Source organism: Anopheles maculipalpis, chromosome 2RL, assembly GCF_943734695.1.
Source record: "Anopheles maculipalpis chromosome 2RL, idAnoMacuDA_375_x, whole genome shotgun sequence".
Classification (NCBI taxonomy): domain Eukaryota; kingdom Metazoa; phylum Arthropoda; class Insecta; order Diptera; family Culicidae; genus Anopheles; species Anopheles maculipalpis.
The window spans coordinates 37,247,458-37,374,386 of record NC_064871.1 but is presented as its reverse complement, the minus strand read 5'-3'; the positions used below and the strand labels follow the sequence as shown (position 1 = coordinate 37,374,386).

General features: G+C 43.1%; 5 protein-coding genes across 6 annotated transcripts; 3 read left to right on the top strand and 2 right to left on the bottom strand.

Moving 5' to 3' along the window:
• The first annotated feature begins 19,179 nt into the window (after positions 1 to 19,179).
• Positions 19,180 to 57,121, top strand: LOC126557504 (growth hormone secretagogue receptor type 1-like). 2 transcript variants are annotated; one of them, XM_050213299.1, is made up of 4 exons: positions 19,180 to 19,771; positions 19,887 to 20,049; positions 38,077 to 38,257; positions 55,633 to 57,121. In XM_050213299.1, exons 1-4 carry the CDS (start codon positions 19,685 to 19,687, stop codon positions 57,074 to 57,076), a joined length of 1,875 nt encoding a protein of 624 aa, XP_050069256.1. In that variant the 5' UTR covers positions 19,180 to 19,684; the 3' UTR covers positions 57,077 to 57,121. The 2 variants fall into 2 exon arrangements, with proteins under 2 accessions (XP_050069256.1, XP_050069257.1); XM_050213300.1 differs by lacking the exon at positions 55,633 to 57,121 and adding an exon at positions 47,702 to 48,840.
• Positions 57,122 to 58,531: 1,410 nt separating this feature from the next.
• On the bottom strand, positions 58,532 to 68,804 carry LOC126558250 (uncharacterized). The gene is made up of 5 exons (XM_050214228.1): positions 68,676 to 68,804; positions 63,022 to 63,137; positions 59,092 to 59,893; positions 58,894 to 59,011; positions 58,532 to 58,817 (listed from the first exon to the last, which is right to left on the bottom strand). The coding sequence occupies exons 1-5, from the start codon at positions 68,758 to 68,760 to the stop codon at positions 58,760 to 58,762; spliced, it is 1,179 nt and encodes a 392-aa protein (XP_050070185.1). The 5' UTR covers positions 68,761 to 68,804; the 3' UTR covers positions 58,532 to 58,759.
• A 2,454-nt stretch (positions 68,805 to 71,258) lies between these two features.
• LOC126556812 (centrosome-associated protein Alms1a-like) lies at positions 71,259 to 74,970 on the top strand. Its single transcript, XM_050212331.1, has 2 exons — positions 71,259 to 74,761; positions 74,845 to 74,970. The coding sequence occupies exons 1-2, from the start codon at positions 71,261 to 71,263 to the stop codon at positions 74,917 to 74,919; spliced, it is 3,576 nt and encodes a 1,191-aa protein (XP_050068288.1). The 5' UTR covers positions 71,259 to 71,260; the 3' UTR covers positions 74,920 to 74,970.
• A 728-nt stretch (positions 74,971 to 75,698) lies between these two features.
• LOC126557830 (V-type proton ATPase subunit B) lies at positions 75,699 to 78,419 on the top strand. Its single transcript, XM_050213728.1, has 3 exons — positions 75,699 to 75,864; positions 76,877 to 77,202; positions 77,280 to 78,419. Exons 1-3 carry the CDS (start codon positions 75,768 to 75,770, stop codon positions 78,351 to 78,353), a joined length of 1,497 nt encoding a protein of 498 aa, XP_050069685.1. The 5' UTR covers positions 75,699 to 75,767; the 3' UTR covers positions 78,354 to 78,419.
• A 15,715-nt stretch (positions 78,420 to 94,134) lies between these two features.
• Positions 94,135 to 94,766, bottom strand: LOC126567101 (uncharacterized). Its single transcript, XM_050223334.1, has 2 exons — positions 94,530 to 94,766; positions 94,135 to 94,476 (listed from the first exon to the last, which is right to left on the bottom strand). Exons 1-2 carry the CDS (start codon positions 94,764 to 94,766, stop codon positions 94,135 to 94,137), a joined length of 579 nt encoding a protein of 192 aa, XP_050079291.1.
• Positions 94,767 to 126,929: the final 32,163 nt, after the last annotated feature.

Below are 126,929 nucleotides of genomic sequence, written 5' to 3'. Positions count from 1 at the left end.
GTAATTGGATTTAAATTCTCAATGAAACAGCAAGTTCTTATGTTGTTTTGATGGTATTGATTAGTTCTGGAGTTGCATTGATTGCTACAAAATTCCTTCAATTAGCACAGTTTAATTCATTTGATATGTTTAAGGATGTAAGAAAAATGTGCAAAGCTTCCTACGTGAACGGTAGTAACGTTACACATGTAACGCTTGCGCGTTTTAGTATATTCACAATGGAAATGGGTTAGCGTGTGTTGGTCAAAATACGAATTGTTAAATGAATATTTATTAGTTTAGTAAAAATGTAAAGTTTAGTAAAAGGGTCTGTAAATAAATTTCTGATTGAATTAAGTCAAGGATTTGGCCGATTTTGTGATGCTTGTTTTGAAATGAAACATACTGTATCAAATGCTGCATAAAGCTTTGTCAACGAACAATAATCGGGCAAGCGGTGAAATTGAAAATACGTTCAAAACAATAACTAACCAACCCTAGCTTTACTGGGTCGCATTGCCACCATGTGTTATCAAAGACAATGGGTCACATTTTTTTGGCATTACGCTAGCTCTGTGGTTTACTTTGCATACAGCCAGCGGTCCTAAAAATATTTTCTACGTCCACTACTTTCCAGTACTAAGAAAGTGCTGCATTCTCGATGCATAAATTTATTATTTCTGCAACTTTTCCATGAGTAGTAGTCTAGTTCGGGGCGGCCCGGTGGTGTAGGCGAAAGCGGCACCGGTCTTCAAACCGGCAGGGCCGGGGTTCAAATCCCATCCGGACCGTCCCCCCGTAGTGAGGACTGATTAACCAACTACGTGGTATCCGCAGTCTAGTAAGCCATTTCGATGACCGTCATGACCTTAGAGATTGTTAAATCAAGAAGAAGAAGAAGAAGTCTAGATCAAAACTCTTAATAAGTGATAGTTTGGCCCTACTATTTCGGCTGCTATTATTATTTTTCAATCAAGTTTATAGAGACAATCATCTGCACATTTAAAACATAATCTTTTAATACCAAGAAAGAGAAATGAAACAGTAGACATAATTTTAAAAGTCTGATAGTTATTTCAAAAGCAAATTTATTTATAAGCTCGCAAATAGAACCATGCTAACACACTTGTCAAAGGACAAGAATAAACAAATGATCAAATATATGATTCTCGAATTTTTTTTTTGTTCATCCAACCCAAATTCAAACCTCCCACATCATCCACTTTACCCCACATTTCTATTGGTGGCATCAAATTTTGACCGACCGAATGCGCTCACTCCCATCGTGTAGGGTAAACAACACACTCCGTCGATGTTCTCCGTTAGGATTTTACCGCTTCTCAGTTTGGCTGCAAACGTTCAACTGCTCGGAAGTGGTCACGATCAGGTCGGCTCGCGCAAAACGTTCTGTCGCTTTCGCTTTGCTTCACGGAAGAAATTTCGGTGCAAACAATTTAAGTTCATTGAGAAAAATAAGGTGTGTTCTATCGCACTTTTAGAATGTGTGGCTGTGCGTGAGGGAAGTAAGTTTGTACCGATATTCTGCAATTTGTAAAGAAAAGGGGTAGGAATTTTCTTTCCCCCAAACAAAGTGCGATCAGATCAAAGCAATGGTGTGATTTACGCTCAGTGCAAGCGGCGTCTCACCTTCCCCAACCGTTGTGCCCTAACGTTGCCAACATCAGTGCAAATGATGATCGGCAGTACCATCTGCCCAGCATAAAATTCGCAACCTCGTGTAATTACATTTTTCATCATTTTCTTCAATTGATTGTGGTGCGGTTGTTCGGATCGTGTCGCCTCAAGCCATCACGTTGGGAAACGGTTTTAATGGTACGCCTATCCGGTTCAACGGAAGAAAGAAATGCCGGATAAGTGACAAGTGTTTATTTTTGCAACAAATACAGAAAAAAAAGGAAGTAACGTTACTAGTGATGTTGTGGCTTGAGTAGAGGAGCTGAAGAGAGCAGAAGCGGGGTACGAATGTTAGTTTTTCCTCTATCCGTAACGATTTTGATTATCTCGCGAGATTTCTGTGATTTCATCCACCAGTGTGTGATTTGTTTCTTTGTCGGCGTGAGGATCATAAAAAAAAACCGAGCTCCCTGTGTGTGTGTGTGGTTTGCGAAAAGTGTGAAAAATAGTTAAACATACGTATGAGAAAAGGTGAAGAAAACCAAAATTGGATAAAAAGTTTGACCGTCACAAAAGAATAGTTTTCACTCTTCGGGTGAACCGTCAGTTTAGTGAATGGTTTTCGCTAATTGAAAGATGTGACGGAAGAAGAAAATCGGAAAATTCATTCACCATTGAGCAACTTTTCTTACTCCGAAGGCACCTTTTTGTCTGAGGTAAGTTGCCCTTTTTCCTGATAACAATTTACCAAACCGTGAGTGTTACGGAGGGACGGAAGATTGTGTGGGATAACGATAATTAAGTGTCTCTCTTTGGAGTGGTAAAGCTGAACCAAGATGCTGGGTAGTGGCGTTGATCGAAGCGAACACTTTGAATCATTTCGAATTATTATCATCTTCGGGTGGGACATGCTTATCAAGCACGAATTATGACGCGCGTAGTTGCCCTGATTTAATCATGCGTGCAATGGACGGAATCCCTTGGCATCAATACAACGCTGGTGACGAAATTTCCAATTGATGCAATCCCAAACCCGTTTTCCCATCCTTGAACGGGCGCTCGGTCGGAAGAACGGAGCTCTTAAGTGCTAGAACGGAACGGATCTTGGAAGACTGAATATTTATTGGTAGCGATAATGGTTGGGCTGGTTCCATTCATAAAGGGTTGATTTATTTTTCTAAATTTCGTACGGAAGGTAAAGTGTTGAGCAACAGCGTTGAGGATCTAAATTATCTCGCGCTAAGTGAAAACCCCTTTGGGTGTTGGTACCGGTGTGTATATCACCCGCCGGGAGGTGTAATGAAATGGTAGACGAACTCGGAAGATTCCGTTTGGGTCTAAATATTTGTGCATAATTTATTGCATGCTAATGCAAATGATGTTACACAAAGTGGCCGATCTATGCTGGTTTTGCTGGTTCCTCTCGAGCGGAAATTATTTTTAAATTGCTGTTTGGGAGGAGAATAATGTTTCGAAATTGAACCGTAGTGTGCTAAACTCAATTGGTTGATAATTTAAACCATCGAAGGATTGAGAATTGATGTATGAAATGGGAATGTTGAAATTGAATAAAATGGTTTAGTAGAGTGTTGGTGATGGTGTAGTGTAAGATTTGTATCGTTAACTCTTTCGAAATTGAAGATTTATTTGCTAAAAAAAAAATATTTAGAAGCGGATTATAAGAAAACACAACAGGATGTGTTGAACTGGTTCCTCCCTGTATAGTCTCTGTATTGAAGTACGGGTAAACGATCTGGATGATCTGGAATGTTCAGTCCTGTCGTGTGAAGACCGGCGACGCTTCTGCCCTAACCATATTTACCACCAATTTACAAAATTGTTCTTTATCTAGTAATCAATCCCAAGGTCGTGAAGAAGACCTTAAAATTAAATGTAAAAAGATAATAAAAGCAATACCAACCCATACCTTTCAATAGAACCCCAGTTCAACGAGTGTATTTTACACATAAAATCCCGTTTGAAGCTGGGCTGGGCATGGGGTTGAATACGAATGTCCAAACAAGTCGTTTACACCTCGCTGCACCGCCAGATCTCAATTTGTTCGCGTTCGCGACTGCCACAAATCCTCGCAATCGTTCGTAATGATTAAATCAGGGTCAGGAAGGTCGGCGTTCTGTGGCCACAATTGTCCCACCCGGGGCTCGTTCAAGCGTTACACGGCGACATCCTCAATTTGTCGCTCGAATATTTCTTTATTTCATCATGGCGTTTGCACGATAGTTTCCGTTCAGTTCAGATAGTAGCGGCGCGCGCGGCATTGCGACGTGCTGATCGTGTATTACGCGATGTTTTCCACACTCACGATGTGCACGAAGGTACGACGTTGAAACAAAAATTGTTTCAGCATCGTCATGCATCTCACGTAGCGCGACTGTAGCCAGGTTGAGGTGCATTTTGTTCCCTTAAACTGTATTATCGCTCGTTCGTGATGCATTTGTTCAAGCAGGAGGTGGGTCAGTCTCAACAAAAAAAAAAAAAAAGGATTGGAAGCAAAACATTGTCCACATGAGTTCATTTATTTCACATCACTCTATGTAGTGGTGGTTTAAGCTTTTTTCTTCTTTTCCACGAGCGCGGAACATTAATAATTCCGTCCGAGCGCACATACAATGAATCAGCTGCAAGTTATAAATGACAAAAGCACCGGGGACACCTTAGTTTATGATCGATGGCACCAACACCTCCCTTCCCGTCCCTGCATGCCAAACGAAAGTATGCGGTCACATTAGCGGGCGGGAGGATCGACCCGGCGGAAGATAAACAAACCAACATACACGTACCCAACCCCCGGTCCCCGGTAACACTTGCAGCACGATCTGCATCCGTCTGTACGGGGTTAGAGTTACGCGTTTGGGGTCGGTTGTTTCGTACGTTCGTCTTTTTACGACGTTTCACGTTTCATTGCCACGGACGATGATGCGTGCGTGCGCGCGTGCTTTACGATGGGTGGAAAATTCGGTCAGCGAAATATTGACGTAATCGGTATACACGCCGACTGGTTAGGGTTCTTGAGGATGAACGTGAAGTGAGGATCGTGGAACAGTTAACCTCGGATATCGTCTTGATATGTTTTGTATCACAATTATTGCTACAAAATCAATTTTAAGTAACACATTAGCTACAACACTGTGAGGGACAGTTACAACAAGTGATTTCTTGTTAGAAGAAGTTTATAGAAATATTCTAGAAGATAACAAAATATTTTAATTTATTTTTGTTTCTGCAGAGCTATTTAAGAAGATTTCTCAGTTGAAACATAATCATTGAAGAAATAAATTCCATCTTGCACCAAAAATCTTTACATTTTTTCATCGTCTTCAAAATAGCTTAGCACAAGTCTCAGTTAGCTTATGCGATCTTCAATCGAATCATCACTCAAATCCAAACTTATCAACCTTGTTATATTTGACATGGTTTTGGTTATTTACCAGAAGTACGTAGATAGCAATCTACCTTAGGTTCACAGGGTTTACAGTAGGAAGATGGTCCAGCCTGAGCTTCGACCTCTTTTCATAAGAAAATCCTCCATCTACAAAATGATCGAGAAAGGAAAAATGTTCAGTCAAGCGAATATTTAAATGATAGATACACTACTCACCAGAGCAGGTAAAAACTTTCAATTTACTCAGACCAGAGAATCCTTTAAAATCGTGCTATCTTCGGTCGAAAATGATATTGTGATATTGGATACAAGAGTTAAAGTTTTTCACATAAACTAAAGGCCCGCCTACTCCAAGGTAGGCTACAGCCACGTCGGTCTTGAAACGGCAGGACCGGGGTTCAAATCCCATCCGGACCGTCCGCTCGTAGTGAGGATTGATTATCCAACTACATGGTATCGGCAAGTCTAGTAAGCCATTTCGATGGCCGGCATGACCTCAAAGTCGGCCACAAGTCGGTGTAGTTTACGATAATTATTAGTTGTGCCAATTTTAGCAAGATGTGATTATTCGCTAAGAAAAATCTGTATCTATAGCCAGTAACCTAATCGATAAGGCAATTCGCAAGAGAAAGCCTAGTCATGTCACAAACATGATACCGGACAAGCATAAACCAACCATCCATCTTGGCTTAATGACCTTCTCTAGGTCGCCGGCCATCTAGACTTGTCTATGCCACGTATTTGGATACTCACTACGGGGAGACGGTCTGGATAGGATTTGAACTCAATCCTGCCGTTTGAAGACCGGAGCCGACTTACTAGACTTTTCGATAACCGTAGCCGGATAGCCAGTCCTTTCTACGGGAGATCGGTTCGGATGGGGTATGGACACCGGTATTCTGCCGTGTGAAGACCGGAGTAGAGTCACTGTCGCCTCTACCACTGAGCTTAAATCATTTATAGACGGTGAACAATGCCAAGCGGTTTTTATTCTTTCTTGCATTCACGTCGGAAACGTGGCATTTTTTGTAAGCTTGGTTGTTGCTAAACCAGTAAAATGAAAATTTAAATAATATAAATAATCCTGTACATTTGAGGGTTGGCTTGAGACTTAATAGATTACCATTCTTTCCCATGTGCTCGTGGCAAACTTTTTACTGGTCACATGCCACATGCTGAAGAACAAAATGAACGTATGCTCCGTTTGGAAAGGAATTTGTGGAAACTCTGCTTTACGTTCGGTCGCATATCGGATTTCCACCTGCTTCAATATCAACCCCAAGAGAAGACGCGATCGTTCCCGGTCCCTGGTGCGAACGAAAATCGGCAAACACTAGCGACCAAACGGTCAACAACACCGGAACAGGAATGTGAAACATTCCAATGATTTTTCCACCAGGATGTGAATGTCGCGTACGGCAAGCGCCTGAAAATCTGAACGCCTGAGGTCTGTGTGTATTTGTATGAAATGGCGGAAATGATGTAAATACGATACCGAAGCAAACGCGGTGGAAAATGATGCGCCCATCAGCGGCATCATCGGTGGAAATGGGCCAACGCGACGAGCCAAAGAGAGGGAACGTTGATGAGAAATGTTTTATCTTTCGGAAGAATAAAAGTTAATGATCTATCTCATACAGTGCCCTGCCCCAGTCCCGATCATATACCGATTGTAACGCGGGTGTAATGTCCTGCGTGTATATAAAAAAGAAAGAACATGAGTCAGTCGATCCTTTATGCGTGTGTGCCAGCCAGTATGATGTATGTGTGCGGTGCGGTGGGAAGCAAACCAACCAAGAGGAGGGGTATGTTTTTTTTCTGTAGTTTGTAAAACTTTTCCTCGTAGCTTTTCCTGACATATTGACGCACGGTTAAGACAAACCAGTAACTGAAACGTTAACTCATCGCAACATTAAAGCGAACCAACCAACTCTCGGGACACCTTTCGTGGTGGTTAATATGATAAATAAGCAAACAAAATGAAGTTGAGATAGTGGTCGGTCACATTTCCCACACAAAACACCACCACCGGTCTAACAGTCATCCGTACGGCATCGCCCTTAAAGGGATCGTTCGTTCCCACTTGTTTCGATGCTTCGAGGGTGGAAAACCAAACCAAACCTAACCAAAAAAAAAAAAAACAACCGGTCATCCGGTGGGGAGAACGTTGTTTGCAAAAATGAATCGATCGGGTGAAAATTGCGAAATGTGTCGGGTGCGTATGAAGCAGCGGTTTTGGGGTAAAGTGGGTGACGTGATGTTCCGAGCACACGACGCACACAAATTCATGCTTTTCCAGCCCATTTAGCGTAGCGTAAGAAAAGTACGGCACGCTAACAGTTGGCGGGACTGTCGGACGGGACCGTACAAGACACAAGCTTCTTGTTTGCTCTGGTAAGGCTAAGTTTCGCACTGCTTCACTGGCCTTTCGCTCGATGGATGTGCGAAACGGACTACGGGTACATTTTGGGTACAATTTTTGAGCATTCGATTTGATCACCGGCTTCATCGAGCGGAAGCCATGTGCCGAAGCGTTTGATGCGATGGTTACTGTCTTTGAATTATATTTACTAGCATTTTTGGACACTTGCTCAAGCACTATCGTTGCGTGCTGTTCGGATGTATCCACGTTTGATCCCACAAATTTAGTTATTGTTTAGTCCTTTGACAGAAAAATCATCGCATATCGTTTCGGTTGCATAGCTTTTGATTTAAATTGTATTTATCTCACATATTTTGTCCTTTGCATTCAATTCGGACACTTTTTTGGTATGTTTTTCATCGTTTTTATTTTTTAATTTGAATTGTTAGCACTTTGTTACATTGTTTTTCTTTCACAATGCTTGTTTAAGATAATTTAGATCGACGATTTAATTTCATCCTTCTTATGCATCTTTGAGGATCACATCCGTGGTCTTCTAATAATTCTTTTCAATGACGTGATACCGCGATTTTCTATAATATTATAATTGTTCGTTTTCTAGGCACAATGCTGCAGCAACTTTTTTATAATAATTTATTTTTTTTTTACCACAGGCTTCATCGTTTAAGATTTTGAAAAGGGAATTTAAAATTTAAACACAATTAACTTACTCCGCGCGTATCATTCAACATCTAAATCTCTAAATCTCGATCTCGCACAAAATATAGAAATAAAATCACTTACGAAAAATCTCCTCTGCTTCAAGCGAACTCCGTTTCCGTTCGCGTGCACAATATTTGAAGTACTGCAGCAGGGAGACTTCTTTCATCACCGAACGAACGTTTGCCACCAACCCGTACCATTTTTCTCGTTTTTCCTTCCAATTGCGAAAAGGTATCGCAGCCAGCTCGTCGGAAGCAAAAGGTGAATGTGCAACGATTACGGTTGAAAGCTCGAACCTGTCTTTCGACACTGCACTTTTGACCCTTTCACCTGCAAAGGGCAGCAGAGCTGTGCGAACATGAATGGAACGTGAACAAGTCGTCATCGGTTCATCGTTAGTTGTTGAAAGGAGTGAAAATGATTGCTGCTAGCTTTAGCGTTTCAGTACAAGTGTTTTGCTGCAGGTACGAAACTTTGAGTGCAAATCTTTAAGCTTTCGATGCCGTGTGTTAGGAAGAGTTTAGTGAGTAATTTATCTTTCTATTCTTTTTGGCTGGCTTATAGAATTGTGCTCATTAAAAACATAGCGAATGAATAATAAATAGCGAATTTATAATAAATAATAAATATATTTCAAGCTCTCCCTCTGAACGTCCCACAATTTCGGGGCTTTGAAGAAAAATAATAACAATACCGCTCCATGCCGTAGTTCCTTTTTAAGATCAAACAAAGAGGCGTTCCAAGCGTAAACTGCTGTCTGGGCCATTAAAAACAAACATCGCCCCTAGCAAGGAAAAAAAAAACGCGTTACTACCGGAGCCGAGTGACACATTGCATTAGGCGCTACTCCAAATTCCGACCATGTTTTCGGGCACACCGGCCAACATCCTACCCGAAATCCATTTTGTCGAAACGGTTCACGCTCGGTCTCAAAACCGAGCGAGAATGAAAAATCGGATTTTGCTGCTCCGATCGCAACTGGCACATGTGTGATTGGGTGCCTCGCTGGCAAGAGTTATGCTTTCGGAATAGCTAATAACGATCGTAAATTATGGCACCACCAGCGGCCTTGATCGTACGACCGGTGCTGGTGGGTGGTGTGCAAGAGTGGTTCCTGCATTTTTTTGTGTGTGTATGTGTGTTACCCAAAGGTGTGTTCCGGTTAGATGGGACTCCAATTAAATTGGTAGCATATGCTTGTTGGATTGCCCAACATGAATGAATGGTGCTGCAGCATAGCGCTCAAAAGCAGCGTCGTTGGTGCACGCTGGCACTCAAAACGCATCGGGCTAAGTTTGCCTGTTTGTTTTGAAGTTTTACGTTGCGGCAAACGAACCGCATACGTTGGCGTTCGGTGGGTTGATTTAATAATTATAAATCCACCTCTATGTCCCCTGTGTTCTGATGTTGCGAACAAAACGGTGTTGGTTTTCAAAAATGTTGCTTTGCTAATAGATTACATAAGAAAATAAAGGCGTAAACTTGCTTGCGAGTGGGTATTTATTTATTTATTTACAATTGAATATGACGGTCCAGTGCCGTATTGTCAACACCACTTGTGTTGATTGCGAGTGGGTAATAATGGTAAAAATTGCTTTATTAACAATAATTAATACTGTAATCGCATAATTAATATAACAATATTTTTTTCCTTCTATTTCGAATCCCGAAATTTGAATTTGGATTTGAAAAAAGGTGCTTGTAGAACACTTTACGGGGCTAAAGAGCAATAAAGGCCCTCGAGTTGTACGGGATTCATCTAATGCAAGCTTGTGTGAAAAATCACGGTAGATTGTGATCATTATGCATAGGACATAAAAATATTATTTAAATAAATCATTATTAAAATGAGGAAAGTTATTTGAAATTATTGTTAAGTGTCGCAAAAGCTAGCTTATTTATAAGACTAATTTATAAAAACATTTCACTAACTTATTTCACCATTTAAACCAGACAGTTCATACTGTAATTGAAATAATTCAATAGTGAGTCATATTTTTTTAATTTAAATGGCTCAATGTTCGGAAAAAAATAATATTTAAACATGATTTGAGTAGAAAGTTGATTGAATTACCAAAACTTTATTAAAACTAGTTAAAATAAGATTGTTTTGGATTTTATAAACCAATAGTTTAAATATTTTCAATATCTCCTACTCAGTCATGTTCACAAACGACTGTGGAGCTTGCATGTGAGTTTGCTGCGTGCAACTTGAGGGCCTATATTACTCTTTAGCCCTTTATGGGATTAAAATCGAATCAAAACACTACTCTAGTTTATTCTCTATTTTATGTCATCCTGTTCAGTTAACTATGGCGTCGTAGTGGCGTCAGTCTTCACATTGCTGGATGGGGTATCGAATCCCCTCTGAACTGTTTTCCCGTATTGAGGACTGACTGTCAGGCTACGGGTAAAATCAACTCAAGAAAGCCAGCAATGGAAGGCTAAAATCTTTCGAGCTTCAATAACGATAAATCTTGCTTTTTATTGTAGAGAAGGAATAGGAGGAATAATTGTTTTAATTTAATTGTGTGTCAAGCTCACATGATGTTTTCCGCCTGATGATTAACCGCCTGGTGAACTGGTGCCTTCAACAAAGGCTAGAATTTTTCCAGGGATTTGGACAAAGTTTAGATCTCTTCAAATTCTTTTAATTTTTTTCAAATAGGTTCATCACTTCAATGCCAGACTGCCATTTCCTTTGAGTAGATTGGACGACTATTTATCCAGCTTACATCAGGAAAATTAAACCCCCCACTCCCCCCAAAAAAAAAAGGGAAAAAAGGACAAAAATCATGAAAGGAAACGTCATTTCCACGGCGATGTCATGAACTGTACGCACATCCCACATACACAGGTCACAGGTTGACGAGTCAATCTGTGTGCCATTCCGAATTCTACAATTGGCCACAGTCACGTCCAGAAGGTGATTTTTTTTTTTCTTCTCCCGAACAGTCCTCGGTTTGTTGCTCGGGGGGGATTTTTTTGTGGCTGTTGTCGCACAATCGATTCGATTGAATTCAATCAAATGCTACTTGCTGGCACTTAGGGATTTATTTTCTTTCCATGGACCCGTAGACGCAAAAGATTGAGCAATCCTTTCGCCAGATTACTACCAGAGTAGAAGGATATCAGCTAGCCGGTGTGGCAAAAAGCAGCATGGTACCTAGTGTCAGTGATTGCTATTAGCTTACACGCTCCTCTTCACTGGTCCTATTGCTCGCACCGGCAAGTGGAAAAGTGATCCGAAATCCTCGAGCTAACTATCATCAATTTGTACAGTACACGGATGCACGCTACACGCACCAAAAAAAAAACGAACGATTTCCGGCAGGGTTGCTAAGAGTTGTTTGATCCTTTATGTTTCGTTTTTCCCGTTCCCATCGTCCTGCTTTCTTAGATTGGCGCTCCCAGTAAATGGGAGGATCATTTGCAAAGATGAGAAATTCTAGTCACGTCGCCGTCAAAGCACACCGGAAATGGATATTGGCGACATTTGAAGATGGTACGGCATTTGCACAACGCAAGTGCTGTTGTTGCAGAATGTGTTTTCCTCCGGTGCGTGCTGTGATTTACCAATGAAATGATCTGCACTGGATAATGTGTGTCTGCGTGCGTTTGTAGGTGTGTGGCAAGGTTAAGGCAGGTTAGGGTGTGATGTATGGTAAACATTTTACGATGCCGTCTTTTGGAACCGGCGTTTATATATGTGGTATGCTCATGCCGGGTTTTATGATGCATCGTTTAAGAGTGTGAAGGAGTCAGTATTAAAAAGTCATTGGTAGTTATTCTCTCTGTGGTTGTAAAGTGCGTGTGAAGATGGGCGAGTGGTAATCAATTTCGGAATTTGGTGTTATATACTTTCACCAACATGTTTTCCAACGCAAGTCACGTTCTATTATTAAGCTCAGCAAATGGCGTGTTTTGCATTTTTATTGTCTTATTCTATATTTTACGGCGAATGTGTGGTTTGCAATGCGTAAAACAAAGCTGCTACAGGAAGGACTTTTAATTAAAATTAATATACCCCAGTTGGTTGACTGTACCCAATTGCGGATCATGAATATGAACGTTAAACATAAACCATTTATCAAACATCGACACAATAAAAAGCCATGAAGCTTCATTCGTAACAGATTATACCACCCCGAGGAAGAATCTGAATCTAAAACTGCAAAGAAAATCGTTGTAAAGTCCTCGCTGCTTTGAAAAGTACAAATCCTTACGGATTAATAATCGATCCGATTGCGAACAGTCAAAATTGGCTCCATTTCAGTTTTGCGAAACTGCTGCTATGCTTTCTATTCCACTTTGAAAATGTTTATCGCACAGCAATAGAAAATTGCGAACATCATGGCTGGCTTTCGGTCCATCCGTTTGTCGTGTCCTTCGTTCGACTGTGAAGTGTCTTCGTCTAGAAATGGACGAAATCGGAAAGAAAACTACTGCTAACAATGAAAGCATCCGTATCCGTGGCAAGGCAGCTCGTCCGGCAGCGCTGCTGCTGCGTGTGTGGTTTATTGTCCTGTAATAACTTCCTTCGCATACCGTGGCAGCCAAGGCAGCATTGGCATCAGTTTATCTGAGGTCGTTTTTCATTCGCATCTGTTGCGCGTTTGCGAAACCCGCATCACATCACCGTACTGACGCCTGGTTAAAGCATCGTTTGGTCCTTAGTTTTGCTTTCGGTTTCGCTCCGCTTCTAGCTGCCCAGTGAGAAGTTTTCGCTTTCCGCTAGACCCCTGGTGGGGTTACTGTGCAGGATAAGTTTCGCACAATTGTCAAACGAAACGAGTGTTGTGCGTTTCGTGCGAAATTTATATCGATATGATACCGGGAACACTGCTCTCATTTTGCTGCAGCCGTTTCGCAGTCCAACACGGATAGGATGTGGCGGTAATTCTTTTCTGGCAACATTTTTAAACAGCACGACAGCTCCCCTATCGTTATCTGACTGTGCAGAGCTCTGCTCCTTTTTGTGTTTTAGTTTTATTGTTCCGTTCCTTTACCAGGATATGTGCGTCTTGGCATTTACCCGATGCTAGGTGTGATGCACTGCTAACCGTTGCATTCCTTGTCACACACACACACACACACACACACACACACACACACACACACACACACACACAACAATCGCTGAAAGGAGAAAACGGCTTATGGAAGACGCCTTGGGACACTTAGGATCGAAAAGTTTGTCCTAGCAGCTCAAAGACGGAACCAGCGGTTGGTTGGAGGAGTGTGTTTGGGAGCTTCACGACGACGAATCTCGGCTTAGCCAAGGCTGTTGGTCGTGCTGACCCAGCGCCCCAGCAGTACCGAAGGTCCGCTGGGAGCTTTATTTTATCAGCTGCTGAAGAAGGAATGATTTGTTTTCCGCCCATACCATCAAATTCCGCATTAGCTGACAGGAATAGCAAGCAAAATTAAAAAACTTTTTCCCTCAGCTGTGCTGTAACTTCGTGCTGGCTTGGGCATTGCTTCCCCTTCCCCCCCCCCCCCCCGCTCTTTGGTTCATTGCTTTGCCACGTGTTCTTGGGTTGTTTTGTCAATTGGTTTTGTTCACATCGTCCATAAACTATGCGAAAGAAAGGAACAGCGAAGGGATTGTAGTAAACGGGGTGTAAAGGATTGAAAGTGTAATAGAAATCGATTGATTAGGTAGTGTTGGAAGTTATTGAACTGAGATATTTCGTGGGATCAGTTAGATTCGAATTTCTGTTTGAGTTTGTAATCCATTTCACAAATGGTTTGGTAGTAATAAGGGGGTTAAAGTTAACAGTCTTTTTTTTTAGATTTTAAGGATACTTCTCTGTTGAAGGCTCTAGTATTAAGTGAGGACTGACTGATGTAGTATTAGCCTAGTAAGCCATTCGACGATGGCCTCGGTGGCCAAGTAGGTCGTTAAGTCACCAAGAAGATGTGTTGGAAGACTTTATCTTCACTTAAGTGTCATTAGATATTGGCTATCAGAGTGTAGCCTAACTAATCCTAACTAGACTTGCTAGACCTTGGTAACTTAACCAAGGCTTGTAGTGAGGGCTGCCCGGTGGCTTAGACGACAGGCGGTGCCAGTCTTCAAACGGCAAGACCGGGGTTCAAATCCCATCCGGACCGTTCCCCCCAAAGTGAGGACTCGGATATCGGCAAGACTAGTAAGCCATTCGTTGGACGGCATGATCTTAGAGGTCGTTAAGCCAAGAAGAAGTGAGGGCAGACCATCCAACGACATAGTTTAATAAGCCTTTTGTTGGCCGGTGTGACTTAAGTAGTAGGTTGTAAAGCGAGTCGTTCTAATGAAAAATAATTATTTCTTCTTCAAAATTAATTCCAAAACGATTTAAAGCTTATTTAAGAGAACTCAAATAAATTCAATTTCTAGCAATAAACAAATAAATAAATAAAATCGAAGATTCAATCAACATTTCAACACACGAATGGAAATGTTCTTTAAAACAAATCCAGATGTTCTTGTTTGCGCTTTTCACGCAAAAATTGATTCAGATTTTAACAAGTAATAAAAAAACGGACATCAAATTCTCGTGACTCTCAGGGGTACACATCGAAGAAATAAATATTTAACACCATCCATTCGTTTCGGGCATTGAGAGCAAACGTAATGGGCCACATTTTATGACAGATCGAAATTGATTTGTACTCAATGTACGTACAGTACAGTACAGTGATTCAGCGACCCCGAACAAATCCTCCCGTACGGTGCGATGTGTTTTGCTCGGGGTGCGAATTCCAGATGTGTCAATTTGTTTCGCTTTCTTTATTGTTCGGATGTCTTGTACGACTGACATCATTCGTCATATGCATCCCGAATTTGGCGGATCGTTCGTGCTGGTGCATTCCACTGCGTGACCCTGAAAATGACCCTTAATGGACGTTTAAACGTCTACTAGCGTTCGGTACACGCCATCTTGCTCGCTGTATCCAGACATTCAACATTCGCGGAAGATACCATACCGGGAACGGATGGTCGGTGTCTCGTTTTTTGGCTGAAAGTTCACCGAATGTGACTCGCGTGCTCGCAACGAAACGTTGCCTCTTTTATTCTGTGAATGATTTTATTGTTTCCGCCGGTGTAATACACTGTAAAACCGAAGCACGACCATAAGTGTGCGAAGAATGGGCTCCATTTGTTGCAACAGTGGGTGCATTTGAAGTACGGCATACTAAGACAATCGACCCTGGAAGATTGAGCCAGGGAAAGATGAAATGTAAATACTTGTGTGCGCTTCCTTTCTTTCACCAAACGCAATCAGTAAAAGTTCTTCGGCACAACCTTACCGTGCCGGGTTCAGAAGAAGTCTCTTAAAAAGATGACTTTGTCTGCAATTTCCAAGCGTTGGACGGGATTTGGCGTGCGGCAAGATCTTGATTTATCGTTTCTGACGGTTGGTTGATGAAAAATTGACCTTAAAGCGATGTTCACTTCAAACAGCTTCATTATCTGGCGTGTTTTTTTTTCTTTATACATTCAGCTTTGCTTCTTACTATCTAAAAAGGTAGTACAGAATGAAACCCCACCCCACCCGCTGAAAGAGATGTGTTAAATGGACAAATTTCACGAACGTGTCAGGTGACGTCTGCGTTGCAGTGACAGCAATTTTGCAACTTTTGCGTTGCATATATACAGCGCACGTGATCCGAACGCGCCGAAGAGCTGGTTCACCACAAGCCATTTATCTCGACAACCTGTCTCATCACCTCGGGTTTATCGGGTGAGAGCGCTGGAATATAAATTGCTGTAGGCAAACATTTTACAAAATTTTGACAACCTGACAACATAGGGATGGAAGGGGGGGGGGGTTGGTGGGGCAGCACGGTGCAGTGAAAATCTGAAACGGTGTCTGGTGTCGGGGAGGAACAGCTGTTCGCGGAATGCCACTTCATTAGTGGTGAAAATTCTCCAAATTTCTTAGGAAACGGATATTATTGCTGGTTGGTTTTCGTGCTACGCTGCATGGTTTATTATGATATTTCGTCAGAATTCAGACAATTACATTCAATCGAACAAAAAGTAAAATTCTTTGAATTATTAGACGAACGTACTTCAAAATCATATGGGAAATGGAAGAAGAATTAATGTTTTAATCACGTTTTGATCCTAGTTTAAAGAGGATCCTTCAGCATTCGAATTAAATTGAATTATTAGTTTGGCTTTCTTTTGTTGAAGATCAAACAATTTGATCAAATGTGTAACAAGTATTCAAAAACAGTTTTCATTTCATACTAAATCAATTTGTTTTTCCCACTCATTAATTACCGTTCTCCGTGCTTTTCATTGATTAAACGTGATTGGGAACCACTTGTACTAATTAAATTGGATATTCATTTCGAAGTCCTAAAATAGACTCACATTTTTTTAACAACCTACAAACCCACACAGTCCAGTGATGCTTCTGAAGCATCAGTTTCGATTGCACCCTCAAGAAGTGCTTTGTTTTCATCAAATTTAGACCACCGTCTGTTCTTCACTGTTCTTAATTTATCAAACAAACACGTAGGTGGGGAAGGCCTGCAGTCATACAAGACTCGGCATCTGTTAACTTCGGTACCGATACCCTGACCACCCTCGTTCACCTGTTGCTGTCCGTTGCGTGGTCCAGTTTGCTTCTGTTTTGCCGACAGCTCTTTTCCTGGGTGCTTTTGAAAGCTTCGTTTGAAATCAAAATTGCTCCACCATTTGTATTTGCTGACGGCTTATCTTTTCACCCTGATGCTGTACACCAGACCAGCCAAAAAATTAGGTGAGGCCGTCGTTGCGACAGTAATGCTATTTAATGTAGTGCCATGTTTGCCATCCTGCCCTTGGACTCGTTTTCGGTTTTGTTGATCAAACACCGGATCGATGCGCATCCGTGCTAGACTGGTGGGTTTTTTCTTAGGGTGAAGGGTATCTAGTTTACCGATGGTTGCGAAATTGCGGCGTGGTTCTTTGTGTAACGCCCAGGGGGATGGGGCTTTCTTTCACGCTCCCGGCTTGAGCTTACACTTACCGTTCTGAATGACGTCATTAAGCCCCAGTACGGGAAGGGTAGTGGGTTATTCATTCAGTAACCTTTCCCTACAATTGTTCCACTAGCGTAAACACACTCGGTGAGAAGTTTACTATTAATATTAACGATTCCTTGGGGTAGCATTCGAAAGGATGCTGAATGGATTAGAAGCTTTGGATCGTTTGGGGTTGGCATCTTCTCCGTAAGCGTTCAAGACTAGCAGAATCCAGTAATGGTGGACCAAAACTCACGAAACCAATTATTCGCATACTCATCTAATCAACGAATACGCACGACGTGGGTCTTCGGTTTCTGAAGCACGTGTAAGGTGACTAAGCATTAGCAATTACCAGGTATGATTAAGCTGCTGACAGCACCGCAAAGCGAAACGCGAGAGCTTTAAAGAAACAAAAAAAACCGGGAACCTTTTGAACGATTAATGTACAGCGACGAACATAAGCACGTTTTGTACGGGTGCAGAGACACAGACGCCCGTTGAGAAGCGTCTGGTAAATTACGCACTAACAATCAAAAATCAAAGCGAAACAATAACAAAAATCCGACAAAGAAACCTCTCCAAAATTTGCTCATTTTGCCCAAAAAAAAAAAAAAAAAAAAAACAAAAAACCGGCACGCGAACAGGGGCGAGCACTAATAGTACGATGGCCCATAAACTCACGCTGTTGCGCAAACATTTGTTCTTTCCCTTTCGCTGAAGAGACTGCACAAACGGTACGCGACCCATGCAAGATTGCGGTAGGGTCGCGTGTTTGCGGTTTGCGGTGTCGGTCTTTTGCTTGCTCATCGTCTTACAATCGTGTGTAAGGTGTTAATTTGCTACAACTTACCTGTACCCCCTTATCCGGTGACCACACATCCCACACACTTAGCTAGATGCCCCTTAAATTTGCGAGGAGCTGACAAGGAACATGGCCAGGGGAACAAATCTCTCGATGAGTTTGTACGGGTGTGTGTATGAGGGGCACAAAAAAGAATCACTCAACCACTCAAGGGGCGCAGCTTCCGAAGAGTTGGTTTTGAAGTGATTTCGGTGAAAAACTCATAAACAGACAGCAAATTAGTGAGCGGAACAAATCAAACGGAATTTGCACATGATCGCCTACATATGGTCGATTTTTGGACAGAAGAAGTTCTAAGAAGCATCGTTTAGGTACGAGGTTGCGCGTAATCTCAATTCGCAATTTATACTATTTCACAACCACGTTTGCCACCGGTGATTGAGGCGCGTACACGGTCAGCTCATTCATGTTGCTATAAAAATAAACGCCACAAAGAGCCATAAGTATGGCTGGTGGTTGGCATGAATCTTCTTGCTGTCGATACCATAACCGTGTGCCCCAATTTAATAATGCGTTGTGTGTCTTTTTTCGTTCCGTTTTTTTTCCGGCCCCATCCGTTGTGAAGTTTTCCACGTATCGAAACACCTTTTATCACGTTCCGATCATTCGCCGGCTTCGATGTATTTATTAGCGCTGGTTTATCGCAATCTTCACGATGCTGTTTTTGGAGTGTGTGAGTGGAGTATTGCATTATTCGCAACGTTTGCTATTTCTCTTTTTCTAACACCTATCTTCTTATTTCTACTTCTCAGGTGGGCAACGGAAGTGAAAACCGTGAAGCAAAGTGAAGCGAACCGTAACGCAAAGCGTACGCGTGATTCATCCAGCTCCGACCTTCGATCGTTGAGTCAGCTGCGTGTGTAGACAAGTGCAAAGGGAAGAAGAAGGCGGTAGATTGGTGGGAATAGGGGGAGGTTGATAAAGATTGTAAACATTGCCCCAGCCAGCGAGAAGGTTGGTGGGTGGTGCGTGATAGCTTGTGGTGCTGTTAATAAGCCGGCAAAGTGTGAATACCGCAAGCGTACCAGCGTGTCCACCGTCGTCCCGTGGTGGGCCGGAAGGTGTGAGGAGTGTGGGGCGGGCAGAAACGCATGCACAGGACGAGCATGTCCTTGGGGTTGCGTGTGGTCACGGGTGGGTGGGTGCTGCGTCGAACCAACCCCCGGCCCGTGTCCCACCGGTGGCCACAGGACAGTTGAATGCTGTGCCGAAGAATGGTGCATCATTGGACAGGGGCAGTGACATCGCGTGGTTTAAAGACGGTTCGGTTGGCACGGTCGGTGGTGGTGGTGGCGGTGGGTCAAACAAATCAAGCAACTGGAACAAAACGACGTCGAACCAACGGTCAAGGACGCAGGGGAGATCCGCGGTCCGTGCGGTAGGAGTGGCCACGGTACTATGGGTTGCCGTGTCGCAGCTGATCCTCGGCAACGTTGCGTACTCGCTGGAAGGTGACTCGTCCAGCAGCAGTAACGCTAGTAACGCCGGATATGGTAACACTTACAGCAATCGGTTCGGAAGATTGCTTCTGAACGGTACACGGCCGTCGGTGGCGGTGACGGCTGGTGTAGTAGCGACGAGAGGTTCGTCCTCGTCTAGTGCCGCCACACACATCACCACCACCAGTACCGCTGACCGGGGTCTGTTCGATGGCGGAGTGGAATTCGTCGTTGCCGATGGCACCGCTGCTGCTGGCTTTAACGATTCCAGCGAAATGCCCCAAATTCCGGAGTACATCCGGGCGACGTCGATGGTGTTCTGTATCATTATCATGTGTCTCGGCGTTATCGGCAACATTATGGTAAGTGACGGGACGGAGTAATCCATGCATGCATACATACATGCAAAGAAACGAGCACACTCACTGTAATGCGTCGCTTTCGTTCCAATTTCGTTTCTTTTTTCGCCTACTACAGGTCCCAATTGTCATACTCAAGACGAAGGATATGCGCAACTCAACCAACATCTTCCTCACCAATCTCAGCATCGCCGATCTGCTGGTTCTGCTCGTCTGCACTCCCACCGTACTGGTGGAGGTCAATTCGCCGCCAGAGGTTTGGGTGCTCGGCGAAGAGATGTGTAAGTAGTCAGATTTCTGTCACAACGCTGTGAAAAGGAGGCTTAAGGGAGGAAAGGTTTTCTTTAGCTGGTCGCTTCGTACCGGATGTCTTGCTAAACGCACATTTCCATGATGGCGGAAACGAGGGTTTTAACGGGTTTTCCGTTCGGAATTATATTGATGCTGTTATCTATGAGGGTTCTTCAACTTGAAGTTGGTTGTTGCTTTTATAACATAGCTTTTCATATTTATTCATTAGAGATAAAGGAATTTTTTGGAGTAAAGGTAGTGCACTCTAGAAGGCGAGTTCGGAAGTGTGAAAAAGGAAAGTTGTAATCGAACAGCTCGTGATCTCTTTTGAAAAAGACGCAACATCTTAACCAAGGATCATTCTGGGAAGGGATAAATATGGGTGGTCTATCACGAAGTCGTCGAGAAGAGACATACAGGGGTATAGAAAATAGAAGTGAAGGAACGTCGAGTTCAGAGGAAAGGATACATGCGATGATGTAGGACTGCGCGTGCGAATGGCGGGATCTAATATCTTTTAAACCCAACATAGGGCAGCAGAGAGAATATGAGGGCACAGGAACGGTGTAGCCGTGTAGAAATCTACGGACAGCGAGGCGCTTAAACTTCCTCTGAACCCTCTCTATTCTCTGCATAGCGGTTTCTCCGGCTGGGGTTCACAGGCAGTACAGTGCCTTTAAACATCAAGGATCTCTGATCTCAGAAGCCATGCGGAAAATGGAATTGAGCTCCACCTTGGTGTTGTTGGAGGTTCTGTTGGTGTCCCGTTCCACCGCGCCCTACACGAAATAATCCATTGGATTATGATCCGGGGAGCTGGGAGGCCACACATTCGGCGCGGTGAAGTCGTTGAAATTGGTCGCCAACCACTTTATCGTTGTGGAGCCTGTATGGCACGGAGCGGAATCCTGCTGGAACACGTACGGTCTGCCGTTGGCTACTCTCGTGATCCAAGGCTTTACACGGTGTCCAGCATGAAAATGTACCCGGCCGCGTTCAGCCTCAGCCCCTGCTCGGAAAAGTGGGGCGGCATCACGTCCCCTTCCGATGACACACAGGAAAACACCATCACCGTCTGGGGGAACTTGGTTTGCGGCACCCGTGGCACGTCCGCCGGGCAGTAAGTCAGCCACCGGTTGTTATGGGTGTTAACCGTGTCGGCGGTTGTCGCGTCTGGCGCGGATCATCATGATGCATGTGATCCGCTTCTACAATGTATTCTTTTTTGGCATTTTTTTATAACGGGATGTTTTCGCTGCTTGTTCCGTAAACTTTTAGCTGTCGAATGACGTATTGCTTGTTTTCCTATGCCAACTCCATCACGAGTTATAAACAAAAATGTTACGGTCAAAAATATCCCGAACGCCCTGTATATAGTGTCTACTTGACGTTTACAGACACTGTTGCACATAGTAACAGACACAAAACACATAAGATTTGTCGAAGTAGAAAGTTTGAGCATAAATCCATGCTGATGCGGATAAATGCAATTAGACACTACGGGAAGGATAAAGAATTGAGCATGAATTTGTGCTGTTATTATATATCACTGAATTATAATGCTTCCACTTTCACGTCACAAATTTATCATTGCATCTGCATTGTCCGTGCTACTTCGGTATCATGCCTTGTTTGTGAATCAAATGAAATGAACTTATTAACCCGTACAAAACTTTAGCCGTTATGCCACAGGGCTCGAAAAACCTCATTGTCCATCGTACGGTCTGACCTTTGACGAACTCTCGCTACGACAATAACGCTCCATTAGCTCCATAAAGTATGAAAAGTTTTTCCCCTGCTTTCCTGGTCGATTGTGGTTTCACACCTTGAAGGAGTCTCTTGTCATCAGCTGCACCCGTACCCGTAGTGCACGGCAGGTGGTCTGATGCATTTTTTGCGTTTGCGATTCCCCCAAAAATACCCAGTGTTCACATCGTTTTTGGTTGCACCCAGACAGAAGCGCGCATTTGGCGCTCACAGATTTCGGGTTGGCTACCCGATAGCGTTGGACTGGTCTGATTTACATACGATGGCAATTTAAAGCAAATTGTGCAGTCTGTCGGTGTGTGCCTGCTGACAATAAGTGCGATGCATTGATGCAACAGTTGTGCCAGTTGGTTGGTATAGCCAGACATTCATACGGTGCGATACGCGAAGGAATTCGGCAAGAATTAATGCCCCAAAAAGCAAGCAATCTCAAAGCCGCAAGAAGCGTGGTGCTGCGAAGGAATCCTCACTTCATTTCCCTCCTACTGGAATGAGCTGTACAACATTATTAACATAAAATATTACCCATTTTGGTGGTTGGCACACGATAGCGTTGGTACGGGGCTCGATCACTTACTTGTGCGCTGGGTGTTTTGAATTCGATATTTTTCCGGTTATCTTTTCGCATGGTAGAGTTTTTCGGTGGGTGTGCAAATTTGCGAACAGAAGTAAGCGGCAACACAAAAATTCAAATCTTTTGCGTGTAAGTGATCCATATCCGCAGCAGGGAATCTCAAGGGATACGCTTCTTCCTACATATCGCCATTCGGTAGGTGTTGAAAGTGAATAGCGCAAGTGGAAGTGAAAGACAAAATTTGAGAGAACGAGAGAAAGACAGGGACAAGCAATAGAGATAACTTGCCAAAATGCGTCCCACGTCAGGCGGAACGCAACCGATTCTGACACCGCCAACGCCAACGACAAAAAGGATACGGTCCGCGATGCGTGCCCAGGACAGTTCCAGAATCCCACAGCAAATCTCTCGATGCCAATCAACGGCACGGGCGGTACCATGCTTTCCCTTGTCTTTTCTACCCAACAGCTGGCCCATCATTTCAGCTGCCAGGAAGCGAAACACTGCCCAAAGTAATTCCTATTACGGTACCTTCGGGGGCCACAAGTTTGGGACTACGATTGTTTCAGTTTGCCGCGTCTAATCCCAGACCTGATGAATATGTATTGAATAATGCCGATCTTGGCGGCTGGCTGATGGCTGTGGGCAGTTTCTGTGGGCTGTGGGCAACTCTTTTGCAGCAGTGAGTTGTGCGGTACGGTTAGGAATTGACTTCAACTGAGGGGCGTTGTTTTGTTCTGCTTCGCCTAGCGCCATATTTCCATATCACTGGTCCCTGGTTGGCGATGAGTTTTATAGATGACAAGACAAGAAGGCGTTCGTGCATTCTGCGTGTGCTGGCTCGCTCAAGCCACCCATTCTTTAAGGTGATGCTCTAACGCGTGGAGAAGAAGTTCGTTCCATACACAAACCATGTGGAGCAAAGAACATCAAACGACGAAAAAAAATAAAGCTCCCGAAAAGCAGTCGAGCAGTCTGCCTTGGGGCTAACGTCCTGCTGGTAACGGAAGGAAGCGACACGGCGCGAGTGAGATAATGTAAATGCAATTTCACCACGGGGTGCTTTCAAGCTGCCGGAGGTGCTGGCCGCTCCGGAAATTACAATTAATTTTGGATATGCTCTGGTTGCGCTTTCGCTCCTTTCGGTGGGTGATTTGTGTCCGTTTGAGTCGGTCTTCTTCGGACGCTCGAGTCAAGAGGAAAGGTTCGAGTTCATTCCGATTCAGCTCGAGGACGTTTCAGTGCTGTTCGCTTGCGCTTTTGTTTTTTTCTTCTTCTTCGTGCACTATTATCATCCACGCACTCCCTTCACTTCTCGCGTGTGCTCCATTGCCTGGCAGGCAATTCGCGTGCGATATGCCAATGGCAATGTCCTGCACTGGAATGCAAAAAGTATAACGGCTACCGCTAGTCATGCGGCGCGCAATTTGCGCTTTGACCAGGTATCGACCGTGGTCAGGCAATAAACCGATTACCTGGTGGCACATAAATCTGCCATCAGTGAGCCAGGGTGCACTGCACTGGTACAGTGCATGTATCGGTGTACGGGAAAAAAAGTTATGAAAATGAACCATCTGCATGCTCTTTCGGAAGCTAATCGGAAGTTAGTGGGTGGAGGCTGAGGTAGCTATCTCCCATGGGCGTATGTGGGGGATTGGGCAGATAGAGACAAGAGTGGGATGCAATTGAGTGGTTCATAAAATGTAAGCCAATGCACCGTCGAATGATCGGATTGTGCTCGTAAGATGCTTAATTTAATTTCTCTCCCGCTCATTACACCTCGGTGTCGATGAGGCTGGTAGAGCAAGACCCGCAAAAGGGAAGGAAATTACAGCTAAAAGAGGAAAAGAGCTTAGTTTTGGGTTTTACGGTCATAACAGATTCTTAAGGGCAATCAATTACTTAGACAATCATGGATGTTTCAAACCCCTTGAGAATAGAGGGTTTTTCTGGCTTATAATTAAAAGGGCGTACTTGTAGCTTATAGCTTACTTGCGATCGTTGTTTTGCAGCCACAATGTACCGTTGTAAGTAAGCATCATATTTTAATTAAGAATTATTCAGCTAGTAGTTTAAATAGGCTAGTAGTTTAAGTTACAATTAATTAATTTATTTATTTACAATTGATTAAGACGGTACAGTGCCGTATTGTCAACACCGCTTGTGTTGAGTAAATTTTATGAACTTATTGATACGACATTTCCTCCTTATTTTTTGCCTTATCCCGGGCATACTCGGTTGTGGATGGGTGGTGCTGCTGATGCTGATGATGGTGATGATGATGTTTTGATGGATAATGTGCGTTCTGATGGTCCGGTCCTATTGCTGTGGCTATTGTAATGATGGTGGTTGGTTGCATCCGAATTTCGGCTATTGTGGTGTTGTGGCCGTTCTATTGTTGACCTTTGTAGTTTGGTCTGGACTGCAACAAAGAAATAAATATTGCTAAGACAAGGTCTAAATATTGTTAAGACATTTCATCAATATCTTAACATTGATTTCATTCATTTCATAATGTCTTGACATTATTGTCAAGAAAAGCTCTATACAGCAGCAGCGAAAGCGAACTCGCTGTCAAACTCGTTTTATCAAAGCTGGACTGGACTAGAGAACACTGCACTTTGAACAACGCCTGCCTCCCTTTTACAGCAGTGTTGGAACCACTCTCGAGTGCTGTTGCCCAGTCATCGGATCACCCGTGGCACTACAAAAGATACACTTAAGACATAGACAACACAACATTTAACAAAAAAGGAATGGGGAAACACGAATAAGGATTGAAAGGATACTAGGGATGTGGAATCATAGGACAAGACCGTTGTCTCTGGCGAATCGGTGAATGATCCTCATGTAGGGGAGGTCACTGGTAGCCAACACTTCTCTGATTTCTGTACCCGGTCGTCTGCCGACATTCTCGACTGCGCTCAACAAGGAGGGTCTTGCGGTTTCAAATTCCACGCAGGACCACAGAAGGTGATCCACATCGTGGAATCCGTCACCGCAGCCACACACTTTTGTCTGAGCCAGAGTTATACGCTGTAGATGAGCATTCACATCAGTCGATCAATCGAGACATCATTCGTATGAACGCCCGGTCTACAGAGAACCCATCGAACCAACGCCGCAGGGACACTTGCGGAGAGATTGAGAAAAGGAAACGCCCGAGTTCATACGCCTCCCACATGCTCTGCCAGCGAGACAGGAAAAGTTGCTGTGGGAAGACGAAGGAACTCTTGGGCCGAGATAGGTCGGTTGTAAAAAGCGCGTTCTTGGACGCCTGTTTTGGCCTTCTCATTGCCGGTAATTCCACAATGAGAAAGGACCCAAATTAGCGAGATCGTAAACGCCTTATCGAACACTGAGCCAAGCAGTTCAATGATTTTGATGTTGAGGAAATCCTGACTCTTAACAGCCTTCGGAGTTCTCAGTGCTTCAATAGCACTAAGGCTATCAGTGAAAATGAAGTACTGGTCCGAAGGTCTCGCTGCTATCATCGATAGTGCGTAAAATATGGCGGCTAGCTCTGCGGTGTAAACACTACATGGCTGCCTCAATTTGAAAAATGCCTCGGTGGACTCGCTAAAAACACCGAAGCCAGTGCCCTCCTCAGAGGATGAGCCATCAGTGTAGTACTGGCTTATTTGGTCTAAATGACCATACTTGTTCATGAAAATGCCTGGAACTACCCTCGGGCGAAGATCATTAGGTATGGTCTTAATTTCCTCGCGCATCGAGGAATCTGTTGTTAAAAGGGAACTTTAGTTCTCAGGAAGGGCAGCACGATTTAATGCCTGTGGAGCGCTAGGATGCACTTGTAGGGCAACAAAATCTTCATAAATCTTGAGGATTTTGCTCTTAGAAACTGTCTCTAGAAGCGCTTCAAAATTTTCTATTATCAAGGGATTTGATACTGAACAACGAACTAGAAGGCGAAGCGACAGCATTTCAAAACGTAGTTTGAGCGGCATCACTCCGGTCATCAATTCTAGGGACATGTTGTGTGTGGATTTAATGCTCGCTAGTGCGAGTCTAAGACAGCGATACTGGAGCCTTTCAGGCTTGAGTATAGGCGTATTGAATGCCCAATGGAAGCATATGCTTCCATATTCTAATGCGGATAGTACCGTTGTCTTATACAGTCTCAGGATGTCTGATGGATGTGAACCCCGCCACCAAAAAACCTTTCCTTAAAAAGTTGATTATTTTATTGGATTTTTGCATTCTAGCATTCTTTATTCTAGATCGCTATGTCCTATTGTGATTGAGACTACGTTTGATTTTGACATACCTCCGCAGAATTTCTTCACTTTCATTTATTTAAACGTCCAATCAGATTAACTCTTAGTTTACTTCTATCAAATTAGCGTTACGTTACTAAACGACAAGAAGTAGCCAATGCAATTCATCTGATCAAGAAAGCATGTAACCTGTTTCCCTCTCTCGAGTGCATTCCTTTCCACCCATCTTTGCCTTCGTAATGTGAAACACTGCACCAAAGGAATGTTGTGTGTGAATCATTGCTCCATTTGGTTTTTATGTGGAATGTTTTTTACTATGTTTGTGTGTGTGTTGGTGTGTGGTCTTTGAGTGGCAAATAATGTTATCCTTTCCCTGCTAGAAACAAGATCCAGTTGTGGTTTCTAGCTTTTGCTATGTAACTCGATTTTCATTCATCCCTTCACACACATACACACGCGGTAATGCTGAGATTGAACTTCAGAGAGTAGGTGCAAAAAAACACCCTGCCCCCATTTCACATCAGAATTCCGATCCGATCAGAAGCTCATTTAAGGGTGCCAGTGACCAGAGAGTCAACCTTACGAGGGTATGGCGGAACAAACGGAACATCGGAACTAAAGATAAAAGTGCATCGATTTATGTGCATTTACCCGCATCTTCCCATCCGTTGCAGTTTGAAGTGCGGTGTGTTGTGTAAGCTGACCGCCATTTGTTCCCTTTCCCGAGCAGGTTCGCCACATTTCGCCACATCACGCTCCTGCAAAAGAACTCTCCACTCCAACTGGAAGCTTTACCATGTGATTTGGGATTAGATTTCCAAGTGCGTCCGCCAAGAGTGTCCACCCAGCAGCTGCAGTCCTTTGTGTACGGCTGGTGAGAAAGAGGGAACAAAATTTAGGTCATCATCAAGATCGTTGCTTTACGTCCTTCTCATCTGCCCATTACGCCCTCAAATACTGCTGAAGCTGACCAGAGCAGCATATGTCCAATCGTCCGTTTGTCCAATGCTTCCCTTACCCAGCCATCCGAAGCACTAGCATACCCCATTGTCAGGTTCGCAACCGGCTGAAGCTTTGAAAGCTCAGCAGCCATTTGTTGCCCCCGAGTACCATTAAATCAGCTAGCCTACGATGGGATAATGTAACCGAAAGTCGAGAATATTAGTTACACTATCCACCCATACGGCGGCCACTGATCGTGCGAGGGCCGAGTGGCGAGATAACCCGGACGGAAGTGGAAAAACATTAACCACGCCGTACGGTGCGGTTTTATCAAGCGTCATAAATCATCATTACTCCAGCTGGTACACGAGATTCATCTGCGTTAGAAACTATAACGTTTTTTTTTTTTTTGCTGTTGTTCCTTCTGTGGGTTTAGTTTTGTACGCCGTTCTTGGCACAATCCAACAAGAATAAATCAATCGAACGTTATTAAAACGGTGCCAGTTTTAATGGAAAACGATAGACGGGCACGAGCGACAAAATAGGTCATCTTATGTCAGCATTTGGGTAGTGTTTTTTCGACATTACATCATATTGAGAAAATGAAAAATCTAAATCCAATTTTTCTTCCTCGTTACGATAGTTTATCGGTTTAAGAAAGATAAAAGCAAATAGGAAATGCTTCCTCGGGACATATTTTTCGATTTGTCTAGGAAAGAAAAGAAGCTGAAAAAAAACACGCTAAAATGTATCGTTTTCCATTATGTTCTTTTGTGCGGCGGCAGCAGGAGATTTTCTTTTGGCACTTTCTAATACCTTGCATCTTTTCTTTCCTGCGGTGTGGAAGTGTGTGTGTGTGTGTGTGGGCGAGTTTTCTCACAAGACACAATGGATAGAGGAAAGGCAACAAAAAAAGCCACCGAAACCGGCTGCGGACGTGCCTCATCGCCAAATAATAAAGCCTCGAGGACTAAAGGTAAAAGCGCAGCGCAGCAAACTGTACTGCACGTGTGCACGAAAAGACAACAATAATAATTCATTGCATTATCGGACGCTGAAAGTCACCTTTGGTGTCAGTACGTTGCGATACACACAAGCATCCTTGCGTGTTTTTTTTTTTTGTTGCCTTGCCCGAGCCAAGGTTGTCTTTAGAACATCCTAAGGCAGTGCACACTCGTTCGCACCGTTCGCTCTGGCTTCATGGTGGTGAGGTAAACCACACACAAAAATTGGAACTACATCGAGCTACATCTACCCTGCACTAAATGATGCACGAAGGAATCGAATTACGTTGCACCTTGGAGCAGTGCACTAAAAAAAAAAATGGTGAATACGGAGCAGCAAAGTGCAATGCCTTCGGCAGCGAAGATGCTAAACCGGATCGGTTCCGATATCGGTTTCCGTTCCTTATCGACCACAATCGGATAAAGCAAAGGGGGCTGGCTGGGGCTGTAAAATGAAACTCCCGTTTGGGTGGGTTGTGCCAAACTGAAATGATGCGATTCAGATTCTTAGCACCTCCAAGTGAACGCTGCACGACTGCAGTGTGCACAGGATGAGCTGGAATTCATTAAGCTGTTTGAACTTTGCCCGTGCCATTACCTGGCAAGCTGAAGCCCCTGCTGGGTGTGTATGATTTTGGAAGAAGAATTCGAAGAAGAAACATGCTTCTCCGAATGCACTTTTACCGGGTGCATCTTGAAGGATACCGTGAAGGCGTGAGGTTTACCGTGGGGGGGGGGGGGGGGCAATGGCATCTTCCAAGGGTGCAGAGTTCTTTGTAGGTGATGATACTTTCCTATCGTCACTGCAGATGAGCAAATCCAACACAACAGAAAAAAAGACTACACGACACGAAAGCTCTTAAAGTTGTGAAACAAATATTCAAATAAAACATCCTCGCCGCATGACGAAAGTTTGACGATGCACTTTTTTTTCTTCCTCTTTTGTACAATGTGTACTCCCCCGCCGAGGGTTCCATTTTTGTGGGTAATGCAAATTGCTGCCCGACTGTGTAACGCCACAACCCTGGGGCGAGTTGCACAGCCGGTTGCTGTTAGCACATTCCAGCGTCAAGATTGTGCTACTGGAGATTCGGAGGCACAAAAAAAAAGGCTACGGCAGGTTTGGGCAATAAATAGTAATTAGCATCTGTGTTTGGAAGTCTCAAAGAAGTCCAACGTCGCTGTACCAGCAGCTTGTAGCGTTTGAGGTGTGTATTAAAGTGTGGTTACATTTTAAAGTAACTTCCTGACATTGCCCGTACCTAATGTAGTTTAAACCTACAAGAAAAAAATGTGCATCTATTGATCACCGGATCGCTAGAAGCAGTAAACCGCAGGATAGTAACCTACATCCCCATTCACACCAAGCCATTTATTGACGAGAAACGATACAAAGCAACCATAATGCATTCCTCCCGGCCAGCCCCGCTAGGCACGGGACGGTGAAAGATGATCACCATCGGCTTGGTGAAGCGGATTAAGAGACGAGGAAGCGGCCAAAAACCATCCGATACATCCGAACGAAAATAACGATCGAGAGCGAAGCCGAATACCCATGGCACTAAAGGCCATCGTTAAAGCTGCAATCATAAGCAAACTCGCTGCTCGCTTCCTTCAGCTACATAAATTAAGCTGCATCCGTGTGAGTGTGTGTGTGTGTTTTTTTTCGTCTTTTTCTGAGCTCCCAATCGTGGTGCCTACCACCTTCTGTTGCATGCATTTCTATATGCAGGGCGCCGTAATGCGAGCGCGAGCTGCTCGTGCTTTATGCGCTGCACCTGGGAGCCATACTAATGAGCTTTTGAGCGCTGCTGGGGGAATAAAAAAGGGAGGGTGTCAAAAAAAAAAAACTCCCAAGAAACGAGCGGAGGGTTGTGAAAAGGTGTTACTGTTGTTGTGTTGCTGGAACAGCAAGATAAATGCACCCCTTTTTATGCATCTCCCTCGCACCGTGCGCACACGGTGGTTTATTGTGATGCAGCCGTGTAATTGGTGATTGCATGCTGTAGTCACTCGTTCGGAAGAATTGTTTGTATCGGCATGTATCGCACAGCCTAATTTAATTTTATGGAACGCTAAACGATTCACCATTAGCACAGTGGGAGTGGTAAACATATTTTTAATCGCCACCCGTTCGGACCATTCGATGCAGGATGTGCAAGCGTTGCAGGTGTTTATGGAGTTTGGAAATTTCTTCTTGGGTGCAGCCGCGATTTTCACCCTCATCCGCGATAATCAGCCCTCACAAATGAACCACATCGCATGGGCAGCTAGCAGGAGCGCAGATGCACCGGTATCATCATCATCATCATCATCCGTATTTCCGATCGGTTTTCACCAGGCGGCAACGTGAACTGGTGAACATTCCTGCCGAAGGTAAAATAAACCAAAGTTCACCATGGCCGTAACCATGCGCTTGCCGAGTAAGCCAGGATGAATTTGCGCTCAGCATCTCGCCAAAAACAGACACACCGCCCAAGGGGACTTGGGCGCTTTGGTGCGGCCATGAATCGAGCGGTGGAATCATTTCGGCGCGGATTGGTGGTCATTCGTGGATGAATTGGTTTGCGCCTCAATGCGGGGTGACAATACGGGAGGCATCATATCTTGGTTACAGTGAATGTAAGAATGTTTCACCGTAGAGAGATAAGATGGGAGCTATTTGAAGAATGGTACAGACGATTTTTATCAGATGAATGCTGGGCTTATCGTTTTTTCCCTTACATTTCATTAGTATGAAGTGATAAACAATATACAAAACGAATTATTTGAAGATCGCTTGTACTCAGTATCTAGGTCAGTGTTGTGATTTTATTTGCAATCATTGTTTTTGGAAAATTAATTCTTTTCCAAAAAATAAGTCTCATCTATGATCAATGTTTTATATATTTTACATGATTTATGAGGTTCATATAATTTTTTTATATTTTTATCAAACGTTTAATAATACGGTGAGTTTATTAGAATTGTTTTATAATTCTTAAAAACTATAAATATGTACAAACAAACAAATTAAAAAATAAGAAAACGTTGAATTTATGGAACTTGTAATGGAATATTTGTTAAAATCAAGAAGCGAATGAATAAAAAAAATAGAATTTTTTGCTTTGCAAATAAAAATATTTGACATTTTGATGTTTGAAATAATAGAAATTATTTGACAAAGCAAATATGTTAAATGGAATCAAACTTAGTTAAATGACGATATACAAACGACATTAAGGATTTCTTTTGGGATTTTAATGTTTTGGGATAACACCAATTTATACAATTTTCAACATTCAATGCATATGATAAAAATATGTTTTTCTTATGTTTTACAATAATGTTATGTGTGTGCTTTCAAAAAAAAAAATATTTATAGTTAATTATGACGGTACAATGTCGTATTGTCAACAACACTTTTGATGACTAAATTTTTTTTAAATAATTATAAGGTATTTCTTCCATATTCTTTGCCCTATCCCGGGCATTGTTCGGTTGTGTTATCAACATAATTTAAGAAAAATATTTTTTTTACTTTTTATGATAAAAAATGCTTCAAATTTCAATATTTTTTTTATTAACCAAGGTAAAAGGATGTACCATTTTAAACGCTACTTATTACCTTTGAGAAATATTTCAAATATTCCTTGTATGTCTTTTAACGTATGATGCATCACACAAGAAACAAGCGTAATGCAGTTGCCAGTACCAGCAGCCACTTCAGCGGCAAACCATGCAATGTTAATTAAGCAATTAAGTAAATAACCCCGAGAAACACACCGGCACGGCTCAATCCAATCGGAAAATGGTTGGCAGAAGAAGCAGCCTTCTCCATACACTTTAATCTTCTCCACCACGAAGGGGTGGCGTTCGTGGGGGGGTTTTTTTTGTGTATCATTTTTCCATCTCTCACACTGAGCTGAAGATGCAGTGTGGTGCTGTGATGCGACCGCTTTTGCATAAATATTTTGATCTTCATATTGGACGCGTTGGCCTTGGTGCCAACATGAGAAAGAAAACCAATGTCGATACTGCTCGGTCGCGTGTATGTTTCTGTTTCGGTGTTACTGCCTTGCATCAAGGCAAAACGGCACATGGCAAACGGTTTGTTAGTACGGCAGAGGCAGAGCAGAGCGATTTGTCGGTGGATCAAGTTTCGCCTCCGTAATCCGGATCGTTTGAAGCTGGTTGTCAAATGCTGCAAAACTTCAATCGGCGAAGATGACTTACAGCCCGAGACTTGTGCCGAGTCGCTGCCGATGTTTGATGCGTCAGGTGGAGGTCGACCGCAAAATTGTGTCTTTAGGTGTCGTTCATTTCGTTTGTTCGATTTGTGTTGGTGGTGTGCCAACGAAAGACATGCAAACTGGTTTGTGTACATACCAGCGGTCGGATGGGTTTGAAGTTTTGTTCAGCTTCCTTTCCATCACATAAATATCAAATTTTACTAATCAATGCAGTCTGCTCAATGAAATAGAACTGTGAACGTTGCGTTTGATGAACGTTTCATAAATCTCAAAGGATAAACATCAAAACAACAATGCCATGCTTGCTGCCATTTATTCAACAACAAAAAAAGACACATTTTTAACAACACCTGAGTCCTCTACCTTTATACCTTCTGAAACCATAGTAGGCAGGGAGTTTTTCCGCATCACAGGTGACTCTATTATTTTTATCGTTTTCCGAACCACAACAATAAGCAAGCAATAAGTACCGCGTGGAGCGGTTTCCTCTGTTCACCGAAACCTGTTTGCACGGGTGTCGCGCTTGTCTGGCAGCGAGCTGAAACAAAAAACCAGGAACGAACAAAACGGTGTCATTGGGGCGTGTAAATTGATAAAATTTTATCATCATGCACACCCTTCTTAGCCTGCTGCGGTTGAGAAGGGGTCAAAATTATAATGTGGCGTGTGTGGCGACCGTACAGTGAGAAATGGGAGGAAAGGAAAAGGGGTATTAAGTATGGGGAGCAATTTATTGTTTTTCAATACGGTGTCGGAAACGATTGCCAGAAGTGTCCCCCAGACGGCAATAGTTATCTATGTGTCGCGTATGCTCTGTTTGAAAATATTGTTCTAATCACATGCAAGAAAACAGGTTTAAAACAATGCATTAAAATAGCGAGAATGGGGGAGCAATGATAAGCCGAACTAAATCAATAATGAAAAACAACTGTTAAGATTGTGTTGTGTTGCAATCATCATTTTAATTCAGGTGAAACATATTGGTTGCTACTGTTTACGGTCAACCAGTTTCCCAGCCGTCATTTTGCTTCCAGTCGAAAGATATTAAGCAACAGTGTGTGTGTGTGTACCGCGTTGGTTGTTGACGACAGTCGGTTGATGATAATTACAGACGAATCTAATTAAAAACCAGTGAACCAAAACTGAACCGATGAGCTTCTTCTAGGAAAGCCGGTCGAAAGCAATTCGAACGTCGTCCACACTTACATGATGTAACTGGTACGGGCAAACGTTTTTCCTTGCCTTGAATCTTGTGTTTCGTAGGGGTTTCTCCTTCAAAGAGAGCATATAAAAAGAAAGTTTAAAGAACGAGCTTAAGATAAAATAAAAGAAGAAGCTTTTTTTGCGATGAAAGGGGATGTAAGCTTTGTTACGGAAAAAGTTTTCCGTCGTATGCAGTTACCTTTTCTTGAATCACATCAAATGAAGATTTATTAACCGTCGAGTTGGCAACCAAATTTACACACGTACATTGGAACCCCGGCATTCCCGGGTATTCCATACGTTTTGATGCATACAGTTAACGGTTTTCGTAACTAATCGATGGTTTCTATCTATTTATGTTCTTGCTAATATTTGTAAATTGGAATGTTAAATGAATGTAGAACTGTAATGCAAAATTATGTACAAAATATCACATATATTATAGTATAAAAAAAATAAAAATAATAAAAAATACATCTTTTTTCAATCTTTTGACCTGCCGAGTATGCCCGGGATGCATGCCCGGCAAAAAACACAGGGAGGAAATTCCCTAATAATCTAGTTTATAAAAGCAGTCATCACATGCGTTGTTGACTATACGGCGCAAGCCGTCATAATTAAAATATAAAAAAGCAATCTTTTGTCTATATTTTCGCTACATTCAGTTTAACCATTGTCTTTATATTTGTAATTTATTTTATCCTTGCGCAGAGGTAATTTAATGTGATATATTTAAATATATTTTTTTTATATATTCTAAACTTTTCGCTGCATTTTGTGTACCTAAAATTTATTTCATTCATTCATTCGGTTTTTTTAATGTTACGATAAAACTAACGATCCATTTGAAATTTGAATTTGAAATTTTAATTAATTTGAATCGATTGAATTCGACTCGAAAATAAGTACCAATTATAAAAAGGTAAAGTTTGAAAAAATCAAAATAAACTACTTACTGCTTGTGGAAAATTACAATGTATCCACTAAAAAAATTGGAAATAAAAAGTTGTGAGGCTACTGAAAATTTCAAAACTAATACTGAAAAATTTCAGACCAATACAAGCAATGAATCTAGCAATACGGCCTGGCCGTCCTTCAAGAATAAAAAAAAACCAACAATGAATCAAACGTTATTTCAGTTAAAAGTTGAAAAAAGTTCGCGGAAATCCGGTCGCCTACTTGAAGGTTAAATAAATGAAGCTTGGGGTGGTCCGGCGCTGGAGGCGAAAGCGGTGCCGGGTTTCACACGATAGAACCGTGGTTCACATCCCATTTGAACCGCCGGCATGACCTCGGAGGTCGTTAAGCCAAGAAGAACATAATGATATACATATGTACGTGTTCTCTAAAATGGTGGATGTTGTGAAGCTCTTGAGAAAATTCTTGTTCCTTAAATGTTGCCTGTATCAAATCTGCTCCATATATTTTGTTTTACAATTAATTAATAATAAAATGTATGTCTCCAGGAATGCAAATTTACCTTTAAGCGTTCGAAACGGTCTCACTGTTCCATTTCCCGTACGAATATTTCATGTGCAACAAGTGCACCCGAATGTATGCTTTTTTTTGTCATTCGTGTAGGACGGCCTGGTCGTGTTGCTAAATGTGTGATTTGAGTTCACATTCTTTAATGCGGAATTCACCATCTCCAAATGAATGACATCGCCCAACGTCAGACCAGAGTGAATATTTCTTAAAGCTATAGCGACAAACGCAACGCAACCGTTTGATGTGGATGTTGTTGCTTCACTGCATTCACTGCGTTCGTAAACACGCGGCCGGCGATGTAAATGAACGGTATCGATGAAGGGTAACAGGAGCGCAGCTGATTCTAATTTACTTCATGTGCGCTTTATTCGTGATTATTTTCGTGAACGTACCCAATGAAATCGGATGGTGTAATGGTGTAAGTTTATGAATGAATTTGAACAAAAACTGAAACGGAAAGGTGCGGTAAAAGTTCACTTCTGTTGAAGGTTGCCGTGCATGAACGGTTCGAGTCGTTTTCTTATGCTGATGCCGACCGGTAGATAAGATTGTAGTGAACACACAGTATGAATCGGGCTTTTTTTTGGCTCGTTAAACATAGTGTCCTGATTAATGTAACAATAATAAAACAGATAAACTATAATAAGCTGAAACTATAGGCATTACAAAATTAAAAATACAGAAATTGTGTGGTAAAATTTATATTACTTGGTACTTGTTACTGAATCGCGACGAATTTTTATGTAGTATGTGTATCTGAGTAAGAAAAATAGGTTTCCAGCACGACGCCGTAGACAAGAGCAGACTACTTGGATGTTTTTTCTCCATACAAGTTGTATGAAAAAAGAATGACACCGTAGACAAGAGTAAAATTTACCCATACTTGGATGTGTAGTTGCTCCGTATTCATGATATTTACAATGTTTCTCCGAAATCACACATCCTACGGGGTATAATTGTCATAGGAGGTTCCCTAGCCCGTGAGGCTCGCTGATCGGTGAAGCTCCTCTATCCCTCTTGACCGGAGAATCTCTCTTCCCCTGATCACCGAGGCCCCCCAGGCCAGGAGGCATCCTTGGTCGGAGCCATCGTTGGTTGGCGAGGCCACCCTGCTCAGTGAGGCCCCTTGCGGCCTCCACCCATAGGTTAATCCGTCACTGCATAACACAATGCTAATGCACTAACTAATTTTTTGAGTTGATGGCCAACGATGTAGCCGCATGCAGATTGACGTATTACGAAATTTCGGCCCGACTGCTACGGTACAAAGGTCCTGGGAAACAGTGGATTCCCCGCGTTCATCTCACCGATATCGTGGATTACCGTCCAATGTCGCTGATGGAACGGTACTGCCTTCGGTTAATGTACTATCGAAAGGGTCCAACGTCATTTATGAATCTACAGACAGTAGAGGGTACCATTTGTAATTTCTTTCCACAGGCAGTTACTGCAGCCAGATTTTTGCAAGACAATGTCGAGTGGGATCGTGCACATCGTCTCTCAGCTGCATCAACACTTATTCGCTCTCATTCTTTTTGAAGGAATGCCTCAGAATCCTCACCACGTTTAGGACGCGTACGTGGACGATCTTTGCAAAGATTTTCATCGGAACCATCGAGATCGATACTCTACAGAGGATTTAGATCAGAATCAACTGTTGGTGCAATGTTGAGCATATCAGATCTTTTCGTACCACCGATCAGTATCTTCGCGGAAAGACTCCAACAAAAACACTTTCCTCAAAATGTCTCAACTCTTAAATTATTAGCCGGCCAAATTTTAATATGTTTTTATGTATCCCGAAAAAGCCTACACTCTGGTATAAAGTTATGAATTTTTTTTTAAGAAGTATAAATCTTTCACTTGATACTGATTTTTGAATAACATTGTTTAATTCGTAAATCAGTCTTGAATCAAAACAGATCGCAAATTAAAGCAGAAAGCGATGGGAAATTTCCACAATATTTTCGAGTTTGTTTATTTTGTGGTTCCTTTTCAAACAAACTTTGATAATCAGACTGTTTGTTTCATATATTTTACAACCAAACATGTCATAACCAGTAAACATAGGATCTGAATTTTAATTATTCTTTAGGCGAAACCATTAAAACAAATGTAGGCATGTCGGAAAAGGCGTAGACGTTAAACAAATTTCTTCAGGCAAAGCCGATTAAAATTCGCTACAGAAGATTGGCTTGTGGCGGAAAACATACAAACGATAATTATGTATTGTTTCTCCGATCAAACAACCACAACTGTTTAACTATCGTTCTCCTGACGTAAACCCCGCCGTTAGGCTTGTTTGCCTGTTTCCAGCATTACTTCGCTGGTTTGCTAATTGCCCGCAAAGGGTATTGCTTTCCAATATTGGGTACAAATATTTGTGTTTTTTCCGCACATTTTGTACACTTACCAGCTTCCGTGCCGCAAAAAGGCAACGTTAATCAAGCATAATTCTCGAAATCAGCGCCTGTTTGCATTTGGTTGTGATATTCCAAAGGTTTTGATGAAATCAGATTTTTCTTCTAATCGTTTTTTTCTAATCACTTCATTCCATTCCATTCTGCAGGCAAAGCGGTACCGTTCGTGGAACTAACGGTGGCTCACGCGAGCGTTCTGACGATTCTGGCAATTTCGTTCGAGCGGTACTACGCCATCTGCGAACCCCTGAAGGCAGGCTATGTTTGCACAAAGACGCGCGCCCTACTAATCTGCCTTGCGGCGTGGACCGTCGCTGCCATCCTGACGAGGTAAGACCTAACCACTAACACACACACACACGCCCCACTAACTGGCTTAACAGGCTGCTTAGTGTTACCGGCATTCCGACCGGCCACACGATCACTGGCTGGGACACTGGGGTAGGAGATCCTTTCAGCAAACTAACAATCATCCCATCCATCACCGCAAGTGGTTTCGATGTTTGCTTGTATGTCTAACCCCCGACCTGCCTGCTGCTGCATGCGCTGCAATCTAACAAGCGTTACACGAGCTTTTCCCACCCTGTAATCAAGCGTGTCATGCGTGTCTGTTTGTCTGTGTGTGTGCTTTGGGTTCTGTAGTGTAGTGCTTATGTTTATTTATACGTTCTTCTGTAGCTTTATCATCTTGGATGCACCTTCTCGCGGTACATCGATGCCTTGCCTTGAGCACGTTCGATCCGATCGATCATGTGTGAGTGTGTGCAGTGTTTCTTTCTCTTCACTCGATCCAAAGACAGAGGCCACTTAATCGAGCAAACGAGTTAACCTCTTGCAATCGTCGTCGGTATCTTCATTTTGTTACGCGCATCGATTGATTGATTGTAACAGGGTACTGCTCCCCGTATTGTGTTGGCAACTGGTTCAAACTTTTTCCCTACCATTCTTTCCCTGCTTCGTGGGAAACTGATCCACCGCGGCCGGACGCGCTGGACATCTATCGCTAGCTGTCGTTTGTGACAGGTCCTGGCGCAAGAGTAATTGCTTCGTGGATGATGCTGCTTCTCGTAATGGGCTCGCGATATTCGATACGGCTTTGCGACTAGAACTGCACGGTGCACAAAGATCGTTAGGTCGGATGGGGGAAATGGAATCGAGAGATGTGGAGTAATATTGGCAAGGATCGTAAAATGTGTTTCAAAAGCGTTCACGGGGAGGTTTTGTTGAAAGTAAGGTAAGGAGGTTAAGATTTTTCATTGATTGGGGAATTGAATGGGAATTGTGAAGGTTCGTTCTCGACGAGTCCCCTCATTCGAAGAAAATGACTTATTTAAGTTCCACCATATATTTTATTTGGTTATGGGAAGCTCTATTCTTGATAATGCGATTTTATTTGCATGGAAACGGCTCTCCATTTTCTAAAGTATTTGTTGCCTCTTTACGACGTTGAGAAAATGAAATTTGAAACTATACATGTAGACAATTACATAGTCCAATGCTTATTTTATTTAAACAAGGGTATGCTGAGGAGGTACCTGTGCCACTTTCATGACTGTAATTTCCAGTTTTATAGATGTATTATGGATCCTTTATGCTGTAGACAATAAACATTTAAGCATGTATCATTGAATACACCATACTACCAGCGACGCATCAGCAGTGCATCACAAATTGAAGCGATAAAAAAATGCTTTGTCGATGTTCGATACACCCACCTCGCCGGGGAAGCGAACGTAACGGCCATTTCATAGAAGGAATCAGTTTTGTGGCGCAACTATTGAACGATTTCTGGTGCTCGAATCATATTATTTTCGGTGGTGTTTCGGGTGAACGCAAGGAAAATGGGGAAAGTTTCTCGTGTTCATTACTGCCGTGAAGTATTTATTGCTGTGCGGCGGCAGCGAAACGGGCGAAGAGGAGAAACGAATGCTAGCGTCCATTTGTGCCGACGCGACGAATATTAATGCAATCGCTTGCATTTCTTTAGCCATTCAATGTACCATGAAGGGAAACCGTCCGGGCACGTCCATCGTTGCTAACAAGTGTGGCCAGTGTAGACAGCTTTGCCGGGTTTTGATGGTGGTGCCTTGTGGTGGCATTATTTTTCTTGCTTCTCTTAAACGAAGCGCCGTTCCGTTTGATGGGTCGATTTTTCACCACTCACGCGGGCACGTGTTCATTGTACCGGGGGAAGAAAGCACCACCTTTAGGTGGTTTGTGGTGTACGAAGCAAAGAAACTTTAGCTATGACAGCTTTGAAGTAAAGACGATGAGCGCTGGAAAATAAATCTAACCTTTCTTTGCAAAACAACAAACGGTTTACTCCTACGAGAAGTTCCAACGCTCGGTACCAAACAAACCGGAGCCGGATTAAAAGCTATCCCTCACGTGTCTTTATTTTCCATAACTTTTCACTGCTGTGTGTTTCCGCGTCAGTTACCGCTTTTGAAAAGATGACATTTCAGGCTTGCCACGTCCCTGTGTACGCGTGCCGTCACAGTACCCGTAAGTGTGTGTGTGTGTGTGTGGAACTATTCCTTCGCGACTTAAGTAAATAGAGCTAGTTTACGCTGATCACGTCGTTTAAAGGCGAGTGCTGTGGAGTGTAACATAAAACGAAATGCATGATGGCGTGGCGTGTGAAATTTCCGCAATAGCAAGAAAACAAAAGTGTCAACAATGAAAGCTCTTCAGGAGGTTGCGAGTGACATGAAACGGTTCTCGGAAGTGTAGAGTGCAATACTTAACCTTTTTGGCATTCATGCAACGTTACTTTAATCTTTTCTCCCGTTGTTTTGTGTGCTTGTTTCTTTGCTAAACTAATGACTACAAAAACTAAACCAACTGTTGTAGCCAAGGGGTTGTGACTTTGTGATCGTGGATTGGAAAAAAAAGGAGGACTGATAGGAAAAGAAACTTGTGAACGTGTGAATGCAATTGAAATTTAAACTTCGAAGAACTTTAAATGGATACACAAAACGCATAAAAGATTTACGAAAAGGAATAAAGAAAGATAAACAACCAAAAAACAAGATAATTAAAGGTGAAGCGTACAAACTGCTTCTCGTACCAAAAAAAACAAAAAACAATTTGGTGGACACTTAATTAGTGTGTCCTTATTTCATTACGATGACAGTAATTGGTCACCGTGCATCGATTTGTACCCAAAAGCTTCAAAAACCCGATCTACTGCCAGGCAATATTTCTTGTTCCGTGTGTAAAGTAATTACATTACTTCATAGCAGGTTTCGGAATTCTCTCACTTGCATGGATTTTTTTACGCTTTTCTGTAACATTTTCTTCAATTACTTTGATAAAGTTGCGGTGCTTCGGCTGGCACACATCCAAACTCACCCGTCTCAAGGCTGGCACGCTCACAAGGGTCGGTGAATCTACCATTCGGATGTAATTATGACAGAGCGGCGGACCAAACTTGTTTATTGGTGTGCTTTAATTGATCAATTTCATAGAAGTTTTGCACCAGCAGCCGAAGCGGATAAGGGTGGAGGAAAGTTTTTATTTTTCATTAAATAAACGCTTGCGAAAATAAGCGTATTGCACTTACAAGTGAAGCAACAGAAGAAAAAAAAAGGTTCGTCTTGCTGGACTAGAGCTAGAGCAAAAGGAAGAAATTTTATTTTGAAAGTATTTTCATTTTTAATACCAACCACTCATCCATCCATCCATCCATCCTGGTAAAGTACGATCGGACAGAACTTGCTTTATGCACCGAGTTGCTCGAAATGCCCTTTGTGACATTAAGCGTGCCCTTTTTACTTTTATGCTAGTGCCTTCCTCTCTGCCATTACTTGCAGTGCGCTGTGCGTGGTAGAATTGTGATTTATCGTTTCGGTGAAGTGGCTTGCCAAATGAAGAAATGCTCATTTTATTCATTAAACGCCTTCTGTTTCAACGCGAAGAAAGAGTGTTTTTTTTTGGTACAATTTTTTCTTAACGTTTCGTGAGTCAACGTATTCACTCAATGGCTCCGAACAGAAATGGCACAACGTTTTTTGGACGGCGTTCAGTGTTAGCATAACCACGGTCAACGGTTCTCAAGGCAACCAACGCACCGCCGGCGCTTATCGCGCACGCTCGTGTGGCTGAAAAATGACTAATTCTAAGCGTAAGAAAGACAGCGAAGATGATGTTTGATGCATAAAAGATGATCCGAAACGCGAAGAACGTCGATTCGCTGAATTCGATGACGGGATTAATACCACGGTTATCACGGATTATTACCCACCCGGGAGGCGTGCGAAGGAGAGTGAATCGTGCCCAAAACGAAACAATCGCCCAAAGATGGCAGGGTCAAAGCAAACGCGTGGCGTTGGGATGCAATTAAAGTGAAATGATGAGGCGAAAGCAAGTGGAATCGTTAATCGGACGAATGATGGTTGGTTGATGGTGCATGCTGTTGTCCGCATCGTACGGGAACCGGCATCGAACGGTATCGAAATAAATCTAGATCCACCGGCAGCAGCACCCTGGGCGGGCAGCGACTAGACCGACTAAAGAGAATAAATCCAATGCCAATAGAAACCTCACCAAAACGATCAATTCAATCGGCGTAGCGAAAGTGAACGAAATTTATAGGTTCGCTTAGCGGTGGACGACGAGCTTGATACACATCAAGCCGGTTGGATGGAGCGGTGGTTGAAGCCTGAAAGAGTGGCTGGGAGAGCATAAATTGTAACGATGGACACATTTTATGCTCGATGAAGCTGTGTTTTGGGAAACGATTGTCGATCTGGAGTTTTGCTAACCACACTCGAGGCTCGTTGTCGGATACATACGATGGAGTTCGCACTCCGCACCAAGCATTGAATGTACTGACAGCGCTGACAACCATAATTCATCTGACATCTTGGTTTTAGTTGGATGCTTCTCGTGTGTATCTATGCCAAGCAAGAACAATCAGCCCAAGAGCATAAATAAGCCTTTCCGATTTTTTTTGTGTGTATGTGTGACCCCGATCGTCGCGAAGATCAATTTAGATTGGTAGGGAAGCTCATTTACCACGTCCTTTGCAAAGGATTGATTTGATGGATGATGGTTTGGTTTCACTTTGCTCTCGTTTTGACGGCTGCGAACGGAACACCCATTTCAACCCGATCATCCACGAAAAACCGATGACACACGTCTCGTGGTTGGTTTAGAAAACACAAAGCTCACGACCAAACCGAGACAGACCGTACTAATTAGAACGCTTGTCAGCTAACAAAACGTACACACCCTGCCACTGCACGTTTGCTCCTGGCAACCTGGGCTTTTTATTACACTGCAAACGGTGGCCCATGAAGTGGTGCTGTAGATGACGCTCGCCAAACTCGGATGATCCGGTTGTTCGTGGCGTTACTACGCGGAAGCGCCGGGATCTCCCCAACATGCGTATGGTGTGTCCTTTTTAGGCAATTTGTTTCGCGTCATCCGAACGCGTTTTCGCTCCGTCTTCTATGCCGGAACGCCAACCGAATTGAGGTTAAACAATCATCCGATGATTCACTGTCCTGCGTACGTTACAATTCGCACCGTTTTTTTTTCTTTTTTTTTCGTTTGTATAAAAAAATATTCGCCTAAATTTAGATAACCCGCGTTGCGTTCGCTTCGATCGCGTTGAATATGTCGCTTTTTGGTTGCTTTTTTGATTGGGTACGGTTTTTTGTATCTGCTTTCGGCCTTTTTTTCACAATGGCGGGAAGGACAATCAATGGGACGATGTTCGGTTAAAGGCTCGTTACAGCTCTCTCTATGTTTTCCCTCTCTCTCTCTCTCGCTCATGCCATTTATATTTTCCAACGCCTGTGCTTTTGCTTATTTGGTTACAGCCGTCTGTGTTGCCACCCGAAAACGAGCGGCCGGCAGTAAACAATGGCTAGAAAATCAACATTAAAAGGAAATAAAAACTGAACCGATATTACCATCGCTCTGGGGCCCGTTCTCTGCCTTTTTCCCCGTCGTACTATAATGTCCACTGGGTCACTATCAGTAAATATGTAAGCGTGTGCCAGCGTAAACGTATGTCTTTCTCGCCGTCTGTGCTGTGTGTGTGTGTGTATTGACATCTCACAGATGGATGTACAAATGGATTGGAAAATTGAGCTGAACAAACGGCCCCAAATCGGTCTCTCTGTGTGCGTGTGTGTGTGGGAGAGGGATTGAAAGCGCCCGGGGATGGAACGCTTGAAGATAGGCCAGCCGGAACATAATTTGGTTTTGGGCATCAAATTTCAAGAGGCGTTGATTGACGTTGTCCTGTGACTGAGGCGGCGCTTTTTCGATCGTATGCCTTTACGCACCAAATCGTCGTGATTGTGTGCTTGCAATTTCACTCTCCACTTTTTCCTAGTTAACTCCAACCCCACCTTCCCCGTTGGTGGATAGCGAGGATAGTAGGCTCGAATTTCGGGTTTTTGTAGACGTTGGCAAAAGATTGAAGGATGTCGTTGCATTTTTTGCCTCAGCTTTATTCCACCCACAGAGAAGGTTGTTTCCGCACCATCGGGTATGGGTTTAAGGGGAGGTTCCGTCGGTGGAATAGATTTCGATTAAGAAAACATCCACATTATCTGCCCTTTCGTGTCCTAAGGGTCCTACGGTTCTGCCCAACAGGCTACAGCCGTAGATGGTAAATTAGAATTAGCGCTTCTGGGACGGCTTTATTTGCGAGTGTTATTCGCCTGTAATTGGTTAATAGCAGTGTCTAAAGATAATCGCCTGCTAACTTTTTGCACAAACGCTGTGGCAAGAAGTGTATGGTTGCTTCATCAAGATATAACACATATTTTCTAACTCATGAAGTCTTGTTCGTTAGTGAAGTTTCTAATCGTTTCCGAAGTAAACTGTCTAAAGATTGTGCTTTTATTTTGACCATACCGATCGTACATTTCCATCCAATGTATGTGCGAGATGAAAAACTGAAGGCGATACCCGATTCCTGTTATCTATTCACCGTACCCGACCCGGAAACGTTGCTAGCAGTAGATGATGATGCTGATCCCTTCAAGAAGGGCCTATTTTTACTTCCTCTCGTGCTTGGAGCGACTGGCGAACGCCGGCGTCTGTATCCAAGTGCCCGTACGAACCAAATCTGTACACAATCTCACTCCATAAGGCCCATCATTTACAGGATTTCACTGGAAACGAACTTGATCGGCTGGAAAGTCCGGAACAAGTGGAACCCGCGAAAGGAGGCCGGCTCCATGCTTTGTTGCTCTTATGTGTCAGCAGACGCGTGCAAACGTTTCAGTTTAGTGTGTGTTTGTAGTCTATGTATGTGCCTTGGTGTGTAATGCTGTTAGGCGTACGCGTACGGACGGAAAATTTACGGCTTGCGGGCCAAAGATGCCGTTGTTTGGCGTTTGTTGATTGAATTCATGGGTTTCTCCTTCAAAAGTGGTTTTATTTTCTGGACGCCCTTTTTCTACTAAGGTAGATCCCGAACCCGATGGGTCGATGGGGTTCGGTGGTGCGAAGGGGGGGGGGGGGGGGGGTTTTGTGTGTGTTGGTCTTTTGCCATTTTCGTTGTCTAGTACTGTTACGGTATTTTATTTCGGCAATCGCTTACGACACGAGCATTTGCTCAAGTGGTTGTCGCGCCGCTTCGGTATGTCATGGACTGCATAGATTTGCTCAAGAGGTTCGTTCACCCGACACCCCAGAAGGGCAAAACCGACCCAACATCACCACAACAGCTGATTCCGAGGGATTTAAGCGAAGCAGCGAAAGGGGATACTGGATTACGTTAGGCAAATAACACCAACCAAAAAAAAAAATCTCATAGCAAACTTACAAAAAACCAAGAATATAAGGAATGGGTGTGAACAAAAAACGGCGGCCAGTATTCAAGCAAAGACACAAAAAAGCAGCGATGCACAGCGAAATGTAATGCCGTGGGTTTTGATCGAATTCGTTACGGGTAAGAAAGGCCAGCACACTTAAAAGTGAGAATGGAATTTCGATTTCGCTTCGATTCATTGTTGTTGAGTGGGAAATTGATAGCGATGCTGTGATCGATATTGAGGGAAAATAAACAACAGTCCAACAAATGTGCCGGTTAGAGCAGTGCGAGTAGCAAGATTTTCCGCTGAGATCAGAGAACGCCGACCCATTGGTTGTTGCTCATTACCATAAGCTAAAGATATCGTGCATGTCTTGAGAAATTTTATGCAAAAATATCGATCAAAAGCAAAGCTGTTAATATTATAATGAAGTCAAAATCAGCATTCTTTTGTCGAGGCAGAAGAAATGGAAAAAAGGCTTTATGTACTGTCAACTACCATGCGCCTCCATCAAAACTTTCAGCTTGAAGAATAATTGGGTAAACTAAAACTCCTGTCCTAGCTTAATATTTTCAGTTTTATACTACTAAACATGCTTCATTTCAACACCATAATGAATATGGGCTATCATAATGATTCGTAAAACGTATTGTGATGTGTGTATAAATATAAGTCAAGCCATATTCGCATCTTTAATCCACATAAATGATACTATTAATTGCTACGTTCTAATCCAACGTATCGATATTTTCGTATAAAATTTACCACCAAACAAAACGTTAACTGGTCGCGTGGGTTATAAAACACTAAACCGAGGCTGTGTGGACGACACAAAACCATAACAACTGGGCAGAACATAAAACCATTTACCCTCACAGGCTATCTTACTCTCATTATTTACGACGGTAAATTATCGGCGAGCTTTAAACCATAATGGTGGACGTGCATAGGAGATGGAGCTGGCTGAAAGCATGACACAACCAAACTGCTGACCAGTGAATAATGTTGTGCTACTGCTGCTGTTACAAAATTGCTTCCAAATATTCTGCAATGCAATTCATCCGAAGGTATTTTTATGATCACGGCCAAGTGTGAGACTGTAGGCGCAGTATCGCGATCCATAAGCAAAATGGTTTTATTGCTAGGCTTTGGAGGATTTTATTTGCAGATAATCGCATCACCGCCACAGGAATGCTTGCGCCGTAGAAGGAATGTCGGTCATTAAAAATTCGTCGATGGTTTTTGTCGCTCGGACTCATCTGCAAACCGATTGACGGTGACAACCGAACAACAAAGAACGGTATGACGAATCTTGTCATAATTTGGCGAGGGTAAAGAAATGAACGCGACATCGGTGCTGTCTGCGGCCTAACCGGTACCGGACCGGAACTACCATTTGTGGTGACGTGACGAATGATGAAGCAATTTACAAGTGTTCTAGTATCGGTGTTTGTGTCCATTTTTTTTTGTGCATTGTTGCAAGAGTAATGAGGAATTTAAGCAAACAAGCAGAACAAAAAAGCGAACGCAAAATTAAAATACTTCAATACAACGACAACCCCCAGAAGAAGATAAAAACTTCAACAAGATTCTTAAAATGGTTGTTGTGGGTAATTACATTCCTGTTACAAATGGGCAGAATGTGTCAGAAATTTGTCGAAAGATGATCATTCATTCGCGAGGCATTTTTTAAGATGATTCACTGCTTTGTGTGAGTGATTTTTGACGCAAAAGGTACACAAATGACGAATTTTCTGTCTTAATTATGAATTTTGTTCTTTATATCAATCGAAAAAAGCGTTTCTCCTGCAGTCGCTCACATGCACGTCCACCATCGTTCCGCTTCTACAACTATCATTCTCTGGTGTATGGTTTTGTCTAAATGCGTGTTGTGTGTGCGTGTGTGTATGTGTGTGTTCCTACTCCTTTTCTTTCCTCCCCATATCTACTACGGTCCGCCAACCGTGTTAATCGCCGCGTTCGTCGGGCCCAGTCCGATCCTTTTCTTCGCCGAGTACAGCGTGCAACCGTACCTGGACGGCAGCCGGGCCGCCATGTGCCTAACGAAAGCTTCCAACGGCTGGACGTTCACCTTCTTCCTCATGACGATCTCGCTGTTCTTCGTGCTCCCGCTCGCCATCCTGATCGTGCTGTACGCAATCATCGCGCGCAATCTGATCGCAAGCGATCGTTCCCGGCTCAAGATACGGCTAAGCAAACCGGAGCTCAGCCACAAAGCGCGCAAACAGGTGGTATTGATGCTGGGCGCCGTCGTACTTGCCTTCTTCACCTGTCTCCTTCCGTTTCGCGTACTGACGCTGTGGATCATTCTCGTGCCGGAGGAAACGTTTCAGCAGCTAGCACCGGAACGTTACTACAACTTGCTGTACTTTAGCCGCATCATGCTCTACCTCAACTCGGCCGTCAACCCGATCCTGTACAATCTGATGTCGTCCAAGTTCCGCAAAGGATTTCTGCGGCTGTGCAGCTGTTCGGGTTGGGCGAGTGGGCGGCGTGGTGGGCGAAAGGGTCGCAATCGGTCTGCCACCTTCACCACCACAACAACCACCACTACCACCACAACGAGCTCCACCTTTGGTGGACATCCTTCGCTTGGTTGCGGGCTCGAATCAACCACAGACGGCCATCCAATGGACCGGAAGAATGGGTCCAAGAAGCTTACATTATCGCTGGACGATTTGCGCCTTCCGCTGCCGACGGATGGCGGATCCTCCCCACCGACCTCCTTCTACCGCATCAATCTCGTCCGTCAGTACTCGAGTCCGCTGCTGGTGTTTTCTTCACCCGCTCCGGTACGACCCAGCCCGTGCCATCGTGGTGCATTTAAGCGTCAGTTCAATGTGACCTTCGACGAACCAGCCGGACTGTTAGCGTCGGCCGAAGCCGAACAGTTATTGCTACGCATCGAACATCCCGATCCCGAACCGGTACTGTTACCCCGGCCGCAAGCATTGCGCAATCCACTGCGGATCAAGTTGCCACGCTTTCATGGACAACGTCGGTCGAACGTTCCGAACGGTACAGACAGTAGACGGGCTACGCTGAAGCAGCTGTCGCTGGACGAAAGTTTACTGACGGCAGCCATTGCTGGGCGAAAAGTTTGACAATTCAACCGATCCCGTGTCTGACCAACTGGGGTTTGTGTTGGGCTCACCCAACACACGAAGGCAAGCAGGAAAGCGCATGGACATCCCGCGGTGTTGTCGCTTTCTGTGATCGTCATAGTTGCCGTTTCTAATTGAGTTTCGTTGTTCGAACCTACGGTACAACCACTCCCTCCCAAATCCGGGCGGGTGGTCCAACAGGAATCACGTATCGATGTCTCGACCGGCGGGAGGAAGAATAGTTTGAAGGTCGAGTACCGGACATGGGATGGTTTTCGCTTTCGCGACGGTCACTGACCTTCCGGTTAGAGGTAACGAAGCAAGCCCGTTCACCGATTTCCAGTCAAGCGCTCGTAAAAGTGGCAGTTTGGTTCAAGCAAGGACCGAAAAAGCAAAAGGGCGGAAGGGATCAAAATTATGTTTCGCCGCACTGGTGGGAAAACTGGCAACCGTCGGGGCCAAACATAATCGTCACCCGGTAATAAGCTGCAACGTTATCGTTATGCCATGTTTGAAGCGATCCCCCGTCAACTGAACCACGGAACCACTGCTTTCGCTATGCGGTGGCCGGAACCGATTGCCTTTCTCCAAAAACCTAAACCAAAAAAAAAGGAAGAAAAGACACAGAATCGATACACTAAACCTACACGCCAAAATGGCCATCCGTAAATGGTCGATCGCATTTACTTAACCATTCGTAAGTCCTAGTCCGATGAGAGATGGAAGTAACAGAAGAGGCGTATGCGCACGTATGTGTGGCGTATTTTTTTTATAGTATTTCCAGCACAGGAGTATTTCCCAGGGAGATTTCGTAGCGTTCCGTTGGTTGAGGCCTCTATTGTTTTTGTTTGGTATTGATATGTTAGTATTGAATTTTCCAAGTACCGAAGCAACTGCGCGATTCTTGTTGATGAATGTGTGCGACACAACCGGTAGCAAGTTTTATTTAATGTTGTTGTGTTTTTCTTTTCTTTGATGTAGTTTTAATTATTAAATTTAACCATTATCGATGTACGATACAGCATCCAGAAGAGGACCGGATGATAGATATGAAATTGATGATTATTTATACACAAAATAAAAGCTAGCCTAACGAATGTGCCGCACGACGACACGATAAGAGCAATGAGTTTAATTGAATGATTTTTATTTTGTTTTAAAACACTTCATTGCAGGTCTGGTACAGGGCGGGTTAGGACTAATCAATAGTCGGTTTTACAAGCTTCGTAAAAACAGACATTGAACGATCGTTTTAACACAATCGATCGTCTAATAAATTACCGCACAACGAAATAAACGCTCAATTCAGTACGATGGGTTCGATGGGCGTCTTGTTTACATTTTCCCATTTTCCTGTAGTTGAATTCTTTGCCCGCGAATTTAGCATCCTTCACCCGCGCTAACAAACTTTACGCGAGCACCATTTATTTCCTGTCCTACGGCTGGGTTTGGCAATGGGGCAAGCTTTACACGCAAAACCTCCACTGATCTGTTCTGCACAACCCGATGGCAGACCCGGACGAAAACAGTGATGATATCGTCATTAGCCGACAGTAGTCGGGCACTGGGCAACAGATTATAATTTACCGCACGCATTTGCAAATGGAGCTGATCTGTTTATAGCCATCATCATCATCGTCGTCGTCGTCGCCGTCGAGGGACGTCGCACAAGATAAGCTGAAGCGGGAGTGTTGGATTGTTTTGACTTGGCTTAAATACTCGCTGTGAGCAGCACTCGTTGCCAGCCGCTGAAAGTGAAAAGAAGCGCTTAGAAGAAAAACAAACATTAGTCGCTTCTAGCGGGCGCCTTAGGAAGCTTTAATGCTTCATCCATCATGATGGGCTGTTAACCGTTTTGGAACAAGCTTAATGCCATTTCAAATAACCGAATTATAACACATACAATGGAGCATACGTGGCGTGTTGTGCAAACGGTTCTTTCACAATCGGACAGTGTGTGATTTGTCGTACGCACGCATTACAGAAGGCCATTTATGACAATATTTCAACACCTTCCGCTGCCGCTCTGATATCGGAGACCATGCTGAAAGTTATGAAAATGATAGAATGGGCTTTTTCATGCGACCCAAAAAGGGGGACAAAAAATGTCTCTCAACTTCAGAAAGTCGGGCTTTCATCGGACCCAAAAAAAAAAAAAACGGGCCGGAAAAAGTTATCTCCCACCAGCTGGGAGGAGGCTGGTTCCATCCATTACGGAACAATCTCTGCTACTGACATTTCTCTACTGCTGGGTGCAGTGCAGGAAAGAGAGAGGTTTTGTAGCGGTTTGTTTTGTTAAATTCGGCAGCTAATTTTAATAACATGGTTTCGAATGTAAATGGTTTTCAGTAAAGGGTGTATTAAGGCGGAGCGAGTCATTTAAGGGGTGGATCAGTTCCACCTAATTCTCGCATTGATTTTATCATTGAAGCATAAATAGTAGCAAACTTGAGGTTAAATAGAATAATATTTGAATGATTAAGTGTCCATACGCAAAGCTCTCACCTCTCCACACTTCATAACAATAAACACCTGTCATCCTGTCGAAAGATGTAAAGTAATGATAGTTGATTATGTAGTAACACCTTGTAATTACTTCGTCACCTCATCCGGCACCTGGTGTGTAAATGTTGTAGCAAACGGAATAATCATGATAGCGCATGTCGTAGTAGATGGACCATTAGTACTAATTGATCTGGTCACACTTTACAACGAGCAATTAGATGATAATTATGGCAGCAAAGACAAAAATAGAAGGGTAAGATATGTTGCGTTTAGATTTTTTTCATATTCTTCTAGCACCGCACCGTTCTGTTTTGTACATAGGCCATGTCCTTCACACACACACACACACACACAGTACAGCAAGGTAAGTAGTGGTCAGCATGACAATGCTAATGCTGGAGGTGGAATACAATCATTCTTGCCACATACTTCTCCCAACATGCTCACTGAACCAAACGATTAACTGCAGAATATTTTCGTGTAGCACGAGCCATTCACACTTCCACTTGCCTCCGTTCAGGAATGCGGATCGAGCGTAACGTCTGAGAATGAAATATTACAGTTTTGTGGATACTTTTGCTCGTTTGACAGCATCTGAAATTGAAATGAAACCGAACGGGGCCCTGAAAACCACCATGCGTCTCCATGGTGGAAGGCAGAACCGTATCCGTGTAGGGTGTTGAATTTTTGGCGACAAGTTTTACACTAAAAGGCATGTAAATAATGAAGGCAGTTTGAGTGCGAGCCTGCTAAAGTGGCAGTTATTTAAATCTACAACTAGCTCATGCGTATAGTTTCTGCTTGTCAAGCGGGATGTTTGTTCGTGGGCTGGAAAAAGCAATTCGAAACGAACTAAACGGGTGCACAGTTAAGTCATGTGTGAAAATGAGCACCCACGATGTGGGTGTTTTGTAAACTATTTTAAATCAAAGTTAAGTTCATTCGTTTGTGCCTGACGATTGTTCCTTTTGTGTTTTGTTTGTCTTGGAATGGTCTCGCGCAAACAATCCATCGGCAGTTCGGCTAGCGACACCACAATCATAAAATTAATTCAATTATTCAGCAACAATTACGATATGGCAGCATTTAGCAGCCCATTTTGGAGACTGTATGAGCAAAACAATTCACAAACAAAAACTTTGCTCAACTGTAAGCGAGCATCGTTGGTAAAATGAGACGTACACGAGCTCCAGCAATGCGAACAATGCGCACCCAATAATACACACTGCTCGAGGCGTGATAAAACTGCCTTCCCGACTGGTATTCATTTTCAAAACTGTACGCTTTTATTCTACCGTTTATACTAACCCCGCCGAAAAACGAGCTTCTTACATTCGCTGCCATCTTCGCTGTAAAGCACGATTTAGTCAGAAACTTTCCCGGTGTAGAGATTAGAAAGTTTATTTTCCCAACCATCAACGCTTTCTTCCTTCAGTTAGGCGGGGTGTGATGAAAAGTTTTTCTTTTTTTTTTTCTTCATACGCCATGTACAAAGTTTTGCTCCTGAATTGTTGTGTTTCTACTGCAAAGGTCTGCTTGTGTCCCTGGTTGGTTGGCAAGCAAACTGTAAACCGATGCCAGAGTAGAAATCGGGAAATTTTGCGCGACTACAGACTCGCCACGGTAATAGAACGCCAGTATTAAGAAGTGATTTTGGGTGCTTCGGGTACGAACTGTGTGTGTGTGTGTGTGTGGAACAATGCTTGACTTTTATCAATCCCGTCATCACCCATTGGGACGAAATTAACGCACGATGGGGAGGGGAGAGACGGTGCGTGTGAGCATGTCTTTGGGAAGCACCGTATCGTGCTTGGCAGCATACATATAACGTACATTAAGGATACGAAGAAAGGAAGGGTCTAATGAGATAGTACATTACAATGAAGACGCGCAAAAGGAAAAGGCTGACTTTTCGGTAGCGATCATGGACGTCCCGGTTAGGATGCACGGACGGTACAATTGCGTCGATGTCGTCTGCGGGAGAAACCGAAACGAAAGGCACTGAATACATTATCGTGTCTAGTGGCGATGAAGGTTAAGACAGTCGTGAATGCACCGTACATTCTCTCAAACAAAATGGCCAAACAATTTAGTTGCTAGTTTTAGCTGGTAGAGTCGATATGCTTACTGCCGGTATTATCTGTTACTGATTTCAATGGATAAACCAACAATCGATTGTTAATTTCCTTTTAGTTTTATAGCGCCATGATAGTTAGCACTTTTAAACGTAAATTTCGCACAACAAACTAAAACGTTCCCAGCAATTACATTTATAGTTCTTGGAAGGTTTCGGTGTTGTTTGTGTTCTGTCTACCCAGCACGAGCAAGTGGATATTTCATGCCAAAGCCAAATTGTCGACGTAAAACAGCAACACCCGCCAACCCCGTTGATAAGTAATTTGCCAACTCGTCAAACGACTCGTCCAAAATTAGCAAGTACCTTCGGTGCTACTTGCACACTCCCATCACGTTCATGTTGGGTTCGTTTTAGTTGAAATTTCCAATACACCCTGAATCGGGCCCGCGTCCCTCATTGTACGGATAATTGTAGAGACAAAAAACGATCGCAACGGAAGGCTTTTTTTTATCTTCTCGTTCTCGTCCAGCGTGAACCTTCGTGGAAGCGACGCCAGACGTTTTGGATGAATTAATTGAATCTGCAGCCTTTTGTGTGAAATTAATTTAACGGTTGCTGTCACTAGAGGTCCTGGTCACGTTACCTTGGTTCCGGTTCTGGGCGGATATGCCCGTTACCGTTGAAAGTTTCGTTCAAAGGTTAATAGCAGATAAATACATATTCGTCTACTTATGGAGAGGTCTGCTCTGTAGGCTTGTTCGTTTCTGTGCTGTGGATTATAAGATTAGAAACTTTATCATTAGCGAGGAAACAGTAGCTTTCTTGATGAAAAGAAGGAGGAGAAGATTACATGAAGTCTCCATGTGTATGGAGTCAAAATACTTCTCAAGATGCAATTCTACTCTTGAGATCTTTGGAACATATTACGCCTAATAGTATGCAGTATCTGTTGCAAAACCAAGTAATATCAGAAGATCATTTCCTTGAAGAGATCATCAAGGATACGATTTCTGCTTCATGGTTTGTTATTTGTTTTTTATTGTCCGCCCGTAGGGTATAACAAAGCCTTCTCAATTTAACTAGATTGAGATGCCTAAGATGAGAAAAACGAAGTAGTTTTGAATGGCCTTTAGAGGGAACGGAGAAAGGCCATGGCCATGGCCATAGGCACGTCAGAGAAACCCAGAAGCAGTCCTTCAATAAAAATCGCCTGCGCACGATCATGTCTCGCTTGCAACGAATCTAGGTTAAGCATATGGCATCGGACCTGGTAAGATGGTGGCAGAAAAGCGCGATGGGAAACTAAGGAACGCCAGAAAATAATCCTCGTGAAGCATTATTGCATCTGCTCACTGCAAATTATAGACGCAAATTCGAGAGGCGTGCGGACTAAACAGCAAAAAAGCGATTAAAGGCATGATGGATCGTGGATGTCAGAGGTAAGTCTACGGATGAAGTGCAAAAGTGACAAATTCGAAGTGGGAAGAACTGTTAACTAGTTTAATTACCTACAAGGTCACAATTACCTACAAGGTTTCAAACCACGCAGTTGGATAGTCAAGTCAGTCTATGGGAGAACGGTTCGACTGGGATTTAAACACTGGTCATGCCCCACTCAAAGGATATGAATACTTGGGAAACAGAGGAAAAGTTCCATTTGAACTGCACAATTCATGCAGTCTGAGTTGGAGGCTTCAAACTTCTTGGTCGTTGTTGAAAAAGTGGTCTAAAAAAAATTGTAAGTTTTAAATTTGTTTAATCCTTTCAAGTATTTTGATGCAACGGGTCTTACGGTATAGCATTCCACAAGAGTTGTAGAAAAGACTTGTAGAATCTTAGTAGTTTATACACCTTTCGGCATTGTAGATATAATATCCGGAAATTATTTTTCACCGTAGACCACACTAAGTTTCTTGTATAAAAATTGCATGATGCATTATAAACCACACAACTTGTATTAGTCTACAGTTTTTCACCAGCTTCCTAAGGTAAGATGAGGACAGGTTAAAACAAATATAAGGTAAGTGAGTAGAGAGAAATCAGAAACCATTTTCAACACATCCACAATACGCACGCTTGGAGGGAGAGACAATTTCTTCCGCAAGATCAATTTCCACTGTTTCGTTTTTGGTACTTCATAATTTTGATTAATTCTCCTGCCATTTTTTTCTCTTCATGTCCATCCTCCGTCTGCTACACATTACCCTTCCTATGCAGTCCAATCTTGATGATTTCTTCGTACGAGTACGTGGAGTACATTGATGGCAACATGGTGGCGGCCTGCCTATCGCCCGTGGACAGCTTCTGGCCGGCGTCCTTCTTCGTCGGCAGTATCGTGCTGTTCTTCATCATCCCGCTCTTCATACTGGTCGTGCTGTACTCGGTGATAGCGAAGAATCTGATGGACAACCCGAGCATTATAATGTCCAGCGCGTCCAGCGGCAATCGGGGTAACGTTTACAAGTACCGGAAGCAGGTAATCTTCATGCTCGGTGCCGTGGTGGTTAGCTTCTTCGTCTGTCTGCTACCGTTCCGGGCGCTTACACTGTGGATCATTATTGTGCCGAGCGAGGCGATCGTTTCGGTCGGTATCGAACGGTTTTACATCTTGCTGTACTTCTGCCGCATCATGCTGTACATGAACTCGGCCATCAATCCGATCCTGTACAACCTGATGTCGTCGAAGTTCCGTAATGGATTTTTGCAGCTGCTCGGATGCGGTAAGATTGTACGATCGGACAGCATATCGAGTGGGGCACGCAAGGGCGGTGGTACGTTCCATACTGGTTCAACGAATCTTAGCAGCTCGCACGGTACCAGCTCGAGTCAACGGAAAAGCCAGCGCGAGGACAGTAGCAATGGTGGCAACAGCATCCGGCGGCCTACGGTACAGTTTCAGCAGCCACCGGTGAGTGATGAGTGGCATCCATCTGGTTCGGGTGCATTGAGACGTCACAGCAGTATCATATCGATTCGAGCCGTTCCGAGTGGGGGGAAGTTGAACGCCGCAGAGTCAAAGCAACTGGAAGGGACACTTTTTGGACCGGTGCTTGAAAACGGTAACAAAATTGTAGAGGAAGAGGAAGCAGCAGATGATAGTGTCGTCAGCAATGTAAGAGGCATCATTCCTCTTTCACAACAACAACAACCACTGCCAAACAGTAACGGTTTCCATAGGTTTAAGGATAGAGTTAAGTTTAACGGTTCGCGACAGTCGTACCGAGCAAAGTTAGATTTTCACCACTACCGTGGTAGTTATGTAGGTCACGGTCAACTCACTGACATCACTAGCAACAGTGACACCTCTGAGGTGGAATCCAACGATGGTCCCACACCGCCGTTGAACGATGAACAGCAGCAGCACCGAAGCAATGACAATAATCGATTCTCTCTGCTGAAATCCTACGCTACGGCGGCACTTGCGACAGCTACAACGGCAGCTACGGCAACGGCGGTTGTGGTGATAGTGGCCACTGGTTCAGTTGATCTTGATCCCAACACCGATCACGGCAACCATACGGAACCCGCCGGTGGCAACAGTAGTGAGACAGAAAAGCGTTCGCCAACAGCGGACCAGCAGCAGGGAACGAATGGAAAGGAATCACCTACGGCGTGCATAGCATCGTCTTTTGCCGTTGGTTCAATGGAATGTGATATTTAGCTCCTGGAGCGAAGAATGTTGTGTTCGTAACAGTTTGGAATTACATATGGTCGAAAGCGTACCGGGAGAATGGGGCAAAACAGTTGTAAACTGTTGGGGAAGGGATATACGGAAAATGGGTGGGGTGGGTGCATAAGAAGGCGTTATGAACGTCGAATGGCTTTACTTTTGTGTGTGCAATTGCTGCCAGTGTTGTCTTGTTGTTAGGGAATCGAGATTGTATGCGGAACAGTGGGCAGGAAAGTGAAAGTGGCGGATACCAAGTATTCCACCGTTGTACATTCGAAACTATTTATACACAAACAAGCATACAAGATCAATAGATGTAGGAAGTGGGCGAAGATTTTATGTGTAACATTTATCCAAAATAAAAGTCCATACCATGATGAGGTGAAGGGTTCATAAAAAAACGATCCAGATTGATGAATTAATCGTGAAGGGGATCAAAATGCTTGAGAAAAAAAAACGAATAATGTATGGTACCAATTAATGACGCGTACTCGGAGTCGGAACTACCTGGTTCCGATTCCGTGTTCAGTTAACGGAATCGTTTCTGATTTCGGAACCAATTCCAGAACCATTTCTAGAACCAACTCTAAAATTAATTCTAAAATCGACTTCGGAAGCAATCAAAGAACAGATTGCCATTAAAACTTAAAGCGAATCCGATTCCGGAACCAACTCCGGGATCGAATTCAGAACCAACTATCCGGAAACGATTCCGAACATTTTGGAGCGCTCCGGCATTGATTCGGACCAAAACAGCTTCGAGCCCGTCGCTAGCTACAACTACTTAAAATACCAGTTAAACTTAATGAGTTAATTTATGCGTTTCGTCCTATGTGTGCACAATGAAGATACACACTTCCAACTTCAAGCCGGAGTGAACACAAACAACTAAAGTCCCTTCATGGGCGATCATTACCATCACTATCACTGATTGCGCACACTTTCGCAGTGGAAAAATAAGCAAGTAACTCCACAAAGTCACTTTTATGGGTTCTTTTCACGTCGCTTTACGCCCGATTGCATCAAACTTCCGGGAAACACGGACTCGTGGTACCGAGGTCGCGAAACAAATCGCTTCCCACAAGCAAATTTGACATCCCGATCCGTTTATCTATTATCGGAGCACGCGCAAACGCTCATTCTCTTTACGACGGAAAAGATGAAGCTTTTCTTTTGATAGCAACGTCCTAAATGTGTCAGGATATATTTAATTATGCGTAGGTTTTTGTCGCACGGACTCGACTTCATTCAATGAATTGAGCTTGGTCCATGAGCGATGTGCCCTTTAACGGGATGACGGCTTCATTTAGTGCGACGAAATGATATTAGATTCGGTTGTAATTGCAGGAATTATATTGCACTCAGGAGAGCCGTTACGAGTGAACGTTTGGCACACTGATGCCAAATAAGGAAAGGAATAAAATGACCATTTGAAAGCGCGAGCCGTTTGAAGGTTTGTATGTTTGTTTTATATTATTTCGTTAAAAAAAACACGGTATACACCAGTTAGGATGGAAGTAGAAAAGGGTGGAATAAATTGGTGGCTAAGTCTCATAAATACAGCACCGATGAACGCTCGGATGTCCGCCGTGTGCTTGGGGGATGGATGAATCCGTATTAAGTAGACGGTTCTAAGCAAATCGCTTGCCGTGTTGTGTTTGTAAAATTAATACGCTACGACGCGTACGTTTCCTTAAAGCGTCGCTGCACGTGCTGGTACGCATTGTAGATTCTGCAACGAAAGAGCAATGGAAATTTTATAACGTCCTTGCGCTTGAAAAAGCTTTCACTGCGCCCGTATTACTCACTTTGACTTGGCCGTTTTGAAGGACTTTTTCCGTCCTTTGGTTTTCTTCTCATCTGAATCTAGCGAATTCGAGGAGCTGGAGGTTGGCAGATCGATCGGTGTAATTGATATGCAGTTGTCTGTTGGATGACAGTAAACAGGAAACCATTTAGCAAACTTATAATTACAAAGCACAAAGTGCAAACAAATGGTGACTTACCAGGATGAACGAAAAATGCCAACGAATGACGGCCCCGAGTACGGATTGTTTCCTCCTGCGGAATAATCACACGGTGCTGCAGGGCGCAGATCTTTTCGCCCGTCCACGTCGACAGCAGCTCGCCGGCATTGATCAGGATGGCACCGGGCAGATGGCCGACACGCTTCCATCGATCGGTACCGGGAAGCTTCACCTCTAGCCCACCTTCCGAGTCTTGTGCGAGGAGTGTAAACGTACCATAGTCACAGTGTGCGCCGCACCGTGTGACCTGCTGCTGTTCCTGCTCCTCCTGTTCCTCGCGTAACTTGGCACGGTAATCCTCGGGCAGGGACAGATCGATTTCGTCCTTTGTGCAGCGCTGCTGGCTGTACTTGCACGTTCCGCGCAGCAGCTCATTTTTGCCATCGTCTTCGATTAGCGGCGGATAGTAGAGCAACCGGAATGTGGACTGATTTTCGCCCTCACCGTCTAGTATGTGACGATGCTTCTCGAGGAAGTACCCGTACGGTAGTTCCATACCGACCGCTAGTGCCTGCAGGAGGAGTGCCGAAAGGCGCTTGAAATCCGTTGCCAGATCGGACACATGCTCCCGAAAGCCAGGCAGCGGTTCATCCGGTAACGGGCCCTCGGGCTTCAATGTGCAGATGTTGAAGGTGTGGCGCAGATCTTTTGATTTACCATCGAAACGTTCCTGTCCCGGTTTGATGTAACCGTGGTTTGTTTCGCCTTTGCGCAGGTATGTTTCCTTCGTAGGATCCGAAAGCTTGCAAAAATCGTCCAAGTGTCCATACACCTGCTTCATCTGGAGATGGAGAGAAGGGAAATACACTAAATGAGTTATCAATGTTTACTACCGGCATTGTCGCGTTTTTTTAAGGCCTCATCGTAAAACAAGTTTCGCTTATTATCGATCCTAAAACTTTGCAAACTAGTTCAACGAACTCATAAAAAAATACCCCGAGACACCCTCGACGAACGGTATTTAAATCTTCCAATGACTGACAACAATGCACGCGAAATTGAGGCAAAAAAAAAACAAACTCGCCCTTCCAGCAACCAAAAAAAAAGAATACTTCCAATGGCCCCTTACGATAAGATCATTAAACAACCGTTTCCATGACACACGGCACTGAGACGACAAGCGCGACGCAAGGCCATCCTTACCCATTCGGAAAATTGTCGTCACGCGGTTATATTGACAATCGTTTACTTGTTTGTGATACTAATTCCTGCACAATTTGGACGATCGTAAAAAGGTAAAGTTTAGCCGTCCCCGTACCGTACTAACCAGCAACATAGATTACATCCGCCCGCTCGCTAGTTGTCCCCGGTGATGGTTTATCGTACATCATTTGCTCACGAGAAAATGACACGCATTTAGATGAAGTTCAGCCGCGACGCTATGTCCCCAGTAAGTGCCTGTAGCTTGTTGCTGAAACAAATAGCTTTAATTTGTGTTTTGTTTCCAACCGTCTGCTTGTTACACACAGATCTATTATCCACCAGCGAGATTGAAGATCATCGACCGGTAAAGTCAAAACATCACCACCCGGTAGGAGGAGTTGTTGTAATGTGCGTCGTTTGTACCACGTGTTGGATTGTCCTTCTTTCGTGTCTCGTGTCCTTCCATCCCGGACCACTCGTTCGTGTAACGAGACCATTAAGCAAAGGCGCACGATGAGTATATCTTCTCAAAATCTTGTGTTACAAGGGGCTCTATGACAGCAATGTGCAATGGTGGAATGTTTTGAAATTAAAATTTTTCACTCCACAGGTAATCAGCAACCCGGCAAAGTCGATCCTAAAAGAAGCACAAGACGACCGTTTCACCCATCAATAAATGCCGACCGAGCTTTATCGTCATAAAAACTCGAGCGTCTGCCATTATAAACCGGGCCGCGGTGTAGGAATTTGTCACCCACTTCCTATAGTTCCCTTCCTTCGCAAAAGGGAGAAGGTAAATTCTTCTACGCAGCAGTTGTCCGTTATGGTCTCGCCATCAGCAGGAAGTGAAGTTTAAGGTTAAGTGTCGCGTTTGAATCGATCGAGTGAGCTGACACTGTCTACGGTGGAGGAGATGCATGAAAATAGAACGCCCAATTTTTAGGCGGAAAGAAATTAGAACATAATCGTGTTACTGACTGCACGCCCTCGACATGTCTGCGAGCCGATATTTGAAACCAAAAACCACCCTTATTGCTAGATGTCGATGACATCTCGCGAAGGCATAAGGGGCAGACTCCATCGCCACGATGATCAAACGACGAGATCAAAGGTGAAACTAATGGAGCAAGTGAACGTAACAGTGGGAAATCAAAACGATTTAATTTTTCCTCGTACTGCTGTGGCAGACACAGACAAGCTTCTATTTGCTGCATGCAGAAAAATAGAATGGAATTAATTGGTTCTTGGCCATCAGACATAATTTCATATACCTTCCCTCTATCTTATTGTTCGTATAATAATCTCGACACCCGATTCCAGCACTGTTGTGCAAATCGAGTTCCGAATTAGAATTGATAGTAGATTAAAAACATACCTTCGTTCCAAAAGCAAACTAAGACTCTAACATAGACTTGATGTAATCATTATCGTTTAAAAGTCGATCGTTGTCTTACGGTACACCGCTACAACCTGCATCGGTAGCTACAAATGACCACCTGCTTCATTATGAATAATTTGATGCCTCTAACCTTCTCCTCGCCTAATATTCCCAACTCCAAACAAATAAAGCAAGTGATTCCGGCAATCACAACCTGTGACGCACTGGGAGTCAACTCAGTAGTGGTCGTTTTCCATCCCAGACGCTCGCTAGACTTCAACACGGTGTTTATCGTCTAGACCGATGGCGCATAAACAAACCCGTACAACGTCCCATCCTCGTATCCCAGCGGCGTGCACATCCACCAGACCAGAAGCCGAAGGACACGACCCAGCATTACAATAAAAGCGTTTCCCCAAGCACGCTTGAATCACTAGCTACCGAACGGCGATGAATCCCCCGGTAAAGTTGTCGTTATGATGAATTATGATACTCCCTTACTTTCCTTTCCCGTTCTCCATCCGGTCGCCCATATCCGGAAGCACTTTTCTCCCCCGGTGCATCCGGCAAGACGGACTGTTTACAAACAGAGAAACATTTCAGAAAGGGGTGTGCGTTATTGAAGCGCACTTTTATTGTGCGATGTTTCCCAAAATGCCAGCTCCAACAAGTCCAAGCTGGGATGCCACCACCAACACGCAACGAAGCGCCACGAAACAAAGCGCACCACAGCCAAACAATGTGCGGCGCGCATTTTGCTTTTGCTGCCGCCTCTGTGTACATGAAGCAGCGTCCGAATGGATCCGCTTGGTTAGCGGTGGTACGGAAATTTGTGTTAATTGAAGAAACAGACGTCAATCGTGGATTTAGCAAACGTACGTACGACGCGCGGAAGATACCTGCTCGCGCGAAGATAGTGCGCAATTTTTGGCTTGTAGTAATCCCCTTCCAGAAGGCGGTTGGATTAAAAGATACCGGAAGCGTTCCCGGTTCCAGACGTAAGAAAAGGGTTAACAGGGTTTAGCAGGGCTCAGCTGAAAGGCTTATGACAACGCTCGCTCAGTAGAGACAACGGTCAAGGTGGTTGTTTGGATGCGATTCTTTTTTTCTTTTGCTGTGAGGTACAGTTAACTTATCGTGTATGACACGATCACGTGCGTGTGCGTCAGGGTTCTTCGTCGCGACGTGTAATCCATTTGCAGTTGCAAGGGCAATAGGCTTGCAGTGTGGGACATACGTTGAACAAAAACCATGGCTCGTGGCTTGCGCCCTATGCTGTCGTCATTCCCTTGCTTGAATCAATGGATTTCTTTGTAAACATTACTAGTCCTTCCTGATGTCATTTTCTTACTCTTTTAACAACATGTGAACATATATTCAAAGCTTACCTTATCCTCAGATATGCCATGATTGACCAGCAGCGCTATGCCTTTTTCGTTGAGCGCTTTGTGCAGCTGATGTCCGACACGGTTCACCACCGACCGGATTGGACATTCCTCCGTACCTGCATGGTCATGAAACGAAACGCAACGAGAGTGGGAAGTTAGAAGTGTGCATATGTGAGTAGTACGGATTACAGCATTGCTTGCCCAGAGTTACACGAGTTGAATTATCATGAGCAATCAAGGAGGAGGGAGAACGTGTAGACGATGAAAGGAATGATGGTAATTGATGGAATTTAGATATTTTGCTTTAATTACAATAATTTTTTGCTTCTACACGACGCCAACAAACAACTAGAGGAATTGATATCCATTTGTGCACCATAGATAGCGGATTAGACAATCGCGTCACCAAAGTAAGCAACTAGAAGAGAGCTTGGTGTAGGAGGATACATATTTATTTAGGTGGATTATTTGATTGGCAGACCAATTAAGAAGGTTGCCAGTGGAAATACACAGGAATTATGGTTTATCACGCTGCAGCTGATCAACTAATATACGTTTTTAGTGAAGCGACTTGATCATTTTTCTGTCAACAAATTACTTGTACCTGAAAGTCTCCATCTCTGGGGTTTCCTTCACGTTTTCCCTATATTTAATCTCCAGCAAGATGACTTTAAACTTTTAAATCGTAAGGACGAGCTACGGTTCGCCCCATTTTGAGATAATCCGGGCAAAAGTTCACATCGTGACTACACGTCAGTTCAAAGAACATTACCTATTTATGAGTATGGATGCTAAAAATAAATAAATAAATCAAACGGTAACCTACATAACACAACCAGACGCTTGCCAACTGAGCGGGGGAGCTCTAGACTTTCCATTTCCACATGTCTGAAAGCATCAATAGAAGTTTGGAGCCTCGAAGGTGGGATTATTCACCTTTTTTGCGCCTTCCACAGAAAAAGCTTATTTAACCATTTTGTTGCTCCCGAATTTCTTTCGTCAACTGCTCAATCAAATGTTTACGACTCTGTCGTCGACATCAAAACCGACAAAGTACATTTGGCATCTTCACTTCCAGTCGTGGGAAACTTAATTTTCGCGTACGAGCTTGGAGCCAGGCAGCAGCTACAAACAAATAAGACAAACGGACACTTTTGAACATCGGTAGCAGCATGCACAGTATGTAGCAGTACGTGGCAGACACGTTGACATGTTGGCAGGCTGGCTGCTCGACGTTCTTCTTGTGGCTTTGAATTATCATTGCCATTAAACGGTTCCACACGCCCACCCCCTGAAGTGGCAAAGAAGGGCGATGTGATGCGACACCGAAGTTTTAAATTTCAATACGCTCTTTTTCCATTTCCGCCGGAAGCGGAAATAGCAGCAAACGCGAACCATAAAACTGTGTATGGCCACTCCAAGATGGCACCCAAAGACGAACTGATAAGAAGTGTTGCGATGAAACGGAGCGGACGGGCAGAATGATAAGGCCAAAGGTACAGTGCGAAGTGAAATAAAATGTGTCTTTAAAGTAGAAATGATTTGTACGCGATTAGATCGGACAGATTTGTTCGCAGCATTGACCTTTGGCGAAAGGGAAGCTGGGGAGGACGAGCATGGTGACAGAATTTTACGGCATTCTTTGCTGCTTCTCTTTTTCTTCTCTCCATTAAAGCATTTCTTTCAGCCACCGAAGACGTGAGTGAACATTAGCGCGCAAAACCATAATCACGAGGGAGGTTACGATTCGGATGTGTGTAGGAGGCGGCATAAGAACTTCCATAGTCATCCCAGGCGCTTGACCAAAAAACCGCAAATAAACTTACCGCGACAAGTCGTCGCTTAGTGACCAATATTGGGGAGGTTAATAAAGAGAAATAAAAAGGAAAAACCGCATTTCATGCACATTTTTTACTACGCCATTAAAAGCCGTCTGCGGAACGGTTTGCTGTAGCAAATAATGGAAGGATGTGTAGAACGCAAAAAAAATTCCCATCCTATCGGAAAAGAAGGTCAATCTGGGCGGGAAGAATTTTTTGAAGAAGGATGATTAATATTTCTTTCCTGTCTCGATCTGCTCCCCGAGTAAGGTTTCGTTTTCTTTTGCGAAATGTGTCCACCCCGAATGAGTCGACGGCAGCAAGCTGATGGTACGTAGCGGTTTACGCATTAATTCCTCGATTCTTGACCCCGTTCCGTCAGTGCGAAACCCCAGTGCGGAATGATATGATTGGTAAGAGGGTTCCAAATCATAAACTTGAAGCAGTATACCGGATGGCGGCTTTCCAAATAATCTAGGCCACCATCTGACGGATGGAGGAACTGCAGTGCTTTTTATCGCACACCCATCATCATCATCATCAGCAGCAGCAACAATTAGCGTGCGAATCAACCAACATCTTGGAGTTGGAGTTCGCGACACGCTTATCTACAACGGCCTTTGTCTGCGATGCCGGCATTGATATGGAGCGGTTTTATGGTTGTATAGGTTTTTGCAAAACTAAACCAAGCTACAATCCGAGGAATATGCGTTGATTGTTCCCAGGAATGGATAATGGACTGTCCTCATGTCATCTCCCGGGGGGAAAAGATCAACATTATTCGTGTACATTGTGTGAAGTGCATCGCACTGCTGGCGAAGGTTACCGGTGTACCTCCCTAACCCACCGACGGAAATGGGAAGATTAGTCCCTTATCGCAACCTCGAAGAAATCGAGAGGAATGTGCTCTTTACGGTGAGGTGCACACTAGTTTCGATGCGGTCGGCGAGTGGCAGTGATAGTAGCGCGTCAGCCTGATAATACGTAACAAAAATAAAAACAAGCTATTCAAAGGAAAGTGAGACGCTGTCCGTGAGCGTATCCGATAAAAGCTACACACGATCATCGGTGGGAAGCGTGTCCTGAGGTATGATTTATTTTTAGCAAAGACTCACCCCCGATAAGCAGGGATTTGGTGGTAGAATGTCGGCTGTTTTCACCTGTTGCGCTAGGTGCGGAAATAATCTTAACCCTCTCTGGTATGGAAAACGTGTTAGCCTTTCAAGGTTTTGGTGGTGGACAGTCTAGTGAGTGAGTGAGTGTGTGTGCCTAGTGACCGAGCGGCGCAGGGCGAAACGAATGATTTATGGAAGGTACGCTTCGAGAGCGGGACTTTGGTTAGGTCATAAAGCAATAAAATCGCATCGCAAATCTGCCTGCAAGCTGCTGATTTGCAGCCATTCATCGCCGAGGGAAGGTGTGTTTGTCGAATTTTCATCGATAATCGTGAACATTTTTATTGAAAGAGATAGCGAGAAAAAGTGCAACAGTAAATGGTTTCATGGTGGCACAGTGGCAGTGGAGGAGTGGGTGGTAAGGGGGAAGGTCCCCGATTTTATTGCCAGCATAAAAGAAAGTACCAGCAATCCCCCGCAAAGGACCACTTGAGAATATTGATTTTTAATGGACGAGATATGTGTATGGATGGACACAGTAAACCTTGGGGTTTTTTTGTGGACAAGACTTGGGGCGACTTGTTGAACCAGGTTCGACTGCTTATCTAAATGAATATACTTAATAATTCTATAAGAAAATTTAGAGTACAAACATCCTTTGTTGACTTGTTTCTATGAAGTTATCAGCCTCATATAAAACCTAGTAAAATGAAGAAGGTAACCACTTCTCGATGGTCTAAATAAATGTAAACAAACAAGAGCTGCGTCGACCGGTTGGGCCGAATCCAGCGTAAGCAAAATGGGGGAACCGCGTGCACGCAAACAAGCGTTCATTAGCACAAACCCAAATGATTGGGACACGAAAATGGTTAAACTAAACACGTTCCCTACGTACACCCTCCATCTTGCAAACATGTCGCCCGTATACATATGTGCCAATTTTCTTTTAGCGCCTTCCAATTAGTGATCTGTAGAGAGGGCACTGCCGTACAGGAGGAGCACGAGCTAAGACTAGTCGAAAAAAAAAAAAACTGAATAAAGAACATTAAATTCTCTCTAGCGTCTTCACGTGTTAGTGATTAGCTGGCAAATGATCGTGACCATTCCATCAAGAGCCTGCTTTAAAACGACTGCTTTCTTCCAGTGTTAGGGTGCCTGATGGAACTAACAGTGCTGCAATTATCCTCATTTATAAGCTCGATATAACAATTACCGGATAGCGTTGATAATGTTGATAATTTTACAACACGCATGGTTGGCGGTAAAATCACGACTTGACGGTATCTTCCATGTATCCATAGAACGTACTATAAAGAGGCAATTCAAGTCACAGATAGAGAGTCTTGGGTTCCCAAGACTGATAGTAGATGTAAAAAATCGCCAAAATTCCTACACATGGAACCACGGCTTGGCTAATCTATAACATATGGTTTCAAGGGTGAGTAATGTAATGAGTAATATAAATGTTTGCTCCACAGATGACACTCCGATTTACACACGAAAACACATTGCATAGTGCAAATAAGAGAGAAAAAAAAGTATCAAGAGACTTAATGTTCTTACAGAGCCAGTCTGAAATGACTGCAGAAAGGATCTGCAATGAAGCAGTTAAGTAATCTTTTGTTTAGTCTAGACGGAGCAAAGTGTAGGGGTGTTTTAATTTAAATAGTAAATCCCTTTATGATGATAGAAAACTGCTTTCATTTGAATTCCCAGTCGTTGTCCATTTTTTATATTTTGTAAACATGTGGAGCAATACCTGGGTATACCCAGTGAATAAACACAAATAGCACAAACATTCAAAATCATCGTTTTTCCCCCTGTTCAGATCTCTTAACCGGCAAACCGAGCAGTATATTCACTTGGGGATGGGATGAACATACTCCCTCTCTCACCCCTTACGAATAACATCAGAATGGCAGCACAATGCAACACCCACCCAGGTCTTCCTTCCTGTCCGACTTCGTTCCGATTGCTTAACTGATTTCTTTTAACCGGAACTTTTACATAACCGGTGATCGTTTATAGTGGCGGCACTTAGGCGGCTGGGAACGATGATCACGCTACGATTCGAGCATTTGTCAATCGTCCGACCATGCCTTCGTTCCCGTCTTCCCCGCTCGGCAAATGAACTGTGTACACGATCGTGATGATGATTCATTTGCGCTTTCGTGTACCGTCAACGAATGAACCGCGGTATGCTTTGTCTGCGTTACGCGGGGATGCTGTAGCGCATCTCGCACGACCCACACAGCTCGTCCTCGGTACGGTACAAAGATCCGCGTACGAAAGAACGGGACAGAATGGTGTGGACCTCACCGGTAACCCTGGAACGGGAGCAGCGGTGGTGCACCATCAGGTTAGTGCCAATCGAGTTATAATTCATTTGCAAATGGGGTTGTGGCCTTTCAATCAATCGCTCATTCCGTGCCACAGTAGCCGGGTCTGGGTTTCACTCGCCTTGTCACTAGCCATGATCGGTCAGGGAATGAAGGGTTTCCCCCTTTTTTTTTTCGCTGGCATAGTATCCTGCAGGGTTGGTGTGCACGGGACGTAGTAGTATGCTGAATGAAAATTCACAAGCTATAATTTTAAAAATAATTTTCAAAAATAGATAACCCATCACGCACTTTCCGCTGGTTTACGCGTGCGATCTCGATCGCCGTTGTTGTTGTGATTGGCTCTAGTTTGTTGTATGTGACTGCTATTGCTAACTTACCGCAGTGTGCGAGATCGATGATGGGTATTTGACTCTTCGACAGCAGTGTGTCAACCTTTTCCTCGGTAGCTTTGTTCTTCAACATGCTGAGGCCGCGTTCAAGTGTCGTAAGACAACGTAATGATGAGATGAACAAACACTGAGCCGCGTTTTATGCTTGCAACCGCGCACACGGTTGTGGATGTGTCTGTCTCTGTTCCAAGGTTTCCGGCACCAGTACCAGGCAAGACAGGTTTTGATGCTTGATCGGTGTCTTCTTGTTACCTTATGGGCTTTTTTTGCCTGTCTTTTGTCGTTTTCGATACCATAAACTATGCACAACTTCACAACGCACAAGAAGCACGATCGCGAATGTGTAAATATATGTGTGTTTGTGCGCGGAGTATGTTTAGAGGTGCGTAGATGGTTTAGAGGTGCGTTTTGTTTTCACCACTACCAGCATCAAGCGCAAATGCACCAATAGCAACAGTGCAATTTCACTTTTTCCTTCCACGTTCGAGTGTTTTGAATGTGCGCGAAGTGTTGTTCGCAAACCTGTTGAACTCGTTCAATGGTGCAGTATGGTTTTTGTACAGTTTGTTAGCAATTCCTTGGCCCTAACAATCCTACGGAAATGATTAAACTTTCTCAGTTTATACGCGATTTATAAAAGAGTGTGTGTTATGTGGCGTTTTCCAAACTGGCTGCTGGTTGCCGTGGAGATGATCACTCACAGCCAACCTACTATCATTTCCTCGTTCGTTCGATAAAGCCCGCAAAAATGTTCATTTCACGCAATCGAGACCGTGATTCACCGTTTGACACAACACTCATTCGGGGAAGTAACACGCACGGGTAGATTCACTTCACTCCACTCACGACAACTTGGGGTGACTGAATAATCTACCACCCCCCGCCCCTTTTTTAGGTTTTCGTTCGACTAACGTACGGCGGAACCCCAGTGACTGACTGCTCGCGCTGGCCTCGAATCACTTACTGATCGTAATTTTTACACCGTGAGTCGGTCTTAATGCTTGCCACCGTCGCACACATTTGTGTGACGAATGTCGATGCGTACCGTCGTTTTGGGGATAGGACACGCCGTTTGTCTCTGGTTCGCCTCGTTAATCTCGTTGCCGTACCGGGATCGGACACAGGCGAGGGTGATTCCCGTATCTGTAGCGTGTTTTGCTAGTTTACACAATCGCGATATAACGTTGCTGATAAGTTTAGTCCGATAAAACCGTTCAGGGCTGCCGTTGTCCAAGTCTCCGTGTGCCGCCGTGTGCAAATGATGTTTTCGCTGATTCCGATCGCTGTGTGATTCGCTTCCAACACGGCACACAACGCGAATGCGCTTGTGTGTGGCGCACACGCACGACACGTTGCACTTTTTTCGGTGCTGTTGCAGTTGCACACCGCAAGTGCTGCTTTACTTCTGAACGAGTGAAATCGGGGAGTTTTTTTTCACACACGAACTCGACGCGCACACCTTACCACCGTTTGACGCTCGTTTGAGCTCTGGCTGCAGGGATCGAAACTTTCGAAAACGGACAGTCGAACGATGAGGCTGCTGAACTGACCGATCATAAAACTCGCGGATGCGTCGTTATATTATTTATTCACTCCTTCACACACTCATTCACACCTGGGGGCGGGCAGTGGTTTCGCTTGTTCTTCTGTTCAACATCTGCGGCTTGGTGTATGCTGTTCGTGAGTTCGTAAAACAGTCCCAAGCAGTATGTTGCTTTTTAATGTGAGCGTGCGAGGAATTATGTTGAATAGTTTCGTCAATGTGAAATGAAATGAAGTTCTTCCTTCTATTTCGCTATGCTGTCGCTCTGTGTCGCGCTTCGGAGGAATAGAAAAACAAACAAGAAACAACAAAGCGCTTCTTCTTTTGACATTTGTTTTGGAAAATGATCGTACCACTACTGCTGCAAAAGTTGTCGTATACGTACGCATAATTTACAGTGCTTTCGGGGACGAACTCGTACTCCGAATCGTAATCTACTGTTAATCCATGTACAAATTTGATTAAATAATATGGATAATGAATTAATCCATGTTTTGCGATCTAGTTGAAATATGTTTTTACGAGGAATTCTCTAGCACCCGTCGTGTTTGAACAAATATTCAAACACGTTGAACAAAGTCGAATTTTCAACTGTTATTCGTAGTTTCGCTACTCTCCGCTAGGTGAACGTTATTTGGTACATTTTTTTAGTACAACATTTTCTTTCAAATTATAGTCGTTGAGAAAAATGGAGTCATTTAGTACATTTTTCGTGTAAAATGTATTTTTTGTACATTTTTTATCGTAAACATATTTTTTCTATATGAAAGAATATCTCATTCTTATTTGGTATTGTTCTAAATCATAGCCAAAGATGTCCTACAGCCATCCCACAGTTCAAGCTCACCCCGTTGCTACGCGTTGTTGTTATTTTTGCTTTGGTAAGCTGTCAACAGTCGTCAACCGATTTCTAACGGAATTTTTCAAGCGCGCGCTACACTCGCGATGCAGTTCGTTTGGTGAATTAGCAACCGCGCCTTGTTTTCTTATTAGTTATTTTCCTATCCCATCTCCAGCACCAGCAGTGAAAATGTCGCGAAGTGATCGAGTTACCGATCTGATCATGCATTACTACATGGAGCATGGCCGCAACCGTGACCTGGAAAAATATCTACGTTTGCGACGAGTGTCGAATGTGACGCGTTCTTCCAGCGACGGTAGTCTTCCTTGTTTGGATGAACTACAGCGTCGGACTGCATGCCGTTCCGCTTGTGATCGATCCGATGTTAGAAAATCGATGGAAAATCTATCCACGCTAAGAAAAAAAGCGGAACAGCAACAATTGGATGAGAGTGAAAAATCGCTTCGTAATGCTTCTGCCGAAAGTGCCAAATCGGTGGCGAGCAAATCATCCGACAAAGTAGGCACTGACGCAGGCGGCTCTTCGGATGCAAAGTGTGTAAAGGTGAAAGAGACAAAAGTAGAACATAAGAGTGGACGAAATTTCAACTTTAATCTGGAGTCGGTCATAGAAATTAATCTTCCGCCTCCTCCGACTATCACGTTGGGTGTACCGACCACGTCTACAGTTGCACCGATTACGTACAGCCAACCGGAACCATTGCAAACAGCACCGAAACAACAGGTCTCGCCGCGGGTCGTTGTACATGAGAACAGTACACAAACGGCCGCTTCGGAAGATGATCCCATTCGGCCAGTGGTGAAAGCACACGTACCGGGAACCATGGAGGAACCACTGGACAGTACAAAAGATCTTTCACCTGGCAGCAGCATCGCATCGAACAAGCAAAGATTGGAATGGGATTCTTTAGGTGACATCGGGTATGATTCGAGCGAACGGTTACAATTCTGTGGCGCAGCTGATCTGAACGAAACGGAAAAGCGTTGCCTTCAGCGATACTTTGCCCGTAAAGGGCTTACCTTCGATCGAAGCGTCATCGTTGTACGGCAAAGAGACGAAAAGGAAAAGAAACCGGCCCGTACTGGCGAGGACACATCGATCATGCAAACCAAACCGGATGCTCAAAGTACACCGAAACTGCAACCACATCCAGCGCAGCCGTCAGTGCAGCAGAAGGTAAGGGAAGAAGCCAAATCCACCCAAACGTCGCTTTACACGCGAGGAAAAGAATCACGAGGCGTACAAGTAACGCGTCGAAACGAAGACTTGTTCCAACGTCAGGACAAAGCCATCGGAACAACCGACAGCTACACGTTAGCGTCGGTAGATGCGGCGGAAAGTTTTGAATTCTTTTCACCTTCGGTACCGGAAACGGAAAATAACACTCCATCCGTAGCTGCTTCCGTTTCTACGCCGGTTCACTCGTCATCGAACACTTCCTCGTCCACGGCGAATGAGGCCAGTTCCAGTAACCGTTCCATGCGACCTATGTTTGACGATGAGGTGAAGCTCGGACTTACGCTGTACAATTCGATTTGTGAGCTGAAGAGCATGCCAACAGGTGTGAAGGAAAGTTTGATCGATAAAATATTTCGAAAGCTTTCTCGACACGATCCGAAACGGAGAACGCGGGAACAGTTGTTGCAGGATTACGGAAAGGCTGTTAGGAGGAGGAAGGAGAATGAGCAGAAGCTGCAGGAAGCAACCGGGAAGGAGGAAAGCAACGTGTATGATGATGTGAGTCCTTGCACCGAGAAGGACGATGAATCGCACGTTGACAATGCAAGTCCTCAGCTAGATCGAAGTATGGATGTGGTAGAGGTCATTGAAGAGACAAAAGATCCGCTTTCGATTGCTGGCAGCGTTAATGTATCGGAAGGTTCGGTGCAAGCATCAGCTACCGGATCGAACGAAGGGAAAAATGGACTACAAAACAATTCCTCCCGAGAAGTCGGCTCTCTTGAGAATTCGTCCCATCGTACCGTTTCCTCACAGCCTGTATCAGCTGGAACGACTAAGGAAAATCTTCCTCGAAAGATGTCCGCACCGGAACCACGGGATAAGCGCGTTCGTAAAGCGATGCAGGACTATCTTAAGCCCATGACACACTCGGAAGTAGAGTATGAGAATTTTCGTCAGCTACGGCAACTTAACCAAGAACGTGCCAACGATCCACAGCTGGCAAAGATCGATCGAGAGATCGAGCAGTTGCTGGTGAAGAAAATGTTGCTGCTCAATGTGGGACCAACTGTAACGGCGGGACCTACACTGCCTGTGAAGGATATGGCGCCTCCAGCTCCTCCTTCTCCGGCAATACCCGTACCACTTCCTAGCGAACGTAGCGGAACGGTATATACATCCGTACATGATCCAGTCTCAGTAAACAGCAGTTCCAAAGATAGCAGCAGTTCGGCTTGGAATTCGCACTATCACATGGCAAAGGTAATAAAAAACCGTTCCAAGCTGGAGACACCCACCGCACTTAGCTCCACACCGTCCGATGTGAGCATTCCCACCTTTATTAAGCAAAAACAGGAAAAGTTTGTCGAAAACTATGATCAGGTACGGACACGTCGAGCGTTCGAGGAGCAAAATCACATTTACACGCGACCGTACAGTAGCGGAGGTCATCGAAGCGATAGAAGACATCTGCACGAGAAGGAAAATCATGCATTCCGTAAGGATAGATACGCGTTGAGCCAGCTACCAAAAGGAAAACCCACCGACTGTAGGGCTATCTCGTCCTCCAACAATACTATACCATCGCCGGAATTTATATCGTCCGATTCGATATCGATACCGGTCGTAACGACGCTCACAAACACGACCACTACGCACCATTACGATATCAAGTCCAGGATACCATCACCTACGGCACCGAAAGGACGTACGGCCGGTACACAAACAACGGATTCAATTCTGCGGACCAAACCGATATTCGGGGAAAAGAAACCGAAACCCGCCTCCGTAACAGCTTCAGTACAGGTTCCATCGACGGTTGGGATTAATGTGACAACTGGGCGGTTTCCAGTAGTGGAATGTAACTGTCCCTGTGGACAGCGAGATCAGAAGCGTGCAGAGGTTGGAATGGATAATAAGCACCACAATCCACGGCGAACGGAAATTGTTAACGGTGGACGGCAGGATAAACAAGCACAAACGAAACCATCATCCATTGCGTACGTTATAACCTTCGAAGGTACATCATCGGAGCGGAAGGGCCACAACTCACCGGTACCATCAACCGTGTCATCCTCGGAAAGTGCGATGGAAAGTGAACAGGAAAACGGGAAGGATGACGAGTCAGAGAAAATGCTCACACTGCGGGAACAGTTTCGCCGATCGTGTCCCGCTACACTGAGCCGAATCGAGGAAAGGCGCCAGTGTATCAGCGAGTTAAACAAGCTACGCAGCAAGCGGAACCAACAGCGTCAACGCTTGCTACTGCTTACCTCGGACGATTTGCTGCGAAAGACAACCGCACAGGGAAGGAGCCAGTTGCCTCCGCCACCGTTGAGTCAGAGACGTGTTTTTGCTTCAACACGTGCCATCCGGGAGAATACACGTCGACAGGTTCGCAAGTTGCCGGAAGTGCAGCGGAAGAAGGAAATCGAGCGGATCAATAATTTGAAGCGTAAAAATCGCATTCTGAAAGATGTGTACAATAAGGTAATGAGTTGAAGAAAGTTTTTATTTTTTTAATTGTAGAAGCTTTAACTGGCTAAGAGTAACGTTAAACTTTTCTTTTCCAGAACCTGCAACGAAAAGTACTGAAAGGGCAGGTGGACCTATCGAACAGTGTTCGAGTTATTCAGGACTATCCATAGAAGCAATGGCGTGGCGAGGATGCGATAGAACTATTTTTTACATAATTTTAATAATATTCATTAAAGTTAATGTAACTTTGCCAATAAAAACTTCACGGAAAAAGCGTTTGTAAGCTGTCGATTTTGAATTCTGTTGAGGTAACTATAGTAAAGTAATGATTCTACTTAAGAAATAATATGTAATTCGTTTAGTACTCCAGTTTGCGTAAAAACCGCTAGCACTTATATAAAATCAGACACAGTGCAGATTTTCATCAACTGAAATGATTTTCACGATTGAAAAGGACAGGGAACTGACAACATTTAATGAGAACATTAAGGTGTATTTTTAAAAATCATCATCGAAGGAGTCTGATAGTTATTTTGGAATGTATTTTGTAAGTGTTCATATCCGTCTAATATACAGTGTGTAATATGTGCGCGAGAATCAATTTTGGTGAGATAGCATCATTGATCCAATATATATTGATAGTACAGCATAAAATATAAAATATTTTCTCTGTTCTAAATTCCTATTGTTCACGTTCCGATCTCAACTGTCAAAGTAACGCTTATTGACGCACCTTCCACTCGACGGTCTTTGCTTTTCTTCGTCACATGACAGAATCCGCAAAAAAATCCCAATCGCATTCGTGTTCGTTGCCGTCGTTCATCTCGTTCGCATTAAACTTTCCGTGCTACGGCTGAACCTGAGCAGTGTTCTTTGCAGGTAGAAAAGTGGCCACCCCCGGCCGGTGTGACAATTCCTAACTAGCCCATTCCGACCTTTCCATTCGCAGTAGTAACAGCAGCAGCGTAAATAGCTAATCGGTAGCAGCAGCAAAGCTATACACGGCGAAGGAGCAACGATGTCGACGATGTACAATAAGACCCTGTCGGCCCACCAGGCCCACAAGGAACACGTTCTGGCCGTTTCGCGTGATTTCATCTCCCAGCCACGATTGAGTAAGTTTAGCTTAGCCTTAATGTTCAAAATGGACGTCCCGGGGGGCATCTTTTCGCTAGGAAGAGCAAGAAAAGAAAAGAAAAAAAAAGTTACAGTGCCACCAGTTCGGCTTGCACCCGTAAGATGTGTCATGTGATGGTACAGTGAACCTCCAAAAAGAGATCAATCGTTCCGTACATTTTTGATAAAGCAAGTTTTGAAATGGTATTCAATGGTGCCAACTATACGTGGACGGTGTTGGTTGGAATTAAGCATAAAAATCGATTCTATCAAGTACAATTTCATCTTCTTGGGCCAACGTTCTAGGACGAGTATGTAGCTAAAGAAAGGCCCAATTATCAAATAAGAAGTGATTTGCTTTCATAAAACGATACAGCATGCGTAGAAGTTCAAGTTTAGGGCATTAAATCGTTGTTAAATAGTAGAAAAACCCTCTTTTTGGAACTGTGCAATCGAAGATACTGTTTTGATGTCACATGACTGTCAAAACACCTGACTATCACCGTGCTCACGCACACTATCCCTGTGCCATGGCAACTGTGCATTCCACAACCACACAGCCAGCTGAATTGCTGTGTCTCTTTCTAGCCAGTGCGATGTTTACAGTGGGAGTGTGAAAAGGGTATAGAGTGATTGCCATATTCTGTGCGCTTGTGTGTGTATGTGCTTGTGTCGAATGGCAATGGCTGAATGTTTTTGCAATTTTCTATGACAGGAATGGCATCCTGGGAGAGACGAATTTAACAATTAAAAAGATACATTATTTTACGGATTTTAAAATCTAATTACCCACTTGCAAGAAATACCATAAGTCACATGGGTTTGGGGTCGTTTTTGCGTATCGTTTATCACATGTTGATATTACGTAAACGAATGAAACACGATACCCTGGTTGATATTTTTTGCTGTTGTTGCTATACTACAATGAAACATGATGAAAAGACGAATGAATTATCCGAGGAATATATAGCACAGTTTCTAGATTCTAACGCATGCTTTTTAACATTTCAGTCTACAAAACTGTATCTGGTGTAAACGGACCGCTGGTCATTTTGGATGAAGTGAAGTTCCCGAAGTTCGCCGAGATCGTTCAGCTGCGCCTGAGTGATGGCACGATCCGTTCGGGACAGGTGCTGGAGGTGAGCGGCTCGAAGGCCGTCGTCCAGGTGTTCGAAGGTACGTCCGGTATCGATGCCAAGAACACGGTATGCGAGTTCACCGGTGACATCCTGCGTACGCCAGTGTCGGAGGACATGTTGGGCCGTGTGTTCAACGGTTCCGGCAAGCCCATCGACAAGGGTCCGCCAATTTTGGCTGAAGATTTCCTCGACATTCAGGTGCGTGTTAGAAGACTTCATTCTGCATCACGCTCTCCCTCCGCTGCCAGTACTAACGCGTTTTCTTGAATTTATAGGGTCAACCCATCAACCCGTGGTCCCGTATCTACCCGGAGGAAATGATCCAGACCGGTATCTCCGCCATCGATGTGATGAACTCGATTGCCCGTGGACAGAAGATTCCAATTTTCTCGGCAGCCGGTCTGCCGCACAATGAAATCGCTGCCCAGATCTGTCGTCAGGCTGGTCTGGTCAAGCAAACGGGTAAGTCAGTGCTGGATGAGCACGAGGACAACTTTGCCATCGTGTTCGCCGCCATGGGTGTGAACATGGAGACAGCCCGTTTCTTCAAGCAGGATTTCGAAGAGAACGGTTCGATGGAGAACGTGTGTCTGTTCTTGAACTTGGCCAACGATCCTACGATCGAGCGTATCATTACGCCCCGTCTGGCTCTGACGGCGGCCGAATTCTTGGCCTACCAGTGCGAGAAGCACGTGCTGGTCATCCTTACCGACATGTCGTCGTACGCCGAAGCTTTGCGTGAGGTGTCGGCTGCCCGTGAGGAAGTGCCCGGACGTCGTGGTTTCCCCGGTTACATGTACACCGATTTGGCCACCATCTACGAGCGTGCTGGACGTGTCGAGGGACGTAACGGTTCGATTACGCAGATTCCTATCTTGACTATGCCGAACGACGACATCACCCATCCGATCCCGGATTTGACCGGTTACATTACCGAGGGTCAGATCTACGTCGATCGTCAGCTGCACAATCGTCAGATCTACCCGCCAGTGAACGTGCTGCCGTCCCTGTCGCGTCTGATGAAGTCCGCCATCGGTGAGGGCATGACGCGCAAGGATCACTCGGATGTTTCGAACCAGCTGTACGCTTGTTACGCCATCGGTAAAGACGTGCAGGCCATGAAGGCTGTCGTCGGTGAGGAGGCGCTCACGCCCGACGATCTGCTTTACCTGGAGTTCCTGACCAAGTTCGAGAAGAACTTCATCTCGCAGGGTAACTACGAAAATCGTACCGTGTTCGAGTCGCTCGACATTGGTTGGCAGCTGCTGCGTATCTTCCCGAAGGAGATGCTCAAGCGTATTCCAGCCTCGATTTTGGCCGAGTTCTACCCACGCGACTCGCGTCACTAAGCGCGAATACTTTCTCTCTCTCCGTTCGAATTGTTCTTTATTGACGGTAGATAATTGGGTCCGGCGGTTGGTGTCGCTGATCTATTTTTTTTTCTCTTATCGCTAGAAGCAAATGGTATTTGTAAATAGTGATATGAACACACGATAATCCACGTATAATGCATTCCTTACGAATCCACAACCAAATGGATCTATCTTATTTCGTTTGTTATGCACCTTAGTTAGTTTCCTTAAAGGATTTCCTGACTTTGGTCGGTGTGCCCTTGTGTGTGTGTCAATAGCCGCTGGTCCTGTTTTGAATGTCTGCTTTCCATCAACTATAAAAAACGACACGAGATAATACTTTGACTGTCATCTTAACAGCAGCCGATGATTTCAAGGAAGTTTTATCCAGCACAAGCAGACACAGTGTGTTGTCCATTTAAGAATGTGATCGTACGTGCAGAAGATACGAGCATTGTGATGGTTACTTCGCGTCATAAGAAAACAAAAAAAAAAATGAATCCAAACCAAGCCAACAAAGGGAAAACTAACATCAACAACGTAAACGACGACGACAACGACGAAAGAAGCCAAGAGTCGCACAAATCGCGAAGAAACCCAACGCTCGTATCGTCCTTGGATATGGTATGCGAAGCCCGTAAACAGCATCCGGTCTACGCATCCCTCCAACGAATGTACGTACCGCAACGGACACAACAACATCGAACTAACATCAGGAAGAGAACATCCTTCATTTCCGTGGGGTTACACGATTAAAGGACACAGTCAAACCTGTCTGCTGTACACTGATGCGCTATTAACTAGTTGCACTCTGGAATAAAAACTTGCTTCAAAACCATCGCCTAATGAATGACAGAATTAAGAAGATGAAAGCAAACTTCCAAAACATTGGCCAGCGTGCTTATAAGGTGAATCGTTCCAATCTCGAGCACGGGAACGGGGGGTAAAATTGGAAAAAAATGGCACGCAACGCAACATTAACAACACACAACACTTTGTTAAATGCATATAATCATATACATCTATATAGAGATCCACATACAGAGCTTTGATGCTAATTATTCTTATTTTGTTAGTAAGTTAGGTGGAGAACTCGGGTTGGAAGCCACCCTTGGTGTGCTTTTCGGGCGTACCGGGCGTACCTCCACCAAGACTCCACATTTTAATTAATCACCCATCTTTGTTAGTATCGCATTAAGAGCATAGCTAAGGCGTTTCCTTTTTACATATTTCTTCGTACATATATATTTTTTGTCGTTTGTAAGGAATGTTCCGTATCTATTAATAGTAGTTGTTTTGTTTAAATTTTCTTTTTTGGCTGCTACGGCAAGCTCAAAAGTATGCTCCATTTTGGGCACGATTGCAGTACCGTTTTTGATGTTCGTTTGATCGAAAATGGGCGGTTTAATGTGGCACCAATTTGCTTTAATTGGAAGTAGTGCGCGCAACAGGATGAAAGATACACCTGCGCACCTGACAATACCCCTTCATTGAACTCCAATTTTTTTCTACCGTCACTCTGGATATGCCATCTTATGCCATCGTACAAAATCGCAATTAAATCCCCTTTTAAATAGACCACGTTTTTGCGCGAGTGACGGTTTTCGATGAAATTTTCGATGTGCTTTGATAGGGACACCCTTTTAAGATCTTACTGTCCGGTGTTTGTGTGTGTGTATTAGTCAAGTACTGTTCATTGCGATCCAACAGAGCAATTGGCCATAACGTAATCGATTCGGCGAGCATTTCGGTATCTTCGGTCGTCCTGTGAAAGCGTACTTTGTGAGTGAGCGTATGCAATGTTACTTATGTTATACTGTCCATAAGATAAGGCTCTACCTGAACGCTGAAAAGCAGATATAAGATCGGTACGTTTTACGATACATCATCCCCGGCATGTGCTCCTTTCGCGGGCATCACAATCTTAGAATGCGGCACTGTCATTAACCACCAAACCGGCCGGAAGATGATATTTAGATTTGCTACAAGCGCTGCATATAGGATAATTCTGCACCGGTAGTGACTTCCAGCTTTTGTCCTACCGGGTGCATTCTGTAGACGAGTGTTTAAAATGTGCACTTTCGCAACCGCGGTTTGAGAGCATAATCTACAGCAGGTGGGAGAGAATGGAATGCATATGATAAAGTTAGCGTAAATTTAAACAAACAATATTATTGCTGTATAATTACTGTTTCACACGATCAAATGGTAACAAATTAAAGTGCAACAAATAACAGAAAACAAAACAAAACACACACACAAATATACAACAACAAAAAACTAGAGCTCTATAGTTGCGAGGGCGCATGTGCAGATGTTTTAAGTGTGCAGATATGTCATCCTGTATTAGGTCCATCGTTGAGAATGATAAGAATAAAGTGTAAAATCGATAACTGTGTGCGTTTGTACATGTACATTCTTGCGGATGTACAATGATTCCGTTGTATACGGTGATGTTCTAAGTGTGGCTAGAATGACTTCTTCTTGACCTGCCCAGGGTGGAGCACGTCGAGCAGATATGTTCAGGTCGCCAATCCGTTCCCTGGAAATATGGTCTAGGGCTGCAGTCCTCCATTTGCGGCTGCATCCGATCTCCGACAGGATTGACTCCACTTGATCCAGGCGACGAGCTCTCTGTGCTTCTCTACCTGTTGGGGCATGAGTCCGGCATCCGCTTCACGTGTCCCAGCCATCGTATCCTTCCGGCTTCGATTATCGTCAGGATATCAGTACTGCCAAACAGCACAGCCAGCTCGAAGTTCATTCTCCTTCACCACACGCCTTTTTCCGGGACTCGTTGATGACCACTAGACGTATCAGTGTGTAATATATCATGCATATCATGATACGATATGTAGTAGACACGATTTCTCTTTATTTATTTCTTGTATGACGGCTCTTTGTCGTATCTTTACCTTAATATCTTTTTAGCAAAGCCTCATGGATGGAGAAAGCACTGGCTAGAAATTGAGTATGATTGATGATGGCGTCAAAGGCTTCCCCAGAAGGACTGGTAAAAATTATTGACAAATCTTGATTGTGTTCGAAGTGAGTTACTTTACTCTAACTTTTCAGATTTTCTAGAAGTACCTGAATCTTTCCGGAAAAGATGCTCTTCTTAGAAGGTTGCCTTTACCAAAGCAATTGGTAAATGTGTTTCTTCCGAGCAATTGTTCTAGGGACTGGCACAGACGACCGCGAAGCTGGTCTTCATACGACACTTATCACGATTTTTTCGAGACGTTCGCTATCTTTAAAAGTTAAAAGCTTTTAATTAAAATTTATGTAAACTAGATTTAGTTCGATACACCATTTGTAGAGAAACACAATAAATAAGGACACACTTTTGTCTTATTTTAAGGCTTATTATTTTGCACCTTTGAATCCACGACCGTGAGTACGATTTGGTTCATCTAAAGATGGAGTCATTGTCATGCCTCAGTGATTCGTCGATAGTCCTATAAAAGTGCAATTTCTATAGTACTCACTTCAAGTCACTCGACTTGCTACCATGCTGGGAAGTTGGATTCCTTTTTTTCGGGGAAAAAATGGTCCCGAAAAGCTGTGCCACACCAACAAGAACGCATACGGAAAGACAAATATATGAAGGGTTGGTGGCGGATCTGCTTCTGCGTCTGGCTCTCGTCTCAATTTGTCGACCTTTTTAGCCAGCACAGTTCGATTCCCTCGTACGTTCGCGGCGAAGGGTTTTGTTTACCGTTTGGATTTTTCTTCCGTTCCGAGCTTGGGACAGCGAATGGTGCGTGACGAGAGATTTTTGTCCTTCGCAAGTGAGTATCAGGTATTGGTAAATCGAGTTTGCATAAAGTGGAGTAGGAAGAAGGAGAATAAGGGCACATTCCCACTTGTGAGGTTAGCGATTCGTTTGCCAATTTTTTCTTTCTTATGCATTTGAGTGTGCGGTTGAAAGTCGGTAGAAAGGGGGCTTTGAGAAATGCTGAGAAAAAATCAAACCGTTAAATAGGGTTGAAGGTGCTAGGCACTCATAGCAGGCAGAAAATACATCACCACCATCTTTCTACTGTGTGTGGAAGGTTTTTGAAAAAATGTTTATTTACTCCGGGAAAGCGACGACAGGCAAGGTATGTTTATATATCAGCTGCCTTGTCTTTTTTCCTAGTGTGGTGGAGCTGTCGATGATTTGAAGAAGGAATTGATTTTCCCGCCCGAAGATGGCATTTGCTGTGTGTGTGAAGAAGAATGGGAGCAAAACGGTTGGTTGAAATAAATTATGAAGAAAATTATCGACAGATTGCCACGCTGAACATGAGCTCGCGAAAGTTTTGGGTACTTTTTTGCCAACCATCGGGAAACAAGCGGAGTACTTTAAACATTCTTGAACCGTCGCAGAACAGACGTAAACTAATGGCTTTTTAATCTTCTGCCCGTGATGTGTAGAAGCTGTCTGCGAACGGTTTATGTAGGAAAATGGGGTTACGGTTTAAATTACGATTTGATGGCGAATGCTCTGTCCGCTGGTACGTTTGTGACAAAAGCTTTAGGATGGCTGACGAATCGGCGCAAGGCATAAGGAAGGTCAATTCCGTTAAGCTTATGCAAATGTATGCCCTACTCATTGAAACTTTCACCGATGTGTTGCTGTGGATTTAAATGATTGAACCTCGCTCACCATCGCTGACTTACTAGGAATCAATTAATGCACTTTACTGTTTGAATATTAAAAAGCAATATTAAAACATTTCTTCCAAACCTAGTCCACTGCTTCAACATGTTTCAAATACGATTTTCATTTTCCATCTTTCTTCCCAACTTTGTTTGCTATTAAAAGAGAGTCGATTTTATAAAACGACCACAAACTTAAGTTAGTGCCTTATGAGAGTTCCCACGATTTGCGTTAGGTTAAAAAAGCACTATAAAAAAAGTTAAAAAATTCTTTCGTTTCTTAGGTTCTTGGGAAGGGTGTAGTAAGAAGGAGATTCTAGAGTTCCCAATCGGTCAGCCATTTGCATGAATTGATATGATGATTGGCTGATTGGTTTCAATTTCCGTTCTGTTTTTTGGTTGGGCTTATTGGTGAGTTTGGGAACTTTTCACATCAGAAAGTTCGTTCGCATTGAACAGAACTTTGTTGACGGGTGTATTATTGATATTATTATTGTTATTGGAACTTGTCAAGAGGGACGGCAACAAAAAATGGGTAAGTGTATGATACGAGCCCACCAAATGGGAATGAGAATTGGGAAAGACTTTTTCCATCGAAGACTCAAATTGTGTTTAGGGTTAGTTTAGTTTTTGTAATTTTTTTTCGGGCAAACAAATATAAGTTTAGGAATTGGCATATTAAACAGCAAGGCTTTGCAGAAAAGACTTTGCATCACAATAAAGCACCCGGTGACGAAAAAGACGAACATTCTCCTGTATAAGATGGACCCACGTAGTTGATTAAAAATGCCCGTTATGGCATGAGCAACTCTAGTGTAATAACGGTGGTTGAATACAACTCTGATTGAGGCTACAGCAGAATCAATTGGAACAACATCTTTAAAGCATTATGTACTGTATGTCTCAGATATCATCATGCTCATATTAAAAATTACCAACAAACGTTTCTTGTGGATGTTCTTTGTTGACGAAAGATGTGTTGACACTGTCTGATGGTGATCACACTACCAGGAAAATCGCCTTTCAAGCCACCCCTGTAAGGGCTAGTCTGGTGCTTTAACTACTTGGGGAAGTGATTAAATCGAATATTCTGGAGCATTTCGGACGACTAGTTTGGTTAAAAAAAGGAGAGATAACGCGGAATTTATGGCAATCGTATCGACAAAGTTGCCTCCCTGGGGCTACCAGCAACATAATTAGACATGGAATGGCAGAGACAACGCTACTTGATTTTTTCTCACAGAAAACCATTCATTTCTACGTCGCCTGATGCATAAGCTTGAGCAGAGCAGATGCTGTTGATACGATATCGAAGAATAGTTTTTTGACAGAAATCCTTAAAGGATGTTATGTTAATTTTTTGCAGATTTGGTGGTATATTTATTCTTGGGTGAGCAGATTGCTTCCTTTTAAAACAATATTTTATTTATTATTTATTAATTTAAATGATTTTGCTCGCCGCATGGGTTGCACAAATTATTCTAATTAACTAAACGATGTAAGTTACTGACGGATCCTCATCAGAGCAGGGCATCGGTTTTGGCGTATATAACATTGTATCCGAGGCATATTTCTAACTCAATGCTCAATACATGTAGCGGAGCTCGCCGCAATCTTTTATGTCTTGTTGATTATAAATGCTTGTCCTCCAGACGTTTTTTTATATTCTCCGACAGTTTAAGCGCTGCTGAAGCATTAAAATCTGTGAAGGCTATTAAGAGCCTGGACTACTTCGGCTCATTGTTTGAGAAATAATTCCGGATATATCTTGTTTGGCTGCCTGCACATTGCGGTATCTTCGGCAATGAAAAGGCAGACCAATTGGCCAAAAAGGGTGCTTCGGAAGGGTCCTTTTTCGACAGGCTTATCCTACCTCTCGTACATGCGTGCCCCACAGTCTCTGTGCATGGCTCGGTGGCAGAGTTTGTGGGATACCGATGAGCTCGGGATGTTTCTATATTCGATCACTTCCCAAGTGTCTTTGAAGCCTTGGTTCCACGGCTTCTCAGGTGATCTTGCGCTCATTTGAATGATGTCTAGGCTTAGGTCTAATCATTTTGCTTTGGGCGCGCATCTCCAGCGTATAGGACAGGTCGACACCAAAATATGTGGCTGCGGCTTCAGATACCACTACATAGATCATCTTCTAAGGTATTGTATCTTGGAATACGAGGCTGCTCGACCCGTCTTGTTAGACGCAGTCCGGAGCATTGGAAAGTTCCCAAATACTCCAATTCGGGAGCCATATGGAAAAAGTTGCACCGGCCTATGCTATGGATGGACAAACCAGCGACGGGATGAAGAAGCATACGAACGAGACTTCATGATCGAAAACAATCAAGGAACCTTCGAAATGGAAAACGATCAAGACCCACGCTACCACCAGGACTACGAGCATGGAAACGTCCACACACACCCCGGGATAAGGTGCCCTCACACGATAAGACCCTCGCTATGAACACGACGTTGGATTTGAATGACAGAATATACGCAACGGAACAACCGAGCACACCCGGGATATGGTGCCCTTTCACGGCTCGGAGAAGGAAATGTCTCCCAGCAAAGATGAAAGGAGTATCTTACTTTTAAGTTATTGCAAGTAATACGGCCTGGCCGTCCTTAATGAATAAAAATAACTAAGGGATGTAAGGAAAAAAACAGCAGGAAGTTAACTCGCGAAGACAAGAACGAAAGAGGGACACAGGGACACTATAGTCGAACAAGTGATTCGAGCTATTGAAGTCTGAGAGCGCTCTAACAAAAAAGTTCGTTTGAACCGTAACGCGTATGGCGAGATCGGATGTGATCGCTCCAGTCTGTTCATTGAGCCTCATTGTGTCGAGTCTGGCGAGAACCAGACAATGGCGGCGTAGTCCAGAATGGATCGGACCCAGCAACAAACCAACGCCTTCAGGCAGACAGGGTTTCTGAGCTCGGAGGCAAGTCCGACAACCATACGCAAGGATTTATTGAACATGGCTTATACACGGGCAACGTGTACACTAAAAGAGAGAGTCTCATTCATCCACACTCGCAAGTCTTTCTCGGAGGTAGGATAGGATAGGAGGTCTCGATATATGACAGTGTCATGGAGGGTGTAGCTTTATGGAACCTTACCTAGATCTCCCAAACGAAATAACTCATGGTGATTGTAGTGCAATGGCGCCTTGTAGTGATCAGCTATGACAAGCAAAGGCTTTATTGGTTCCTTCAAGACCAATTTCGGTAACTAGGGACCGTCCATTCTCCTTCAACCTGGGGGAAGAAGAAGTAACGGGATCAATTAGTTTCATAAAAGATTGGTGATTTAACGGTCTTTTGTGTTTGATGCCAAATGTCCATTATTTATTGAAATTTAAAATAAAGTATCCTTGGAAAACTTTCTTATTCTTGACTTAACGATATTCTAGTTCACGCCGGTCATCGAATGGCTTACTAGACTTGCTGATACCACGCAGTTGGATAGTCAATCCTCACTACGGGGGGACGGACGGGATAGGACCCCGGTTTTGTCCTGTAAAACCGGCATCGCTGTCGTCTACACCACCGTTTCGCTCCCTTTAGAAAAAAGGGAGTTTTTGGAAGTTTATTTTCTGCTATATTGCTCCTATTAGTTCAATGACATGTTCATATTAAAAAAAAAAAAAACCCCGGAGCCCAATACAAACAACACTTTACAACTCTTCCAACGATGTAACGATTTGCCGGCTTAATTCAATTAAACCCCTTTATTTTTCAGAGCACGAATCAGCGAAACACCGCATTTTTTTTTCGGCGCTTTCTCACTGTAATAATAAAAACGTTCCCCAATGTTATGGCACCGTGCAATATTGTGCAAATACATATTCTACCAGCCGGTTTATGCAAATAAAACTATCGCTTTTGTGTGTGTGTGTACTGTTGTATAGCAAAACCATGCTACGTTGGGATTTAAATATTGCATTTCACGTCTGTCATCGCAACGGTGCGCTCGCCGTGACGACGTTCGTTGGTTTGCGCAGATGCTGTGAAAAATGCCAGTTCGTCCTCCTCACTGTCATCTCACGGGAAGCGAACGAAAGCGGCCAGATTGGGTCGAGAGGTCGTGTGCGAAATTGAATTCTTCCCCCAAAATGCTGGCAAATGTGTCGTTGTAGCGATGGCGCGCGTAGACACTATGGATCCTTCATAGTTGACGTTCTTTTTACCGGTGTCTTCCACGTCTGGTACGTTTTGCTGTCAGCCCAGACGGGGGAGAGAAGAAAAGTGGATTTTTCCGTGCACCTTCAAATACACGCCAGCTGTGAAAATGGTCGGTAAAAAAAGCATAGCTACTGGTCTGATGGTTTCAATTTGAATTCGCTAGCTCCTACTCATTTCCCCACGGTAAAAGCGCAAATTGAGCAATCGTGTGGTGGGCGTTGATGGGTGCATTAGTGTAAAACCTCACCCGAACATTCCACCCGCCCCGTGGACTTTTCTTGGTGCCCGATCGGAGAGACAATGGAAATCCTTCCTGCGGTCTAGCCGGGCGGAGGAGCTGCGGCTGACGATAAACAAATTGAGATACGAATAAGAAGTGGAGCGAAAATAAAAAATGAAAAATACAGCACCAAACAAACCCAGCAATACGGTAGCTTGCTGTGAGTAGCTGCAGTGCAGCACAGTGAGAAAGCGTGGGGGAGGGTTTGTGTGCCATTTTAATCCTTGTTTTATTGCTTTCCGTGTTGGGAAGCCGTGTAGTGGATGGTTCCTGATTTTTTGGGTACAACCGTGCTTGAGTGCATGGTATGGGAAGCGTCATAAAGGGACCAGCAAGGACCACGAAGTAAGAGGCAAGATTGTACCGTTGTGGTTTTCGGTATCCTTGCAACCGTATGTCCGCTTTTTTTTTTGTAAAGCTTCACTCCAGACATCCTTCGACGGAGATGGAGCTGGCAAAGATGGAGGTGATAGGACGCACGTGTGTGCATGTGCCACTTGGCCGGGAACGTGCAATCAAACTGTCGTTAAATCGACATGTTAAACGCCGTTAAGGAAGCGTTTCGTTAAAGAAGCGCTTGAGGATGGGAGACATCATCCGGAAACCTCCGTAGCCCGGGGTCGGGGCACTCATTCTTCCGGATGAGCGCGCGTGTAAGCTGTATTCCACCGAAAGCGTACAGCAAATGTCATCGGGAAGGAAAAATCTGACCGTGCGCTTTCCCAGGCTGACGGATGATCGTTTGATCGGATTCGGGGAAAATTCCTCCGCATGTAGGTGAGCGTGTGACAGTGTCTGGCAACCGTAACTACCTAGAATTTTCCAACTCTCGGGACTTGTGGTGGTGACGGTGGTAGTCAGTTGACAGTTAAAAAATGATCCCCAGTCAGGTGCGGGCGTATGCATTCGCTGGCGAGGGAGTTTACTGCCCGGGGAAGATATTGCCCGTCGGTGGACGTAGCAGGACGAAGGTTCGATTCGGTTATGGGCAATCGAGCGGAAACATTTCAAACGAAACGTTTCCAACGTGGCCCGGTAGCAAGGGGGCCGGGAAAGGGTGGCCAAAAGTTGGAAACACATCGTTTGACAAGGGTTCTGCATAGCAGTGAGTGTCCTGAGGCGAACTGGACGCCATGGATGTGGTGGAAAATTAAGACCGTTTTACGAACTACCGGTGTCAATTGGCGTGCGAGACCGAGCCGTTGGGTGTCCGCAAATAGTTCAGAGTGTTCTGTTGGAGAGGTCAACGTGATGGTGTGCGGGAATGGCAGTTTGTCAAGCAGTTGATTCGGAACTGATTTGAGGGTACGATTATCGTTACGCTTTATTGTTGCGGTGATATGTTGAAGGCTTTAAGCAAAAAATGGCGAGCTTAAAGTGGGTTGAATTTTTAATGTCTCTTTTTTTCTAACTAATCGTCTTCAATGTTCTACTCTTTGTTCACCATAATGGTAAAAGTTTTGGAGCGAATATTTCTTTTTTTATAACACTACTTCCTTTTAATCACGCTAATGCTCATCTGCCCGAGACTGAAGGTGTAACGATGGCGCACCGACTGCCTCTTCATTTTACGGCTGTTTAAGTTTAGCGGAAACGTGAAATCATCAAGTTAAATGATGTACCCAAGCGTGTATTGATTGAATTGCGGATTGGTCGTTGAGTGAACCTAAAAAAAAAGGAAGACCCATTAAATCTCTAGACTTTTGCTCACTTAGCGGACAGAAAAAAAGCCCATCGTAAAGTTTACGATCTTCTCTGCGAACGTTTTTCGGACGAGGATTTGCATGTGCTTGCGATATTTCTACCGGTTACTTACGCATAGGACGCGCAACCTCCCTCGGGAGGATGACACAGGCAGAGAAGCTGTCATCGAGGACGAGAAACGGCAAACACACTACATTGTCCACTTATAACCGTACAGCACCAGGATTAGTGAAATGCGCAGTGAGCTAAATACCTTGAAAAGAGCAAAAAAAAAATCGGCAATTAAAAGTTTAAATTAGAACGAAATTAAATTACTACCGTATCGCGTAATGACTGACGGCCGGGACCGTCAGGCTTCGATTGCAGGTGGATCTCTTTGTGGCGTGGTTTTGTTTGTCGCCGCCGCCATAAACTCCCAGCACGACCAAATCCTTGACAACCCACCGGTGGATTCGAGTGTCCTTCTCGTCCTTCTCCTCTTCGGGAAAAGGACTGAATTAATGTTTGCAATATTCGCTAACCAGCCCCAAAGCAGCAAGGTAGCCAGACCGACGAATAATGATGGCATTTATTCGGCGGCAAGTGGTACTTGCTCGGTTCTTGTACGGGCCGCTATGAGTCTTACACTCATAGGAAGGGATTTTTTTTTGCTGTTGCATCTGCAATGGCGATCTATTGGTTGGAGTCGGCAATTTAGAAGCACCATTTTTATCGTCAATAAAAAGTCTACCACGGAAGTGAACTGAACGGGAACTGAAAAAAAGCTTTGAATAAAAATAGTGATTACTTGGGTACGTTATAAAATAAGTTTCTTATGCAGGTATGGTACACAAGCAGCTTAAGAGCTTCCTGGTGAATATGTTTCATGAACGGTTGTTCAGCGTATTCAAACTATTAATCTTTTTTGTGAATTTGTAGTAATGGAAGATCATTAATTGAATTTATAAATCGCTTGAATGTATTTTTTTTAAATTTTATTATTTACACTGACTTTAAATCCGCATTTGATTGTGCTGCACATGCTCTGTTGATCCAGAAATTGTCTGACATAGGTCTTGATAAATCTCTTATCCTTTGGCATTTTCCTTTCTTAGTGATCGTACCTACCCTTTCACGCTGAGATGCCGTCCGCTTCACCAACACCCTTAGCTCCCAACACTTGAACCCCACATGACACAACCTAACACCTAAGCAACAAACTCCGTCCCATCAAGCACAACACCGCTTCATGGGAAGATACAAAATCCAGTCACATTCAACGAGTCCTTTCCCGCCTTTGTATAGGTCAAACCCGCCTCTATAGAAATGCCACTATAAATAAACATTGCAACATTGCATTTGCGTAACATTGCAGCAACTTTTCTTCCTCGTTTCCATCGGGAGCTGGTGTACTTCAAGGAAGTGTCCTTACTCCCTTGTTGTTTGGTCTATTTATGTATGAGGGCTGACAATAAAGTAAGGTCTCCAACGCTGCAACTTCGCCGGATCACGTGCTAGGCGAAATCTGGCAACACCGCCGTGTTCCTTGGTTCCCCCACTACCACTTTGCTGCTGGGTGAGGCTTCCCTGACCGCTCAGTCTTGGCTGAGCAGCCGTCAACGATGGAGGTACCCCTCGCGTCAGCGTCCAAGTGCGAATTGCGTTCTGTAATACGTTTTTTGAGTGCGAAAAAGGTGACACCTATTGAAATCCATCGTCAACTAGTTGAAGTTTACGGGGAAAAGTGTATGGACATAAAAAACGTGCGTAAGTGGAGCCGCGAGTTCAATTCCGGACGCACTCATGTTCACGACGAGGAGAGAAGTGGCCGACCGTCGGTCTCGGATGCGATTGTTAAAGCAGTGGAGGCAGAAAGCTTCTTGGAAGAGAAGCTTGGAGGAGTGTGTAGCAGCGAAACAATCCGTCATATCCTTGAGAACAACTTGCAGTATCACAAAGTTTCTGCCCGATGGGTGCCGAAACAGCTCAGAAAGAGATCAACACCTGGCTGCGCGAGGCGGACGGAGAGTGGTATTCTGCCGGCATAGACAAGTTCATCGTGCTGATGCGCAAGGTGTTGGAAAAAAATGGCGATTATGTAGAAAAGTAGGCAAGACCTTGGCCTTTCCAACGGTGTATCGCTTTTTGTAAATAAATGTCATTTTCTATGAAAAAAAATTGGAGACCTTACTTTATTGTCAGCCCTCGTATTAACGATGTTTGTTCTGTCTTACCCTGTTCACGGTTATTTGAGCTATGCTGATGACCTAAACTTATTCCCTCCTATTTCTTCTTCATCAGACTGCTAATGTTAGGTCAACAAATGTTAGATCGTTTCTTCTCTCGTTGTGTTTGTAATTTCTTTACCTTATGTCCCGAGAAATGAAATGCCATATCGTTTACCCGATCCCGCAATCGCATAATATTTTCCTATTACCTTACCTACTCCCAAGTGCCTCGAGTTTCTTTAATCAAGGACCATGGAGTCTGGCTTGATTCTGCTCTCATGTCGATTAGCCCTCGTATATTAGTACAGTTAAAAAATCGCCAGAGATTTTAACAACCTCTTCTGCAATAAGGTGCTGTACTGCTCGTTGTTCAGGACGAGGCTGGAATATTGCTCAGTTGTTTGGTCACCCACTTCAAGGATTAACATCGATCGCGTTTGAGCAGATCCTTCATTAGGTTCGTTTCTCTTGAACATCTCGCTGATCATTTCTCTGGCCTGCCCGATTACGAAGCAAGATGTACTTTGGGCCTAGAAAAGTGGAAGCACGTCGCATGATTTGCTCAATCGTCTTTTATTGCTGCCCTTCTCTTAGACTTTACCGATGCCCCCGATTTAGTTTCTGCGACCACCGGGCTGCCCCTATAGTGCAGACGACCTGCAGATAAACCTAAATAAATAAATTGAGCAATGTGTCTTCACATTAAAATTTTGGGAAAGATAAAAAAGGGGTAGCACCAAGACGAGATCAAAAAAGTGCCTTGTGATCCAAGAAATGGGTTAGTCTGGCCTTAACACGTTGACCTAGTAGTGATGTGAAGCGGAGGTTTCTCACACAGCTGACGGAAAGGTGCGTAATGAGATAACAATCAAAGAAGGAGAGGAATATCAATGGAATTGGACAAAAAGCTACACAAGCACTACAGTAGTCTGCGTTGCGACACTGCGTTCAAGACTTACTAGGAATACATCAAAACATCACAGTATCACTTACTATAAAAAATAGTGCCGCAAAAACTCTTGTTATGCGGATTCTTAATACGATCCTTTATGAAGACTGCTTCTGCGAAAGTCGAATCAAAAGCAACCTGCGTTAAGACATATTTAATTGAACTCGATTTGAATTTAAATTTAATACTAGAATAACACTCGATGGGACTATCGAACAAAGTACTGGTTTGAATTGATATCCATTGTGCACAGCTGTGTCGTACCATTACACTACGCTAGCTCCCATTGGTTACGTTTCCATTTGTTTAGGTTGCATGTGCGCTATCAGTTTAAATCGATCCCACAAAACAACTTTAGAACTGCATTAAGTTGTTTATCACAGTTATAGATATCTTTTAGTTTGCATTTTGTTGTTTATTACGATCATTATTTTTTAGAGAGGAAGTTTTTGGAGGTCACTTTGGCAGTACTAAACATAATAAAAAGCATGTGAAAATAGTAAAAATGAGCTTGAGTTGATTTAAAAGTAACAGCTCAGCTGATAATTATTTTTTCTGAAGCATAGATTGCGCTAGTAAAATTAAATCCATATCATTTTTAGTTTGTGCTAACCTTGAAACGACTTCAAAATCAAAATTTGATATCACTCGAATAACCTAGTGAGTTAGAACGTTTTGTGGGACGCCAGTGTTGTGTTTTAATCATTCATGGAAAAAAAGGATTTTCCGTGATGAAAAAGTATAGTTTTTTGAAGGGAAAAAATGCAGTCCAAGCCAAATATTGGCTTGATGAAGAGTTTGTGGACACTGTTCGGCCATAATCGACCATCAAGAATTGATATTCTTAATTTAAAAGAGGTGAAATGAGCACTAAGGCCGGTGAACACAGTGGACAACCAAAAAAGTTCCTGCTCTAAAGCGGAGAAACACGAAACTGTTTGCTGCCAAAGTTTTGGTGTTAGTTTTCGTAAGATTCGCAAGGAATAATCTTCATCGACTGAAAAACGGCCACATTTGAAGAAACAAAAATTTTGTTTCCTCAAGATATGGCACCGTGCCAAAAATAAGTGAAAAAAATTGCAAAAAATCACGAATTGGACTACGAATTGCTTTCCCACCAATCGTTTTCCCAAGATCTGGCTCCCAGCGACTACTTTCTTTTCTGGGATCTCAAGAGGATGGCCACTGGGAAGAAATTTTCGTCGGATGAAGAGGAGATCAGCGAAACTGATGCCTATTTTGAGGCAAAGGGCAAATAGTACAAATATAAGACAAAAATATAAAAAATTAACATACAACACTCAACCAACTTTCAGATTGAAAAACCAAATTCTGCTATTGAATCGTTCGGTATCAATAAATTGATGGTTTTTTTCTGACCCGATCAGTTCAGTTACTTGGTAGACTTTTTATTGATGATGAAAACGGTACTTCTAAAGTCGACTCCAGGGATTATAATAGCTCCATGAAAATTCCACAGTAAGAATATTGTCGGAGGGACCATGTAGAAGTGACTCGTCTTAAAAGACCTTTGAGCTTCAACTGAGCAAGACATACGGTTTGTCAGGATAACGAATGGATCTTTACTGTTACGATACGAAAGAGTAGAGCTGGAGTGAAGATATAGAAATTATGTGTTAGACTTTTAGCCGCATATTGTAATGTTTAATTAAACAGAAAACATTTCTTACAATATCATTCCCCACAATAGCTTCGTTTTATTTATCTATTAATTTAATTCTACTACAACCTTACACCGTAAACCATGCGTAAACATGCGTGTATACTGGGTATTGAAGTTATTATCTAATGCTAAAACAATCCTTCACGTGACACTTGGAACAGTAACTCGGCCACAACGATGGACAAATCAAGATTGCTTTTTTCGTACAAGAGTAAGCTGATTTTCCACAAGCCTGCTTGGAAGTAATCGTTGAATATCTTTGCATCCAGCACCTTGTTCTTGATATAGTACTGTTTGGGCTCTACCGGACATACGCCCGCATCGGGAAAGTTGGTCATATTTCGATAAAACTCCCGATAATCCCGATAGGTGGTGTTTAGAAACTGGCACATCTTTTGCAACGGCAAACGGAAGGACGAACGTATGAACTGATTATTACCTAGCGTACTGTACGCTAGCTCGACGGTAAACTGCAACAACACGCACACACAGCAAGTAAATCCACTCCATCAAGAATGCTTACGGAATAGTCGTCATTCAGCTCGCGGAGATCAAACGTTCCATTCAGCACGGAAACTGTTCGATTGTACTTCCCAATACGCATTTTACGGCCGTCCACCACATCGAAACCTTCCAACTGTTCCACTCGTTCGTACATAACCGTCACTGGACCGGCGCAAAGTTGCACCACGAAGATCACCAACGTGAGCAGGATGGACGATCGTATCGTTTGGATTACTGCCGTTGTTAAACCCTTCATGTTGCTATAGTGACATCAAACAGCGAAATGAGAAACGCTGCACAGGTTGGGACAGAAGTGTGTAAAATCTGTCGTAGTAGTTTGAATGGCGTGGGCCATCGAACCGGTGGGGCGAAAATGCTACGACTGTGCGTTTTAATCGCCCAACTAAATCAAACATGGTAACGGACTGAATAATTGATGTGTAATTGTTGGGATACATGTGACGTGTTTATTTGATTTTTTCTTTAGCGCTACAGCAGGCATTCAGTAGTGCAGAGAACTTCTATGGCAGCACTAATTTAATCAAGCACCTACAGGGTCTGTTGAGTCGGAATTGGTACGGAAAATAATAAGGGTTTTTATGTTCTAAACATCATCCAGATCGTTCAAAAACATCGTTCGAACCGGGAGCTCAAGGGCTAGCTTTTATCAATTTTAAGGCCCACAAAATTTGTCCCTGCAACAATGCAAATCAATAGGCGCAAGCACGACTTTTTTTTTTACCTTCACCGCTAATGGATGGCTATGGATACTATATTACGGAAAGATTGTAAATGACACTCATTGTTATCACTTACCATCAGAGCTCGAATTTGGCCTGTTCGGAACTTATCTACCAAAAATCCTTTGATGTCGTGGATGTGTTGCAAGCTAGTGTATTGGTTGGATGAACTAGGCATTTTAAATAAATTGGTACGAAACTATCAAACATCAATTTTAAGTGAAGTGACATAGATAAGTGACCTGGGTATCAGCGTATTTTATATACAAAGTGCATGAGATGAATTAATGACGTTCAAGCCATTTCTGGACTCTGTGATGAAACGGGTTATCTATTTGTTTTGCTATTTCGGAAGCTCTCTTTTGGAATGGGATAACGTCAACCGTTAGCAAACATAAAAATCGAGTGTTATCCAGTACCCGAAAAGAGGCTCAGTGTTAGAGGCGACAGCGGCCACATAGTGAGGACTGATTTTCCAACTACGGGGCATTAGAAGGTCTAGTTAGTCATTCGACGACCGGCGTGACCTAGCAGGTCGTTAAGTCGAGCAGAAGAAGATCTCAAACTTCAGATCTCAAAATGTATAGAAAATGGCTATACAAAAGACTTAATATTTTACGTGTAACAGTATTATATTCATTTAAACTTTTTTTGTGTAAACTACAGCTCAACACACATGCACGAGGAATCATATGCTATATAGCTTTTTCATAAAGAAACATTTTGTCACGGCTTGGATTAATAGGAGTCGGATTAATTCGAGTCCAAGGCATTCCGGTGCTTTCCCCGGGGTAACTCGACCACAGTAGCTCCGGAATAACTCCAGAGCATATACTCCGGATTAATCCAGAGTTTAGTCCGGAGTAATGAGGAGTCAAATCCAAATTATTCCGTAGTAATTACTCCCGAGTTTACTCGGAGTAGTCGGGAGTAATCTGCAATATTACCTTTGGAATTCACTCCGGAGTGCACTGCGGAATGAATTGCAGGTTACTTCTGATTATTGTGTGTCAACTGCTGATTTTACCTAGGATTTAATATCGAAAGCGTTGTCGATTCTGGAGTAACTACGCAATCTCCCAAAAGAACTATTTGTTCTGTTACACAAACGTGTTTATTTGTTTGTGATAAAGTTTATTTGGAAGAATGCGGAATTACTCCGGAATCGAGAGCGTTTTGAATCCCTCGTAAAATCAGGAGTTGACTCCAGAATAATCAGGAGCAACCGGCAATTGATTCCGCAGTGCATTTCGGAGTTGAATCTGAAGTAATTTCGGAGACTGCTCCGCATTACTCTAGATGACTCCGGAGCATGAATGCTCTCAGAATGCTCTGGGTTTAACTCCGCATTACTCCGGCGTTATCCGGCTCCGGTTTTTATACGTCAGAGCAGGAGTGGATTCATTAATCCACTAGTCATGACACACGCCATGAGTATCAAAATAATTAAATACGTCTTTGACGAATTAATCATTTCCCATTATTCATCCATTCTTACTAAATGAGCACGAAACAATGTGATTCCTCATGCAAGCTACAAGAGACAAAAATAAAGTTGTACATTTCAGGTGAATTTAATACTCTTACCATTCCGTATCATAAGTCGATCGCAAGCTGTGGCCAAGGATGCTGTAGCGTTTGCGCTGCTTATCCCTACATTTGCTGCAGCTACTTTTTGTGCGAAAAGTTTTTAAATTTCCGTGCTACTTCCGGTGCAAACGTAGAGAAAGCAAAGTTAAGTGCCAGCTGGTTTCCGCGAAGCCGCAGGTGCTTGAATGCATGCGTGGTTAAGGTAGTCGTTCCTTATCGCCCTCTTCCTGGTATCGTTTAATCATATTTTTATTTTCACACGTGCAAACGCTTCTTACGTTTTTTCACGCACCGTTTGTAATCAGCTTGTAATATTAAATTCTCCTTGCGATTGGATGTGAGTACGCACGTACGATTCTCAAAGCAAAGGAAGTGATGTGGATTTGTGGATCTTCTTATGATGAGGGACTAAAGCTGATTCGTATTGAGCGCGTTGGGTCGTGTGACAACGACGAAGTGGCGGAAGAAAGTCCAATTTTTCCTTTTCCCAGCCTGCCGGCGGGCAGGCTCAGTGTCAGTCAAACTCATGCCGAATTCAAATTTAATTCCTTTACTGGCTTCATTTCAAACACCTCATCAACCGGGGCCGGCGGTGTCGATGCGGGTACAGCATAATCAGCCAATCAAATTAATAAAGACTTTTCATTTTATTTTCGGCTGCTACACGGACGGCACTGTCTGTGTATGTGTGTTTGGTGAGATACGCTAAGGTTCGCATATGTGTACGGTTTGGTGCAACACACATTTCTGCTTAGAGGGTGATGATTGTTACGAAGACTTTTTCGCGTAAATACATCGCACAACAAACCCATAGCTTTTGCGGTCGAGATACAGACTCCAGTGGAAATGTTGAGGAACGCAATGGACAACAAAAAAACATCCGAACAGGAAAAAGGTCTTCAACCGCGAACCAGCGTGTTCGTGCACGTCATGATTGGGATGTTTTGTGAAAATCACCTGAAAAAGTACACATACATACACACAACACACCAGCAAAGTGTTTCAACCGGCACAAACTGTTGGATTTTTTTGTGCCTTCCAGCAACGCTTTTATTTTATCATAGGGATATGAAGTTTTTTAGGCACCTTTTCTGGTTTTACCCCAATCCTATGGGCCTTGGAAAGGGCCGCTGCGGATGGGGAGTGGTAAATCAGACACCGGAAGTTGCACACACATGTGCACGAGCGAGTTAAAAAAGAAAAACCTTTTTCGCGGTTCATAATAAAACTGGGGAAAGTTTTATCAATTTTTTACCACTCATATCTCTCGCTTCACAATTTCCTCTCGGCTTATAGGCGTGAAGCAGCACACATCTTTGTTGAATTGGAAATTTGGCACAAAAACTGGCAAAAAAAATAATAGAAAAACAGAAAAGAAGTACAAATTATGTACACACTGCCAGTGCCAGCAAAAAGTTTTATGGTCAGCTTGTAGTTGAATCGTAAGTGAGTTAGGTTATTGAAGTGGTTTTTGAAAAAGATGCACTCTTACCACTTCTGAAACGTTCTCAAACCACATTGAATAAAGCGTGGTTTGAGTGTGGTTGCGATTTTTTCTTTGTTGTTTGAAAGTACTAAAAAACTCATCATTATGATCCTGTTTAGTCACGATCTACCTCAGGGTTTGTGTGCATGTAAGGGAGCAGAAATTGTTGCTCGTTGGTACGCGACTACTTTTATGACTCAGTCGTTTAGAATGGATTTGTTCGTGTTTGTATTGTTGGTGTTTAAGTATAAGAACAAGGCTGAAACTAAATAGCTGGTAAGTTGGTATCTTTTATTTTGTTTTTATTTTTCTAGTCTTTACCACCTACTAGGTCACACTGGTAATCAAGCGGGTTGCTGGGTACTAGTTGATACCCTGTAGTTGGATTATATTTCCTCATAATTTTTGTTTTTATTGTATCAGGTAATGTTGATTTACTTTTCATTGAAATAATTGTTTCATTAGCATAAAGATTCATATTTTTCAATGTTAACCAATTTTTTTTTGATTAACAACTGTTTTTCCTTCGACAAGACCCTCCTTGTTGAGCGCAGTCGGGTATATTGACAGACGACCGTGTACAGAAATTAGAGAAATGTTGGCTACCAGTGACCTCCCCTACATGAGGATCATTCACCGATTCGCCAGAGACAACGGTCTTGTCCTGTGATTCCACATCCCTAGTATCCTTTCACTCCTTATTCGTATTACGCCATTCCTTTTTTGTTAAATGTTGTGTTGTCTATGTCTTAAGTGTATTTTTTGTAGTGCCACGGGAGATCCGACACCGCACTCTAGGACGATTCCAACACTTCCGTAAATGTGAGGCAGGCGCTATTTACAGTACAGTGTTCTCTAGTCCAGTCCAGCTTTGACAAAACGAGTTTGACAGCGTTGGGTTCGGGGTGTTTGGCGGGTTCAGTCTCGAGAGTTGTGAAATCGCTTTCACTGCTGCGAGATAGAGCTTACCGATCGTCCGACGGTCCGATTGGACGTTGACTAGATTGAGTTTAAAATGTCATTGCTGGACTGCACTGGAGAACACTGTACGCAGACGAATAAATGTCTTAACAAGAATCGCGGGCTATCTGTTTTATAGTACCAAGGGTTTTCCAGGCTCTGTAAATAATGGAGTCAATGTAAGGTATAAAGTGAGATCACTGTATATCCATACACCCAAATCCTTAACCATTTAAACACAGTTGACCAATAATTGGTTATGTACATAGGGCAGAGGAGAACGAGAACGAGTAAACGAGATGACTTGATACTTATTGGAACAGAGAGTTAAGCAATTCAAAGAACACCAAGAAGAAAAACGGTCTAGGATACCTTGAAAGACGCACAATCAACAACAATAAAGGGTTTTGTGATGAAAAAAAAAATCCAGTAAAGTAAACAAATATATTATAGAACTAATTACTAGAAACAAATTATAATATATTATTCTTTGAAGGTACAACCCCAAGAGGCTTTTGAAAAGAAATATAATAATTAACCCCAATAATGCAATAATTGATTAGAAATTCCCGTAGCAGGATGGACGGGCTGTGTATGACCTTCAACCGGAAGGCCTCAAAAGAAAGTAAGAGTAGTAAATGGAAAATAATGTTTATTTTATTTGTGTATGAAGGCTCTCCTCTGTATTTTCACATAGAAAATAATGTATTATAGCAAATTTAAAAGAATACTCAACAGATTTGAGGAGTGCTTGAAATAATATATTGAACAAAGCGTAGAATACAAAATAAAATGGAAGAAATGTATCGGATAAAAGAGGCCAGGAATCTGCGATATAAAACTTCAGTTGCCAGAGCCTCTTGACTGAACTGTACGTACATTAGTCCTCCATGGGTAGGAGTCCTAGCCTATGCTGAAGGAAAGCGCTCAAGAACTCAATGTATTCGAAAGGTAAAGAAAGAGAACGAACCACGAGCTAACTGAGCAGATTGCAGATGTACTAATGGTAGTCAAAGCCGAATGGATACGATGGCTAGGGCATGTGATGAGGATACTCCACCAGGAAGGTGCTCGTCACTGGACCGTTCGGCACGATTTGGAGTTGCATCTGGTAGAGATCGGATCCAGCCATGGATGGAGGAATGCAGCTCTGGAATGAGTTTCTTGGAAACAGATTGGAGATCTGGCAATGTCTACGCGACTCGTATCACTGAGCAGGCCCATACGAAGAAGGCGGGTCTGAGATTCGGGATCTAATATTCGAGATCCGAGATCCGGGATCCAAGATCCTAGACTCGGGTTCTCGGGACTCAGGAACGGGGGAAAAATAATGCATAAAATATTTGGTAAAGTCCAGCCGAGCGCCCTCAGTTTTTATCCTTATTTTTGCCTACTCATTTACTCTTGCATATTCAAAAAATCTTTGTCTATAAAACTTAAATTCTCAGAAGACACTTCGAGTTCTGAGCAATGCAAAGATTTACTATCTAAGAACAGCTCCGGTTTCACTTCCCACTTTATCTGCGTAACTGAAGTAAATGGTTGGAAATAAGATTCCTTGTGGAATTCGAGTCGTTTAACTTTCCTTACCAGAGCATCTGACCTCAAACTTGTGGCTCAACCAAAACTTTCGAAAATGCCAAGCATTCTTGATTCAAACTCTTGATAGCCGTTGGACGTATTGTTCGTCTTCAATTTGACGTCCTAATAAGTTCAGTCTAGTTCTATTCATTGCCAATTTAAAAGCAAAACATTAATATGCATTCAATATGCAGTAAATTTGCTTTCGGCAAATATGTTTCAAAAATTGAATATGTTTGCTGTCAAGTATAACATATTTTCCTAGCATTTTTACCTTTTTTTTGCTCCACTGCTTTGGAACGTTCTTTTGAGCAGCTTTGACAATATGGGGAATAGGAAGAACTGAGTAAAACTCAAACAGTTATGCAAAGCAGTTTTGTTTTCCTTTTCTTTAAGCTTTTGATTGTTGTGCCGATTGATCATCACCATTTGAGCGAAAGCTGCTTGCGATAATAAATCTTCAACCACGAGCTCAGCTTAACCGAACAGAACGGTTTTATGTCGTAGGTAGCATAGTTTTGTAAAAAAAAAGGGTAAAAGCAAACCACTTCTTCGGTTCCGATGGTACTTTGGCCCTCATCACTGATTCCACCCACTGTCAGCTCGAGTGGATATGTATGTGAAGCTTGCTGACTAAAAATATCATTGGACGTTGTTTATGAGTGTACGGGACTGAAAAACATGGTCCAATAGTGGAGGGTAAGAAGATTTGTTTGGATGGCTTCAGAACGCCATCGAATTGTATTATATTTACACCCTCCTCTTTTCCTCTCCCCATGAATGAAACCTGTTTACTCCGCTTCGTTATCGCAATGCTCTGATGATGTGCACAGAGTCCAACCACGAACGATAAGCCAGAACGGGAACTATAATAAATGATTTATGGTGCGACAGGATGGCGCATTGTTGACTGTTGGCGAGTATTTTTTGTTTGCCTTCTTGCTCACCGACGTGTGCCGTTTGTTTATTGAGTGTTATTTAATTCCGAACTGCGTTTGCTTTATATCGACGCGTTTCCTTGTTCTCAGTAGAGCTTGATCGAGTGCGTGTGTTCTGTAATCGAATGTATTTGTTTTAATTTGGCTCTTATTTTACTCCTACCCCCCTCCATTTTGAGGTGAGTGCGTGAAACAGTTTGACGTTTTGTTCATTTAAAGCTGTGCGTGTAATATGAAAAGTTTTAATAAAATGTTTCGCCCCACTTGCCGCGCTTTTTTGGTCGCTTTATCGGAAAGCTTCCGTGCTTTGCTTTCATCGGTCACGATTAAACTTTCTTCACCTGCCTGCTTGGATCGTCACTGTAGCGCCGCATACACATTCCAACGAGAGCGAGCGAGCGAGAAGGAAAGAAAGAATGAATAACACCGCAAACCACCCGTTTCGCATCGTCAAATCGGTCGATTGGTATCAAATTTGACACTTTCCCATTCGGTTTTGTGGTTTCATTTTCTCTACATTCGGGAAAAATACTTCCGATTTTCCCGCCCCTTCCCCTTTCACGCTAATGGAATTGTGTTTTATGAGTGGGATAAATAATCGAAATGGAAAATCGAACTTTTAGGCTCCATGGATGGTGGTGTGGTGACTTCGAACTTTTGTTTTCGATTTTCGGTGCGTACCGTCCCCTTCAGTGCTTTGTCTTTTTTGCTCGATTTTATCTTCCATTTTGGGAGGTGTGGAAAAATGGGGAAAGGGAGGAAAAGAAATCTGGTAATAGGGGAAAAAAACAATAGCCTTTCAGCGTAACCACTTCCGCGGCTTTGCTTATCGGATCCGGCCCGGGCACGGCGTCCAATGGGTGGTTCGGACGTTTGATTGGAATGGTCGGTCGGCTCGCTTTGATCGTGAAGCATCGTCTCACGAGGATAGATGATGAATGGCGGTATCGCGTTATCAATACCCGATCGAGTTTTTCTTACCCTTGGCAGAAAATTTCAAAAGGTTTTATTGGTGAGTGTGTGAGTGCCGTTTCGTTCCGCATTATCGTTTTGAAAGACGCCAAAGAAAATGCAATACTAGTTGCTGCTGTTTACGGTGGAAAGATCATTTTGGAAGCGGAAGTATGTTTCAAGATCTAGTCGACAATATCCAATAGAAGGGCATGGAAAAAGCTTTAAATTGGCCGTAAATCCTTCGGAAGTGATTTTTGCCTCACAGAAAGGAATTTACCTCCTACAGCATAATATCTTGAGGATTTAAGGATTAGTTTTCGTTTGTTTATTTATTTCCTTTCTGTTTTCCTTCTTTCTCTGTCTTCTTTATTTGTTTTTCATTCGTCCTGTCACATTCCCCCAGTAGTAGAACATCCGGTACCACCTACGACCGGACAGCTCATTTGAGCTAGGGTGTTCTACAGGCTCTCTATAGATTGCAAACCATTTCTACTCCCCCTATCGTGCCCGTTTGATCTTTAGGGCTTTACTGTTCAGTTTATAACCGTCGGGGGTTACTCGGCTTTTTTTTCCCCTATCTTACGAATCCAACCAGCAACTGATGATTTTGGCAAAAGTTTTATGGAACATTATTATTTCCATGCGAGTTATGGTCGACTGAACTTGGCACAGGGGAATGGAATGTACCGACTTCGGAGCGTTGGGAAGCTTTTAAAGGTAATTGAAATTTGTTTTTGTTTCATTGATTTGCATTTCTTCGGCTTCGAATTCCTTTTTATAGCACGAAGCAGTGAGTGTATGTGTGTGATGTTTCGCGTGTACCCGTGGGCAACATGCTACGTGTCGTTAGAAGGTGGAAAAGGCAGACGTCACAGCATTTCTTGTTTGGTAGCTTCTTGGATAACGTACTTTGTATTTATCGAATAAAATGTAATGTAAAACTTTAACATGGTTTTGAAGTGGTCGTTCATATGCTGTTTAGAAACCTTCTTGGAATAGTGAACTACAGTACACGCAAATGTGGCCAGATCAAATTAGGAAACGATCAGGTTCTTAGTACACTAGTTCTGGTAAGTTATCAAAAAATTGGTTTGAGCCTTAGCTAGATGTATTATTCTACTCCCCCAAAGTAAGCTTTATTTAAAATGTTCCAAGAATAATGGTTGCCTGACGTACGCAAAGTGTAGTACAACATTTCATCGGAAAAGGTTTATTTTGTGGCTGGAAGGTTGTACCTTCGACAAGGTGCTGGTATTTGTTGATTGATACGGCAGGGAAAAGCCATCATTTTTTCTTTCAGGAATAGGAAGATGAATAGAATTTCAAGCAGTTGGAGAAAATGAAGCGTTATATCAATCAATACGGCAAAAAAAAGCATACTGTGTTACAGTTTAAAATGTTTTCAAATATTTAATGTATGAAATAGACCGTTGAAAATGTGGAAAATAAGAATGTGTTAAATGTTATATTTAAGGTTTATTTTTAAGCAGTATTAGTATGAACAATATTTTTACATAAATGCAGCTGAATCAAGTAGGTTTATAAATGTTTAAAAACCTGCTAAAACAAAACACGAAAAATGGGGTTACCGTAAAATAAAAAAAAACTGAACTGCATTCGTTTCCGTACAGCAAAAGGAAAAACTTAGTCTCAAACTATTTCCGAGTTTGGCTGGCTAGCTGACGTCCTGCTGAATGTACAATCAGCAGAAGTTCCTGTGGTACAGTACCCAGAAAAAGGGGCACGCTGCAAACATTAAAGCAAACGGGTGGATAAAAAGAATTCGCCGTTCTGTTGGGGTCAGTAAATAGAGGGTGATGCGAGGTATGAGCAAAAACAAACAAAAAACAACACATGGATTGGTCATTTTAGGAAAAGAAGTCATTGTGCCGAACACATGAGTGTGTAGAGATGTGAGTGTGAGTGGGTGTGTATGCTGCAAAAGTTATTTCTTCCGGGTTCGTTGGGCCAGGCCAGGAAAAATCGAACACAGTTGAATGTAAACCCGTTCATGAGGCAACTTTCCACCGCGCGTTGAGCATAGCGAGGAGGTACCGCACCCACACCGTATGTTGCACCATTGACATGAATCATTTGACTTTATTTAGGGCTTCATTATTCAAGAACTAACCACAAAACCATCGTTTCCGTCTGTCCGGTCCCTTACGGATCCGGAGCAATGAACCGAATGGGGTTTGCTAGCGATTGATGTGTGTGTGTACGCGCTAGCTACAAATGGTTCAAATTTTCAACCTAATCGAATAAAATAACCCACCGCCTAGGTGCAACGGGAACCATCCACTCATCATGGAACTAGTTCTCCCGGAACCTGTTTTCGCCCGGAGAACCGTGATTTCGTTCGCAACCTTACCCGTATGTCCAAGTCATCAAACTCTTCCGTTTCCTGAGGTGGATGTGGATTGTTTTCATGGCCCGTAGGGCACGGTAGAGATGGTATGTAAGCGTGCGTTCTGCTGCGGGTCGACATCGGACCGATCCGAAACGTAAACCGTCGACTTTCTGTTCAAAATTCATTTCCGCTTCGTGGGTGCAATAATTTACATTTTAATCACAAACCTAACTCGTGCCTTTTTGCTGGTGAGATGAACCATGCGAACAGTATGCGAGGGGTTGGGAATTTGGTGGAGTTTCGTTTGTTTGCGTTCGGGGTGGCAATTGCACCCCGTAAATCTTCGAATAGTGAGTGTGTGCGTGCTGTGGCTTCCATATAACCTACCAAGCCGCGAGCATCCAAACGCTGTGTTGAAATATCTTCACCAACAGTCTCCGTAGGAAAAATGGCTGCGTACTTTAGCGGTTGATTTTCCGCGCGAAACTACAACACGATAATACAGAACTTACATTCGAATGTGGTTAAACGTTAAGAGAACGCATATGTTTGTATGTGCTGTTCTTTTGCTGTACGAAATGCAGGCGTCAGTAATTGTAGCCTGCTATCGTTTTGGCACAGGCATAGGAAGGGAACGAGTAATAGTTAGTTGTCTGGGCAAAAACCAAGCTGTTTGGATTTTAAATTAAACCTTTAATCACATTAATTATGGAAGACTTTGATGTACGCTCAAAATGAAGCGACATATTAGCACCGGTAAGGATTAAATTTCGTGTCGAATGTGAACACGCAAAGCAATCGTTTGACGTTCGTTGTAAGAGCTTAAATGCTTGATGGAGACGCACGTTAGCTCATGTTGTAGAAGTGACGGAGACGCCCGCTTGTTCACAAAATAAAATCGATGGAGACGCCTGGTGCTTTAAAATGATGTTGGGGGAAATGTGTCTATTTTGAAGGACTATCCTAATAGATGTAAGAAGTAATTTTTATTTTCGATTAGTTAAAGAGGTTACAAGCCTGTTAGACTATATTAGCCTCTCTTAGAAGTAAAAAGATTCCATTTTTTAAACCAAACGTTTGTATAATATTGCTGCTCATAATGTGTAAAATTAAATAAAAACATAGACGCTGTTGTTACAGTTCTAGAGATCATATGTATTTTTTACAGATTTCCTATTAATCCTTAGGATAATTTAATTATAAGTTCCATTTGTATGTATGTTAAACCCCTTTCTCAAGTTATTGGGTATTCTGGAAGAAATATAAACTTATTTTACAATCCACACATTCCATTCTGTTTCCTTTTCCAGTTTAATAAATAAAGCAACCTTCAATAGGCGGATCAACCCATCTGATAAACGGTGTCAATGTAAAACAATCGTTCCGTCCATTTCATGTTAAAGCCATAAAATGAAGCCCAATCGAAGAAAACTGTGGGAGTCATTTTTGCTAATGGCAATTTTCACTCGCTAGCAGCCGGCGGGGTATACGTTTATTAATATTTTTTCTCATTTATTACGTCCGATTATCGACACACAGGAATGACACTTTCTTTCCGGTACGTCACCGTGGGGTAGCGACCGTTGCGGTTGTCTTTGATGTGGGATCGACTGGTCATGTCGGATGATTCATTGCTGTGGATGTCGTCGCCAGCCAGCTTACTGTCCTTGATTGTGCTTGCTTATCTCTTGTTAAAGTTCAGTGGTTCAGAGAGAAAGGCTGTGATAAGACGGAAGAAAGAGAGAAGGTAAAATGAAACTAGAAACAAAAAGCAAAAAAAAAAAAAACACTGGAAAGAATTTATGACCACAACCTGATCTTGAGCCCCGGCAGTGGCGTCCAGGCTCCAGGCTGCTGTACGGAATACGTTAAGAGGCAACATGCCTTTGTAGGTGAAGATCTTCAGCACGATGGAACATGTTTGGTCGGAAAAATGATAGACGAGCAGCAATGAACCAGCTGGCAAGGGGATGGAGCTTTGCGTGGTTATCGTTCAGCTTGGAAGCTAGATGGTGCTAACGGGGCCGTGTGGTGGAGACACGTGGTCGGTAAATGGTAATTAAGGACATTGCGTAATATACGGAACGGTTTAGTTGAGGCTTCTTAAGCTTCTCAGGCCCGTAACTGGAACTCTCACCATGCCCGAGGATAATGATTCATGTGACTGGTCTCACCTCTTCGATGGACTAGAGCTTTTGGTCTGGTTTGTCGGGGTGCGTTAAGTGGGCTTACGCGATAAATCCCATTTTGGCAGGCATCATCAATTGCCAGTTTAGTGGCCGAACGCGTCCGTTTTTCGGTCGGTTAGGCACCGGTCATAACCAGACAATGGAACGCAACGTAAGTAGACGGTGAAAAATGCGCGCCACCAGTATCAGCATTCAATTGTTGCACGGGGTTTTATGGGCGTTTGAGTTTCTTAGTTTATAGGGTAAGTAGATTTTTTCTTAGTAATGTCTTTAGTGAGGCAATGTATTAGTAAAGCACCAGATAAAGACTATTTGGAAGCGAAGTAAAGTTTTTTTTTCTGCTGTTCAACCCTGCAAGGGATCTTGTTTAGTGTTTTGCAGTGTAAGAAAGCCAACGTATTTGCTTAAAAGACCGGAACAACATTAAAATATGACTTAAAAATCCTGCTTCTGACCCATGCCCATGTGCTCGTTTAAAGCATTAAGAGGAAAAGATAGAAAGAAAAAAAGGAAACCGGGTCGTTTATTGCTCATACCGACGCCGGTTCAGATAGTAGGTTTTTTGGGAGGAGATAGCTTAAATTCTATTAACCAAAGACCCTTCGGTTTGCATTAGCTGTGGTTATGATTTTATGGGCTGGGATTATGACATTATCCAGCCGAGGGATGATTTAATTGATTAGGGCGGGCTTGCATTGCCGCTCTGGTTCGGATTAATTTGCTTTGGAAATCCTCGCACCGAAGGACATTTTGGCCGGGGTTGGCCAACGTGATTATCGCATACAGCGGCAGTACAGCAGCTTGTTTGCTTTGTCATTCCTCGGCAGAGGAGGAAACAGAAGAGGGGAGAGTTGATTTGCATATTGCAATCATTTGTTGATGGCTGGGATTGAGGCATTGGCCGTTCAATTTATGTTACCTTTCAGATGGAAAATGGAATAGGATATTAGGGAGTTTTTTTTTAATAGCAAATCTGTTAATGAAAATGTGAATTTTTAATGAGCCTGCACTGGTTTACTTTTAGATGGTAGGTTTAATTTAATGGATTTATGTTTTGCATGGATTTAGTTGCTGTTTGAACTTTGGAAATGTTTTGGTAATTATTATTTGATAAAATAGTTAAAGCTTCGTTTGAATGACACAGTCTGCCCACTATACCTTCTCATTGCTTTTGATCATTCTCAATTTTACTGTACACGGTGATGAAGATATCGCACATCGCTTGAAGCAAAATCCGCAAAGTGGACACCCCTTTGAGGAGTAAAAAAATGGATCCGTCATTCTACTGTCAACATCTGCACATTAGTTAGAACGCCTAATTAAACAGGCAGCACAGTAAACGGCTATAATGAGAAACCAGAATTGAGAACCGGGGCTGCCGGTTTTGTGCACTCGGTAAGCGGAAGAGCCTCACCACACCAACACTACTACTTGACGGGTGACTAGAAGTGGTGCTGATTAAAAGCACTCTTTATTAAAGAGTAACTTTGGTGTTGCTGTAGCTTGCGCTCCGGGTTTGCCTCGGGTCACCTTCACCTTGCCCGAGACCGGTGAGTGCGCGAACGTTCTCACTCACTAAACATAATTAATTGGATCAAATAATTCACCCGCAGTGTACCATAATGTACAACCTCCTCCCGCCTTGCAATGCGCGCCGGGGCAAACCGGGGGGCCAACATGTCGGAAACAAGCAATGAAAAACCGGAGCAGCAACGTATTCCGTCCCCGGCAGACATTTCCTAGTACTTGTTCGTGCACCCAGGATAAGCTAACAGGAACAACAGTAAGGATACGGGTATCCGATTTCTATACAGTATCAGCAAGCAATGCTAGACTAGCAGGGCGTGTGATCGGTAAGATGAAAGGAAGAAAGGATGAATGATTTACAATCCAATCTTCCTGTTATTTATGAAGGTAAATAGTGCACGGGCAGGAGCACCTCTCGGGCAGTGCACACCCTCCTGTTATTGGTGTGTGCCCGAGGCGTTGAATGAAGCTGAATGGAAAGTGATTACACTAAATGAAACCAATTTTTCGTGCAAATAATTGTTTCCCCATACTCTCGGCAGCAATGAACGGATTTGCTTTGATAAACTGAACGTTCGTTGTGAGCAAGTTCATCGGAAGCAAACATGTCCATCGGAAGTATCGTTGGAAACCCGGTGGAAAACCGATTTACGTGTGCATTGTGTTGCTAATGAGCGTGGGAAAAACACCCAGTGGGCGAGCGAGACGGATGACGTTCAATCCTTTTTTTATTATTGCCGACATACGGTGCTATGATTGGATTTGAGCGATCCGGAAGCGTTCGATGCTCTTTTGTGTTGATGTGTCCATTTTTGCGTTAAAAAAGTTAAATCGATGAAGAAAATCAGTTGTTTCACTTAGATTGTCTCTCATTTCTAGGACACTTTAGCGGTTTTCGGTGTTCCCACGGCCGGCCACTTAACAATATAAAGCGCTAGCGAAGCGTACTTTTTTAGGACCTTTATATGGTTTTGAGGAAAATCAACGATATTTCTCTACGCCTCGTGCCGAACGGGTCGCTGACGAGCACCTTCTGGGTGGGGCATGAGTTTGGCATCCTCATCACGTGTCCCAGCCATCGTATCCTTCCGGCTTTGATTATCGTCAGGATATCAGCACCGTCAAACAGCTTAGCTAGCTCGTGGTTCATTCTCCTTTGCCACACGTCACCTTCGCACAGACCACCAAAGATAGTCCTTAGAATCTGCCGCTCGAAAATGGCGATAGTCCAAGACTCGTACCCGTAGAGGACTACCGGACGTATCAAGGTGCGAAATATAGTGCCTTTCGTGTGTTGTTGGAATCTTCTGGATCGCAAGAGTTTGTGGAGTCCGTAGCAGGCACGATTCCCTTGAACAATGTGCCTTCGTATTTCGCTGCTTACGTTGTTGTCCGAAGGTACGATCATACCAAAGGTAGCAGAACTCCTCTACCACCTCGAGATCGTCGCCGTCAACTGATACTCGGCCTTAATCACGGTCAGAGCCTCCGGCAAGCAGGAATTTTACTTTCGCCGTATTGATCCTCAATCCAATTCTATTGGCCTCGCGTTTCAGTCGGGTGTACGCCTCGCACACCGCCGCAGTTGTCCGTCCGACGATGTTAATGTCATCCGCGAAGCCAGGGAATTGGAGAGATCGGATGAAAATCGTGCCCCAGATGTCGAAGCCCGCGCTTCGCATGACACCCTCCAGAGCGATGTTGAACAACAAACAGGAGAGTCCGTCTCCGACACCATGCTCGAAATTCTCACCTTGCATTGCAACCCGTCCATAGTAGCCTTTAGCAGGTGTTCCAGCTTCCCAGGGACTCCGTACTGCTGCATGGTGTTCAATAGCTCGGTTCGATATATGGTCTTGTCGATTTGCCTCGAACAAATCCAGCTTGGTAGCTTCCGACGAAATCTGTAGCGAGGGTCCAGCTCCAGTCTGCAGTAGAGTATTCGGGACAGGATCTTATACACAGCATTTAGGACTGTGATGGCCCGAAAGATAGCACAGTCCATCCTGTTGCCATTTTTGTACACCGGGTGTATGTGTATGTCAGTTTCCACTCGTCCGGTAGTTCTCCTCGTGTTGTTGAACTGTTCCAATCCTAACAATCAGCCGATGCATGATGGCGGACATCCTCTCCGGACCCATCTTGAACAGTTCGGCCACCAGCCCAGCGCTGCCAGCTGATTTGTTACATTTCAGTTGCTTGATTGCACTGATGATTTTGTTCAGAGATGGCGAGGACATCTCTTCTCGTCCTGCTGGCTGGTCAAGGACTTACTAGGTCACGCCGGCCATCGAATGGCTTACTAAAATGATTGGTACCACGTGGTTGTATAGTTGGTCCTTGCGAAGGGGGAATAGTCTGGTCTGGGATTTGCGGCCCGGTCTTGCTTAGTAAAGACCAGACCATACTTGTTATAAAATTTATAGTTTTTATAACTTTGTAAATTGTATTTATTTAATTTAGTATGACGGCTCTACGCCGTATTGTCTTTGTAAATTGTAACACAGTAAAACAGCTTTTTTTTTACGGACATGAGCATGACTAATGATTACTTTGAATCCATGGGTTGAAGTGAACGGTCGGTTGTGATAAAATCCCTTGTGATACAATTAGTTTAATAAGAATTCAAACTGATCGAATGATTGAATCCAAGCATAGCTCTATATGCGTCTACAAGTTTCAGGAAGCGTAACGAAGTTAATTACACCTAAATATGTGTACAGGCATGGAAATCGATGTGCCCATGTTGGATCAGATTGGGCAAACACCCATTTAAAACACCCATAAGGTGCATAAGCCAGTTGCGTCAGTAAAAATTCTGAAAATTGTAGCATTAAATACAATCTCAAATTCATTTCATCCTACAAATGATAATCTCAGTATATATTTGAACTTGCTTAAAAATTATATATTTTTGAATTAGTTTTTTAATAATTTGGTTTGAAGTATCAAGCATTTGTTTTGTGTTTTCGTATGTTGGGTTAATATAACTTAATATTGAATTAAAATCCGCTGTATGTCATCACTACTTCTTAAATTTATATTGTTCGTTTCTTCCATTGGTTACAATGATCATTGAACCATCTCCATTGAATCTATTGTGTGCTACTTTTTTTTGTTTCCTTGAAGGATTCGTAAGTCGCCTTCCGAATACTGTTACGAATGCACTCACTGTCGAGCTACACGATTGTTGTTAGGTTGTTCGCAGCATATCCTAAAGTTTAGCAAAGCTTTTCTGACATTAATTCCTGTCCATATTAGAAATCCCTTGACACGTTTTAAATGATTGGAAAATGGTAAATGGTCAGGAAACGGACACGTTTGCATATTTTTGCTGTCTTTTACTTGTTCGATTGAGGCACAAGGGTTGCAAAATGATGTCCGATTGTAGTCCGTTACATTGATTCTCATGGTCACAATCTGTAGTTGAATGATAACTGAATGTAACTTCGTTTATTTCTATCTTCCCGTTCTACTCTGAACGGATAAGTGTTACGTTGATTAGAAAAGACCCTTGAAATTCGTTGCAAAAGAATGGAAAAAAATAATTAAAGCCATTTCAATACCGTTCATATTTCATGCCTGGCAGCTCTAACTCCTTCCGGGATGTTTGTAGTACGTGCTGGTGGCTGCAGTTGAAGGCAGTGCATCATCTAACACTCTTGACATGGTCAGACGTGAAAAATAGCACGTAAATACAACTGCCACGATGGCAAAATAACTTACGCCCTAGGGAAGGTAAAAAGGATTAATTTAGAAATTAATCTGATTTGCTGCTTTTTCTGTACTTCTTGGAATGATTCTCGCTTCCCGGTGGAATTGAACAAGAAAAGGGGTTTACAATTCCTTTAGGCCACTTACATTATTTAACGATTCGTCTTTTTTTTTTTTGTGTGTGCGCACCTGGTACGCTTCCTTTCGCCCACGAGAGTTGTGTCGATGAGTTTGCTTTGGTCAAACAGAATTATATAAGTATTTTTTGCGCCATACCACTCGATATGGCCAACCTTAGGGGCTTTTGTGAATCGGTGAGGAATTCGGCTCTCTTGTGACTGTTTGTTTGACTTTTAACGAAATTGCTTGGCTTCTGGTTTTTTTGTTGCTGCTTTTAGAATTTTGTTCCATCACTTCCTTCATTACCGCACACATATGTCTAGTTGATTGTACACTCGCATGCTGGCAGAACACATGAGCTTTTTTGCGTTCTAGTGAAGAGAGAAGAGATACGGATAGCTGAAAACGCAAAACTTTCCCATGAAAAGGACGCATCTACAGGGTTTGGTGATGAAAAACGTGGGTTTTTTTTTTGCTTCCCTTCAAAGCCATGCTGCTTGTTTGTCTGTTGGCATTCTACATTTTTCAGCCATTCCACCTATCGCGCTGGTTTCGTATGTACATTGATAGAGCCTAGACCTGAAACAGGAAACGAATGGCATGTCATTCACGGTGTGCGTTTCCTTTAGCGTTTTCCTCTTCGTTTTTTCTTGTCGCCGTAGGAACATATCGATTTACTTACATTCAGCATCATTCGCTCCGTCGTTCTATGGCGCTCTGCCTGGTGGATCGGCTCGTTCTGGTTCAAGGCTGAATGAAATTCACTCATATTACAGGAACGTACAGTGTCTGAGGTATCGGGCTTGGCAGACTGGGTGTCCCTTGGGGGAATGTGTTGATGCACGCGGTAAGGCACAGGGAGGAAATAATTTCCGACGCCACACAGAGGGAATAGCACGCCATGCACGATAGAAGGCGCCGTATGTATGGTACGATGTAATGCACGAAGGTTGTATAAAAGTTTTATCACAAAACTCGGTTGGTGTTAAAATATGCCTGCAAGTATTCCTGCTTATTCTCGGCGAGGCATCGTATAGATGGTTGGTTGGGACGGTGCTAAGAGTCAAGATAAGGCAGATTGGTGATGATGAAGGATACCGATCCTTGCATCAGTCCCAATAGTCAGATTCGGGGGGAAAGGGTAGCATTAGATCGATTATGGGTCATGAACGTAGGTCAGTTGAGGTTCGGTTGAGGTAGGGAAAAGGCTGAACATGTTTGATACGGAATAGGAAGTGCTGTGAAAAGTTGAAGAGCTTTTCTAGCTAAGATCCTGAAGAGTGGGCAGATTAGTTGGGAAAGATAAGGGAGATCATACGTTTCAAGTGTTACGTAGGAATATGTGTCATTGTCGTTATCCGAACAACAACTAAAATCCTTTTATTGATATCTATTTGGCATTTTTTTAAAAATTGTTGTTTTGTTCAACTTACTTTTCCTTCCATGTTGAAAATGTAAATCATTTTTATTAAAGCTCACATTATCTGCATATCCTTAAAAGTACAGCAAAAATTCAATGGTAATGCAATCCTTATCGTTACTCGCAATTCCAAACCATTCACATCTTCATCAACCGCACAGATAAAACCATCCGGCAGCCAGAGTCCTTTATGATTATCTTCAGTGTCACTACTTAATCAAACCTCGCTTTATGGCAGGAAAATGGCATAAAAAACGTCCAAAGCGAACGAACAAGATCAAAATTATCGGACCATTCATTGCGAAGGACAGTACCGTACGTTCGTTCATTCTTCAGGCGTTGTAAAGCACAGAAGTGGGAGGTAACGTAACGGTTCCGCGTTTTCGCTTTTATCCCGGATCCTTTCCGTGGTCTGTTCGATGAACCGCGAGCGGTGGCTCAGGTGCGTCCATTTGGTCACGAACCGTCATAAAATTGTTTTACAACCAAATCGAGCGGAGGGTGATAGAAAGTTTTTTATACATCGAGGACCGTCTCAAATCGACGACGAACGACTCAGCAGTAGTTGGGTGTGGATGGCACAGGGCATTCAGGGCAATACAGTGTGGAGTTTGTCACCACCAACGCTACCACCGGTAGTGGTGATGATTTTTCGGAAGTTGGTGGTTTGGCAACACAAGGAAACACAGCTGACAACGTTCGGGATCGGGTAATGGGGCTTCCGACCGAGAAGAATGGAAGCGATGTTAGCTACTTGTAGCTCATCCGATACGATTCTATACCTTCGCTACGCTTCAAGCGTTTTGACTAATTTGGAATTCACCGATTGAGCCCATTCACCCGGCGGGCAGATTTTGTCTAACTTTACCGGCATGATAATGCATTCGGTGGATAGCGGATCTTCCAAACCCACTCACCTGCCTCGCACGAAGGGGGTTTTGTTATGTGGGAAGATTGGCCGCATGTTCCTTGCCCGGGACGTGTCATTATTCAAATGCGGTAACGGGAAAAGTTTTTGAAATTGATTGAAGGTAAAACATTGAGGTTGAAGGTTTGTGCGATAAGGTAGGAAAGATTGTGCCTGCTTTAAAACGTTGATAAAAGTTAGCAGGAAAACGTGTTCTGTTTCATGGCGCTTTAAAAGACTTTTTTTTGATAATCTTTTATCCATTTGCGTAGCAGCTGTCAGGAATGTGATGCCAAGTTGTCAAAAGATGATAGAACGAACGCCTTCAAACAATTTGAGAACGTGCAGCATGGCTATTTAGAAGTAGGCGGTAAGAAAGCGTTTACAGTTGCTCTCGTCTCAAATGGAACATCTCAAATTTTAGTCAAAAAGAGAGATTTGAGGTTACATGCAGTATGGCTCATAAAACAATGCGAAAGTTTTTTAAGTTAGTTTTTGGGCGATAGAAGTGATATTTTCGCTTCTTTCAGATATGTGTGTAACGATACAGGTTTTATCTATGAAAAAATGTAAAAAAGAGACTTTTAATTCATAAACAATCAATGGTGATAGCGGGAAAAATAAGCCAATCGGATCTATGAAAAAATAGCGGAGGCTCTGGGGTGCCCTATGGAGCCACTGTATATCGCATGAAAAGTATCCTCCTTGACCATCATGACAAGAAACCTGGAAGTGGACGATCGCGATCGTCTCGAGCTTCAAAGGTAGTTAGCGAAAAAGCGAAACCCAGTGCGATACATCCGACAGTAGGAAAACGAGTTCAATATCTCCGATACTTGAATGCAACGATTGGTCAAATCGGACTGATATTCAAAGACCAGCGCACGAGTAAAACACCAATAACGAACCGGATCAAAGCTTTACGGCTGGAACGATCGAAGATTATGTTGAACATGTTCAAGAAGCAGCATCCGAACGTCGTGTTCTCTGATGAGAAACTTTTCACTATCGATCCTGTGTCAAATTCGTGCACCGTTAGGTTTATTTCGTCACAGAAACTTGAGGATGTTCCAGAGAAGGTAAAGCTTAATATCACTACATCCAGCCGAAGTCATCGTTTTCGAAGCTGTTGCCTCTAATAGATTGAACATGCCTCCGGTTTTCATCAAAGCTGGATTAAAGGTGAATACGGATATTTAGTTGGGCATTTTTTAGGAGAAGGTTATTCCTTGGATCAAAGAAAATGTCGATGAGTACCAACTGGTAATTTTTCAACAGGATCACAACTCTAAAAAGGCTTAAGATTGGTTAAAAAATAACATGACTTTTTGGTCTAAATATGTTTGGCCTCCTAGCAGCCCAGATTTAAACCCCTTGATTACTTCGTATGGATAAATGTGCAGAAGTCTGTATTAAATCTCACCCGAGGGTCGGCGCTTTCATTCCCTGAAAGCTTCCATTACGAAAGCATGGAATTCGATGTCTGATTCATACATTCAGAAGGTATGCTCCGACCACGCCTTAAGAAAGTGATAGATTGGGGCATACTGTTAATCATTTACTACAAGAATTGGAGGTATTTCGATAGCTTACAATCCAAGAGTTCTCTTTTACTACATTTAGTAAATAGTTAGTTGCGGCCCAGTCCGGTGGTAGAGACGACAACAGCGCTGGTCTTCCAACAGCTGGACTAGGGAACAAATTCCTTCCGGATCATTCTTCCGTAATGAAGACTGACTATCGAACCATGTGGTCAGGGCAGGCCGGACCACGAGATAAACCTCGTGACCTAGGAAGATCGTAATGCCAAGGAGAAGGAAATAGTTGTGGTAGATAAGAGTTCAATCTGCAATCCTCATCTGTTTAAATTTTTTTTATTCTAAATTGATCATATTTGATAATATTTGAATAAACTCGTGAGGAGAGTGAAAATGTTTATTTTAAAAACTAATGCATTGTACAGTATTAATACAGGAATTGGAAAGAAAACACTACGTAAGTAAAATGTTTTAGAGTACCATTTTGGTTGGCAACCTCTGTAACTGTCCTTCATGTTCCAAGTCGTTAAGGCTAGATGCATTTTGAGCGCTTATCATTTATGTATGAAGAACAGCTGGCATTTTAAAAGAGTTTAAATTATATTCAACGTAGGTTTTCAAAAGAAATAGAAAAAGAAATAAAAAACGAAGTACAAGGAATCGTTTAATAAATGATATCTAAATGTAAATACAAATTAGTTATAACTTGAAAAAAAAAAACAATCGAACAATTACTGCAACAATAGCCACTCAATCAGGCATCGTCAGTGGTTGTAACTTTTGCATTCGTTAAGTTTCCAAACTCTCCTAAGGGTAGCTGGAGGGTCTTTTGGCAAACAAAACTCGTCTCACTCACCGCACGTTGTATGCTCGAGGTGGTAAAGTTTGCACGAAAGAGAAAAGCCACAACCCACTGGTTGGTGCGGTAATTCGCAGAAGACGTACCGTGCCGCCGTAAAGTTGGTTCCTGTGTCGATTTGAGACGGTACCGAAACTTAACTCCCTCTGCGGTTCAATTGCACCCGCCCGTTGGGGGAATCAATCTCTTTATTGATGGAATTCAGTGGTACTTCCCGGGGACTTGTACTCGATAAGAGCGTTGCGAGGTTCGTGTTTTCGTTCGTTTTTTTGCGCTTTGTGATTGTTACTGAAAATTGCTGACTGTTCTGTTTTTTGATAGATATTTTTCTCAGTTGGTCTATTTGTGCTAGAAAGAAAGTTGTTTCTTTCCTTATTTATTTTGATTTTTACATGCAAAGAAGAAAAAACATGAAGTGATTATAGTTTTTTTCTCGTACTTTTTCTTGCGATGGAACTAATTTTGCTTTGTGGTGGCTGTAAACCATTACGAATGCAGCTGGAAATTAGATTGAATTTTTATCGATGCCTCAGGCACCAGAAGCTTGCAGCGATGAAATTCTAGATTCATCAAGTGTTATTGGATTCGACGTGAAGTGGTTTCTGCGATAGTACAGCCAGCCACTTGATAGTGGAAGTCAAAGAATCAATCAAACCAGAATCTCGATGAGGATAGAATACTGTTGGATTGATTCGTTTGCGGTGTTTTTCATCACTGTGTACAAGCTTATTTCAGTGGATGAGAAATTCTAGGAAATACATAAGTTTAGCTCGATGTAGTCTGGACCACAATCCAATTCAACTAGAGCAAAAGTTAATCCTGATGGAATTTGTTGTTAGTGATGCTTTAAAGAAACAAAACTCTTTTTTACTTTTTCATACAACTAAATTTTTTTTATACTGGAAAGGATGGTCAATCCGTATAGGAAATAAAGTATACAAATGTCACTGAGTCAGAGGGTGGAAAGTATACCTTTCGTCATTGAATATCATTTTCTCAACATGATTGACACGGTGCTTTACTCGATAAGGTAGCTCCTTCTCAAAACGTCTAGCCAAGGTTCTCGAGTGTCGTCTGTCGGCGCGAGTGACAGTACCATTGAGCAATAATGTTACCGTTCCTGGGAAGTATGTCTTGCTGCGGTGGTTCGTATAAAGGCCTTCAATGCGTAAAGGCGACGTAATCAGCTGTGAAATCCAAAACGACGTCCATTAAAGGGAAGGACTGGTGTTTATTTGAATCTGTCTGCCTGCCCACCGATTAGGTGCCATTTTAGCCGTTTATGGTGTTTTGTCGTCAAGCTCCGTAACCACGGAGTACACCGTACTGTAGATGGTTGTTTTAAATTTACCCTATTTACCAAGGTGGAAATTGTCCCGAAAACTATGTGACAAACAAAAAAAAGCCCAGGTAACGTAAAGAGTGCGACATAAAACGAGACAAACAAGTTCGGTTGTGCGTTAGGATGGTTAATTTGGTCACCCTTCTCCCCATGGCTGGTCTCACGAATGAGCTATCACACTTTTAATCCTTACTTAAATATTTATAATTCATAAATTATTTATCGCTCACCAAGGAATAAGCGAAGGTGCAGGTGAGATGTGGTTAGATGCATCGCTGTTTATGCCGACTACTGCCGACTCACTAGTCATTTTGCCGGGTGAAACGGGGGTTTTCATGGTCAGGGTCCATTTTGGACCGGGTATGAGCCCGGTTGTTGGGATTTGGCCTCTGCATGATTACGCGCTAACTGAATAATTAATGTTTGCCGTTCGTTTTAACGTTCTGCGAAGGTTGTATAATTATATTAAACAGAGCGAAGAGCGAACCTCGTTCGGAAGGTTTTATAGAGGGAAAATTGGGTAGAGATAGTAGTAAAAAAGCGATGTCATTTATAAGTTTAGTTTATTAACAAAATGATTCGTGATTGAATTAAAAATTTAAAGTTTATTACAGTTTTTTAAAGACCCAACAAGTTACTTTAAATCCAACACCATTAAATAACAGACACTAAGCACTGTACTCCTGCTTCCTCATCTGCATAAGAACCGAGAGCATAACTCTTGCAAAAGCTCGTTGTCTGCTGGAACTGTGTTAGCTCCGACAACAAAATCAGCTGTCCAAAGTATAAGCACTTCATTTGCGGTTGACCAAAAGAAAGTGTCCCGACAGTTTATGGACTTCCTTCTGTGCAAGCGGGAAGCAAGATTTTGTAGAATAGCGACTTGGTGACCACACCAAAGATTGTTGCGAATTATCTACTGATGCGTTTTAAGCTATCGCCGTTCAAGCAGCTTATCCGCGATGCTTTGTGTGTTTTTGTTCTCCGTTTTTTCTTTTTAGCGTCACCACTCGGCTTGTTGTCACCCATTTTGCCATACGTTTTGATGCGCTCGAGCCGCCGCCGAAAACATGTTTTGTGTAACCCATCTGCAAACAAAGTGTTATCGTTGCCAGCCCCGACTGTACTCATGAATTATTCAACGTTCTTCTTCCATTTCGAATGCTTGTTCTGCTCTTTCTTTTCAACTGTTTTGCTATGTGCTGCTACCGACAGTCAAAACTCCATTTCAACCGAGAAGAAGATGATTGCGGTAAGATCGTTTAAGAACTCGGTTTCAATAGCAAGTGTTCGGTTGGTACTCTGTTCCATTTGATTTCCACAAGCACTTTCGTTCGCTTTATCAACTGCGGGCGGCGAATGTTTACGGAGTGCATTTGAAAGTGCGACCACTTGGGCTTTCTTTTCCGATGTGTTGAATTTTCAATAATATCATGACGCTATCGTCAGAAGTCAGTGCCAACGATGGGATGTTGTGGGGTTCTGGTTGAGGGAGGAAAATTCCACAGGTACGTTGGTTGGTTGCACGGAAGGGTTCCGGTTACCTTGAACTGAAATGTACCTAACATAATCGCAATAAGCATCCCAAGTAAACATTTTTTTTCTTTGTGTTAGTTTGGGGTAATTGTCGATGCTAACCTATTATGTATAACAATTCTCAGTATTTTCGCTGCTACACGCTTACCATTTATTTATTCATTTTTAAGTAGTGCGGCTTACTGCCATATTGTCACCTCCACCTGTGATGACTTTATATATTCTTCCCATGTTAACAATGTTTTAAGACTGCTAGAGAGTATTTTATCTACATAAATTGTTCAAAGAGGTGGACATGCAGTAGCTTAATATACTAATTTAAATGACTTGGTGCAGGTTAAAACCCAACAGAGGGGTGGTGCTGAAAGAAAATTTGAATCCAATTAGTCCAATTATGCTCCATCTTTGGATGGCTTTATTTGCAAGAAGACTTCGTTTTGACGAGGCATTAAAATTATTTACCCCTATCAAGGCCGAAATCACGCTTCCGGTGACATTCTTACTGCACGGATTTATTAGTTGACAATGCTCAAATTGTCAATTGTCGATGGGAGTAGGTAGCCATCATAATAAATGAACTACAAATCCTATTTTTGCAGCGACCCAGATATTTTCAATGCTGGTTCGGGTTTCGCAATTACGCGATTTCCATGTGCACTGGCCCGTAAACTGTTTCTCGCTTTATTGCTTTTCGTACAACGGGTTGGGGCGAAATCCAAACGAGGCGATTGGAGTGGAAATTAGAACAAAGGATTGGGAGCGTAGTACAAAAAAAAAATGGAAGATTAAATCTCTGGCGAATGAATCAAAAATGAGTCCTGCTGGAACCGTCTTTTTTCATGATTTAATCTTTTTGCATTCATTGTAGCCCGTCTCGTTCGGGATTCTGGGCTACTGTGCAAGCCGCTTACAGCGCGATCGGCAGCTGTAAATGAGCTCGTGATAATATTTGTGTCGGTGAAGAGTGAATGATGTTTTGCTGCTTTGAGTAGCTTGCGTATTTGCAGCTTTGTTAGTTTTAAGCGGGGACGGGGACGATGAGAACCCCTTCCAGCATACACTAGGCGTGAAAAAGGCAAACATTAATTTGAAAAGTTTTGGATAATACATTAAAATACACTTTCTGTTTGTGCTGTGCCTGAGCAAGACATGATCCTGTCTGTGTCAATGCACAATATGAGAGTATAAAAATTTGACTACGAATGTTTTCTCTAACAAACGTTCCTCCATTACCTTTACTCACCAGGGAAGGAAACAGCAAAAACGAACAAACCAAAAATGGGATAATAATAAAATGTCAGATGATTTACACCTTTCCAACGGGTGGGTAACTTTACATGTTATTTCCCTTTTCTCGGTAGTTCTTGAGGAGGAAAAACTACGCGCTTCTTATGGAGGCGAAAAATGTCACTGCGGGCTCTGCTGGTGCTATTACTTTTGTTTCACTTTTCTGCACCAATCCAACAGTTGCGCCGAAATTTCTTCCCACGGTGCGACTAAGCGGCTTAAAAGCTTTCTTGGGTTTTCTTGCCGTAAGAGAATCGGGAAGGAAAGGCGGGAGTGATACCGTTCCCTGCTTGTCCGCACCGAATGTTGGCAAGTGATCGCCATTTCAATGCTTCACCGTGTAGCTTCGTATGTTCTCGAATCCGCCTGGCAAAAGGGTATTACGGTATGTCACCTTTTGTTTCGCGCCTTACGAGCATTATTTTTTCTTCGTTCGGTTTGACGCGCGGGTCATAAATTGGGAAATTTTTTAACTTGGTGTGGAATGACGGTTTGAATATGGCTCGTAGAAGGGTAAGAGTTACCAGTTGACGGTGGCCTATGGCCAGGTTTCGAGAGCCAAATCTTCAGTTTTATGTTGTTTTGGTTGCTTGTGTGTTTGCAAAAGAAATATGTTTACGATTGTAATAGCACTTTCTATGGAATCCTTTTTGCTTTTTGTAGCCATTCTGCTTCTGCTTCAAGCTGTTTTATTTTCTTATGTTTTTTACACAACACAAAGCACTGCGTATGTGAATTGATTCATGGCCTATTGGAAAGTCATTCAATGTTCAAGATTTATTCGGTGGTAGCCAAGGCAAAGTGTTCTTGTTTCAAATGATTATATTGCAAAGCGATACAAGTTTATCGGTACTGGTTTATGCAATATCGATTTAGATTGTTCTTGGATTTTTTTATGTTACTTTAAAGTCACGTCAAGCTTTAAATTAAAATGTTGATGCAGCTGAAGCTTTATTTCAAGTCAAAATAATAGTAATAGGTACTGACATTTGACATTCAACCATGTAAACAAACAAAAATACACATTTGCGCATATTCACAGACAAAGATATAAAATCAAACCACAGGAACAGGAAAGCCGTAAGAATACAACCTGCAAGCGTTAACCTCAAAGCCACAGCGGACGCAGAATAGGTCGCGAATGGCGCTCGAGGGAATGTTTGTTCCGTAGCGAGCATTCAACGTACGGCATATTGCGCCGCTAGCTTGTAAGGGAATTTCGGTGAATAATTCATTCGAGACACGCAGCCCACGGAGTGAGAGCGAAAATGGGATTTCTCTGCACGTTTGAAGAAGCCACAGGCGAGTCCTCTGTCACCTGTGAAGCTAGGGCGGTGGGAGTGATATCACTCATTAGAGTGAAGTGACTTTGCCAAAGGTGTTTCGTATCGGTGTTGTTGTGGACATTGGGTCCACTGGGTTAGCTAACTGATGTCTGAAAAATCAGCACATGCCTTGTAGGCAAGATTAATTTACACATCGAACATCTGGTCGAGCAGTGTGGTTTAGGTCGGGGTGGATTTGTGAGTAGGATCCAACATGCACCAGCTGCAAACCTCACCTGAAGCTTTATGAGAGCGGTGGTATGTTTTCGTTTTATATGAGTATGGAATTTAGCATCATTAGGATACTGCTGTTCCCAAAATAGCGTAAAATTTGATGCTTGATGATGGAGACGCCTGGTGTTTGACGTGTCCATAGCCAAGGTGGAATTGGTTTTTCATATTCAAATCTAACTATTGCACACTCTTCGAAGCAGTTAATACAAGAATTTACTGTATTTGAATTGAAACCGTTTAATTTTTGGGTGGGAAAAACACACACACATTATTTAAAAGCGAAAATTTGCATTATATTCTTTTTCAGACATATTTCAAGAGGTTCTTCTACTATAATGTGGAATGTTGTACACTTGATTCATTTGAAGTCTTTTTTTAATGAGGTTGTCCATCCCAATTAGAACTTTTCAAAAGCATCCTGAATTGGAAAAGATGGTCATTAACAGTTCATTGTAGGAGAAAACCATACCGGAAATGGGAATACTAAGCCGTGACTGTCATAGCATAAACCATGATTGTTAACCAGCTGCTAAGCTAACATTCGTACAATGCATTCATGCAAGAATAAAAAAAAAAACAGGAAATAATGTTATGATTCAAAGTGGTGTCCAGATAGTTGCAAAAGTTTGCTCCAAAGCAACCGCACATTTGATTTGCAGAGGCTATAAGTTCAAAGCTTTATTTTCGTCCGTTATGGAAGCGTCCTCATCTATTCGAAAGAAGAGACACTCTTTCCCCTGACAAGTGCGATGATAAATGGTTCACTTCAACATACAATCGAAATTAAACTGTATAATTAATTCAGTGACTCGGGTAGAAGTTGCACGACGTGACTGAGCCGGTCTGATTGTATGAGGTTTTTGCCTAACTAAAAAACTCCTTGTGGTTTCGATGAATTATTTCGTAGCAGGAGCTTGCAGATTGCCCTAAATTTATCTTGTACTCACTTATCTTTGACATCGTGCACATGTGTATACTTTTAAGTGTGGTAAGAAGCAGAGTAATCAAAAAATTTGACCTAACATTTGTTATCAAAAGTTAGTGCTCTTATTGAATCCAGCATGATGGAAATAATGACACGAACATAATAATAGTGACATGTGAATTTGGGGTTTTCGTGTTTAAACAAAAACAAACAAATTCAGGTTAAAAAAAGCGAAAATAATATACAAATATCTCTCAAATAAGGGACCTAGAGAAGGAGAGAAAACTGATCCAAAATTCTAAATCGGCTTGAAATCGTAATAGCCACAGAAACAAAACCATTATCCTAAAGAACCTAAGTTCGTTTTGGGTTGCAATAACCGAAAGTTTGAACCGTTCATAAATTATTTCCATGCTTTGGAGCATGTAGGATGAAAAAGATGCCATTTAAGTAGCCCGGGCCGTAGGGCTAGGATAATGTATTGGAGTCCTTTTGATGATTTTTTTTTCTCTTTCATGGATTTTGTTTCGGAGGTTTAAACCGAATCTCGATGGCTATCCATTGAAACGTGCCTTGATGGCTGTGTAATACATGTACGGGGATACGGTTTTACGTTGTTTAATAAAACGATATTTAAACGATACAACCCTGACAGATATGTTTCAATGTTGCCTCCCTGCAATGACTGCTATTTGAATGATGTTATTATGTATTGTATAGATGTAATACACTTACATTCATCTGAGGATGAACCAGTTAGGGTTGCTAGCTTGTTTAGGTTTTTTTGAGTGAAGGAATAACTCAAAAAAACTCTTAAAAAACTGGCTTGTACTAAGCTTCCCACTCTGACTCACCTTTCCCAGATTATAAATTGATATAGTACATGTCTAACTTTGGAGTGCTGACAAAATTCTGCATAGTACTGTAGACGAAAGTTTCATCCTTCAACACAGGTTCTTCCTGAACCTCCTCCCTTACTAAGTCTCCCCCGAAAGCAAGGTAAATAAATCATTAAACTTTCAAATTCTCTTAATGCGTGATGATGTGCGCTCAGTTGTCCATACGGTCCTTCGAGGACATTTTCCCATCGGTCCTGTGGCTAGATTTGGGAAATAATCGTTAGACATTCGTAAGCTCTTGCCATCATTGTTGGAAAACCGGCCTTTCCTGGGACCGCTCCTTCTCACTTTGCCAAAATTGTCGTTCTCAGTTGAGTGTCCTTGTTGATCTCTTTCTTTTTTTTTTGGTTCCATTTGTTTCCCATCCATGTGACTCACGTAGTTACGTTAGGGACCGACTATTGTAGAAGTTAATATAAAAGTTTGCTTTATTCAATGAGAAATTGTTATGGTTTTTGGTCCAGTTTTCGTCCCAGGTGAGCCCCGGTTGTGATAGGGTGGGTAGTTCATTCATGTTTGTTATTTAAAAGTTTTGTTCAGATACATTGTTAGGTTGCGTTGAAGATAATACGCAAGTGCTGAAGTACAGAAGATAGTGTTTTATTTAAAATGGCACTTTATTAACATTGTTTTAAATGTTTTATTGATCCGAAAGAATGAAAGATAATTAAATGCAGAATGAATGATAAAAAATGTAAATTAACTAGAAATGATAAACTGAACACAAATTACTTTAAATTAGTTCTCAGCGGTGTCCTACTTTACGTTCAATAAATATCAGTTTTACTCTTCTTTAAATTTTATATAATCCTTAAGCGGTGCAAAAACTCTCCAACGAGCAATAAGATGTCTTTCGTTGTTACGCTGGTGATGCGCATCGATGTATAATGATCATTGATAATAGCGTTCACATACACGTGCGTACAACCACAACCTTAGATGCAATGAAGAGCTTCTACCATTCTCAGAAAGTTGACCTGTGCGTTGTGGTTAGTCAGAAAGTTATCATCACTAAAGCGCTCCCTTGTCGGGCATGGAATACAAATCAAATATTAAATCTCTCGTTTGATATCGCTCAACGGTTAGTGAAGGAAGGTGTATCAAACGGTGCGAAACTGCCCCTTGGCACAAGCTGTGTTTAAGTTAGCTTAAGTGTACGTTAGCTTGACCGTTTAAAACTCGGACGGAATTTCTGACCCTGAGCACCTCAAACCCCCATTTATTGTAGACACAATTAATGGGAGGTTTGAGAATTGTCATTAGATAAAATATGCTTGAAGTATTCAAAGAGGGCGATATTGAAGTGGTCAGAGAACGTTTTGAAGTTGAATCAATCATTTAACTCCGTTAAATACATAGGAAAGTTAAGTATACATATATGTTTTTTTAAAGTTTATTATAGTAAGTTTTAAATATTACAGCACACCTTTGTATATTATAGTTTATGCTAAGTTGCATTTGGAAACGCTTTCAGATAACTTGTTTGATATCTGCCTCTCTCAAACTTACTACACTTGCTGTACTGTTCAACTGAGTTTGAGGTAGACGCATTGTACCGCTGAGACACCGAACGCTTGAACGCAAATCATGTCACATAGACTAGTTTAGTGAGGTCAACCATCGGATGCATTGGCAGGAATCGATCGAATGCGTCACCCATAAACAACCTGGAACGGGTGTGTCCCAACCGACTGTGCTGCGCTGTGTACGAGAGATGAGCGTAAGACTCATTCAACGAGCAAGACGAGCCAAATGCTTTGTGGTGGCCAATCGTAAATCCAATTATGTTAAGATCCCTATTTACATACGGTATGGGTTGGATGGTAGCGTACACATCTCGAAGTAATTTTCCTTCTACGCTTTGAATTATGTTCACTCGGATAGTTTGCTGCACGGTTCGTAACCTTGGTGCGGCGAGTGCTCGGAAATCGGGTTATTCGAGGATATTGTGTGAAAGATACTGGGCGTTGACATTACTGAAACAATTTTCTACTTTAA

Bases quoted from the DNA above. Each gene is read 5' to 3' on its own strand.
- LOC126557504 (XM_050213299.1), top strand. From the start codon at position 19,685: ATGCCCCAAATTCCGGAGTACATCCGGGCGACGTCGATGGTGTTCTGT. The intron at 20,050-38,076 runs GTAAGTAGTCAG...TCCATTCTGCAG, and splicing joins GGTGCTCGGCGAAGAGATGT to GCAAAGCGGTACCGTTCGTG. The intron at 38,258-55,632 runs GTAAGACCTAAC...CTTCCTATGCAG, and splicing joins GTCGCTGCCATCCTGACGAG to TCCAATCTTGATGATTTCTT.
- LOC126558250 (XM_050214228.1), bottom strand. From the start codon at position 68,760: ATGTTGAAGAACAAAGCTACCGAGGAAAAGGTTGACACACTGCTGTCG. The intron at 59,012-59,091 runs GTAAGTCACCAT...GTCATCCAACAG, and splicing joins GGCATTTTTCGTTCATCCTG to ACAACTGCATATCAATTACA. The intron at 58,818-58,893 runs GTGAGTAATACG...CTTTCGTTGCAG, and splicing joins TTCAAAACGGCCAAGTCAAA to AATCTACAATGCGTACCAGC.
- LOC126556812 (XM_050212331.1), top strand. From the start codon at position 71,261: ATGTCGCGAAGTGATCGAGTTACCGATCTGATCATGCATTACTACATG. The intron at 74,762-74,844 runs GTAATGAGTTGA...TTTCTTTTCCAG, and splicing joins TGAAAGATGTGTACAATAAG to AACCTGCAACGAAAAGTACT.
- LOC126557830 (XM_050213728.1), top strand. From the start codon at position 75,768: ATGTCGACGATGTACAATAAGACCCTGTCGGCCCACCAGGCCCACAAG. The intron at 75,865-76,876 runs GTAAGTTTAGCT...TTAACATTTCAG, and splicing joins CATCTCCCAGCCACGATTGA to TCTACAAAACTGTATCTGGT. The intron at 77,203-77,279 runs GTGCGTGTTAGA...TTGAATTTATAG, and splicing joins AAGATTTCCTCGACATTCAG to GGTCAACCCATCAACCCGTG.
- LOC126567101 (XM_050223334.1), bottom strand. From the start codon at position 94,766: ATGAAGGGTTTAACAACGGCAGTAATCCAAACGATACGATCGTCCATC. The intron at 94,477-94,529 runs GTAAGCATTCTT...GTGTTGTTGCAG, and splicing joins AGCTGAATGACGACTATTCC to TTTACCGTCGAGCTAGCGTA.